Source organism: Cheilinus undulatus, linkage group 18 (genome assembly GCF_018320785.1).
Source record: "Cheilinus undulatus linkage group 18, ASM1832078v1, whole genome shotgun sequence".
Taxonomy (NCBI): domain Eukaryota; kingdom Metazoa; phylum Chordata; class Actinopteri; order Labriformes; family Labridae; genus Cheilinus; species Cheilinus undulatus.
The window spans coordinates 40,533,361-40,663,661 of NC_054882.1; the positions used below are offsets into that span (position 1 = coordinate 40,533,361).

Consider the following 130,301-nt stretch of genomic DNA (forward strand, 5'->3'; position numbering starts at 1 on the left):
GCGCCACGATGTGTTGCTTTTTAGCATATCCCACTTTGTCTGACAGCTCCCATTTAAGTGAATTCTTGTTTAACAGATCAGGCCCGGCAGGTTTTGGTGGCTTTTATCCCTAAATAAATGGAACCATCATTTTTAAAACGGCATGCTGTATTAACTCAGGTTATCTTCTTCTAATATATTAGTTTGTTTGATGATCTGAAAAACTTGGGAAATAAACATTAAAAGAAAAATAATGAAATCAGGAAGGGGCAAATATTTTATTACAGTACTGTAAACATGCTTTTCAGAGACCTTATACTGTTATTTTCATTTTCATAAAATTGTCTTTGTTGATTTGATAGTTTAATGTTTTCATTGTAAATAAATTCCTGTTGTTTTGTTATGAAAATACTATGAGAGACTTTGTGTATGAGTGGTGCTCTATAAATAGCCCTACCTTGACATAATCATTACCACAGTGCAGTCTGTTTATATGCATGTGTTCGAGTGATAAACGTAGTAGTAATAGTAGAGAGCAGCACTGCAGCGTCAGGCACGAGGGGGGTGTCTCCATCCTCGTAAGAGCAGGAGGGGGCCTCGGCTTGTTGTGAATGAGGGCCAGGATGACGTCACAAGCCAATGTCAACAATGCAGCTCCTACAGGAGAAAAGGCGTTTCATCCTAACACACACTCACTCTCACACACACTAGAGACCCGTCTAACCACTGATGCCTGCGGTGAACTAACGGCGTTTAAGCTCCCACTGTGGACTTACAAACACAAAATGAGGATTCACTCGGATTTATCTCCGAAGAACTGAACCAAGACGAGCAGGAAAACACGGTAAGTGTCCGTGTGTCACTGGGATGATGATAACAGACTTCCATCCATCCATCCATGGAGCTTTTACTACGATACGCTGCTGCCCAGCAGACAACGGGAGCCCCTTGTCAGCCGTGGATTTGCTCCGATAATCTGTCTGGATCTCCTCGCTTGTTTGTGTTGTAGTAAATCTGCTGCTTTCCAACGGTGCCAGTGCTGACACCGTGTTTGCGCCCTCCACGCAGGTTTCTTTGAGGTGTAAACCCACAAAACGTGCGTAAATATGACGTCCAGATTGTAACGTATAACACTAACAACATTATTACTGCATCAGTTGTTCACTAACTTTATCAAAAAGACCCGTTATTGTTTTATTCGACTTTATAACCGATTTTATTTTGTAACCCATGGTAACGCTCTGTCAGTTAACGTGATGTCATAGAAAAGCAAGCGCCCGTTAATTTAATGAACTTCTCGCTATTTTATGTCTTTAAATATGGTTTACAACCGAGCCAAATCCCACTCCTCTTTTAATAAAATCCCATAAAACCATTCTGTTTGGGGAGGGGGGCACATGTTTTGCACGAGAGAGCCACAACCTGGGACAAAGGAGCCAGCCTCCCACCCCCTTATTCCCGCCCTCTGCTGCTGTGAACACCCACCACGGAATAATAAAGCACAAATTCCTCTACGGGCTTTATCGCAGCGTTTATCTCCTCTGACTTTTCTAGAAAATGATTACTCTCCTATGCTTGAATCTCCAGGCTACTCCAAATACGGCACATAATACGGCATCCTTTCACGTGTTTTTCTATTTTCACATTAAAGTAATGCACGCCGACCCCATTAATTAAGATAATCTAATGTGACATATTGTTGAATTCCTGAAGCCATTGTGGACATATTCTCTTTGTTATCCTTCCTCTCTCCGACTCCTGGTGGTAAAAACTGCAATATCTGCACCACTGGGTGGTGGGGGTTACATACAGTTCAGCTGAATGGAGCAGATGAGAGGTGATGGAGGCCAGTTATCACAAACACTTCAGAAAGCATTTATTCATCCTGCTTTGCTGTAAATGTTGCCTTCATATTTGTGCAGAGATGTAATGGCACAAAGAGATGGCCAATGAAAATACAGAGAATTATGTGGGTGTACAGTATTAATGGCATAATATCTTTATTAGCAGAAAAAAGAACATAGTAGCTTTCTCTCTGCTCAAGTTGCTTGTAGAGCTCAACAGTGACTGCTACCGCTACCGGTATAATTTCTCCCACAAATAGATTTTTGTAACATCCAATTCTTGGAGAGGGGTCTGTGGCAGACCATACAGGTGAGATGCTGTCTCTGTCAGTACAGAAATATACGCTAAAACTTTCTAAATAAAATCGGAATAGACCTCTGGTTAGGTTTAGGTAAGGGTTAGGATAACACATTTAAAAATCAGACCATCAAAGCCTGAATACAAAACTGGGTAAACAGTTTGCTTAAATAAAAAAAGCTTGAAAACAAACAAACAAAAAAAATAACAGTGAAAACATTATAACATAGCTTATGTAGCTCTGTTAACTCCTCAAGCTACATACTAAAGCTTCCCTCACAAAGCAGCTTTGTAGCCATATCATTTACATAGCTATGTTAGCTTTAGCTATGCTTGTCAAAGCTCATGTTATAGATAATGGAGCTACGTAGCTAAAGTAGCTATGTTGTTAAATCTAAGCTTGCAAAGTGGCTACATAAGCTATGTAGCTGCATTATCTATATAGCTACTTTAGCTTTAGCTATGCTTGCTATAGCTCACGTTGCTGAAACTAACTTAGCTACAACAGCTTAATTACATAGTTGGCATCATAGACATGGATACGTAGATGCCGCGTGTATAGTTGCTGCTCAACATAGCTGCTGTGCGTCTTCCGGTTCGCCATCTTGGAACAGGCATGATTAGCGAACACTCAATATGAATAAGCCTACTTCCCTGCCCTACCTTGCTTAATCCTCAATCAATCTACATGAAATCTGTTTTGTTATTAAGCTGAAAGCTTGAACATGAAACTAATTGCTAAAATCAAGGTACTGATTGTGGGTCTGATCAATTTTCCCTGCACCCTGCATATCTGTATGATATGAAGAGGGAACATCAAATGTAAAAAAAAATTAAAATCTATAATGAGATTGTTTCTCCAAAAATATGTAGGAGAGAACACTTGCTGATACATATATGTACACACATAACAATTTCATTAGACCACCTGTAATACTTCTCAGGGACCATCCAGCATTATGAAGTGCTTTAATGCGGACTCTTTCATTTTCAGTGAGCTCGCCGTGTTTTACCATTTTGAACAGAATTTCAAACTGAATTCATCTTTTCATACCCAAATTTGAGCCGGCTCACTGGGCTTCTCTGAGAAGTCAGAAATTAATCAAGCATAACATTCAACCACTAAAACTAATTTTTCTCTTCAGGAATGCAATAAATAACTATAATTTTTTTTTTTACTATTTGACATATTAATCAAGAAATAATACTGTGCTTTACTATTTTTTCAGGGTTTTTTTGTAAATCAGTAAATTTGAAAATTCATGGATAACAATAATAATTATATTTTATCATTAAAAATATTACTTGGGTTAAAGAGCTTCTACATATTGGTGTATTAACCATTGCAGAAACATAAAAAATGATTTTGGTAATTACCAATGCTGTTAATTTAGAGCAGCTGTGGCATAAACCTTACTTTGGGTGGTGGTCTAATAAATATGTTAAGCACTATATATATATATATATATATATATATATATATATATATATATGCGTGTGTGTATATATATATTTTACACAATGGCTGACCTCTGCTTAATTTGCTACTCCTGAAGGCGATGAATTTCCGACTCAAACCCTAGCAGAAAAAGGTCCACATGCACATCCAAACCTAGGTGGACAGCTGCTGAGCCAAAAAGGAGACTAACAGAGAACAGAAAGACGTCTTGCACACTGCAGGGCTCCAAAAATACAATTATTTACGTTGGTGCAATAAATAATTGTATTTTTGGAGCCCTGCAGTGTGTGAGAAGTCTTTCTGTTCTCTGTTTAACACTCACAGAGCCACGTGCAGATCCTGAAACTTCAAGGCATTTTGACTGTGTAAACTTTTCTCTGAGCTGATCATCAGATGATCCATGGGGGACAGAGAGAGGGATCTACATGAGGAAAACTCAAATCTCAACAGGTAAAAGTCCAAAAACTTCTCAAAGTTTTATCACCACCTTTTCAATCCACAGTCACTGATGCTGCACACAACAAAAAGTGGCAAAACAAAAGCAACTTTCACACTGCCTCTCTTTTCCATGCCTGTTACGCCTTCATTCTGCAACGCCATTCTGTATGAAGGCGGCCGTTCCGCAATGGGGGGTTGATCTCACCCCATCTCTGATCCGGATCGAGAGGTAGTAACAAAGCCGTAACAGACTTTTCCACAACAAGTGTGAAAGGTCGTCACAGCATTCCGCAACGGCGAGTGTGCGCTGCTGTCTCCATAAACGAGAGATTTAAAAAGAATAAGAAAAGAATAATGTGGATTAACTGGAGAGTCTGTGAGGTTAGAGAGCTGATCACACTCTGTACAGGAGAGGAGAGAGCAGACACATCTCAGCTCACAGCAGCGTCTGAAAAGTTCTCTGATATGTTCAAGTGAGCTCAGTACTCTGAAGTTTCCAACTTCCGACGAAAATACGTGCGCTTTGACACTGCTTAAAGTTGAACCTCCAACTCAGAAACATGGAGGAAAAAAAGTCAATTGGATCTAATCAATCAAAATGAATGTTCATGTTATTTTCCACATATTTTATTCAGAAAATACAAAGTTTTGAACCGAGAAATCCGGAGTTTCGAGTTTCAATGAAAGCAGCAGCTCGGGCATTCCTTCTTACCTTAATTGCGGAATCTCTGTGTAAAAACGGCTTAAGACAGGAGTTCCTGACTTATCTGATCATCTTTATGTTGTCTTAAAGCCAAAATCAAACAGATTAATACTTAGACTGGCAGCACAGCTCACCGCACTTCCCACCGACTCTCTCTTGCTCTCCGGGGTGCAAATCATACATGCTTATTGTCACATCTTGGGAATTTTCCTACATTGAAGTCAAATACCAGTCTTCTGATGACTGATTTATGGGTCATTTAAATAGCAGAAAATTAAAGCGATCTTATTTTTGGATGGGGCGGTAAGAACTGCTTGTTTTACTATCGCCAATAAATGAATATCATTCGTTAGTTGTATATTTTGAGTGAAGTATTGTACTTAATTACGTTATAAAAACATTGAGTACTGAGTAAAAAAATAAATACTTAAAGCCACAACAAGAAGGTCCAAGCTGTCTGTCAGCAACATTAAAACAACCAGTCGTTTGGCTTTCACAATCACATGACGGTCAGTAAGCACATAGCGAGAGAAAGATTCCACATTCCCTCCCACAACAGCTGTTGCATTGTACTTTAGGTTAGATTAGCACTTAAAAGAAACAACCTGGTTGCAGGTCCATATTTAGGGACAGAGCACCCACTTCAGAGCGAGGAACCTATTGTATTTGTGGGTGTCAGCACACGAAGTTTGAATTTTTAATGCTGTCTGCCCATTTAACTGTTTAACTCTAACTCTTTTGCCTGTGCCAAGATAGCGGCCACGTAGACATAGTGTCAGATAGCGAATGTGGCGTATCCATATCTATGGTTGGCATAACTATCTTAGCTTCAGCTACAGCTAACTACTCTAAAGCTAGCCACCGTTCATGTAATTATTTCTAAAAAGGGTTGATATATAATTTCATCCCAGCTTAGGCCTCTAACCTTTTTTCTTTTTGAAGTGTTTGCTGCGTAATGTTAGCAGTGTGGTTATTTCATGATTACTACAAATTTTGTTTATGAATAAAGTTGATTAAAAAAGAAATTCTAAACCGGATATAAGCTGTAGGATACTGCAAATAACAACACTCACATTTTGACAGGGACCAAGGTTATTGTAGATAAAATGAATTAAGGTAATCTGGATAAAATCTCCAGTTTTAGTGTTTGACAGCAGCAGACTGACTGACATGTACACCCAGGCCTGGAGAGTGTACAAGACCTGACTGACTGAAGGAGACTTCACACAATGGTTTGTTTGAGGAGTTCTATACTAATTGAAACTAAACTGAAATTTTAAACAACAAGTAAAAACTAAATGAAAATAAAAGCTAGTGAAAATGATCAAACTACAGTAAACTTAACTCTGTGAGAGAAGCAGTCAGAGATGTATACAGACTTGAAATCCTGGTCCAAAGGGGGCAACTGGACATGATTAAGGTTTTTAAAAATGTTTTGCCTTTAACCCATAAGTCTCCTCAGTTTAAGCCAAAGAGGATATGTCCTAAAATTCTTTTATTTTCGTTTTTAATAGGGAGACAAAGTCATCCACCTATTTGAGCACTTGTGAAGATAAAACATAAATAGACATAGAGACAAAGTGGAGCAGCAGGATGTGGAGTGGGACCTTCTGACTGACGTTTCTCTAAATCAGCTGTCTGCTGATTCACAACTTACCATGACTTCATCTGCTGTTTTTGTGTGTGTAGTTGTGAGAGTGTGTATTTGTGAGAGAGTGTATTTGTGAGAGAGTGTATTGGTGAGAGTGTGTATTGGTGAGTGTGTATTTGTGAGTGTGTGTAGTTGTGAGAGTGTGTATTTGTGAGGGTGTGTATTTGTGAGTGTGTGTAGTTGTGAGAGTGTGTATTTGTGAGTGTATTTGTGAGAGAGTGTATTGGTGAGAGTGTGTATTGGTGAGGTTGTATTTGTGAGTGTGTGTAGTTGTGAGAGTGTAGTTGTGAGAGTGTGTATTTGTGAGTGTGTGTAGTTGTGAGAGTGTTTATTTGTGAAAGAGTGTAGTTGTGAAGGTTTGTAGTTGTGAGTGTGTGTCACACTGCAAACATCATGAATCACTGCTCACTGGTTCTGACTGAGACGTGAAGTCCCTCCTTTATCTGGTGGACCAACAAACCCATTTATACCATGATTTAACAAAAGGAAGTTATATCTGTGTTTAAGGGCATTAGGAAAGATGGTCATCCTTCATGCTTTCAGTGAACACACCTCAGTGTGACCTGAAACGGTTTGATATTTGACTGCTCTGAAGGAACAGATCTGGGATGTCTTCATCTTTCTGATACAGATATGTAGACATGACTGATGTGCTTTCAAGACTGACACGGTTTGCAGTATTTTGCTAATAAAAGCATGGTTTTATTTTTGATGGGAACTGAGGCTCCTTTTAGAGATCTGGATTATTTGGCTCAGTAATGAGAGACCGTCTTTTGGATCCCAAACAGCACTTCCTTTGGTTGACATCTTGGCCTTTAAAACATGAACCTAAATGGAGAGGGGAATGCCTCTCCCATTGTCCACAAAAGGAGCCAGCTATAAGAACCAACTCGTCCATGAATGTCACGACAACACTCCCTCATGACCTGACTTTAATTGCCATTTCAATCTAACCAGTAGCGTTGGGCGAGTAATTAAGTTAGGAACTATGATTTTAGCTTCCCACAGTCATAAAAATGGTCACCATGCCACATGCTGTGATGTGCTTGTTTTGTAATGTGTGGTAATGGAGTGCACTCCATTACCACACATTGACAGACTGAGTAGTCTCTGTACTCAGGTGCTCACAGCTTTGTGCCTGAATGCATTACATGTAAATATTTTTGTTGAACAGGAACTTATACATTTCAGTTTACACCTCAAAACACGTAGGTCAATCTGAAGCCACTGAATGATCGTGTTTGTGAGGTAAAGAGAATTTAAAAGCAGCAACTGTCAAAGCATATTCACTGTTCCTTCCAGTCAACACATCCCTGGTAAGAATGTCAGGCATGGTGCACTTCAGAAATACTTGGTACTTAGTTCTAGGATTAATATATTTCAAAGTAAAAGAGCAATCAGTTATCTCAGTAATAAAGCAATCCATGTTTTCAGTCATTGCTTTTATTATGAAGTTGTTTCTGTGCAGTTATTTTGTTCATGAACTGATCCTTGCTTTAGGTATCTGCCTTCAGTCATTAATCACAGGCGGTTTGTACATGCTACTTCAGAGATTTAAATCATCAGGCTATAGCCTATTCCTCCAAGATCTCACCTCCCTCTTTGACTCTTGCAGTGTTGAGTTTTTTAACATCTGCATGTTTTTAGGGTATGATGTGACCCAAGATGAGTGTCTTGACATCAAGCAGCAACCTCTGGTCCTGAAAAATAAAGCCAAAATGGAAGTGCAAAAAATACAATACGAGGAACGTCCACTTGAGGTTGACGGGGGTGAATTTTTTTGAACCACAAGGAAGAACCTCACTGTGCACCGATGGTGCATCTTATTTGATTGACAGACAGATGTTACCTATCTGACAACCAGAATGCTAGCTGACAGGAAGTCGAGCTCAGTGGGCTGGTTCTTGTCTTTGTTTGAGACAGCAATTTCAATATGGAAGCCACCGTGGATTGGCCTCAAAAGCTGTTTGAGTTTGCCTACTGTAATCACACAGCTGACATCACACAGGCTTTGTCCAACTATTTCTACAGTCTATGCTTGATATGTGTCAAGAGGTCATAAATGCCCAAATCTGATGATATCTGGCACATTTAATGCCTCTCTGTTTTCCAACCACCAGGCCATGGACCAGTCTGCGGGTCATTTGGTACAGAGAGAATAAAAAACATATTTTAATTCAATTTTAACTGTCTATCAGAGTCTAAAAATGTTTTCTTATCAACAATTACAAGATTCTTTTCTGTTATGTCATCCATCTGTGCCTGTAGACCTCTTGAGACATGTTAAGACACTTACCTCAGTCTCATGGTACCCAAAAGTTAAGCCCACAAGTGAGCTCAGATGAGTAAAAAACAAACATTTTTGCACATTTTATTTTGGCGTATTAAAGCCCCACACATTAACAGGCGGTCCATGAAACTGGTCCAAACTGGACCATGGAGCAAAAAAGGTTTGGGACAGCTGTTCTCTTCTATCAGTATACCATAGTATGTTGCCATGATACCTATTCATAACATATTTTCAGGTGTGCTAACCTCACACTAAACCAGTGGTTCCCAAACTTTTTCTGCCGGGCCCCCGTTTGGCAGGGGAAAATATTTTCAGGCCCCCCTACCCCTCACTGTACATATCAGCACGTAAAAACATGTAAATGTACAAGCATCACACAGTCATTCACAATTTTTTGCAAACAAACTCCTTTTTTTCTATAATTTACTACAACATAAGACCTAAAAATTTGAGTTATAAAACACTCTGAAGACAAACAATTCCCTGAAAATAAAAGCGTAATGAACATCTGTAAGATTTTGGGTCTTAACTGAGGCAATGGCAGAAAAACCTTTCTCACACTGGTAGGATGTTGCAAAAGGAAAGAGTGTGGCCAAGGCTCTGGAGCCCAGCAGTGGATACTGCATTACTTTTCTAAATGTTAGCGACATTAACTGCAATAACAATGTTGAATCTGAGTCACCAGCTGTTGTTGCTCAGGCTTGCCCCCTGTAATGACCACATGCCCCCCTAGGGGGGCCACGGCCCACTTTGGGAACCACTGCACTAAACACTTTCATTATTTGAAAAATAATCAAACTTTTTGTGAAGGAGATCTGTCAAAATAAGAGGGACCCTGTACATATTTTTCGTGGGCAACTTAGTTGGTCTGGGAACTGTAACGTGGAGAAGCGTAAACAAAAAAAAAAGGGGGGGGGGGGGGATTAAAATAATTTAAAATTGGGCAGAAATAGCTAAAAGGTAAGACCACTCACAGGTAAAAAATTAAGAACTTTTAAGAATTTTTATGGCATTGAATTTTAAACATCCAATTTCAGACTTTTAAGACTTGTCAAGGATCTACAGGAGCCCTGATATAGAGAAACCAAATGTCAAGAGAGCCACAGAAATTATGTTTGGGCTGTTGTTTGAATGGACAGTGAGTTCTGTTATCAGGTCATCAATGAAGATGTTATTGCAGAGTGTGGGTGCACGTATAAAGTGGAGTCATGTGAATGACCAAAACAGATGGTTATGCAAAATGTAAACATTAGTTAATGGTTAAAGACAAGAAGTGCTTTTATTTTATCAAACATGTTTTACAAGCCATAATACTGCCTGATCTGAAAGGTTGAGGTTGAGATATGCAAATTGTTTATGTCCCATCTATGTTGTAATTTCTCAGCTCTTGCACTGCATGTGCTAACTGCTGAGATATTTCTCCTGATTATCCTCCTCTGTGATTGGCTGATGCTGCCAAGTGACAGTGAGTACAGCCCAAAGTTAACACTGTCTTGTATTTTTTCACTTACTTTACTACTTTAATCATGCCTCCATGTCAGCGACAGCCAGGACTAGAGACATGTTTTAGGTTCGTCCATCTGCCCGTTGGAGCCATTCTTGTTAATGCAATATCAGAGGAACAATTTAAGGGGTTTTGCTCAAGGTTTGGAACAATATCCGTTCTGACACAAGGATAAATTCAATACAGTTTGGAGGTTAACAACTACCCCAGCCCTTCTGCTGGAACAAACACGGTGCTTTCACTGTCTTGCCTCTCTGAGCAGCGGCGCTACTGCTGGAAATGGACATGCACTTTAATGTAAACACGTGTACATTACACAGCAGATTTTCAAAGACTGTAATCAAAGAGAAACTGATGCTGCCCAAGTCTATTCCCATGTATGGTTTCTTTCTTTCATTCTTTACTGGCATTTGAAAGCACATCCCTGCACCTCTTAGTAAGGACTCTGAGGGCTTGAGCTAAAAATTGCAGCATCCTTTTTCTCTATCTCAGTCACCATCATGTCTACTGTGATCTTAGACCAAAGCCACTGATTTGCCACATGCCTAGTTAAAATCTAGACTGGGCTCACCTTTCAAACTTTGTGGGCGTGTCAGCATCAGCAAAATGCTACTTACAAAAGCAGATAGTATCTGCCAGGTCTACTAAAATGGATTGCTATTAATGGGTGCAAACTTGTCTTTGTGGAGCTGTCCTTGTGTTAGGAGAATAGTGTCAAAATGACGTATTAAAATACAACTCAAGTGAACACGTGGCCTCGGGCTTCACAGAGCTGCAGGATTCTCCCTCTTTTTAAACTTAAGACAAAGGGAGATAATATATTCTGTGAATAAAAGGTAGGGGATGTTTGAAGAGAGTTACACCAAACTTTAAAAGATTTTATTTTGTAACGTGATTCTTTGCAGGGGGAGAGATGTTCCCTCTGTATATATACTCACAATCAAATCTGCACTTATGGAGCATATAGGAAGCAAACGCTGACACATAGTACAGACATGTGAGTGGGCACACACACCCATCCCCCTCAGGGAGAGCGTCCTCCCATGACGGCGTGAGGATGAAAATAGAGCGAGGGTACAATCAGTACTAGTTGTGCTCTTCTCTCTTAAAACACACAACCATCCTCTAATGAAAACCTTTTACAGTTTTTAAGGTTTTTATATGTGTCACAGCCAGGCTTACCTGACATTTTTAACCTGCTGTGATGATGAAACAAAAACATTTTCAGACAGATTCAGTCTACAACCTTTACCTCAGAATGTCAGGAAACGTTAGTGGGTCAGTAACGGTCTTCTTCTGTTTCTAAAGACTTTTAGGACATACTCACACGAGGTGCATTTGAGCCCCAAAGTTTGACTGGTTTGAGTGCGCTGTGTGCTGTGTATGTGTCATATGATGACGTGTGCACAAGAGGCTACCATCTTCAGGCCAGACCGGTGTAAATGTTGGCAGCTATCTAAAATGTGGTCTTAGTATGTAAGTGTTTTTCAGTCTCCCCTATGGTTGCACAGAATAGAGTTTGGCAATTGCTATCATACCTTCTAAGCTTTGTTTGTATTGTACACCGCCAACGACAACACCATGGGGTGAAATGGCTCTGTATGTACTACATAGCCCTTTCCAGATACCAGTATCAGAAATACGTCCAATACTGCTTAAAATGCAGGTATCAGTATCAGTGAGTACACAAGTTTATGCACTGATCCGATACTGTTTGGTTTAATGTTATATTTTGCTTAGTTTAGCCATGCTAACTGTTAGCGCTATAAACCAGAAATCAATTCTTATTTGCCACCACTGTATGAATGGACTTCCGTTTTTGGCGCAAAATGAAGAACAACCAAGGGACCCGCTGCAGCTGAAGAGAATGTTGTCTGTGTGACAGTTTTTCTCAGAATGTGAACGTACAAGACAAGAAGTGACACAGTTTAGAAAAAGTTAAATAACTTTTGAACCATAAACTGCAGCCATTGTGTTTTCCGATTGACGCTATTGATGCCTTTGAATCTTTGCGGCAGCATTTTCAGCAAGCCTGGAACTCGTGCTAATTTTTGGGATTTTAATGATTAAATCCACGCCAGTTAACCCAATACTGAACATCTTTTTATCCATTTTAATCGAATTACGATCATTTATTACTGCTAGCTCAAATGTTAACCGCCATATTGTTTCCCTCTGTGAGTGTCTGTCAGCCAATAGCAGGCTGTTCCATAATCATGTGATGCTGCACGAAATAGCAGAAAGGAGAGATAGATTCCGATGCACTTGATGATTTATACAACTGTATACATTAAGTACATATCTGTATACAACAATTGTTAATATGCGAGTTGTAGTTTTATATTGTATTTGGAAAAGTGCAATGAAGTTTGTATTTTAAAAAAAGAGAGAAAGAAAGAGCCTGTGATGCAGCCTCCTATCATATAATTCTGATGATCAAGAGGGGTGGTTTGAATTCAGCATCCATGAAAACACGTGATCTGATCGGCTCTTCCTGTCCGGGGGGATTTTTGTCTTACTTTTGTCTGCACCATGTGACATCCTTTGGTTTCGTTATTTCCAGACTGGACAGAAACATGGCCAGAGCAAAACAAACTGATCTGTTGCTGAGACAACTTTTTACTTAAAACTTTAAAAAAGAGCAACTGTTGATCAGGTAATAAAAGATGCAGACACCAGAGTAGAACAATCCAATATTTTCATACAGGGAGGAGCAGAATAAAAGATCTGAGTGGGTAAAGGGGTGTCCCTTTACCCACTCAGAACAGTTCCCGGTTTGGAACAAGTTTGGTTCATTGATAAAAAAGGAACATAGAATCCCAGATTTACAATTTTAGATTCCTTTACATTATTTTTTTTTTTCTTACACAAGTGCAGCTCTTACCATTTCACATTTGAAATATACATTTGAATCAATCAACAATTACTTTTTTTCCAACTAGTGTTATTGAGAGCTATCAGTGATAGCAGTTACAGCCTGTGTTTGCAAACATGACACATACAGGAAAATAAAAATATACAGAAAACAGGCTCATATCTCCCGATTTGAAAAATCAAAAATAAATATGGCATTAAAATGCAAATTATCATTCATGCATCTTAAAGTAGTTTATCGTGTTTATGATTAATAAAGGATGCCGTATTAGCATTTTCAATAAAGATTTTAACCCTGGGATCCTAGTATGTCCATTTTAAGGGCTTTCATCATTTTTATCATTATTTTGAGTCGATAGTGACATCTTTGTAGACTGAGGCCTCAAATTTTGCCAAAGTTATCATTTTTCTTCATATTAAAAAAAAGTGTTGCCCATAGAACTCTATTGATGCCATATAGCTCCTTCCATCCTTGTTCGTCCAAAATTTGGACAATAGACTTCCGTTAAAAACACGTTTTTGTGATTGTGTATCTATGGCACCAAAACAACATATAGCAACCTTTTCTATGCAGCCACTTGATCACCAGGGCTCTAAATTTCACCATTCCACAGTGATCCAGCAGATGGTGCCAGCGCACCATTTTTACCCCTTGGGCAACGCGCATGCAGGACTTCTTCCATGGACTCAGAGTGTTTGAAGTGTTATTACATCCACTAAACATCATCAGAATTATATGAAACGATTTATGCCACTAGATATGGATGTCTGAGAGTGGGCTGCATATGTAAGGAAAAGTTTGTGTGCTTCTGTGTGTGTTCTTGGGTGTGAATCTGCGTCTATGTTTACAACCGGACATCCCGGAAGTGGAGTGTTTACAGTCAAAAATGCAGTTTCTGTGTTCTGCAGAATGGGTTATGGGGAACTTTGACCAATTTTAACTTTGCCTTTGCTGCAAAGGAAGTGGATGGACATGCATGAGAATGCATGTCCATCCTTTCGATCAATAGGTAAGAATATATCATATGTCAAATATGCAGTAAATTTATATATGCGCGTAATGAGCGTAATTGCAGTCACATTTTGGTTAGAGGTGGAAATGCACGTGTTCGTGATTCGTATCCTACATATTTCCTCTGATTTTTTTTTGCCTGTACATAAAATAAACCTAACATGAACAAATGCATTCGCTCACATATGATTTGGTAGAGGCTTGAGAAAAGGTTGGTAAAACTGGTGTGTTTTACACACCGATAGACTCATCTGTTTAGCATGGATGCTATCTCCAAGTCATAGGCATCGTGTACAATAACTGGCATAAAAAGGGTGTAACATTGATTTTTTTTATTTATTTTTTATTTCAGTTGAAGTTGTTGAAGAGATTTAAAGCAGTGAAAGTAAAAAAAAAATGTTAAAAAATGATTATTTTATAAACAGTTTTCTGTATGTCCAGAATATGGACGTACAAGGACAGATGGAACTAAAGAAAGAATTTTGGCACTACAAAAAAAATTCAGTGCATCAAAATCAATTTTACAACTCATCATTGACATGGCCCAGACTGTATTTATTTAATTTTTTTTAAATCTAGATCATTTTATATGGGAAATATAGTGGGTTTGTTTTGTTTTGTTTTGTTTTGTTTTTACCATAAAAAATAACAGTGACATGGTGTACAATAACTGGCTTAAAAAGGGATTAACATTGAATTTGTCTCTTTTTTTTTTAGTGGTAAGGGTTGAAGTTGTTGAAGAGATTTGAAGCAGTGAAAGTTTAAAAAAAAATGCAGGTGCATGTCCATTTTCTGGACATACTGGCTTCAACCATGCTTAAAATTACTAGGGAGCAAGGGTTAAAAAATGCCATTGCAGTGGTTACTCGTGCCAAATCCTAACATTACAACAGAGTCTGAGCAGAGCGCTCTCCTACCAGTCTGTGTAGTCTTTAAAATGTATTAACACTGGAAATATCTTCAACCCTCCTTGCATTTTTAAGGCAGCGCAGTGATGAGGAAAGTGCAGCAGGTGTTGCTGCTCTACCTCTTGTGGCGAGAGACAGGAGCCCACTTTTCTATTCGTGTGTTTTGAAATGCAGGCTCTTCTTTGTTGGTGGTTTAATCCCGGTTAGCAAACACCAGCATTACCGCCACCAAGATTGGTGGGTAAATATATGTCACGTCGTGTGACTACATGCACAAAACCATAACACCCTAGTGTAATGTAATGGCAGTTTCTTCACAACAAAGGCACAGAAGAAGAATTACTTCTTCTAAGGCTAATTTTGGGTAGATTTTAGTGATGGGACTGAGCATGTTAGAGAAGTTTTATACAGATCAAATCCATAATGCTTCAGCTTCATCTGAATCAGATCACATCTTTCAGAGTGCATGTTGAAAAGAGGATTTAGATTTCTGATCAGAATAAATTAAATTAAACAATAATCAAAAAATAATAAATAAGAAAAACTCAGAAATATTCAGCTATGACTTCTTGTCTCTCTTCTTCCTATTGGACTTAACCAGTACTTAACTGTGACCACAAAACTGAACTACAAGGACCGCTGTGAACTGCCACACCCCTTATATTTACACACAGAAATGCTCTGTTCATACCTGATGAAGGTCAGTCAGGAGCAAAGAGCTGAGACTGGAAAATCTTTTAAAAGAGACGGAACTGTAAATTGTAGAGGAAGTGTTTTAGAAAAGAGAGTGATATCAGAGGAATGATAGAAATGAGAGCTTTGTAAATGAACATGAGAAAAAGAAATGTTGAGAAAGAAATGATTCACAAATGTGGAAATAGGAATAAAGATGCTGCAGCACTGAGAGACCCTGCAGTGACCAACATGACCACTAGGGAGCAGATGGACAAACATTCAGTGACTGAATGAATGAATGAAGAGATGTGAGATTGGAGGACATCAGCAGCTCAATGGATCCATTCAACATTTTTTGTATCACAATAGGATCAACAAATTCATGAAAACATCCCTGATAAAACAGCATGAACATTTTTTTTTTTACAAACAGCAGTGAGTTATATAAATCTAATAAATATATAACAGACTTTAAAGTCTGCTGCTGTCTGTGGGAGAGACAGTGATACATAATTCACTCTCTCCGCTCGGTGGTGTGTGTGCAGGTGATCAAGGACGGGCTGACACTGAGTGATGATGTGTGTCTGTCCCAGGAGAGGTAGCACAGCTCGAGGACAGACAGAGCACTCCTCCACATCTCTTTCTCCTCTTCTTCATCTAATTTCACCTTTTCCTTTCTTCTTCTTCTCTTTCTCTCTCTCGTCGTCTATTTTTATCAACCCCACCCCGCCGCTGTGTCAGTCTGGAGGATTTCCGTGTGCTTGGCGTGTGGCCGAGGCATATGTCTCGGCCTCCGTTACTCTTTGTTGATGCAGTGTGCCAGAATTATTGATCAGGATGTGAAATAAATAAATGATTATCTTGTTTTATCAGTCACTTCGGTCCTGAGTGAAAGAATGTGATCAACACCACACATCTCAGCTTTTTCAGTAATAAAATGAACTGGTAAAGGCCAGTTTTAGCAGAAGTAAAGACCTTTGAACACTGCAGAAGACGTGAGAATTAATACATTCCTCCCATTGAGATTTAAGTCCAGAATCAGTCCACAAATGTTTTTTTAATGACAGGCCATTTTGTTTGTTAAAACGCAGCGCAGACAAGCAGCTGGACATCACTTACTGAACTTCTAACTTCTGGTTAAGCAGGGAAGGAATGGGTAATTAAATGCTAGTAATCCATGGTACAAATTAGTAATAAACTGCTAGTTTACCAGAGAAACAATCATACCTGAATGCTAATCCAGCAGGGAATGAGGAAGTAATCTAAAGCAGTTATTAAGGATTAAATTAACTGCTGGTTTACCAGGAAAGATCTTGCAGCTGTAAGTGACAGTTAGAAACTGACTTCTTATTCACCAGCAACTGAATAATGCTACTTATCCTTATATGCTGCTAATTCACAGAGGAATGAATGACAGACCAACTGTAAACTAGCAAAGTAATGAGTAAATAACTGCTGGTAAATATGGGAATAAACAAGTTACTCACCACTAGCTGACCAGAGAATACATGAACACATCACTGCTTTATAACCAGGTCATGAATAAGAATTAGAGTAAGAACTATAGTAAAGAACAGCCCAGTAAGGAATGAATGAGCAACTAACTGCAGATAGATGAGGACCTAAGCGCTAGTTAATCACTGATTTAATGAGAAATGTATTACTAGTTAACCTTGGACCAAATGAGAAACTACTCTAACTGCCTGTTAACCAGGAAACTAGTGACATGTTAACAAACAAGTTAAATGCAGCTTAACCTAGTAAAGATTCAGGACCTAAGTGCTAGTAGGGCGTGTCTGACTGTCACACTCCTGGTTAACATGCTAATAAATAAGTGATTCACTGTTAGCTAGCCAGCATATAAATGACTAACTGACTGCTTTATAAGCCAGTAAAGAATGAGTATTTCTAAAAGTAAGAACTAGTAGAGAACAGCTCAGTAAGGAATGAATCAGCAACTAACATCTAGTACCAAGGGAATAGTTGAGTTACTAACTGCTCATTAACCAGCAGCTAAGTGCTAGTTAATCACTGATTTAATGTGAAACATACCCCTAGTTCAGTGCTTCTCAACCTTTTCAGCCCGTGACCCCCAAAATAAAGGCATCAGAGACTGGGGACCCCCACTGAACCTGAAGGTGGTTGAACACAGCCGTGCACAATCAAGAATAGTCATGTGGAGACAAGGCTGTCCATAATGGGGATTAAAGGGGGAGGTCTCTGGGACCCAGCCAAACTGGGGCACCATGGAGGTCAGCAAAACCATGGTCCATTGTAAAGTTAAGTTGTGAAAACTATATTTTATATTTAACCTGAATAATAACCACTCATCAAATAAACAAATAGTTCTATTTATTCATTTGTGTGGTGAATAGCTTTCTTTAAATGAAAACTATTGTTAAAAACATAATTGAAATGGATTAAAAATTGCTAAAATTGGTTAATAATGGCAAAAATGGTGGAAAAGGTGGTAAAATTAGATTTATAAAGAATATATTCAGGTTAAAGTGGCAAAAATGGGCACAAAAAGTGGTAACAGGAATAAAAAGTGGCTGAAATGGCTGAAAGTGTAAATTTGGTGGAAATTAGGTGGTATGGGATGAATATTTGATAAAAACTGGTAAAATGGATTAGTTGTGGTTATAATGGGCAAAACAGGGTTTTAAAAAGTGATTAATAGAGGCTATAATAGGTCAACAGAGGCAACAATAGGCAGAAAGTGGCAAAAACAGGCAGAAAAAGGTGATGGAAAAATGGACAAAAAAGGGTGGCAAAAATGGCAAGTGGCAAAAATGTTATAGAATTGGTAAAATTGGTGTTTAAAAGTGATAAAAAAGGGTCAACATTTGGTCAAATTGGGGTAAAGTGGCAACAATGTAATTTTAAAAATATTGAAGGCATCTGGTGACCCCCTCTCAGTGTCTCATGACCCCCAGGGGGTCCTGACCCCAAGGTTGAGAACCACTGCCCTAGTTAACCTGGTACCAAATAAGTGACTTAGAGTAAGTTAACCACTTGTTAACTAAGAAACTTAAATGCAACTTAACAGGATAAGAATCAGTAACTTAGACAGAATCAGTGACTTAGTTTACCAAGGGATAAGGTAAAAACTAACAGCTAGTAAACCGGCTAGTGAATGAGGAACTAAGTCCTGAGTGAAAGAATGTGATCAACACCACACATCTCAGCTTTTTCAGTAATAAAATGAACTGGTAAAGGCCAGTTTTAGCAGAAGTAAAGACCTTTGAACACTGCAGAAGACGTGAGAATTAACACATTCCTCCCATTGAGATTTAAGTCCAGAATCAGTCCACAAATGTTTTTTTAATGACAGGCCATTTTGTTTGTTAAAACGCAGCGCAGACAAGCAGCTGGACATCACTTACTGAACTTCTAACTTCTGGTTAAGCATGGAAGGAATGGGTAATTAAATGCTAGTAATCCATGGTACAAATTAGTAATAAACTGCTAGTTTACCAGAGAAACAATCATACCTGAATGCTAATCCAGCAGGGAATGAGGAAGTAATCTAAAGCAGTTATTAAGGATTAAATTAACTGCTGGTTTACCAGGAAAGATCTTGCAACTGTAAGTGACAGTTAGAAACTGACTTCTTATTCACCAGCAACTGAATAATGCTACTTATCCTTATATGCTGCTAATTCACAGAGGAATGAATGACAGACCAACTGTAAACTAGCAAAGTAATGAGTAAATAACTGCTGGTAAATATGGGAATAAACAAGTTACTCACCACTAGCTGACCAGAGAATACATGAACACATCACTGCTTGAGAACCACTGCCCTAGTTAACCTGGTACCAAATAAGTGACTTAGAGTAAGTTAACCACTTGTTAACTAAGAAACTTAAATGCAACTTAACAGGATAAGAATCAGTAACTTAGACAGAATCAGTGACTTAGTTTACCAAGGGATAAGGTAAAAACTAACAGCTAGTAAACCGGATAGTGAATGAGGAACTAAGTGCTAGTTAATCATTGATTTAATGCTTAACTTACTACTAGTTAGGTAATAATGTTGAACTTGACATAAAGGAGTTACTAACCGCAGACATGCAAACATGTAAGTTAAATGCAACTTAAAGAATGTAAAGAATGAATAACTGAGTGCTTTTTCATAAGGGGTTTAGCCAGCGAATAAATGAACAACTCACTGCTCTATTCTTATAAATAATAAAACGAGTAACCAAAATGCAACTGAACTAGGGTACGAATGTGTAACTTAGTGTTAGTTTACCAAGGCATGAGTGTAAAAGTAACTGCTAGTTAACCTCACCAAATGAGGAACTTAGTGCTAGTTTATTATTGATTTAATGAAATATATACTACTAGTCTACCAGGGACTAAATAAATAACAATGAACCAGGAAATTAGTAAGTTACTAACTGCAAGAGGACAAACAATTAAGTTAAATGCAACTTAACTAAGTTAAGTACTAGTTTAAAAGAGGTTTTATAGTGCTAGTTAAAAAGCATTTGAATTAGCAACTAACTTCATTTTGAAAAGGGGCATAATGAGGAACTTAGTGCTAGTTAACTAAATGCTAGTTTATAACATAAGCAACTACGTGCTTGTTATTCAGGTATATAATGGGTATCAGCTGCTAGTTAACAAGGAATTTAAACTAGGAAGTAACTATGTGCTAGTTTATGTGGAAAATAATGACTAATTGTAACTGGGGAACAAATTGGTTGCTAAAATGCAACTTGACAAATGAGTAACTGAACAACTGTTAGTAAACCATTAAATAAAAGAGCAACTAATGACTGGTTAATCAAAGAAACAACAATTCCTTAATGCTGAATAAGCAGGGAATGGATTAGTAATTAGATACTAGCTATCCCAGGACTGGATGGGGAGTTTACTGCTAGTGTATCAGAGAAAGAACTAGTAACTTATCTATTAACCAGCGAATGAATAAGTAACAACTGCTGGTTAACTAATGAGTACTGACCAGCAGTTTGACTTATTCATGAACGGCCTATAGATAAATGAGTAACTAACAGCTAGTTAACCAGGGAAAGAAAGGTTCACATATTCAAACCTTCATCTCCTACTGTGATAGCAAACGCCAGGTTTTATCTCGTTGTCTTTCTCTTGGTGCAGAAACATGTTCCAGAACACTCCTGTTGGCTTGAGATCGACGTGGCCTACATGTTGAAAAGAACACATCTGCCTTTTTTTGTACTGTTGCACATTCAATATTTAATGCATCCATCTGCTCACACCTTGCGACAATGAAAAGTGTCACCAGCAGCAAATTTGTCACGGCAGAAAAATGGTCTCCTAATCCCGGTGAGGGAGAGAGAGAGATGTCATTGTTGACATTAAAGCACTTCATCGAGCGCCAAGCTGCCGCTGCATGTTTGTGTCTTGGAACAGATTTGAGCAGCCATTGTTTGGACTTCACAGAGACTGAGTGAAAATTCCTGATGAGGAGACAAACCGCTCACGGGAGCGTGTTTGTATTCTCACACAGCAGAGGATGTTACTGTAATCAGATAGAGCTTTATAAATTCAACAGTAGTTTACCACAAATCAGACACCAAATGAGCATCAGAGTGGATGCTTCTCTCCGTCGCCGCCCTAGGCCATGTTGGCATTTCTGGTTTATCTGGTGCTCAACCTTGCCACTGATCTGGCGACCCATCTGGCATGGCCGGCAGTGATTGGTGTGTTCAGGGGGGCAGATGGCGAGATGATGGTCAGCTGTTTTGGGCACTGCTTAAATCCACCATATTCTGTGTAGGGGCTGCAGAGCTAATACTAAATCTGTTGTTTGTCTCAACTGAGGGGCGAGAGTCAAATACAGTAAGAGGTCTGCTGGAGGGAAGATACAGACATGCATTCTCTAAATGTTGACATCTTAAAACCAGGGAATTCATTTTAAACAAAATATTTGGATATGGGTTTTTTTTTTTGGACTGTGGTCAGAAATATTTGGAGCCAACTCTGTGTGGTAGATTCAGGATGAAATCATTCATTTTAATAGGGGCACTTTTTATTTTGTTTACTCTTTTTATGTCTCTGCATTAGCCATATCTAAGATTGTAGGCCTACAACCCTAAGGTTGTCTGTCATATGGCCAAAATAATGATATTATATAAATAATAATGATTTTTTTAAATAAATGACATAAGCAATTTGAGTTTTTTCTTTAGAATTAACAGATCCTTTTTATTATACACCATCAAAGTAATGGCTAGTTTATACTCACTGTGAAACACATCCATCTGGAAAACCTTCAATACTCAGCGTTTGGGAAAGGGCAGAGGCTTTGAAAAAACTCGGAGTGTGATTGGATAAATGTTCTGTCTGTCACATCTTTACGGGCCAATCAGAGCAACAAAATACATGACAGAGTCACGCCTGTGTGCAGCTGCCCAGGAATAATGTGAACCACGGTGACTGTAGACATGTCAGTACACATCTTTTGTCTTTTTTGAAAAGAAAACAACTCACTGCTGTTCTTTGTTCTACTTTTCACGATGAAATGTCGTCAAGTTCTGATAAAACTGGCGCTTTAGCAGCGTCCACGCTAATCTCTTCCACCATAATTGCACTGGCCTCTATTTGCTGCTTGCTTACGTCACGACTCCACCCGCCTGCAAGTACTGCCCCTTTTTTGCTGATTGGTCCTGTCACTTTCTAACCAGGCCCAAACAGTTCATACGGGAGCTTTGCAAGATGGATTCGGCAGTGAGAAACACAGAAATGGATATTTATGGATATTTACGATAAGATAAAGAACTTTAAATAAAGTCTTTTATTAGTTCTGCAAACATGACAATAATGTGTTCTTCTCAGCAGTTGTTAGCATAAATAATATCTATAATCAACCAATCAGATGGCTGCCTTCTGATCAAAGTACTGTGAACCTTCACGTGTCAATGTTGAGCAGTGAAAGTGCTGGTGATGTGGTGAGTGTTTTGTTGCTGTCCTGAGGGTTGTGTTGGAGCTGTTTGTGGGCTGATGTAACCGTGCCAATGAAGCTGCAAAGACACTTTAATGTTGTGTAGGTTCCACCTGTCGAGACGGATTAACATGCTGTCACATTTCTCTCATGTCTGCGGCTCGCTAAAGACATGGCTCCTCTTTGATGTGATGCAATTAGGTTCTGTGAGTGACGAAGGATTACAGCGGTGGAGGTGATAAACAAGCTCTCCGTCATGCTTTCAAACCATGTGGCTAGCTTTAAGAGCAAACATCGCACTAAATCAAAACACTGCATGAATCTGTGTGGGTTTGTTGTTGCAGGACACACATAGAAGAGGAAATATGCAATAAAGTGACCAGATTTTCTTTTTATTCGCACATAATGACATTGCTAGGCTATTATCAGGCTTGTTCTTTCTTGGATTGTTCATTAAGCTAACATTATATGTATACAAAGGGATAATGTTACAGAGATGAACCCCTCAAAAACATGGTAAAAAAAAAAACCCATACCCAAAATAAAGTAAATTCTGTGTTAAAACCATTTGCAGGAAAAGTGTTTAGAAAGGTAAACACATTTCCTGTTAGACTCGCTGTAGGATCTGAGTAATGAATTTTAGTGAAACGCAGCTGAGGCCTATAGACAACTGCAACTGGAAAAACTCAAAGCATGAAGCCTTTCCTAGTTCAGGTTCAAATTTGCTAATGAAGGAACATAAAATGGGCGTTTTACCCCTGTGTTTTTTAATGAGAAAAACAATCAAAACAGTAATTATAGGGAAAGAAATAGAAATATGGTATTAGCTAGTGGTGCCACTTTTTTATTGTTTGTTCGTTTTTTTGTTTTTTAGTCTGACAAATGCATTAATTGTGGCCTTGGTGGTGTTTTAATCCTGAAATAGTTCACATGGTCAGAATCCTGAGAATCACAGCTTTCTTGTGCTGTATGACGTGCCGTACATGTCATCAGTCATTTTGTTAATAACAAAAAACATCAAGTGCATGAGATCTATGGTGTTAACTACATTAAAAACACATTTTCTATAAGTCAGCATATGTGCTGTATGGGAACATAATCCCAGTTCATAACGGGCGGAGAACTTATTTTTTAAACCCAAAAATCAATCATGCTTGAGCATATTGATACTCCTGTTAAGTAGAGTCAGGTCTTTGAATTAAATAACTGCTGCACAAGCATGCATTGATTATTTTATAAAGTTCATGAATAAAATTGAACTGCCAGAATAAAATTGAGCATCAGCAATAATTTCTCATCTTTACTGAGTAAGAAAGGGAGGCTGTGCCCTGCAGCACATGTATACCAGCTGCTCCTGATGCCATTATTCCAGTGTTACAAGAAATGTCATCTCTTTTCTTTTGTCTGTGTCCCAGAGTTTCATATAAAAATAAGACTTTAAAGATCCATCTTTGCAGCCAGAATCTTCAAACTGAAGTTTGAATTTCTTTATAAAGTCATCCTCTGAGTTGTAAGGGTGCAGATGCCTTGGTGAACCTCCTAATTATGCAGCAGGTGTAAATCAGGCTTTTGATGTGTTCTGATGTGTTCGGCCTGGTTTGTTTTCATCATATCTCTTCTTTCCTCTTTGACTTGGCCACTTTCCCAGACTTCTGAATTTAAAGCGTTCCCGTCCGGAGAATGACTCACTGAGAAAAACCTTCACTTTCCCTGAAACCTGACAGGCCTGATCCAATTTAGGTTTCCTCTAACAGCCCGAGGCAGACTGATGTCAGCCCGGCCTCCAAGCTGAAAGGAGGGCACGGCAGTGTAAGGAAACACATGACCACGGAGAAGGAGCTCCTGGGGGACGGGAAGTCCTCCTCTCATACTCCCTCGGAAAGTTGAAATCGAATCCTGAGGGAGAGGACAGACTATTTAGTGGTCTTAAAGGAGAGGATGGACTTCTTATGTCCCTGCATCCTCATATGAGGATATTACATTTTAGGCTCCCTGCACTATTACTCTGAATTTTGCAGACCTGTTAGCCTCATTCATAGACACTTTGTCTGACATTATGAGGTCACAAAGGCGCTTTACAATAATCAGTGTCCATTCAAGATGGCCGCCATTCTAGCCAAAATGCTCTACAGCCAGTCTTGAACACAAAACTCATCAAGGTTGAAAAACTCAAATTTTGTGATTGAATCTTGTTTATTTATGCTGCTTGGTAATGTTTGTAGTTTGATATGGCTGCAGATTGACAAGTTTTATCAACAGTATCAAGCTACAACACCGCTAAACAGGAAGTACTCGTATGAGGACACTTGGACTTTTACAGGTGTAAAAATAAGGAAATATAGCTTTGAGCTGATTTTGGAAAGAAAGCAACAGTTTACAGGTATAAATGCTTATTTCATGGGGTACAAATTGGTCTACAGTGATTTTTGTTTCAATCGGGAGAGACTTAATACAAGTGTAACAATCATTTATTTTATTAATTGAATGAAAGACAATTGTGCAAAGTCCATGACGATTGATAATCAACCCCTCATGTATTTGGAGTGGTAGTGAAGCAGGAATAGGATACCCCCTATGGAGTCCAGGCCCTGGTGGTGGTGTTGAGAGATGCAGGATCAGATGAGGAGTAGACTTCAGAGAAACTGGAACCAATGGATCCTTTAATTTTACGAGGAAAGGATGCTGCTACCTCTGGTTCAGTGTAATTGTAATTTCCAGTTTACACACATCTCCTATTAGAGGATGGAAATTAAATTGATCTCTTTTTTACTAAACACAAATGTAATGTTTTTTATGATATCTGACACAGCAATCACAAGAGAAATGTTAACAAAAAAACGAGTGCATCAAAATGCATCAATAATCAATTAAGAATGGAATTGGAGCTCGATGAATCGTAGTTGAATCATTAGGTGACTAAAGATTCCCACCTCTGTTATTTACCATTTACTTTGTGGCACAGATTTGTTTGGGTATTTGAACAAAGTTGTATAAGCATCATTCTGCAATCTGTGGTTCCATAACAAAAAATATTGAACCATTATTTATGATGCTTTGAGGTTGTTTGAAGAAAAGTGAATTATAACTGATTTTGAAAACCAGTTCAAGTTATTTTATTTCTTTTACAACAAAAAAATTTGATCAAAAGATTCTGAAAAGTCAGAAAAAAATATGTAGCTAAAAGAAAGTATAAAATGAATAAGACATTAACTGAATGATTAATTATATATACTCTGTATGTAAATTTAAACAAAATCTAAAAATCTTTCTGAGATTGTTTCTTATAAAATGTTTTGTTTCAGTAGTGAGAATTTGGAGACAAAAAATATTAGGATGTGAAAATACAAAGCAAGATTTGGGTGGAATTCATTAAAGAAATGTGTTCCTTGACTGTTAGCAATATACAGGCATAAAAAAATCTGGGAAAATTTGATTTTTTCCTTTCTAGATATTTCCCACTCTGATTTTTCACCACCCATTCAGGGCCTTTCTGTGCAAAGTTTGCATGTTCTCCCTGTGCATGCGTGGGTTTTCTCCAGGTACTCCGGCGTCCTCCCACCACCAAAGACATGTTCGTTAGGTAAATTGGTGACTCTTAATTGGCCGTAGGTGTGAATGTGAGCGTGCCTGGTTGTCTGTCCTGCCTGTATGTCAGCCCTGCCATTGACTGTCACTGGGTGAGAGGCGGGGTACACCCTGGACTGACCAGTCCAGGGTGTAGCTGGCAAAGGCTCCAGCCCCCCACAACCCCCAGTGAGCTAAGTGGTATAGAAAGTGGATGGATGGATGTTTGTACCAATTTGGAAGTATGGCCCGTATTGAGACAATGGTGTCTTTACAGTTTTATAGAGAGACCCGCCGTCCTCATATAAGGTCACTGATTTTTCTTTTCTTTTTGTTGTTGTTGAGATACAATTTAAGTTATTGTTACTTATCAGGTTCCACTTATTCCAAATAAGTCAGAAATATAAAAAAATGCATGACAAATGAAAGCTCAGATCTCAAGAGGAGAGGATGGAATTATCTATGAACTGAAAAACACTCACCAGCCACTTTATAAGGTACACCTTGCTAGTACTGGGTTGGATCCCCTTTTGCCTTCAGAACTGCCTTAATTCTTCATGGCATAGTTACAAGGTCAACACCTTGTTTCCAACGAAACATTGGTCTGAGGTTTTGGTCCATATTGACATGAGAGCATCACACAGTAGCTGCAGATTAGTCGGCTACACATCCCCCGTTCCGCCACATCCCAAAGGAGCTCTATTGGACTGAGATCTGGTGACTGTGGAGGCCGTTGGAGTACAGTGAACTCATTGTCATGTTCAAGGAACCAGTTTGAGATGATTTGAGCTTTGTGACATGGTGCATTATCCATCAGAAGATGGTCATAAACAGACTGACATGGTCAGCAACATTAATGGCTTTTGATCACTGCTTAATCGGTAGTAAGGGCCCAGAATGTAAGAAAATATCCCCCTCATCCTTTAACCACCACCACCAGCCTGAACTGTTGATACAAGACAGGATGGATCCATGCCTTCCATTAAAATTGGAAAAAACACATCGAAATGATAACTGTAAAAACTCAAACCTCTTGTTCATGTAACACTGTTTTTTTTAAATCCATAGTCTATGGCTCTTGATTTTGCAAAATCTAATTAAAATGCATAACAGGCTGTAGTAGTGAAAACATTCAACTCTTCCAACAATGGGCATCAGATTATTCAAACATATTTGTCAGACTTTATTTGTTAAATGTCTCATCAGAAAGTTTCATCCTGATGCTGCTTTTCCTACAGTTCCAAATATTTCAAACACAGTGAAAGAAGTCCGTGTTCTCCACAAATGTGAAGTGAATCATTTCAGTTTTCCTCTGTGGGCGTCTGGCGGCCCACATGTGTACTTTCATTTTGTCGCCCACATCGTGTTTCCGTGTGAAAGAGATGAAATAATCCTCTGCTCAGCATCGCTGCCTTTATGACTCATTTGGCAGAAGAGACTTTCAGCAGCCTCTCATAAATATATTCATTTATTGCTCGGTTTTGATAGGTAACACATTTTGCCTTACACCAACATAGAACTGGTATTGTATATTTACACTGGGCTGTTTTCTGCTGAAGCATGCTGATATTTGCTGTTAAGGAAGAAGAGAGATCGGTTTACGACATGCACCGTTGACCAACTTGTTCCTATTTTCTGTAACAGAGCATGCCTCTGTTCCTCTGCTGCAACAGCCAGCTGACAGTCTGCATGTTTCCAAAAGGAAATCCATTTTTACCATGTGCATTTATCGAAAACAAAGCTGAACTTTGCAGAGAAACAGAGGAGGGAGGACAAAGATCATCAGAGGGTGTATGACATAAAGTTTGTTCAGTTGATGCTGCCTTCATGTGACACTCTATTCACAGGTACGTTATATGGACTAAAGTATTTGACTACACCTGATGCCACAGGTGTATAAAATCAAGCACCTAGCCATGCAGTTCTTATTTGCAAACATTTGTAATATAAAATGGATGAAGAGCTTCAAGCGGGGGTACTTTGATGGATGCCACCTTTGCAGTAGGTAGTTCATAAAATTTCATCCCTGCTGTAAGTGATATCATTAGAAAGTGGAAGCGTTTAGGAACAACAGCAACCCAGCCACAAAGCAGAAGACCATGTCAACTCATGGAATGAAGGGAAGACTTCTGAGGCACATGGTGGAGTCACCAACGCTCTGCTGATTCCATCACTAAAGAGTTCTGAACTCCAAGTGGCATTTATGCAAGCACAAAAACTGCAGCAGAAGCTTCATGAATGGGTTTCCACGGCCGAGCAGCTGCATGCAAGCTTCACATCACCAAGTCTAATACCAAATGTCACAGTAAAGCACACCAACACCGGACTATGGAGGAGTGGAAAAGTGTTCTGTGGAGCTACCAATCATGCTTCTCTGCGTGGCAGTCAGATGGGTGAGTCTGGGTTTGATGGATGCTGGGAGAATGCTGACTGTGAAGTTTGGTGAAGGAGGGATAATGGTATGGAGCTGGTTTTCAGGGTCTTGGCCAATCTTAAGGCTTCAGCATACCAAGATACCAAGACATTCTGGACGATGCTATGCTTTCAACTTTGTGGCAACAGTTTGACTGTGCCCCAAAGCACAAAGAAGGACTTTGAAGGCTTAATGAGTTTGGTGTAGAAGAACATGACTGGCCCATCATCATGTTGGACAAGATGTTGGACTTCTTCTTACTCTACTGAATGAATGGGTACAAATTTCCATAAGAACAGTTCAAAATCTTGTGGAAAGCCTTCCAAGAAGAGTGGAGACTGTTAGAGCTGTAAAAGAGAGCCAACTCCAATATTAGAGTACATTACAGTCCCTGTTGGTGGAACGGTCAGGTAGCAAAATACTCTTGTCCATATACTGTTGAACAGGAAATGTAACAGACAATTAAAACTATATGTCCATAGAGATTAAAATGGTCATTCAACATCATGCAATGTAAATGTCAGGGTACATTTTCCAGAATATTCCATGCTGCATTTGGAAAAGCACACTTGGTTTATGCAGGCGGGCAGAGTGATCTGAAACATATTGACTGTCCACCTCTGAATGGCTTAAAAAAACAACAAAATGAAGGTTTTGGAGTGGCCAAGTCAAAGTTTAGACTTAAATCTCATTGATATTCTTTGGCATAAACAAGCCGTTCACGCTGGAAAACCCTCCAATGTGGCTGAATTAAAACAATTCTGCAAAGAAGAGTGGGCCAAAATTCCTCCTTAGTATGAAAGTATGAAAGACTTTTCCACTCCCACTGAGTAGTATTATTTTAAAAAATGCAACACTTCAATCTACAAGATCATCCTTAGGCATGGAGGATGTGGCTCAAAGAGTCGCAACTCTGCATCTCAACAGTGAATGCAACTTTGTCCTTTTCTCTGCAGTTAACCCTTAGTGCAGATGGTACTGATAGTGCAGAGTTGTCTGAGTTCTTGTCTGTTCTGGAGTTAAAACCAGTTAAATGTGTTTGCTGGCTTTCTGAGGGGCAGAAATGATCTGATGGAGGCTGATTGGAGCTGGGAGTGCTCTACATTAGACCCACAGCAGTCTGCGACACTCTAATGAGTGTTTGTAGGATAAAAGGTGAAGGTACTGATGGGGAGAGGAAGGCCATGAGAGCTGGGTCAGCTATTCAGTGTCTCTAGGTTGTAACTTAATCTCTGTTCAAACACTCACGCCCCCCCCTGCTCATACTCTCACATATCACTTTCCTTCATGTATGTCTGAGCACTGTAGTCCATTTATTAACCATAATTCCCCCTGTCCTGCAGCAGACCACTTGCCCTTCACACTCATCCACAGCTTCTGACATCGGAGCGCTCTGTCAGGTTAGCTGGCCGCAGGGATAGAGAGGTTTCATTTGCTCTAAATCCAGTTCAAATCCACAAAGATAGGGTGAGTTATTCAGGGTTGGAGGAGGCCGATTGTCGAGCAAACACTGCTGGCAATGACCTCAGAGGTCGTTTATCAGGATCTCAACGAGCGCCGTGCGATGAGAGCTGCTCTCCCGACAAAGGCTCATTGTTGGATGGGAGACGCTGATGTCATGGCGGTATATTTCCGGAGATCAGGAACTCCCTGAGGAGCTCTCCGGTAATGTAGCCAAGGCTGAGAACTATCTTCAGCTGTGAAATGTTCTGAGGTAATTTCCTGCTCAGATTAAGTTTCTTTTTCTTTTTTTTTTTTCTTTTGATTAGTTTGTGTGGGAAAAACAAAGCAGGAAGGTTACACAAGATGATGAAGTTCATTTTAATATTTGATTAACTAGAAAGAGGGCCTTAATTTGAAATACTGGATTAACTGTTTCACATCTCCATGGCACAGGAAATGTTTCACATCCATCTGGACTGCACCCCGTAAAGGATGTTTGGGATGGGCAGCACCTTTCAAAATAAAACTCAGAGGCTGATTGGATAAACGTTCAGTCGCTCACGTTTTTAATGGGCCAATCAGAGCAAAAAATGTGACGAAGGCGTGCACCATCCTTAGGAGCAGCTATCGTTCACTATCAGTGGAGCCAGCGGGTAAACTAAACTCAGTCAGCAAAAACATCTTCTACACAAATCAAGAGCAAACTGCATGTAGCACCACAGCTCTATGGATGTCTTTGTGAAACGATCTATGCTTTTTAAGTTGGACATTAAAACAGAGAAGATAGAGGGAGCAAATGATGCCAAATTTTTGACCCATTAGCTGCTGAAATCCATTCTTATTGAGTGTTTGGAAGCTTGTGCTGCACTGATCCATTCATGTTAATTTAATTTACCTTTACATAAATGCAGCAATAAATGCAGAGATTAGCTTGTTTTTTTGGGCTAACTGCCACTATGGGCACAGCTGTAACTTTCTTCATAACCCTATATATACAGTATCTGTTAAACTTGGCACATACTCATTTCTCATCTTAACCAGTTTTATAAATTGGTCAGGCCCCACAGATTACATCAAATGTTGACAGATTCAACAGTTTTGTTTTAATAGTTTTGGGTGTTGAGTTTACACTCTCAAAATCTCTGTGTTCAAAACACCATGTTGGATTAAACGAGCTAAATGTGGCTAGCTGTTAGCAACCTACAGCACTGTGGTAGTGATTCCAGCTCCTGTCCTTGTCTGTCTGTCTGTGGTCGGTTTTACATCACATATTGTTAAACAACCATGCTATCTTCACATCAACAAGTTGCTCCTCCATTTCTGACGTCCATCTAACTTTATAATGTTTCCATGGCTGTGGTTGTTGTGCTTCCTCCTTCACTCACCAAATTCAGTCAGGCTATATTCCACTTTCCAAATCAGCGAGACGTCTTCTTTTCAGCTTTCAAATGCTTTGGTCTGCACGAGTGAACTACTTGTACACTTCACAAACCAATCAGGTAACAGTATTCCACTACCTTCCCAGAGAAAAAACTGGTGATGCGTGGCCCTTCGCACTAATATTTCCATGCTCTCGCACTTGTAGAGTTAATGTTTTTATCGAATTCACCTACACCCACAGGGACCCAGCAGCGCTTCTTCTTCTCTTTTGTCTTTAGATTTGTGTTTTAGTTTGAGTTGCTTGTGATTAACTGGCCTGTCAAAAGAACCAGTAGTTAAAAAGTTTTGCTAATAGGATGTCCAAGACAGCCATTGTTAGCCTTTGTAAATCCAGGGTACCCTGAAAAGCCACCCTAAGTAATAGCTAATAGCTTCTAAATACAGACACCTGGATCATAATGACCATTGGTTTATTTATGTGTAATAAAAGAGAGGGCTTTTTTTCCCAATACAGACTGAAAAGTCTCTACAGGCATTTTTTCTTGTAAAAACTAGATTCCCTGGGTGTAATGAATAGGAAAATAGTGTAGACACAGAGGCGCCAGTGCCACTCCTTGTATTGATTATTTGGTGAGTATGTATCGGATCTATACGATTTACGTAGGTCACCTGTTTTGGTTTCAAAATGGTGAATTTTGCTGAAAGGTGTGTGATTTTCATGTCTGATAATAGAGCCTTTTGTGAGGCCGTTGTTGCCACACTGAGGGGAATGTCAGAATATCTTGGAAATTTGGAATTCTGAGATTAGAGTTGAAGTTCTAGGAAAGTCCAATCACACTCATAAATTTGTGATTAAAGTCAGGATTCAGAGATTAAAGTTAAGAATCTGAGATTAACGTAAGAGTTCTAGAAAAATTCAAAATTTTAAAGTCAAATTAAAAATTTTGTGATTATATTCAGAGATTCAGAGATTAAAGTCATGATTCTGAGATAAAGTCAGGATCCAGAGATTAAATACAGGATTCAAAGGTTAAAATCAGGATTCAGAGAGTCAAGTCAGGTTCAGAGATTAAAGTCAGGATTCAGAGAGTAGAGTCCGAATTCAGAGATTAAAGTCACGATTCAGATCAAAGTCAGGATTCAGAGTAAAGTCAGGATTCAGAGATTAAAGTCACGATTCAGATCAAAGTCAGGATTCAGAGTAAAGTCAGGATTCAGAGATTAAAGTCAGGATTCAGATCAAAGTCAGAATTCAGAGTAAAGTCAGGATTCAGAGATTAAAGTCAGGATTCAGATCAAAGTCAGGATTCAGAGTAAAGTCAGGATTCAGAGACTAAAGTCAGGATTCAGAGATTAAAGTCAGGATTCAGAGATTAAAGTCAGGATTCAGAGAATCAGGATTCAGGATCCAGAGATAAAAGTCAGAATTTAGAGATTAAAGTAAGGATTCAGAGATTAAAGTCTGGAATTAGAGATTAAAGTCAAGATTCTGAGATAAGGTCAGGATCCAGAGAATAAAGTTAATATTCAGAGATTAAAGTCAGCATTTAGATCAAAGTCAGGATTCAGAGTAAAGTCAGGATTCAAAGATTAAAGTCAGGATTCAGAGAGTAAAGTCAGGATTCAGAGAGTCAAGTCAAAATTCAGAGATTAAAGTCAGGATTAAGATCAAAGTCAGGATTCAGATCAAAGTCAGGGTTCTGAAAATTAAAGTCAGGATTCAGAGTAAAGTCAGGATTCAGAGATTAAAGTCAGGAATCAGAGATTAAAGTCAGGACTCAGAGATTAAATCATGATTCAGAGATTAAACTCAAGATTCTGAGATTAAAGTCAGGATCGAGAGATTAAAGTTAAGATTCAGAGATTGAAGTCATCATTCAGAGATTAAAGTCAGGATTTAGAGTTTAAAGTCAGGATTAAGAGATTAAAGTCAGCATTCAGAGAGTAAAGTCAGGATCCAGAGAGTAAAGTCAGCAATCACAGAGTAAAGTCAGGACTCAGGGATTATACCAGCATTCAGTGATTAAATTCAGCATTCAGAGATCTAGGGTAAAGTCAAGATTAAGAGATTAAAATCAGGATTCTGAGAGTAAAGTCAGGATTCAGAGATTAAGGTCAGGATTCAGATCAAAGTCGAGATTTAGAGTAAAGTCGGGATTCAGAGATTAAAGTCAGGATTCAGAGATTAAAGTCAGGATTCAGAGATTAAAGACAGGATTCTGAGATTAAAGTCAGGATCCTGAGGGTAAATTCATCATTCAGAGACTAAAGTCAGGACTCAGAGTTTAAAATCATGATTCAGAGTAAAGTCAGGATTCAGAGATTAAAGTCAGGATTCAGAGAGAAAAGTCAGGATTCACAGATTAAAGTCAGGATTCAGATCAAAGTCAGCATTCAGAGTTAAGTCAGGATTCTGAGATTAAAGTCAGGATTCTGAGATTAAAGTCAGGATCCAGAGATAAAAGTCAAGATTCAGAGATTAACGTCAGGATTAAGAATAAAGTCAGGATTCCGAGATTAAAGTCAGGATTCAGAGATTAAAGTCAGCATTCACAGTTTAAAGTCAGCATTCAGAGTAAAGTCAGGATTCAGAGTAAAGTCAGTATTCAGAGATTAAAGTCAGGATTCAGAGATTAAATCAGGATTCAGAGAATAAAGTCAGAATTCTGGGATGAAAGTCAGGATTGAGAGATTAAAGTTAAGATTCAGAGAATTAAGTCAAGATTAAGAGATTACAGTCAGCATTCAGAGAGTTAAGTCAGCATTCAGAGTAAAGTCAGGATTCAGAGTAAAGTCAGGATTCAGAGATTAAATCAGGATTCAGAGATTAAAGTCACAATTCTGGGATTAAAGTCAGGATTCAGAGATAAAAGTTAAGATTCAGAGATTAAAGTCAGGATTAAGAGATTAAAGTCAGCATTTAGAGAGTAAAGTCAGGATTCAGAGATTAAATTCAGGATTCAGATCAAAGTCAGGATTCAGCGTAAAGTCAGGATTTAGAGATTAAAGTCCAGATTCAGAGATTTAAGTGACGATTCTGAGATTAAAGTCAGGATCAAGAGATTAAAGTCAGGATTCAGAGATTAAAGTCAGGATTCAGAGATAAGAGTCAGCAATCAGAGTAAAGTCAGGATGCACAGATTAATGTCAGGATTCAGAGATTAAAGTCAGCATTCAGAGTTTAAAGTCAGCATTCAGAGTAAAGTCAGGATTCAGAGTAAAGTCAGTATTCAGAGATTAAAGTCAGGATTCAGAGATTAAAGTCAGGATTCAGATTAAAGTCAGGATGCAGAGATTAAAGTCAGCATTCAGAGTTTAAAGTCAGCATTCAGAGTAAAGTCAGGATTCAGAGTAAAGTCAGTATTCAGAGATTAAAGTCAGGATTCAGAGATTAAATCAGGATTCAGAGATTAAAGTTACAATTCTTGGATTAAAGTCAGGATTGAGAGATTAAAGTTAAGATTCAGAGAATTAAATCAAGATTGAGAGATTACATGCAGCATTCAGAGAGTAAAGTCAGGATTAAGAGATTAAAGTCAGTATTCAAAGATTAAAGACAGGATTCTGAGATTAAAGTCAGGATCCTGAGGGTAAATTCATCATTCAGAGACTAAAGTCAGGACTCAGAGATTAAAATCATGATTCAGAGTAAAGTCAGGATTCAGAGATTAAAGTCAGGATTCAGAGAGTAAAGTCAGGATTCACAGATTAAAGTCAGGATTCAGATCAAAGTCAGGATTCAGAGTAAAGTCTGGATTCAGAGATTAAAGTCAGGATTCAGATCAAAGTCAGCATTCAGAGTTAAGTCAGGATTCTGAGATTCAAGTCAGGATTCCGAGAGTAAAGTCAGGATTCAAAAATTAAAGTCACGATTCTGAGATTAAAGTCAGGATCCAGAGATAAAAGTCAAGATTCAGAGATTAAAGTCAGCATTCAGATCAAAGTCAGGATTCAGAGTAAAGTCTGGATTCAAATCAAAGTCAGGATTCAGAGATTCAAGTCAGGATTCAGAGATTAAAATCAGGATTCAGAGATTAACGACAGGATTCAGAGATTAAAGTCAGCATCCAGAGATAAAAGTCAAGATTCAGATAATAAAGTCAGCATTCAGAGTAAAGTCAGGATTCAGAGTAAAGTCAGGATTCAGAGATTAAAGTCAGGATTCAGAGATTAAAGTTAGGATTCAGAGATTAAATCAGGATTCAGAGATTAAAGTCAAAATTCTGGGAATAAAGTCAGCATTCACAGATTCAAGTCAGGATTCTGAGATTAACGTAAGGATCCTGAGGACAACGTCAGGATTCAGAGTAAAGTCAGGATTCAGAGATTAAAATCAGGATTCTGAGATTAAAGTCAGGATTCAGAGAGTAAAGTCAGGATTCAGAGAGCAAGGTCAGCATTCAGAAAGTAAAGTCAGGACTCAGAGATTAAAATCAGCATTCAGAGATTAAATTCAGCATTAAGAGATTCAGAGTAAAATCTGGATTAAGAGATTAAAGAAAGAATCCAGAAATTAAAGTCAAAATTCAGAGATTAATATCAACATCCACAGATTAAAGTCAGGATTCTGAGATTAACGTCAGGATCCTGAGGATAACGTCAGGATTCAGAGGATTCAGGATTCAGAGATTTAATTTCAGAATTCAGAGATTAGAGTCAGGATCCAAAGATAAAAGTCAAGATTCAGAGATTAACGTCAGCATTCAGAGTAAAGTCAGGATTCAGAGTAAAGTCAGGATTCAGAGATTAAAATCAGGATTCAGAGATTAAAGTCAGGATTCAGAGATTAAAGTACGGATTCAGAGATTAAAGTACGGATTCAGAGATTAAAGTCAGGATCCTGAGGGTAAAGTCAGGATTCAGAGATTAAAATCAGGATTCTGAGATTAAAGTCAGGATTCAGAGATTAAAGTCAGGATTCAGAGATTAAAGTCAGCAGTCAGATATTAAAGTCAGCATTCAGAGTAAAGTCAGGATTCAGAGATTAAAATCAGGATCCAGAGATTAAAGTCAGAATTTAGCGATTTAAGTCAGTATTCAGAGATTAAAGTCAGAATTCAGAGATTAAAGTCAGGATTCAGAGAGTAAAATCAGCATTCAGAGATTAAAGTCAGCATTCAGAGTAAAGTCAGGATTCAGAGATTAAAGTCAGGATTCAGAGAGTAAAATTAGCATTCAGAGATTAAAGTCAGGATTCAGAGTTAAGTCAGGATTCAGAGGTTAAAGTCAGGATTCGGAGATTAAAGTCAGTATTCAGAGATTCAAGTCAGGATTCAGAGGATTCAGGATTCAGGATTCAGAGATTAAAGTCAGAATTCAGAGATTAAAGTCAGGATTCAGAGATTATAGTCAGGATTCAGAAAGTAAAGTCAGCAATCAGAGAAAAAAGTCAGGACTCAGAGATTAAAATCAGCATTCAGAGATTAAATTCAGCATTCAGAGATTCAGAGTAAAATCAGGATTAAGAGATTAAAGTCAGGATTCAGAGATTAAAGTCAGCAGTCAGATATTAAAGTCAGCATTCAGAGTAAAGTCAGGATTCAGAGATTAAAATCAGGATCCAGAGATTAAAGTCAGAATTTAGCGATTTAAGTCAGTATTCAGAGATTAAAGTCAGAATTCAGAGATTAAAGTCAGGATTCAGAGAGTAAAATCAGCATTCAGAGATTAAAGTCAGCATTCAGAGTAAAGTCAGGATTCAGAGATTAAAGTCAGGATTCAGAGAGTAAAATTAGCATTCAGAGATTAAAGTCAGGATTCAGAGTAAAGTCAGGATTCAGAGGTTAAAGTCAGGATTCGGAGATTAAAGTCAGTATTCAGAGATTCAAGTCAGGATACAGAGGATTCAGGATTCAGGATTCAGAGATTAAAGTCAGGATTCAGAGATTAAAGTCAGGATTCAGAGATTAAAGTCAGCATTCAGAGTAAAGTCAGCAATCAGAGAAAAAAGTCAGGACTCAGAGATTAAAATCAGCATTCAGAGATTAAATTCAGCACTCAGAGATTCAGAGTAAAATCAGGATTAAGAGATTAAAGTCAGGATCCAGAGATTAAAGTCAGCATTCAGAGATTAAAGTCAGCAGTCAGATATTAAAGTCCGCATTCAGAGTGAAGTCAGGATTCAGAGATTAAAATCAGGATCCTGAGGGTAAAGTAAGGATTCAAAGTAAAGTACGGATTCAGAGATTAAAGTACGGATTCAGAGATTAAAGTCAGGATTCAGAGATTAAAGTCAGGATCCTGAGGGTAAAATCAGGATTCAGAGTAAAGTACGGATTCAGAGATTAAAGTACGGATTCAGAGATTAAAGTCAGGATTCAGAGATTAAAGTCAGCATTCAGAGATTAAAGTCAGCATTCAGAGTAAAGTCAGGATTCAGAGTAAAGTCAGGATTCAGAGATTAAAATCAGGATTAGGAGATTAAAGTCAGGATTCAGAGATTAAAGTACGGATTCAGAGATTAAAGTCAGGATTCAGAGATTAAAGTCAGGATCCTGAGGGTAAAGTCAGGATTCAGAGTAAAGTACGGATTCAGAGATTAAAGTCACGATTCTGAGATTAAAGTCAGGATTCAGAGATTAAAGTCAGCAGTCAGATATTAAAGTCAGCATTCAGAGTAAAGTCAGGATTCAGAGATTAAAATCAGGATTCTGAGATTGAAGTCAGGATTCAGAGGATCAGGATTCAGGATCCAGAGATCAAAGTCAAAATTTAGCGATTTAAGTCAGTATTCAGAGATTAAAGTCAGAATTCAGAGATTAAAGTCAGGATTCAGAGAGTAAAATCAGCATTCAGAGATTAAAGTCAGCATTCATAGTAAAGTCAGGATTCAGAGATTAAAGTCAGGATTCAGAGATTAAAATCAGCATTCAGAGATTAAAGTCAGCATTCATAGTAAAGTCAGGATTCAGAGATTAAAGTCAGGATTCAGAGATTAAAGTCAGGATTCAGAGATTAAAGTCAGGATTCAGAGTAAAGTCAGGATTCAGAGGTTAAAGTCAGGATTCGGAGATTAAAGTCAGTATTCAGAGATTCAAGTCAGGATTCAGAGGATTCAGGATTCAGGATTCAGAGATTAAAGTCAGAATTCAGAGATTAAAGTCAGGATTCAGAGATTATAGTCAGGATTCAGAAAGTAAAGTCAGCAATCAGAGAAAAAAGTCAGGACTCAGAGATTAAAATCAGCATTCAGAGATTAAATTCAGCATTCAGAGATTCAGAGTAAAATCAGGATTAAGAGATTAAAGTCAGGATTCAGAGATTAAAGTCAGGATCCAGAGATTAAAGTCAGCATTCAGAGATTAAAGTCAGCAGTCAGATATTAAAGTCAGCATTCAGAGTAAAGTCAGGATTCAGAGATTAAAATCAGGATTCTGAGATTAAAGTCAGGATTCAGAGAGTAAAGTCAGGATTCAGAGAGCAAGGTCAGCATTCAGAAAGTAAAGTCAGGACTCAGAGATTAAAATCAGCATTCAGAGATTAAATTCAGCATTAAGAGATTCAGAGTAAAATCTGGATTAAGAGATTAAAGAAAGAATCCAGAAATTAAAGTCAAAATTCAGAGATTAATATCAACATCCACAGATTAAAGTCAGGATTCTGAGATTAACGTCAGGATCCTGAGGATAACGTCAGGATTCAGAGGATTCAGGATTCAGAGATTTAAGTCAGAATTCAGAGATTAAAGTCAGGATCAAAGATTAAAAGTCAAGATTCATAGATTAAAGTCAGCATTCAGAGTAAATTCAGGATTCAGAGTAAATTCATGATTCAGAGATTAAAATCAGGATTCAGAGATTAAAGTCAGGATTCAGAGATTAAAGTACGGATTCAGAGATTAAAGTACGGATTCAGAGATTAAAGTCAGGATCCTGAGGGTAAAGTCAGGATTCAGAGATTAAAATCAGGATTCTGAGATTAAAGTCAGGATTCAGAGATTAAAGTCAGGATTCAGAGATTAAAGTCAGCAGTCAGATATTAAAGTCAGCATTCAGAGTAAAGTCAGGATTCAGAGATTAAAATCAGGATCCAGAGATTAAAGTCAGAATTTAGCGATTTAAGTCAGTATTCAGAGATAAAACTCATAATTCAGAGATTAAAGTCAGTATTCAGAGATTAAAATCAGCATTCAGAGATTAAAGTCAGCATTCAGAGTAAAGTCAGGATTCAGAGATTAAAGTCAGGATTCAGAGATTAAAATAAGCATTCAGAGATTAAAGTCAGCATTCAGAGTTAAGTCAGGATTCAGAGGTTAAAGTCAGATTGAGATTAAAGTCAGTATTCAGAGATTCAAGTCAGGATTCAGAGGATTCAGGATTCAGGATTCAGAGATTAAAGTCAGATTCAGAGATTAAAGTCAGGATTCAGAGATTATAGTCAGGATTCAGAAAGTAAAGTCAGCAATCAGAGAAAAAGTCAGGACTCAGAGATTAAAATCAGCATTCAGAGATTAAATTCAGCATTCAGAGATTCAGAGTAAATTCAGGATTAAGAGATTAAAGTCAGGATTCAGAGATTAAAGTCAGCAGTCAGATATTAAAGTCAGCATTCAGAGTAAAGTCAGGATTCAGAGATTAAAATCAGGATCCAGAGATTAAAGTCAGAATTTAGCGATTTAAGTCAGTATTCAGAGATTAAAGTCAGAATTCAGAGATTAAAGTCAGGATTCAGAGAGTAAAATCAGCATTCAGAGATTAAAGTCAGCATTCAGAGTAAAGTCAGGATTCAGAGATTAAAGTCAGGATTCAGAGAGTAAAATTAGCATTCAGAGATTAAAGTCAGGATTCAGAGTAAAGTCAGGATTCAGAGGTTAAAGTCAGGATTCGGAGATTAAAGTCAGTATTCAGAGATTCAAGTCAGGATACAGAGGATTCAGGATTCAGGATTCAGAGATTAAAGTCAGGATTCAGAGATTAAAGTCAGGATTCAGAGATTAAAGTCAGCATTCAGAGTAAAGTCAGCAATCAGAGAAAAAAGTCAGGACTCAGAGATTAAAATCAGCATTCAGAGATTAAATTCAGCACTCAGAGATTCAGAGTAAAATCAGGATTAAGAGATTAAAGTCAGGATCCAGAGATTAAAGTCAGCATTCAGAGATTAAAGTCAGCAGTCAGATATTAAAGTCCGCATTCAGAGTGAAGTCAGGATTCAGAGATTAAATCAGGATCCTGAGGGTAAAGTAAGGATTCAAAGTAAAGAACTGATTCAGAGATTAAAGTACGGATTCAGAGATTAAAGTCAGGATTCAGAGATTAAAGTCAGGATCCTGAGGGTAAAATCAGGATTCAGAGTAAAGTACGGATTCAGAGATTAAAGTACGGATTCAGAGATTAAAGTCAGGATTCAGAGATTAAAGTCAGCATTCAGAGATTAAAGTCAGCATTCAGAGTAAAGTCAGGATTCAGAGTAAAGTCAGGATTCAGAGATTAAAATCAGGATTAGGAGATTAAAGTCAGGATTCAGAGATTAAAGTACGGATTCAGAGATTAAAGTCAGGATTCAGAGATTAAAGTCAGGATCCTGAGGGTAAAGTCAGGATTCAGAGTAAAGTACGGATTCAGAGATTAAAGTCACGATTCTGAGATTAAAGTCAGGATTCAGAGATTAAAGTCAGCAGTCAGATATTAAAGTCAGCATTCAGAGTAAAGTCAGGATTCAGAGATTAAAATCAGGATTCTGAGATTGAAGTCAGGATTCAGAGGATCAGGATTCAGGATCCAGAGATCAAAGTCAAAATTTAGCGATTTAAGTCAGTATTCAGAGATTAAAGTCAGAATTCAGAGATTAAAGTCAGGATTCAGAGAGTAAAATCAGCATTCAGAGATTAAAGTCAGCATTCATAGTAAAGTCAGGATTCAGAGATTAAAGTCAGGATTCAGAGATTAAAATCAGCATTCAGAGATTAAAGTCAGCATTCATAGTAAAGTCAGGATTCAGAGATTAAAGTCAGGATTCAGAGATTAAAGTCAGGATTCAGAGATTAAAGTCAGGATTCAGAGTAAAGTCAGGATTCAGAGGTTAAAGTCAGGATTCGGAGATTAAAGTCAGTATTCAGAGATTCAAGTCAGGATTCAGAGGATTCAGGATTCAGGATTCAGAGATTAAAGTCAGAATTCAGAGATTAAAGTCAGGATTCAGAGATTATAGTCAGGATTCAGAAAGTAAAGTCAGCAATCAGAGAAAAAAGTCAGGACTCAGAGATTAAAATCAGCATTCAGAGATTAAATTCAGCATTCAGAGATTCAGAGTAAAATCAGGATTAAGAGATTAAAGTCAGGATTCAGAGATTAAAGTCAGGATCCAGAGATTAAAGTCAGCATTCAGAGATTAAAGTCAGCAGTCAGATATTAAAGTCAGCATTCAGAGTAAAGTCAGGATTCAGAGATTAAAATCAGGATCCTGAGGGTAAAGTAAGGATTCAAAGTAAAGTACGGATTCAGAGATTAAAGTCAGGATTCAGAGATTAAAGTCAGGATCCTGAGGGTAAAGTCAGGATTCAGAGTAAAGTACGGATTCAGAGATTAAAGTCAGGATTCAGAGATTAAAGTCAGGATCCTGAGGGTAAAGTCAGGATTCAGAGTAAAGTACGGATTCAGAGATTAAAGTCAGGATTCAGAGATTAAAGTCAGGATTCAGAGATTAAAGTCAGCATTCAGAGTAAAGTCAGGATTCAGAGATTAAAATCAGGATCCTGAGGGTAAAGTCAGCATTCAGAGATTAAAGTCAGGATTCAGAGTAAAGTCAGGATTCAGAGGTTAAAGTCAGGATTCGGAGATTAAAGTCAGTATTCAGAGATTCAAGTCAGGATTCAGAGGATTCAGGATTCAGGATTCAGAGATTAAAGTCAGAATTCAGAGATTAAAGTCAGGATTCAGAGATTATAGTCAGGATTCAGAAAGTAAAGTCAGCAATCAGAGAAAAAAGTCAGGACTCAGAGATTAAAATCAGCATTCAGAGATTAAATTCAGAATTCAGAGATTCAGAGTAAAATCAGGATTAAGAGATTAAAGTCAGGATTCAGAGATTAAAGTCATGATCCAGAGATTAAAGTCAGCATTCAGAGATTAAAGTCAGCAGTCAGATATTAAAGTCAGCATTCAGAGTTAAGTCAGGATTCAGAGATTAAAATCAGGATCCTGAGGGTAAAGTAAGGATTCAGAGTAAAGTACGGAATCAGAGATTAAAGTACGGATTCAGAGATTAAAGTCAGGATTCAGAGATTAAAGTCAGGATCCTGAGGGTAAAGTCAGGATTCAGAGTAAAGTACGGATTCAGAGATTAAAGTCAGGATTCAGAGATTAAAATCAGGATTCTGAGATTGAAGTCAGGATTCAGAGAATCAGGATTCAGGATCCAGAGATTAAAGTCAGAATTTAGCGTTTAAAGTAAGGATTCAGAGATTAAAGTCAGCATTCAGAGTAAAGTCAGGATTCTGAGATTAAAGTCAGGATTCAGAGTTAACGTCAGGATTCTGAGATTAAAGTCAGGATTCAGAGATTAAAGTCAGCAGTCAGATATTAAAGTCAGCATTCAGAGTAAAGTCAGGATTCAGAGGTTAAAGTCAGGATTCAGAGGATTCAGGATTCAGGATTCAGAGATTAAAGTCAGAATTCAGAGCTTAAAGTCAGGATTCAGAGATTAAAGTCAGGATTCAGAGATTAAAGTCAGGATTCAGAGATTAAAGTCAGGATCCTGAGGGTAAAGTCAGGATTCAGCGTAAAGTTCGGATTCAGCGATTAAAGTCAGGATTCAGAGATTAAAGTCAGGATTCAGAGATTAAAGTCAGCATTCAGAGTAAAGTCAGGATTCGGAGATTAAAGTCAGGATTCAGAGATTAAAATCAGGATTCAGAGATTAAAGTCAGGATTCAGATGATTCAGGATTCAGAGATTAAAGTCAGAATTCAGAGATTAAAGAAAGGATTCAGAGATTAAAGTCAGGATTCTGAGATTAAAGTCAGGATTCAGAGATTAAAGTCAGCAGTCAGATATTAAAGTCAGCATTCAGAGTAAAGTCAGGATTCAGAGATTAAAATCAGGATTCTGCGATTAAAGTCAGGATTCAGAGAATCAGGATTCAGGATCCAGAGATTAAAGTCAGAATTTAGCGATTAAAGTCAGGATTCAGAGCTTAAAGTTCGGATTCAGCGATTAAAGTCAGGATTCAGAGATTAAAGTCAGGATTCAGAGATTAAAGTCAGCAGTCAGATATTAAAGTCAGCATTCAGAGTAAAGTCAGGATTCGGAGATTAAAGTCAGGATTCAGAGATTAAAATCAGGATTCAGAGATTAAAGTCAGGATTCAGATGATTCAGGATTCAGAGATTAAAGTCAGAATTCAGAGATTAAAGAAAGGATTCAGAGATTAAAGTAAGGATTCAGAGATTAAAGTCAGGATTCAGATATTAAAGTCAGCATTCAGAGATTAAAGTCACGATTCAGAGATTAATATCAGCATTCAGAGATTAAAGTCAAGATTCAGAGATTAAAGTGAAAGCTCTGGAAAAATAAGACAAAATTCTACAATCAAACTCAAAATTTTGTGATTAGATTTAGAATGCTGATATTAAAGTTAGAATGCTGATGTTAAAGTCAGAGTTCTGGGAAAATCCCAAATTCTTAAATCAAACTCATAATCTTGTGATTAAATTCAGAATTCAGAGAGAAAAGTTGGAATTCTGAGTTTATAATAAATATTCTTAGATTAAGTCAGGATTCTGAGGCTGACATGGAATACTGAGATCATGGTCAGAAATCTTAGATAAAATTTTGAATTTTGGGAATTAAAATTTGGATTATAAAAAATTCTGAAAGTCGGAAGTCTGAGATGAAGTCATGATTCTGATATTAACTCCGGATTTGAGGAGGAAATCTGGACTCTAAGAGTATTTTCAGGATTTTGGGATATAAATTAAGAGTTTTTAGGGGTCAAAAATCAAATTTCTGAGATTAGAGTCATAATTCTGTGAAAGTTGAATATTTTAAAGTCTGAATTCTGAGAACATCAAACTTTCAATTCTGTCATTTCTTTCAGTTTTATTTTCTGTATGTCTGATCTTTTCAGTAGTGAATAATGATTTTCCTTAATAATGAACACTTCACTACTGCCCTCCTGCATGATTGCAGACTGCAACAAAGACTTCCATCACATTTCACCACAAAGAGCCTCAACATTTCTTTTTTCCCCCCACAAACCTCTGCTGCATTTAGAGGGTTCTGTCTGTATTCACTGCAGGGTTAATATAATCAAATATTTGCTTTATGTAGAGTTTTAATGTCTAAAGGAGATATAGAAGAGGCAGATATAAAGCAGCCGTCCACAGTGATTTGAGGCAGCTTCATCCTTTGTGTTTCATCTCAGCGCTGCAGAACATAAAGCCGTGACACAGACAGCTGAGCATGCAGTCTGTCCGTCTGATCTCACTCAGCCATGCTCTGTGCGTGTGTTCTGCTGATTCATGGCTTTTCAATAGACGGGGCTGAGCGCTGGAGGCTTGCTGAAGTCATGTTGTACTGTTTTTTTCTCTCTCAGCAGCCCCATGGGCCAATCATGTCGCCGTGTAGATTGTCTTGTGCCCCCCCTCAGGAACTCTTCAAGCTCACACTCATTTCTGCTCAGGCTTTTTTATGAGGCGTAAAGAAACAGTCCCTGTGACCATTTCCACACTGTACGGCTGTTTCTGCAGAGGATGGGAACAAAGAGATGCTCAAAAATTCACTGGTGCACCAGCATAGACTGGTGGTTAAGAGTCAGCTTTATCATAGTATATAATATTTGTCAACTCCAATACAATACTGATAAAAATTCAACATCAATATTTGTTTGATACTACAGACACAAAAAAACAGGACATCCTGAATGGTGCAATTTCTCATTTTAATTGCAGACATTTGGTAAATAAGCAGGTATTTAAGAGGATTTTCTGTTATATTTTTGCTTTCAATGGATTTATACATTATTTAGATTGACAGATTGAAACGATAATTTGTGAAGATGTGATGTAATGTACATCAGAAAGACATTAAAAAGAAGATAATCAATCAATCAATAAATAAATACACAAGGATACTTAACCCTATGGGTTGTTTTAATATTAGTCACACTCAAGCTGTTGAGTGTAAAAATTGCATGTTTCATATTATTAAAAAATATTAAACACTAATATGTTATTCTACTTTGAGCTATTTTTTCACCTAACAGTTTCATAATTATTAATATTATATATTCATTGATTTTTAAAGATTTGAACATTTGAGTGCCATTTTTTTCATGATGCCGACGTGTTTCTCCATGAAAAACAAACAAACAGAAAAATTAATATTTTCAATATACTTCATTTAATGAATTTTCTTTGTATCAAATTATAACAGCCTGTGATATGTTAATGATTAGCTGCAACATTGATTTTTATGCATTATCATTTTTTGTGTGATGCCAAATACTCACTCTAAAGCTACTAAGTGCAAAAATGCACTTTTCAAGCGGTAGCTATAAAAAAGACTATACATTGATATTTTATTCCACTTTCATTTCACTAATAACAACTGACCTAATTATGATTCTAAATATTCAATCATTTTTAAAGATTTTAACCCTTTGGATGCAAGTTTTTCATAATACAACCATGTTTAAAAAACAAAACAAAACAAAACAAAAAAACATCAGAAAAAGAATTATTTTCATCAAACTATATGCAGAGTCAATTTTTGTGTTGAACTATTACAGCCTGGGATATGTCAATGATTAGCAGCAACACTGATATTTGTGCAGTGTATTTTTATTGCATGTTTTTTTTTCATATGCCAAATGTGGTCAAAATGAGGACATCTGATGGAGAGACAGATTGACATTCAGATATAGTAAAATTAGTAGTTACTTGATTTTAAAAAATTTTTTATCAAGTTAATCACATTAAAAGTAGTTTAAGTATATTTTTATGTTTTTAAATATTTAAAGGTTGTTATTGTCAAGTGTTTTATTTTTATTCTTTTAATTCTATGTACAGCACATTAAAGTGCTGATCGGAGTCCTTATTGATACCACTATCAATACTTTCTGTGGCTTGGTAGAAAGACAAAATAAGGGCAAATATTTAGACTACAAGTGGTCTTAGTTGAGTAGAGCTTGAGTTAAAAAGCTTTGATTCAGTCTGTCACATCTATTGTATATCCCCCAAATAAAAACACATATTCATACTGTATTGCTGATGTTTCTCATCAAAAAACTAAATTTTCCCATTTTTATGTGACATTTGAACAAATCATAATATATAGATAAGTCATCTATTTTACTGAGGTTACCTGAAGGTATCATATTTTCCATCTTAACCTTATAAAGTTCGCTAATTAACTTCAGTTTTGCAGATTCCAGTGCGGATTTCTACACTGGATTAATATTGTTAACAAACAGGACTGTCCCAAACTTTTGGAGCACACTTCAGCATTTATCTGAGCAGCTGAAGAAGAAAACTGTGCTGAAGCAGCTGAAGAGAGTGGTATGACCATGGCTTGATCCTGTGTTGTTGTTAGCGTCTTTGCTAACATTAGCAAAGATGTGCTTTGCCCAGAGGTGGAACTTAAGACTCGTTGTGCTTCCTCTTAAAGACAGTTCATCACTGCAGCATGTACCAACCATTTTGGTTTTATCTTAATCAATATCACCCCCTTTTTAAAAAAGAAAATTGCCAGTAAGCAGACCTGGGTCTGTCTCCTCATGTCATGTGATTAAACTACGTTATTATTTTTTAACACAATAAGGTTTCAAGATTAATTACAAGCGTTAACGTGTTAATGTTAACAGCCCTAAATAAAATACATGCTTTAATGAAAATGAGATCAGAAAGTGTTGTTTGAATGGGTTTCAATAGTGCATTTTTTGTGCTTAACAGCTCGAGTGTAACTCTTGCTTTTTCTGATTATTTCTTGGTTGTTATTCTCTAAAGCAGAGCTTCTTAACTGGCTAGTTGGGACCTCAAAGTTTGGACCAGCACTTGCTTGAACCTTTTAACCTCTGAGATTACCCTAAAATCAGACTCCATCTCATAAACAGGTGCATTTTTTATATGGATTTTATGGTGTATGAGTTGCTGGATGTTTATATGGTTCAAAAGAAAAAAGTCTTCAACCAATAAACCCTTGTTTTGTTGTAATATGCACTCATTTTAAATAAGATGTTTTTTCATATTTCACTCAGCCTCCAAACTTGTTAGAACAGGATTTAATTTTAGTCAACAACACGTCTCAGAGGTTAAAACCTCGGTTGTTAAATTATGATATAATTTTGTATTAGATTGAAGTCAAACACAGTTTAACACACTCATAGCAGGCTCATTGGAGACGTTGTTCTGCTTCAACAAAATATAGAAGTGATTTTAAGAAATTGCGTAAAGATTTCCCACTCCCTCTTCCCGTAGTTGAATTCTTCGGCTTCTTCTTAATGTGTTAAACTTTCTTTCTCTGTGTTTTTCTTTCCCCTGCTCCAAAGCATGCTGGGTAAATCATTCAGAGACAACTGAGGGTCTTTGGGTAAACAAGACGTTGCCGCTGGTTTCATCAGCTCGTCTGGGCTGAGCTTTAAAATGTGTGAGGAGAGGTTGGCATGTTTCTGCAGCCGGCTGCACTGACAGGCTGCTAACTGATCTCCATAATCCTTAAAGTGTAAAAAAAAAAAATCACAGCTGAGGAGGAGGAGGAGGAGGGAGCACGGAGAGTCACCAAGCTTTCATTTACTGCAGGTTTAGCCTGTTTATGAGATAAAGACACATTAAAACAACAGCTTGAACACATTTTAGAGTCATTCATATGAATACAGTAGAAGTAAAGGGCACAGCAACAGTATTGCTCATGTTTTTCTGCTGCCAGGACTTTAACAATCATATTTAATGTGCTGATTTATGAACAGGATAGCAGGTGATCGGTCTACTTAGCTTTGCAGTGCACTTAGACCTCCTATAGGGGGCAGTGTTCCTGATAAAAGAAGCTCAAAAGTCATCCTTATTCAGTCAACAACATACTTTTACTCCTTTTGTTCAACAGAGAAGAACAAAAACCCTCCAATACAACAATTATCCCATACTAAGGAACCCGCCTTTGCCCATTAAACTTCCACATTCTGCTGCTACTCGGACCAACATCCTCCACTATTAACCGGTTTAAAGTCTAAAACCATCCCTCAAAACCAGGAAGAACATCGGAGCGGAGAAGAAGGAGTTTCCTACTGTTCAAACTGCTCTGGAAGAATCTCCCAGAATGCACCTCTCTGTGACCGCTCGGCGCCAGTTGTCCTGTTAGCCTACATTCACGGGGGCAGAGCCATCAATCAGACACACTCTCACACACACCAAACACACACATCTGAGGATGCTCAAAGCCCGGAGAGATGAGCAGAGGTGGCCACACGTGAATAATTCATCACAGAGCGTCAGGCCGAGCAGAGATTGTCCCCGGAGCTTCTGCTGCTGCTACACTAATATTCATTAGCAAACACTAATAATTCACTGATTCTGATCCGTCTGTGTTTGGTGTGTAGCAGCAGTCCCATGGCCTACTTTCCCTTCCGCCTTCTCCCCTCCTGCCCTGATTATGTCTTATTTTCATCTGATGGTGTCTTTGGGGTATACAGTGTGTGTGGGGGTGGGTGTGTGTGTGTGTGTGGGTGTGTGCTAAGTCGATCGATGAATAAAGAATGTGGAGTTTCATGATCACATCATCACTAGAAGAGTCTGACTTTAATCTTTCATAAAAACAAATTTAATGAAAGTGTTTTACAAATATTTCTCATCATCACACCAGAGAACATTAAATATATAAAATATATACAAAAGTAAAGAAACAACAAGAAAAGGGAATGTGTTTTTGCATCTTCAAAGACCCTGTTGAAACAACACATTAACAGGGATATATATGTTTTGGGCATTCAGATACCAAGTGCCAGAAAATAGTTTGATACCCAATAGCCATAGGTGGTTTTATAGTTAGGCAACTGCTGGCCTCATGCTCCAGGGACCTCAAGAATTAAGCACTATTCACACAAAGGCAGCAGACATGTGCAGTGGCAGTAACCTGAGCTCAACAATCAGGAGTTAAGCTTATATAGCACTTTTCCAGTCATCTACCCCAACCTATTCACTCCACATCTACACACTGACTGCGAAGGTTGCTATGGACACTTGGCTGTTAGTATTAGCTAATCCTAGTCAAATGCATCCATACCCATTTACACATCACAGACCAAGCAGTGGGAGCAAATCAGGGTTAAGTGTATTGCCCAAGTGTCTTGCAAGAGCTGGGGATCAAACCCCAACCTGCCAAGAGTGAGAAGACCGACTCTACCAACTAAACCACAGTCTCCCCAAGTCTCCTCCTGCTGTAATTTATGCACAGTCGAGCTTGTTGGTGGATAAAACTCATGCCAACATCAGTCAGGAAAAGAGCAGAAACATCTTCTTACCAAGAGAAGCCTCTAGAGCTTTTATTTCTCGTAAAGAAATTAATCACAGCTCTGATTAAACTGCCACTATTCTAGAGCTACATCTGAGCTACATATGAGCTACATCTGAGCTAATCACTCCATCAGCAGCCATTGTGTATGGCTCACAGTACAACTTCTAAACCCCCACCTGTAACTATCGCAAACTCATCCAAAGCAGGTCGAGAGGAGAGCAAAAACATCTTTTCATGAAAGAAAAGCTTTCGGTGCTGTTCCTTGCTCTTTGTTCTGACAAACAGCGACATCTAAGCTGAATGCGACAGTGGCAGTGACCATTGCTACCCCCTCCCAGTACAACTAAACCCTGACCCTGACTACTACATCATTCTCCTCACATGAAGCTCACTGTACCGGTCTATTCTTTTGGTGCATGGCGTTCGGACAATCCATCTGCTTTGCAAGGTTAGCTACTGCTGTGTTCTCCTCAAACTAAGCTGATTGGCCTGGAAATATTTCACACTGGGCTCAAAAGTTTTAGACTTTATCCATAGAATCTAGACAATCAATTGGCTTTGCAGAGTTATAAGACTCTATAAGAGGAACATTTCTAGACTTAACAAATTTGTCCACCCTTCCTTGCAGTAGCACTCAAAACCTGCCAGACTATCAGGGCCTTTCCTGTTCACAGCCCTCTTCAGGTGTCTCTTCAGGTGTCCCTTCAAATGTTCATTGGGATCCAGGTCTGGACTCCGGCTGGGCCAGTCCATACTTCATCCCTTCACATCCCTTCACCCTTAGCTTCTAAGCAGAAACCTGAAGATTTTGCTTTCATAATTACCTTCCTCATCACTAAAACCGCTGTACCAGCTGAACAAAAACATCCCCAACCAAAGATTCTGCCCCCACCATGCTCCCCCTCCAATATTTAAGACTGCAGTCCACCAACTGGGGTGTCATTTCTGTCTTTTTTCCTCTGTGCAGGCTGTCAGAGGAAGTGATGTCTGCTGGCGAGGAGGAGCGCGATGGCGAGGCAGCAGCGCCTGTGTACGTGTATGAATCGAAGGTCCACTGTGCCAACGTGCTGCTGAGCCTGGAGGAGCAGCGGCGGCAGGGCATCCTGTGCGACGTGACTGTTCTAGTGGAGGGGAGGGAGGTCCGAGCTCATCGAGCCGTCCTCGCTGCCAGCAGCCGCTACTTCCTGCAGGCTCTGCTGGGACACGGTGGGTCAGCAGGTGAAGTGGAGCCCATCATTAACCTGCCAGACAAGGTAAAGATCCACTGAGAAATGCAAGAACACCAGAGAGGGCTAGTTATAAAAATACATCTAAAACAGGGATAAAGTTCTAATCTGGGCATATGGGAATCATCAAGTCCAACAGGTCCAGAGATGGGAAATGTGGTTCTTTTAAGAGATCTGGATCATTTGGCTCCCAATGGCTCTTCATTTGATACAATTCTGGCTCCATTTGACCTGCCAAATTTAGAAATGTCATGACGTGATAGATATTCATGCTGGTATTTGACTCCAATTTTGTGGAATTCTTTTTAAAATATTAAAAATATCATGTAATTATTCAACACCTTTGCACATTGGACAGAAAAAGTTCCATTCTTAGGAAAAGATTGGACACCAGCTCAACCTCCTTGGACAGAAAAGGTTGGCAGAGGAGGATGTAAACTCCAGAACTGACACAAAGTGATCTGTTTATAAAAACGTCAGAATATGAATATTTATGAGGTTACCTTTTTGGTTCTTGCCTCACTTGGGCTGATCAGAGAACAGCTTCTGATCCCAGCGTCTGACATTACCATACGACGGCCCAGATGTGTCATATTGATTAATATGTCTGTGTGGCTCTACCTTATACTGTAATCACTCCTACACCACTCCTTGATACCCTCCCTCTAATGAGCTCTATTTTCTCTCTGCTGGGCTTTCAATCACACCAGTGTAAAGAAGTGGGTTTTGAAAGGACACCGCATTAATACTGCCATCATACTCTTTGTTACTGGAGAATGTTGAATAACAGGCTGCAAATGACTAGTGTTTTTATATAAGAGGTGAAAGAATCATGATCTGTCCTACTGGTGGATTATTCCCACTTTTCTCTGTGTCTCATCAAGGTTGGCTCCTCTCTTTAGCCTGTAAGGATGTTTCTGCTCAGCTGCTGATGCTGGCTGAAAATAAGCTTACATGCACATCAGCACACACATGCACATATAGAAATACAGAGTAAACACACATACAGTAACACACAGATGATCACATACGCACAGAGCCGTTTATCATGAGAGCAGAGGAAATGGCGGACAGCAGAGACCTGACTAAATGATCCAGGCAAAAAGGAATGAACACTTCAGGTTAATAAAGTAGAATTAAATGAGACCATGTTTAGACCTTGCTTTAACAAGGATTTATTTTAAGTCAAGAACACTATCACAATACTTTTAACTGTTTTATTGCAAAATAGATATACAGTTTTACTTGGCAGAGAAGGATCTGCTCAAAAGCTGCTCCTTGGATTAGTCAGCAGCATGCTTTGACTCTAGGGAGCTAGAAACCTTCATATGGATAGATACATTTATGACAATGTGTACTGAACAATAAAATGTGACCAAAGCTGGTAAAAAACTCCTGCAAGTCGTCTGAGGTCATTTTTGAGTTTTTTACACATTATGAAACCGTAGATTCCAAGCTTTCAAATAGTGTATCTTTTACAAAGATATGCTCATTTGAATGTTAACCTCTAGTTCCTGTTTGTTCTGAGAAAACCAGGCTCAAAGTTTCAGGACTTTTCCTACCTTCAGGCAGGCCAGGTAATGGGCATGAACAATAGAGCCATATTTACATAAAGTCCAACCAAACCAAGCTTCTGAATCGGACTGCTGGTGCTCATCAAAATATTATCCATAGGAAATCTGCCTTCATCAAACTTTCACTGTCGAGTGATCCTGAAGTTGTCCCAAGTCTGTTGATATTTCTTGCTGCTTCTTCATCGTCTCTTCTACTTTTCTTCGCTGCAGGGTACATCTTGAGGCTTTTTAATAAAAGGTAATAACTAGAGACAGCTGTATTTACATGGAGGGGTGGCGTTTGAGCCATGCAGTGTTTGTTATTGTCCATCTCAATGGGCGAAACTGGGAACAATGACAGGCTGAGTGGCCAGTTATCACCCAGCAGTTTCGCTTTCCCCTCCCCTCAATCTCCCTGTGGTAACTTTGAAAACAGGGCATTTTAAAACACAAAATTAATGCTTTTAAATGTCATTTGTGTTACTTTTTTCATTGAATGTGTAGTTTAAATGTCGGACTTGCATAATATGAGAAAAAACGAAAAATAATCATTTTGAAGAAAATGATGTGATGCATCAGCGTTAATACAAGCAGGGATTAATGAGAAGTACGTCATATTTAAATACACTGCATGTGTTGAGAGGAAGCTGTGATTGGCTGTGGAAGCTGCAAGGTGATAATTAGGATCAGCTGGCTGTCAGCTGATCACAGCTGGGTGTATGACTACTTTGTCCTGCATGACATAACGCTTAAATTTAATTAACTAATTTTATGCATATATTTTCATAAAAATGGGTAAAATATACCATTTGAAATCATAAAAAAATTCTTCATCCCCGAATTTAGCTCTAAACTAAAATATAAGTGTGCTAGTGCCCCTGTTGACATCCAAGGCTATAGTGACATCCTAGGCCTGTACCTTGAGGCCCCATGAGGCGTGAGACCCCAGGCACCTTTGCCTAATTGTCAACGGCCCATTTTTTCTTTTACAGCAACAAGGAAATCCAGTGTCAGACACACCACCACTCACAACTACTGATGCATCATTTACTTATTTAAAAATAGGTGTTTTTACACCAGAAAGGCTGGAATTCTAAACCAACTAGAAAATGGTGAGTGGTCATTTTCACTGCTAGACTACAGATACCCAGTACAAACAGAAATACAGTTATTGTAATGGGGTATCTTTAAAAAAATAAAAACAAACATAAAATGTACATCTTAACTCATTCATGCAGACATTTTCAATATTATTTATGAACACTCGCAGAAATCTATATCTATTTCATCTTCCTGTATTTCGCTGGTCTAAGGCGAAAACCTCCTATCTCCAAAATCACAATTTTTCTGGGAATTTTATAAACACAGTATTTTTTTTTTATTAATACTAAATGGTTATAGTCAGAATATTTTTCACTTTTTTTAGTGCCATAAAATCTGTTAAAACTCACTGACAGATGTCAAGGGTGATTACTATGGTCTTCAAAATTCGACGTCTGAGAAAAAAACGAACGGGTGCACGGATCATCACCAAAATCTAATCCATTCCTTCCTGTTACTATCCCAATATTCTCTGAAAGTTTAGTGAAGATCCGACTTTCCGTTCTGAAGTTATCTTGTACACATACAAACAAAGAAAGAAACAAACAAAGATACGGAACCCTTTACATAACCCCCTGCCGATTTTATCGGCGTGGGTAATAATATACTGTTTATATTTGGGGTAGAATTGTTATCACCGGAGAGTCTGATTGTGACTTTCTCTATCAATTACAATACTGTTACCTCCTACTTTTCACCAATAGCCTAGAGCCATGTGATCAGTCTGTCAGTAAAATGTTGATGCTTTTAAATCCGGAAAAATAAAGTTTAACTACATCAAAGCTTCACCCAGGAGACATTTTAAAGGCTAAGCTAAAGTAACACAACAAAAGAAACTTGCTACCTCAAGTGTATTTTTATTTAATATTATTTTGATGCTATTATGATTTATTTGTATTTATTATGTTAATGCTGTTGTTGTTTTTATATCAAACAAATTTATTGATTTTTGTCAGTGCTGATATTCTGCCCTCCCTGAACGCTCCTGTGTAGTTTGGCAGATAGATGAAACCTGTCCTTGTGAAATGAGAGCCCGTTTCTTTCCATACAGAGCAAAACTGTTAAATCAGAGGAAAGTATAATTTGTCACTATACAGAGTTGAAATAGCATTTTCATGGTAGCCTAACTGTTCATGTTCTTAAATGATACTCTGTATAGCTAGCATACCATCTGTATTAATTTTACACTGTTAGCAAATGTCTGTTACCTTGATGCTAATGCATATTGAAAAATCACATTTACAGGCTAACAAAAATTGGCATCACAAGTTTTGTCTACAATAAAAACTTAGATGATGTATTTCTAAGCAACTATGTAGTCCTATTTAGTCACACTTGCGGGCATGTCTCCATCTCTTAGACTGCCAACATTAGCTAGCTCTGGTCCCATACTTTACTGCATCACTGCTTCATGACTGAACTACGGTAGCCTTGAATGTCCAAAAAAGTCAACTTAAAGACACAGGCTTTGTCCGAAACCACACACTCATTCCCTACTCCACTATTTAGTGAGCAGCATATAGTGGACAATATGGTGGACTCGTCTGCAAAACACAAAAAAGAGGGACACCACTCTGGCTGGGGACAATGACGTCCTCCCCGTCTCACAATTAAAACGTTTAGCAACAACGGCTCACAGAATGTTAACAGCCAGGGGTCAGCTAGAATTTTGCTTAAAACTTTTCTCACCAAAAGTAAAAATGTTTTGTGACTTTTGTGGCAAAATAATCCTAAATATTTTTGTGCAAATGGATGATGGAGACGTGTCTTCAAATGATCTTAACAGAAAAAAAACACTGTGTTTTGAATCCTTAACACTTACTTACAGATTTATAGTTTTTGGTTGAATCAAACAAACAAAAAAGCCTCTAAAAATGCACTGCTCTGTTTCTCTGCACCTCTCATTCATCTGTCATGTTTGAGAGCAGTCTTTTCACTTATTACAGCCTTGAACAGTACGGAAGAGGATTAGGGCCACTGAAAAAAAAAAAATTAAAGTCAGAATTCTGACTTTAATCTCAGAATTCAGACTTTTTTTCACAAGTAAAAAAAAATTTAGTTTTTCCTGGGGGCCAACATTTTTCAAGGACAGAAAGCCAAGGGTCAGACATGATTTCTTGGATGTTCACATATGTATATCAATCTATCTATCTATCTATCTATCTATCTATCTATATAGATACATATAGATATATATATATATAGATATATATACGGTACTTTACAAATTTATTACATCACCCTAACCCTAACTAAAGTAAGGTTTATGCCACAACTGCCCTAAATTAACAGCATTGGTAATTACCAGCATCATTTTTCATGTTTCTGCAATTGTTAATACACCAATATGTAGAAGCTCTTTAACCCAAATGATATTTTGATGCGAAAATATAACTATTATTGTTATCCATGAATTTTCAAATTTACTGATTTACAAAAAACTGAAAAAATAGTAAAGCACATTAATATTTCTTGATTAATATATCAAATTATAGTTATTTACTTGCATTCCTGAAGAGAAAAATTTGTTTTAGTGGTTGAATGTTATGCTTGATTAATTTCTGACGTCTCAGAGAAGCCCAGTGAGCCGGCTCAGATTTGGCTGAATTCAGTTTGAAATCCCTCATTCCTGTTCAAAATGGTACAACGTGGAGAGCTCACTGAAAATGAAAGAGTCAGCATTAAAGCACTTCATGATGCTGGATGGTCTTTGAGACAAATATGACCGGTGGTCTAATAAATTTGTTAAGCACTGTGTCGTATTGATTAATATGTCTATGTCATTTTCTCATTCTCATTTAACTCTTCGGGTATTGCTTATATCTAATCTTCAGAGTTATGTCTCCCTTCCGTTTATGAGATGTATTTGTAGTGACATTACTCAGTTTCCTGATGTTGCTCTTTAAAATCCTCTAATGATGATTACACACCCACACACAGAGTATGGATTAATTAGCTATACTTTAGACAGAGGATTTATTTGCAAGTAATCTAAACAGGTCAGTCCTGCTGTCCCTGTATCAGATGGAATTTTTTCCCACATTTTTAATGTTTTTAAGACCCACTGATGCTAAATTTACAAGACTGGAATATTCATTATAAACAGTCATTCACCATGACTGTTTATGGTTTCAAAATGGCAACCAATTGTCCACAGTATCTGAGATTATTTCACCCGACCAAGGATCAGTGCAGAGTCCAGAAAGAGAGTCCTCACCTCATCTACTGAGTGAAAACTTAACTTATAAGTACATGTCTGAGCCACAACAGACGTTCTCATGCATGTCTGTTCTCTCTGAGTCCCCCTGACTTCCCTGCGCGGTGCGTAATTATGTCTGTGAGCGCTGCACCAAGACCAAAAATGCCGATCTCTCATGTCAAAGGACAGCCTGTTCAGGTTAGGAATACATTTTCAGTTATAAACAATTTGTTTTATTGTATGAGAGTAATTTTTACCACTTGCTTGACGAGACCTGGAGTCAAATACGCATAGAATTTATAAACTATGTCTTGTTTAAATGTTAACGATCAAGACCATAATTGCACGTCTTGTTTACATAGAATAAATTGTGTGTAAATACATGTAGGTTTTTTTGGGGGGGGTTTGTGATCAAATTTTCATTTTCATTTTCATTAAACAAGTTAACAAGTTAAGTCCAACAGGTATTTCAGGGGATACAATATTACTAGAATGGATTCTCAGAGTAAGACAGTTGGCCCAAGACATAAGAATGTGTCATGGGATACCATAGAACACAGTGAAAGTACTGATGATAAAAAAACAAAAACAAAAAATAACCAAACAAAAAAACACACACACATGCACACAAAAAAACAAAAACACACACACATACACACAAAACACAGAGACACATACAGACTACCAAACATACATAGACAAGACAGAGGGGACTTGACATCGAGAGGCACTAAGGGAGAGAGCCAGTGGCAAAATAAACTTACAGCATGTTTTTCAAAGAGTCAGCGGTGCTACACCAGGCATTAAGAGTGCTTTCATTAGCCGTTGAAAGCTCCATGTATATGACGTCCAAAAGGGAGAGAATCTAAGAATAGATAGTTAGAGAATGAGGTGGCTTCCAGTGAGTTGCAATCATTTTCTTGGCTGTGGTCAGTCCAGCAAAGATGACTCGCTTTTTGAGTCTAGAAATATTAAGGATTGACTGATCATTTAGAATCAACACACATATATTTACATGCACTGTTTCATGTATCAAATCAGATAGTTTAGATGCAACATTGCCCCAGAATTGTCCGACAGGAGGAGAGTCCCAAAACATGTGAATAAATGTGCCCTGAGCTTTCAATGAGCACAGATTACAACACGGCTCATTAAAAATTTTCATTTAATGGAGTTTAACAGGGGTGAGTTATGTTCTATGTAGGAAATTAAAGTGAATTTGCTGATGGTCTGGTTTGCAAGATGTATCATGACTACTGGACCAAACCGCATCCCAATCAAAATCCTGAGCTAGGTCTTGGCAATCTCTCCTCCAGATCCTCTCCACAGGGAGTGAGACAAGGTCTGTTACCTGCAGAAAATGGTACAGTTTGGATACCATACCCTTAGCTTTATTTTGTTCAGTAAATAAATCTCAGAGTGGGTGAGTAGGTAGAGAACATTGCCAGGGCATGCCATGTGCCCTGTAAATAAATGTAGTTGATATTAGTTTGGCATTACAGATTCTTTATAATGAGGGATTAAATCAGGCTGATGTTGAACTGAACCACCAGAGCGAGATATGATGTCTGCGTTTGGAACTGATGGACAATTATGCAGGGAAAGTGTTTGCTATCCTGAGAGCAGCTGTTTTAATCCCCCACAGGGATAGAAGTTTGTTTTTACAAGGCAAAAACCTCTGGCATTCGTTAAGGCCTGAGATGCAGAAAACCTATCAGAGGTGCGGGAAGGGCTGGACTCAGTGAGAGTCCATGCAGCTGCGCATGGTGGTTAAATTCTTCCTCTTCAACAAAATAATCAATATTACATTACACAATAAATACTTCTCCTTCAGTCTTAAAAACCATGCAGTCTGTATCTCTTTTTGGACAGCATGTTTGCAGAGAAGAGGTGATGAAGCAGTCTTCGTGCGTCTTTTTACGATGCTCCTCCCTGCTCTAAACATAGTTCAACACATCATATCTACTCATTTATTGCATAGTTTTACGACCTTTCCTTGCTATAATTATAGAAGGATCATGATGAGTGAATTTTTTTATTTTAAACACCTAAGAGGTTAAAAATTAAAAATTAATATATTTTTAAAAATTTCCATCTTTTTTCCCAAATGTCTTGCGGATGACACTTACTGGCGGGCCGGAAGTGGCCCGCGGGCCGCCATTTGGGGATCACTGATAGAGTGTATAACAATACTCAGCACCACTAAAAAAAAGGTGTATTCACTATATAGTGGATAGGGAGTGATGTTGGACACAGCCACAGTTTAACTCTTCACAGAAACTCTTGTGATGACATCATGTACCCAAAGAAAGCAGAACAGCTAATTTTACATGTTTATTAGGACTACTTTGTACTTAGATAATGAGCTTATAAATTATGAGGTCAATTTGGTTTTGATAATAAAATGTTTTGATGTCAGTGTTTTCTCATGTTTCTCAATAACAGCTGGGTAGACGTGAGCCCCTCTGGTCATTTAAACAGCCTTTGATCAGCACCACAGAGCGGCACATTTATTCTGACTAATAAAAGTCTAAAACCTCCTCAGCCAGGTTTCATAAGTAGAAGTGATCATTTTAGTCAAAAATTCAGATTATTTTGGGTAAAGTCAAGGACCAGCAGCATTGTAGCTTCTAATTCAGTGAAACTATATGAATAGAAAATGTGAAAACAGTCAAAATCACTGCCATAGTCTTCCTGTGTTGCTCTACAATGAACCTTTTTACTTGACTTATATTTATTGAAGTCTCTTGTTCTCCATCCTCCACAGGTGACAGCTAAGGGCTTCGCTCCACTGCTCCAGTTCGCCTACACTGCCAAGCTCGTTTTGAGCCGGGAAAACATCCATGAGGTCATCCTGTGTGCTGACTTCCTGGGTGTTCACAACTTGGAGGACTCGTGTTTCCGCTTCCTGCAGGCCCAGCTGCAGAACGACAGCGAAAACGGCAGCAACAGAAAGGTGGAATACAATGAAGGCGTCCCATCCAAGGATACAGTCTTTTCTGAGGCAATTTCCTCAAACGAGCCTACAAATACCAGGTCACAGGCCAAACATGTAGCAAGCTCTGTGTCTCTTCCTGCTGACCTTTCCCAGTGTCCTAAATACAGGAAGTATCAGTACCAGATCTGTGAAAACAAGCACAATGGAGAAAACCATGATGGCGATGATGAAGGCCTTTTGGCAGATCATACCTCACAACTGGCAGATGCTGCTCAACAAACTCGTCTTTCTCCCTTCAGAATCAAAGAGGAACCATTGGTGTTTGAAGAAGAGGAACGTGGTGGATATAACACGGAGATGTGTACGGAGGAGGTGCTGGAGATGGAGCTAGAAGTAGAAGGAGTTCCTGTAGCAGCAGAGCACTCTCCCAGCAGAGGGTCGCCCTCATCCTGCCTGCGCTCCTACCTCCAGAGAGGAGGCCTTGATCTCAGCTGTGTGCCGAGCTCCACCATCCAGCAGCTGCTCACCAACAGACTGTCTCTCAACCACTACAGGGACCTGGTCAAAGATAGACAGGGGGACAAGACAGAATCCCTGAAGACCGGCATTGCAGACGACTTACACGCCAGTGTTGGAAAAAGAACCGAGAGGCTCGTTACCAAAGCCTCGTCTTCGAAGTACGAAGGAGAGCTGGACAGACGCAGCGTAATTTTCTCTTCAGCAGCCGGCGAGCAGCAAATGTTGGCTCAGTCTTACATGGAGGAGAAATTCAGAGAAAAAGTCATGCAGGTTGAAGCCACTTCTTCAGGTCGGTCATGCCCTGTTCCCATCAAAACATCGGCCCAGTCCCCCTCCCCCTCCGAGCCCCGAACCCAGACCTCCAGCTCTCGGTCCTCCTTCTCGTACCCAGAGGACACCGGCAGTGGTAGCTCACCATCCAGCCTTCCACAGTTGGACTTCTCCTCATCCCCAAACTCAGGCTCCACCTCTGGACTGTCTCACTGCCTGTCAGGGGTGGTGGAGCAGAGGAACCCCCACGGTGAAGAGCTGCTTTTCTCACAGGGCTGCAACAAGATCAAAAGTGAACGAGGGTTCGGTGCCAGTGGAGGAAACTCCAGTGATGAGTCAGGATCCTTCTCTGAGGGGGACAGTGAGAGTGGGATCTCCAGAGTCTCTGGCCCTGAGGTTAGTACTGCTCCTAACTACAAACGAGACTTCCTTATTTTATATCAAGATAGTTCTCTATACCAGGGATGCACCAGGTTAGCTGGCTAAACAGTGAAAGTCTGATCCCTGAGTCTGTTAAACTAATCATTAACTGTTTTTTAATCAGTTCACGCCCTCGTCCAGGTCAAATGCTCCATCTAAACTGTAATGCAGCCACCAGCCACTAGTAGCCACTGTAGTTGTTCTTAATGACTACTGCCTAGCTGCCACAATGCTATTTAATCTGATGTAAGCAACAGCTAGCTGCTTTAGCACTGTAACGTCTCATTGCAACATATTGCAAAGCTTCAAGCTGATAGGCTTGTTCCCAATCAGAGAATGTACAGACCAGTCAGCATCATTCAAGGAGAAATAGGCAGTAGCTATGGGCGGGGTTTAGCTGAAGTGTCAGTTCCATTATAACAGGATATTTCTTTGTTAAAAGGGAAGCAAAGAAACACACTGACAGAAGAGAAGATGTTTTTGCTCTTCTCCTGATGAAACACTATATAACAGTTGATAGTTTGATTCAGTTGAGTTTAGATTTGCACCGTCCTTCAGAGCTGATTCTTTATGCATGGATGAAGATCATAGTTGCATTCAGTTGCATCATCCTCTGTTTGCACTTTCTACAAGTGGTCAAGAAAAGCCCTAATGTTTCCAGCAGCAGACCTGTCCACTCTCTCTAACGCTTCAATATGATCATGTTTCAGGAATGTCTCAACCATAATGATGGGAAGTTATGATAGTACAGTAGCTCAGTGAAATTCTACTTTGACCAGTGTTACTCTGAGCAAAATATTAACACCAGCCCATCATGGTCATAACAACTACGCTGTAATACGAGGGTTCCTGTTTTAGTTTCATTGTTCATTTCTGATAATAAACTGATAAACCTCCAGAGCTACTTTAATGCAACACAAACACAATTAATGACATGGTCACACAACACAGAAGCTAAATGGTTATCATTGGAGCGAGAATCCATACCAGTCTCCATAAAAACCTTACCATACATAGACAGAAAGAATACTGAAATATTAAAGGGTTAAATAGGCAGATGGGTGACACATATAAAAAAATAATATACAAAAGCTTATACATATATTAATTATATTATATATATATATTTTATTATATATTATAATATTATATATATTATTTATATATTATTATATATTTATATATATATTTATTTATATTTATATTATATATTTATATTATCATATTATATATATATATATATATTATATTATATTATATTATATATTATTTATATTATACATATATATATATAAACTTATAAATTCTATATAAGCATACAAAAGCTTGGAAAATATACTCAAGGCCTAAAAACTATGTCTTGAACTAAAAACCATAACAAAACCACCAAAAACACAGGTTCAAAAATATAAGAATAACTCTTGAGGTTAAAATGGTATCAAATACCAGCACTCAATAAAAATAGATGTCTGGAGCTGAAATCAGTAAAGAAGAATGGGAGCTGTAGCGCAGAGAAACACTGAAAGAAATTTGCATGGAAATAATATACAAGATCTTCATCACCTCAGCTATACATCAGTAAAATCGCACTGCTGGAGAAAATGTGGTAGGAAAAGGGCATAGTATGCACACACCTCCCTTTTCTGCTCAGTAATAAATGAATTCGAACACTCCATCATAACAGCAATTACCAGTCTGCTAGACATAGTGACCAAACTTGACCTAATGTATTGGGTCAAGCTAATTATTCTTGGAAAGTCATCTCCAGAGCAAAGATAGGAAACGGACCTTTATAGAATACTGAGGACAGTAGCCATAGACAATCACATGGTTTGGTTTAAGCCCATCAGTGAAATATGGAAAATAAAGACACAAGAAAATCAGAAATGGAGAGAATAACTAATACTATGCAGACTAATTAGCAAAAGGCCTTTAAATGCTTAATTTTCTTTTGATAAATGCTCTGTACTCTTAATAGGGAAACATGTCTGATTAGACATCTTTCAGCTGAGTTCTTGTTTAGTTGATTGAAATGTCAGCTTTGACAGTTTGTCATTATATTTTAATTCAAATCATGCTTTTATGGGGGCTCTTCTAGCAAGCCTGGAGCTGGAGTGACCCTCCAGAACATTTAAAGATTAAATCCACACCAGTACTCCCACATTTAGCTTCTTTTTTATGCGTCAAATCCCTTTTATGATCGTTCCTGCCACTAGCTTTAGCAAAAGCCACCAAAATGTTTCCCACAATGCACTGTGACAGTGTCGGGCTGTTCCATCATCATGTCACATTTTGTCACACTGTGCATGACTCGACGCTTTGAAGCAGATGAGACAGCCGGAGGAGTTTATAATGGGGAGAAAGAGACACAGCAAGACTGTGATGTGTTCCTCTGTGTCTCTGCAGACAGGAACTGCTTTGAATAATGGCTCAAAGAAGCCTCTCTCAAAAAGCTTTTTTGTAAATTTGTGAAGACTTTTTGTCACAGAATGATTATTTTTTCACTTTTTGATCCCCAAGAAACGGGAGAACAAGTTTGTGCAAAGGAAAAAACATAGCCATTATTGTTTGTTGTCCATTGTACATCAAAATCTTTTAGTTTTCATTTCAGGTTTTTTTGTTGTTGTTGTTTTTTTAATCCCATGACTTTTTAAAAAGCACACATATTGTTAAAGCCAAGGCTGTCCTGAAAAAAGACTGTACAGAGCTTGACTGTGCACCACATGGTTGATGTTTTACAGATTTTATACAAACTCATTGCCATCTTGTATACAGCTTAGGGTAAAAAAAATAAATAATTTAACCTCTTAAATTTGATTAGCATAAGTTGTATTTAACTCTGCATTTATTTTGCATTATAATTATGTGAATATTAAATTGATATTCATTTTGCATCATTAATTATATTCGTCAAGGTCTGACATAAATCCTTTCCCCTGCTCGCATCTCTAACAGTCAGCCTGTAATAAAGCCAAAGTTAAAGCTCATATTTCCACATCTGAAGCATTTTGCATTGATTTTTATTGCCAAACATATTGGAGGTGTTCTCTCCAGTTTTCTACAAGACTATTCTTAGAAATTCTCTGCAGAGAAATGACGCAAACACTTCCAACACACAGGAGTTGGATTTAAAGGAGCTGTATGGTTGCCATGGTGACGCTGAAGCACATGCATTATCTAATAGGATGTGAGATGAGTTTCACTCTGGAGCTCTGTCTTCACCTACAGTTGAAACCAAAAGTTTACATACACTATATAAAAAGGCACATGAACTTTTTTTCTCACCGTCTGACATTAAATCAGATTAAACTTTTCCTGTTTTTGGTCAATTAGGATTACCAAAATTATTTTTATTTGCTAAATGCCAGAATAATGAGAAAAGGTTTTTTTTAGACAATTTTTATTACGTTCTTTAAAGTCAGAAGTTTACATACACTAAGATTACTATGCCTTTAAACAATTTGGGAAAGCCCAGATGATGATGTCATGTCTTTGGAAGCCTCTGATAGGTTTATTGACAACATTTGAGTTAATTAGAGGCACACCAGTGGATGTATTTTAAGGCACACCTGAAACTCACTGCTTCTTTGTGTAACATCATGGGAAAATCAAAAGAAATCAGCCAAGATATCAGGAAGAGAATTGTGGACTTGCACAAGTCTGGTTCATCCTTGGGTGCAATTTCCAGATGCCTGAAGGTGCCACTTCATCTGTTCAAACAATTATACGCAAGTATAAACACCATGGGAATGTCCAGCCATCATACCGCTCAGGAAGGAGACAGGTTCTGTGTCCCAGAGATGAATGTGCTTTGGTCCGAAAAGTGCATCTCAACCCAAGAACAAAAGCAAAAGACCTTGTGAAGATGCTGGCTGAAGCTGGTGAGAGTGTGTCATTATAAGCAGTCAAACGAGTCCTGTACTGACATGGGCTGAAAGGCCACTCTCCCAGGAAGAAGCCATTACTCTAAAAGAAACATAAAAAAGCCAGATTACACTTTGCAGATGCACACAGGGACAAAGACCTTAATTTTTGGAGACATGTTCTGTGGTCTGACGAAACTAAAATTGAACTTTTTGGCCATAATGATCATCGTTACATTTGGAGAAAAAAGGGGGAAGCTTGCAAGCCTGAGAACACCATCCCAACTGTGAAACATGGGGGTGGCAGCATCATGTTGTGGGGTTGTTTTGCTGCAGGAGGGACTGGTGCACTTCACAAAATAGATGGCATCATGAGGAAAGAACATTATGTGGAAATACTGAAGCAACATCTCAAGACATCAGCCAGGAAGTTAAAGCTTGGGTGCAAATGGGTTTTCCAAATGGACAATGACCCTAAGCATACTGCCAAACTGGTTACAAAGTGGCTTAAGGATAACAAAGTCAATGTTTTGGAGTGGCCATCACAAAGCCCTGATCTCAATCCCACTGAAAATTTATGGGCAGAGCTGAAAAGGCATGTGCGAGCAAGGCGGCCTACAAACTTGGCTCAGTTACACCAGTTCTCCCTGGAGTAATGGGCCAAAATTCCTGCAAACTATTGTGAGAAGCTTGTGGAAGCGTATCCAAAACATTTGACCCAAGTCATACAGTTTAAAGGCAATGCTACCAAATACTAATGAAATGTATGTAAACTTCTGACTCTCAAGAAAATAATAAAAAATTGTCTAAAAATTGATCTCTCTCATTATTCTGGCATTTAGCAAATAGAAATAATTTTGGTAATCCTAATTGACCAAAATCAGGAAAAGTTTAATCTGATTTAATGTTAGACGGTGAGAAAAAAAAAGTTTATGTGCCTTTTTATATAGTGTATGTAAAACTTCTGGTTTCAACTGTATGTATAATCTTTCTATATAATGTTAATTAGACTTAGAGTCTGAGTCCTTCTTCTGGATCATTCAGTGCAGATGTTTTGCAGATGATGATATTGAAGATTCTCTGCTCCCCTGACAATTTTATTTCTCGCATAAAAAACAAGATTGTCACAACTTATAAGTCCTCTAGCCGACAAATTTTCCATCCGTGTTTAAATTTTTCTAATTATTTATTCTAAATGTTCAGCAGACTGAAGTCCTGTTTCTTAGTCCTGTTTCTGACTAAGAAACAGGACTTGAAATATCTTCAGAAGACTTTAAACAGTAGCTTGTACTGTAAACCTTGATATTTTCTGTCACCACTAGGAGGCACAATGGTTTACAAAAAATTATAACCATATGCATGTGTGCAGGCATGAACAGCATAAACACAGTAAGTTTTAGTCTGATTGCCGTAAAGTATTTCCTGTCTTTTTAAAAAAATGCAAATTTGAGGGCTCGCCATGTACACAGCTTTTGTCTAATGAAAATGTCCTGCAGAGCTTTTCATCATCAAAGTCTGTTTCAGCTCTATGCCAAAGTACATGTTGATCTGATGAAATCAATAGAAGGAAATAGACCAAGTATGACCCCTGGAACATGGCCAAAACCTGAATTTTCACTAATTTATTCAAACTGCAGATTTCCTGTTGGAGATAGAGTTTCAGCCCTGAAGCTTTTTTGTAGATCTCCCCAAGCTGCATCTGCCCACCAAATTTTATAAATCTACGACAAAGGAAGGGGCTTTAACTTTGAAAACTGTTAGGGCCACCATTGAGGCAATTCTGAATGGCAAAGTGTTTCATCGCAAACTATTATTCATCTGAATAATCCTCGTGTGGTGTCAACCAGAGCATGTGAGCGGAGCGGGAGCGAGCGGGGAGCGCGAGCGGAAGGATTTTGGCCAGAGCGCGGAGCGGTTTTTTCAAAAAAGGTGGACCGGCACCTTATCTTGCACTCCATCCCGCTCCAATTTCGCTCCGGTACCGCTTACACCATGCGTCTGAAGCATGTCTCACCCAGAATGCATCTGCAAGAATTTGTATCCGTGAAGCATCCCGTGTTGGTTTCACTGCTCCTGCAGAGAGACAGCGACATCCAGCACGTCAGACTGGGCTTTCCGCCGGAATAATCCGAGAGACTTGAGATGCCTGCACAGTGTTATTATACTAATATTAACACCATCGTCATTTTTTAAAAACATCAGTATTTCCCAGTGTCTGAAACCGAGAAGATGGTAATGGTAATGCGCTTCCGTGTTTTCGTTGAGTGAGCGGTGAGTGATAATGAGCGGAGCGGCGTGAATCCCCTCTGAGCGGACGAGCGGGCGCAAGGAACAGCTCTGAGCGCGAGGAGCGGGAAATCTCATCGCTCCACTCCGCTCACATACTCTGGTGTCAACATGATTTTTTAATGCTCCAAATTGTGTCGTAGAGTCCCAGACCCCAAATGTTCGATATTTACAATTCTAGGTCATAGTTCCTCTGAGTACCCACAACAACCAATGAGAGCGAGCAGACTGGGCAGCGTCACACGCCAGACTTTCACAGCAATAAACGCAGCACAAGCTGCATTCCAGCCAGAATTTTTTTCCTGAGTCTTCCCCTTGTTTTATGATTTTTGATGCCAGGGCAGCCTGTTGTGGAGGGACAGCAAGAGGGTATCTACAGAAATCCATGTTTGTTTAGTTTTTCCAAAGTCATGTGATCACCCGAGGTCGCTGGCAGGTTGGCAGGTGTGTGGTCTCCAGTGATCTGACAGTCTGGCTGAGTTGTCTAATGTGTGTGCATTCAGAAGATTGAAGAGAAAAAAACAATTGTCCTGATGGTTGTGGTCTCCCACATTTTTAAAAATCATTTCAGATTTAAAAATCGTCTAGAGTGTGGTGGCCTTAAGGAAACCTGAGAATGGTCTATGTTCCTGAACCTAGTTTAAATAAAAGTGTAAGAATGAAAGTGGAGTCATTGCAAACCATTGTGTTTTAATGCATTGTCTTTAGATGGTACAAATCATTTGATTAATATTGCCATCACATAAACACTGTCGCTGTTTCTCTGAGGACTTGATCAAAAGCACTGAAAAAATCTACGTTTAACTGGGAGAGACCCCCCACCCCCCCATAATAGGGATTGAAGTTTTGAATATAAAACCTGTTTTCATGTATAGCCTGCACCTGTGCACACCTGTGTTGTCTCTCCCTCCTGTACTGTAGATTCATACATATGTGTGAGTGTTTGTGGTGTCCCACTTCTGTGCCCTGACCCAGTTGTCTAACCTAAGAAGTGGACACATCACACAAACACACACTGAGGACGCCCTGCAGGCAGGTGGAAGGTGTTCTGTCCCACTCCCTCCACCATCTGCTGCTCCTGATCCCAGATCTGCCCTCTTCAATCAGGCCAGCCCACCAAGACACCCCCCTACCCCCCCACGCATACACACTTACTGTGTGACATACTGTGACTTTGAATTGAACTCTGATTCTCTTCCCTCCTTATTAAACACAAAAAAAATCTAGTTGTTGAAAATTGCAAATACTTAAATTCAGTGTATTTGCATAAAGATTTTTTTTATTTATTAAGAATAAATTAATTTTCAATTGTTTTAAAAAATGGTTCTTAAGTTGTGACTGCATTCTGCATTCACAACACGTGTATGAATGCTGGGGTTGTGGGGTAGCTATGTGAAGTTTAGCACTAGTTTGTGCTGGCATTGTGCTGGCTTTGTGCATCTTTACATTTGATTTTCCTGTGACGATAGGTCACTTCAGGTTGCTTATGGCTCTGTGTATGTGTATTGTTGTTGCTTATTGTTCTAATTTATAACTTTGGAGGAAGTTGTATTTGTGCAGCACTTAATGTCCAAGACAAATTCACCTAAGGGGACAGAAGGTATCATATCAGATCGTACTATATTGTATGATATTGTACAACCTTGTGTCACAAATGATGTATCATGGTATATCAAGTGCATCAAATTTGTTGGTATCATATCCTGCTGTACAGCAGTGCATATTTAACAGTTTGACTCTAAAGTGTCCCAGCACCATGCCAGGCCAAGGTACATATGCAGTGGTACTTATGCACCCTTTTGTTGTTTGTCATACTGGCCTGTCATGACTATAAAGCATCTTTACCCACATTCTTAAAGAATTTAAATGTTTGTTCATCACACAGCAGTGTCTTCATTACACTTATTAAAGCAATACTGTGGCTGTTTAACACCCCAGGATGTGGTGTTATTGCATTACTGCCCCTGCCCATTGTATTGTTTTTGTTTGTTTGTTTGTTTGTTTGTTTTTTGTATCATATCTAATTGTCTAATTAGGGCTGGGTGATATGGTCTAAAATTGATATCCCGATATGTTTTTGATATATCCCGATACACAATATATATTGCGATATTTTAAAATGGCCTCTCAGCAGCTGTATTTATTTCGGCCCCAAATGACACTAGTTTGGTGATAAAAATAGACTGTTATATTGGATTTTTAATCAAATTTTTTGCAGAAAGTAAAATCAATATAAAGTCAAATTTAGCAGTCTTATTTTGAAAAGAACTTCATTCAATCTTTTACTAATGAATAAAAAAAATACATAAATTATGAAATACTCAGTCTTTTACAGTATATGGAAAGTCCTGAATGTTTTCTATGTTATGTTTACTATTGCTGACTATAAAATGATTATTTTCCTTATTAAGGGTGAAGCAAACCTACAGAAAACTCACCAATCCTGCTACAGTAAATGGCCAAAACCCTGCAGTCTAGTCCACCATTCAGGCTCACAGCTGTGATTATATTAGTCCATTATCTGTGCTGATGAACGCTGGACCAGTTTCTGATAAGTTCATAACATGAGACCATCTCTAGACCTTATTCAAGAAGCTCTCCTGGGTGATCATGAGGGAAAAAGCTTGTCTGGAGGAGGGAACATTTTAACTCCTCGTTGTCAGTGTTTTGAATTGTTAAGTCTCTGTTGTTGTGGAGAAGTGGATCACATTTGTCTGTTGCTGGGCCGTCTTCTCTCTGAAAACTTTGCTGAAAACTCTGGCAGGGAGTTTTCAGCAAAATGCTCGTGCCCAGACAAATCTCGTATCCTGGGTCAAGTATCTTTATGAGATTTTAAAATCCTGGTTTTTCAACAACACTGGGCTCATGTCTTTAGCGACGTGTTGTGTTACTGCCACCGTTATCTTGGAGTCATCTTGTGGAGCATTTTAACGATTGAGGTGTGAGTTCGACCTCTTCCTTTTTAAAGTTGAACAACTGCTCAAAGCTGCAGATCCAGCACTGTTTCTCGTTGACTGTCTCAAAAGTCAGCTATCTCCCCGCTAACTAGCCATGCTGTTCTGTGTACCTTCCTCTATGTGATGCGTGTGTGCAGAGGAGTTTTCTGGATGGGCGGAGGAGAGAGGGGAGAGAGAGTGAGCTCTCTCTGTTGTGAGAGATGCTTTCAGGGACATTGGGAGAAGCAAAACTCCAGTGAGAAATGCATGCTGAAGGCTCAAAACTTCCACATAATTTATACTCGGATGTTCGCGATATAGTCATTTTATACATCGTGGGTGGCAAAAGCCTGGATACATCGAGTATACTCGATATATCTCCCAGCCCTATGTCTAATTGTTATCTTATTGCATCGTATTGTATTGTATCTTATCACTTTATATTGCATCTCATCGTATTAAATTGTGTTGCATTATATCATATTGTATTGTGTTATATTGTTTCTGATTGTATTGTAATGTATCAGTCGTACCATATTGAATTGTATCATATTCAATAGTAGCCTATCATGTCATAAATTATGTTCCCAAGAAACATCCTGAACAAACAGAGTAAATGAAAAATATGGTCAATGTCAGCTCAGGGTTAATTAATGTTCATTTGGACTTGTATGTTCGAAAACACCTGCAGACAACAAAACCAAAGCACCCTCTATTGTTAAAAAAGGAAACCAGAACACCAGAGAGAGAGAGGATTTATGACCAGCTGAGGCTCACTTTGTCATTCCAACCTTATTATGTGACTGCTGAGAGTCATGGAGCTATATATAGACGTCTATAGAGTAAAGGACAGGCGGCACCTACACACAAGCGCTCTCTCTCTCTCTTGTTTCCTTCTGCTCTGAGCACTGAATGATGTCATTGTTGTACAGTACATGAGCTGCCAGCCAACTGATGAACGCTCCTAGCAGATGTAGTTAACACATTATTAGGGTTGTCTCAATAGCTCAGGAATGGGCCAAAATTCCTGCAAACTATTGTGAGAAGCTTGTAGAAGCATATCCAAAACGTTTGACCCAAGTCATACAGTTTAAACGTAATGCTACCAAATACTAATGAAATGTATGTAAACTTCTGACTCTCAAGAAAATAATAAAAAAATGTCTAAAAATTGATCTCTCTCATTATTCTGGCATTTAGCAAATAGAAATAATTTTGGTAATCCTAATTGACCAAAATCAGGAAAAGTTTAATCTGATTTAATGTTAGACGGTGAGAAAAAAAAGTTTATGTGCCTTTTTATATAGTGTATGTAAACTTCTGGTTTCAACTGTATCAAGAATCCAGAAACTGCTCAGTTAAGAGCAGGAGTTCTTCTTCTGGCTCTGGATGTTGACAGATTTAAAAATTCCCAGACGAGCAGAGACTGTGTGTACTCTGTGATAGAGGAGTATTGACAGTTTGTTAAAAATCCTCTGAGGACAAGGGCTCAAGTGAGAAAAAGGGCACTTCTCTTCATAAAAATGTTTTAAAAAAGTGAAATATATTAGCCCACCACTGCCTTAACCAATCACCAATTTATTTTAATACCCTCACATTTAGCTATTGAATACTCAACAGATTTCTACAAAATAAATCTGATCACACAAAGACAATGTCTTCTTTAGTTTTCACTGGGTTTATCACAAGAATAAGCAAGAACACAATAAGCTATGACACCATGTCCATGTTTTCTATGCTGCTAGTCTCTACTAAATATTTTGAATAACTGACTGTAGCTACTAGGGAGAGGGGCATGGTGAAAGAAGAGTTTGCAAGAAAAGGAAAAAAATGCACTATTAATTTGTTTATTTTGCACAAGATAATGAATTCTTTGAAATCTTTTGGTGTAACTGAAATAAAAAGTACTTCATTTAAATATTATTTCCATAATTAACTGAAAAAGACTATTCTATACATAAATAAGCAAACCAACCTACCCTCCAAACTGCTTTTATACCAATGATTAGTTGCAACAATAAGGCTTACTACATCTGCACTCCTCTACTACTTACTTTGTTAATTTAACAGGAGAAAACAGCAGAATTACTTATAATAAGGGGTAAGGAGTGGACATGGCAAGTAAGCACGGCCTAGGGTACTGTCTGGGTGGGTAGTTGCCACGAGCCCCTGCTCGTGCTGTGGATGTTCTGAGGGCCCACAAACTTCCTGTGGTTTGTAGGTGTATTACCAGGGGTGAAAAGACCCAGATGAAAAAAATGCCATCGAGCTTGACCTTGCCTGCAGATCTTTAGGTGTCCACTGACTCCTCCCCCTCTCCAGCCCCAGGTTGTAGAAGATCAGGCCCTGTGATGCACCCATCATGCCCTAAACAATATGCTCATGACTGTAGGTGAGTGATTGTTGGAGGGATAAATAAATGCAGGGGTTTGAAACAACCCTGTGTAAAGAGAAAGAGATGAACAGAATTGTACAAACCAGTGTTTTCAAGTTAAGGCAAGGCAAGTTTATTTACAGAGCAACATTCATGCAGAACAATTCAAAGAGCTTTACAGAGTTAAAAATAGAACAATTATAACAGCAAAAGCTTTAGAAGTTTGAAGAAAGGTATTAACCCTTTAAAGCCTGAATACACAAATTATAGCCAGAAAATTCTCATTATTTGGAACTGAAATGTTTATTTCACTTTCTACTGCAATCCAAAAAAAATCCAAATTTCCATAAAATTTAATGTATATATTTTTTGTATCTCATTTGATACATTAGGTGTTTTTAATCCGCTGAGGGTATTTTTTTAATCATTTATCAGATTGTATTCAGAATTTTATTTTAGTAATTTATTTATTGATCATATTGAATTGAGAGAGGTGTCATAAAAGTATTTATCAGACATGATACAACAGGCTTTAATGTGTTAAAATTGAATAAAGGAAAAATATAAGATATGATCAATTGAAAAATAAATTAATTAAAGAGTAAACCCCCAAAAAACAAACACAAGACAAATGACAAACCTGGTTCATTAAATACATGTTTAATGGGCTACTTATTCATTATTAAATTGTGCTCATTGAGGACCCTCACACTAAACAAAGAGCTCATCCTGTCTTCTCTTTGTCTCAGCTGTAAGAATCAACAGGCAGTGTAACACTGACACCTAGTGGACTCTTTGCCCCATTGCTTCACATCAGGAGAAAATTACTGAAGCTGATGTTTGTTTCATTTTCTAGGGACTTTGACATAATAGTTGCTCTTTAGCGATACAGCAGCAAGACAATTTGAAATATCAGTTCATTCCTTTATGTAGTCTAAACCTGTCAATGTGTTGTGGGTATTTCTTCTCTTGTGCACATTTTTCATTTTAAGAATGGCAGAGAAACGACAGCTGATTGGCATAGATAGATCATGGAGTTCAGTTTGTTAATTACTTAATTTATACTGCAGGTTACAGCCACTCACCCACACACACACATCTACAGTGATTTATTTGAAGACATGTCATATGAAAAAGAGGAAAGTTTGGTTTACCGCATACATATTTAGCCATAATTTGGCTTAAGATCCAGATTCAGACATTGTTTTTCAGGGGCTAAGTGGTCAGAGGAGTCCCAGAAGGTGTTAGAAGGGGTCCCAAAATCTTGGAAGCTGGGGGGCAGGAATAAACTAATAAGTAATAGATTTATACAAAATGATTATTAATTGTTATTATGAAACAGGGGAAGAATAACTCAGTAGCACCTCAGGCCCACCTTGAGTCCTTCAGGGAATTGGACTGCTTGCAGTCTATGTTGACTGGCAGCGTTCACCTTGATGCCCTCTGGAGGATTCTGGAGCTCCACAGGATCCCGCGTTCGCTCGTCCTGCTGACATCTGCCCCCGATATTCTGATACAGAGAGTGCTGTGAAGTGTGGTGGCTCCATCTCTGACTTGTTCCCTGTTGATTCTGGGGTGAGGCAGGGATACGTCTTAGCCCCTTCACTCTTCAGTACCTGTGTGGACTGGATAATGGCGTGGGTCAATCTGGACTTTTCTGATGATGCTGTGGTCCTTGCAGAGACTGTAAATGTCTATGTGGGGGCTCTGAACTTTCTGAGAGAGGAAGCACATCTCCTGGACCAAAACAAAGATCCAGGCATTTGGGGACGCCTTGGATGCTAGCATGGACTCTGTTTCTGTGAATGGTGAGAGCGTGGAAGTTGTAGAGCAGTTCAGCTAACTTGACAGCATACTCCATTGTTCTGCTAACCACCAGGCTGATGAGAGCAGACTTGGGCACCCACATGGGGCAATAGCTGGGCAAGGTGGTGTGGCGGTTTCAGTCCTTGGTCCTCCTGATCTTACAAAACTCTTGGGAGGCCTGGATGCTGACTGCCAGATGCACTGGCTGGACTCTGTGATGATTTGTCTTTGGCACATTTTTGGCGTCATTGGCATGACCTTGTATCTATCGTAATTAGGATAGGGGTAGGGGTAGTGCGCTGTCAGGAGAGCAGGGATGGGATTGCTTTTACAGGCATCTAGCATGCTTTGGAAAGCAGGCCTGATCCAGCTCTCTGCATACTGGATGCCCAAGACCCGTTGGGCTGGACCAGATGTTGGGGGCGTGGACATATACAAACCTTCAGTTGAGGTTCTGGCTGGGAGGATACCTGGAGGGTGGGGCATGGGCCTGGCACAGGCCTGGAGGATGGCTATCAGGAGGCCAGAGCAGTAGAGGGTTAAGGTTGGTGAGGTGCTTAACCGGCATATGCTCCCATACCTGACCTAATATATAGTCTAAGAAGAAGCCTGTTTAGTTTTCTTAAATTCACCCTCATAAGAAAGGAATTTCTGATCATTTGGGTTTTTAGAAACCAACACTAGACCTCACTGAGTGTATGTCAATGTTATATAACTGACTGATCATATTTCTTGGTCGTTCCAGGTTAAACTACCCTTCCCCGTGGACCAAATCACCAACCTGCCACGCAACGACTTCCAGATCCTCATAAAGATGCACAAGCTGACCTCAGAGCAGCTGGAGTTCATCCACGACATCCGCCGCCGCAGCAAAAACCGCATTGCCGCCCAGCGCTGTCGCAAGAGGAAGCTGGACTGCATCCAGAACCTGGAGTGTGAGATACGCAAACTGGTATGAGCTCAGAACAAAAACAGACAGCTCTGACCTACAGGCACACAACAGAAATGGACTGAAATGTATGTAGCTGGTCTTTATGACCTTTGTGACCTCAAGATCAAGCACACTTGGGTTATGAAGCAAATGATCTATGAAGTGGCCACATCAAAGTGCAGACTTAAATCTGTGGCGTGACCTTAAACAGGCTGGTCATGCTGAAAAACCCTCCAAATTGTCTGAATTACAACAACTCTGCAAAGAAAAGTAGGACAACATTCTTCTGCAGTGATTTGAAGAACACGTTGCCAGTTTTGCAAATACTTTTTTTTTTTTGGCAGTTGTTGCCGCCAAGTATGGCACAACCAGTTATTAGGTTTAGGGTTACTTTTTCTCATAGGGCCAGATAGGTTTGGATGTTTTTTTTCGGCAATAAATGAAATCAACATTTAAAATCTGCATTTGTTTATTTATTGGGTTTATCCGATTATCTTTTTCTAATATTAATTTAATTTTATTATTGGGGGTGGGGGGTGGGGGGTGGGGGGGGGGGTAGTGCACTCTCAGCATGCCTAACATTCAGACTTCTCCTGGGCTTATTGACTAAGATGTTTACATGGATTTTTAAAGTCCAGTTTTTGTGGCTCTTACCTACAAATTGACCTTATCTACTGAGCGTGCTTACCTGATTTTTCCTGTTTTTCTTCCTCAGGTAAATGAGAAAGAGAAGCTGCTGAGTGAGCGTAACCAGCTGAAGGTTTGTATGTCCGAGCTTTGGCACAACCTCTCCTTCCTCTCACAGCAAGTCTGCCGGGAGGTTCAGGCTCCTCAGCCACCACCCGTCTCTGCCAGCATCGACCTCACATCAAACCCACCATCGCCTTTGTCTGACCCTGGCTCGTCCCAGCCTCGGTCCCCTTTGCCCCAACAAAGGCACACTACGCACCGGTCCAAGGGGGCTCTGGAGGACGGGCAGCCCTGCATGGAGAACCCACCAGCGCTGGGATCCACAGAGGAAGTATGTAGCCCAACTGTAACGGTGGATTTCTGTCAGGAAATGACTGAGAAATGCACAACAGAGGAGCAGGACTGTGCTTAGATCCTTGGCGCAAACTCTTGGGTCTGTTTCACTTGTCTCTAAATATTTGAAGTATTTTCTTTCTTTTTGTACCAATGACACAAACGTTGTTTTTTCAGCAATACTGTTCAACACATATTTTTAGAAACAAAAGCACTGGCAGCTTTCTTCTTCTTCTGTCTCATCCTGACCCTCTCTTCCTGTCCGCTTCCCTCCCTCTCTGGTGCATCATGGGAGGTTAAACTCAGGAAATCTTCAGAATGTTTAGTAATGTTTCTGTTAGCGTGTTTGAGCACTTTATTTTACAGTCCTGTCAAACCTTGATGATTACTTCAGCAGATTTAATTGATCAGTGGTTGTTATTTATTGTTCTAATGGCAAAATTTTAGGGAAATATGATTATTATCCTTTATTCTGGAGGACATCAGTCAATATTGACAAAAAATCCAGAATCTGCAGAAAGTCGCACCTGTAAAGTCCAGTTCAGACCAAAGACTTGCTGCTCTGCATCAATCAAAAGCTCACCAGTTCAAACCAGTGAAACTAGAGGAGATTCCAAATCTATCTCCTACAGTCTTGAATTTCTCACATATTCGCTCATATAGTGCTGCTCCTGCTGATGGAGGAGACAGGAGCGTTTCTGTGCTGAGGTTTCCTTGTGAAAAGTTAAAAAAAAGAAAGACAGATGTAATTATTTCCAAAAATCACAGCATGAATATGAATTCTTTGAACTAATATTTGTTGTTGTTTATAGAATTTAAAACTGTGATTTCCGTTCCACATTTTTCTGCCGGCGACATCCTGAAACCAGCTGTCTGCAACCTGACAAACTGAATCACAGGCGACATCATTAGACAGCTTAGATCTGTGATGGATCGACTCAGACAGCTATGACTGTCGCCAATGACTTTCTAAAACGGTTTCATCAAGTCACAGCTCTTTGGTCTGCCTGGGACTAAGACTCAGTCTCCTAGACAACAAAATCTCAACTCTAATTTTGTCTAATATGTCAAAATTAAGTGAATCAATTTTCTAATTGACACAAAAACACCTTAAAGCACTTACCGTAGTAGTTTATCAAACGAGTCCAGACAAAAACCAGGACCCTGTTGGACAAAGCGCCCAGATAAAACAATAGAACTGCCACTGGGTCAAATTTTGTCTTCATTAAAGAAGGAAAATAAACATGTTTTTTCATAACCTTGATTTTAAACCACTTCAGCAAACAGCTTACCTTTAGCTCGTTTATTGATCTGCTAATTGTTGAGTGACATGGGGCTATAAAGTAAACTGTCACCAAAGTTTTTGTAAAACGTTACAAACGGTCAAAAGAAACTCTCATTATGCAAAGTCGCTTCTGTCAAAGCTTCTCGTTTTACTTTGTATCGTTCTCAGACGGATGTTTTTACATTTTTATATCAAAGATACAGGAACACACGACGGAGTCAAAGCACCGCCGACCAATCACAGCGAGACAAAGTCGACCACAAAGATTAAAGGACCATACGGGTTTAACGTTACTGATGACCATTTTCCACAGACACACGAAGCATTTCTCAGTTATTATTTCTGATGATCAATTTGCTGGAAAGTTCCAGGAGCTGTGTAGATAATGATTCAAACAAGACCCTCTAGTATGAAAGGTTAATAAAGGTTCCAAACACTTTATTTTAAAGTGAAGCAGCTTCACAATTTAATTTCTTGCAGGTTTATCAGGGAAATTCTGTGAAATTAAAAACAGAGCCCTTAAAGAGTTTAAGAAATGAATGAATATTTATTATATGTGCAATATGTTAGAAAAAGATCACAATTTCAGCAGAATTCTACAAAATCGAGAAAGCTTCATTGATTTTATTTATTTTATTTTTTATTTATATATAATTTTAATTTATCATTAAGAGATTTGTCTGTCAATAGAAACTCTGGTTATTTTTTATTTAGTTGATTCATAATTGTTAATAGTGTTTCTTTCCTGAAAGGTTACAGTGCCAAATTTAGGTTAAAAGCACAGTTTTGTTTAGTGGAAACAAACTTTACTAAAGCTTTTGCAGAACGTATTGTATAATTTTCTAAAGCATTAACGTAGCTAATTTTGACCCAGGCTGTGTTTTTTAAGTGTAAAGCTTAAAAAAAAGTGACACAATAACACATCTTCTCACATTTTTGGAAGCTCTCCCTTGTGAGAATTTCTCTGGCCATGCATCAGATGACGAGACAAAAGACATGAGGACAGTTTCAATTTTTTTTTATCTAACAGTCCTCTGAACAAGATCGCTAGATGAGTCATTCAGACCCGGAGACCACAGTAAGGTGTGAAGATTCCCACACAGGAGATCTCACAGAAACTTACAGGATCAAACGGGACTTCCTCATTGAAATTCTGTCCTGGCTTCTGTTAAAGTTGCAACAAATATTAAAAAACAAAGGCCAGGTAGTGGTTTGAGATGAACTTTGACCTCTGAACACATCCCTCCAATCATCAGAGGCCTTATCCATTTAAGTCTTCTCTAAATAATGTAGACTAGTGGTTCTCTACTGGTCAGGCATCCAGACCCACCATCGCCTCCTTACACACTAAAAACTCCTGGGTTAAAAACAACCCAATTTGGGTTGTTTTTAACCTCGGGGTAAAAAGTGACTGGCACTTTCCTGGTGTTAATTTAACCAGGAAAAATGTGTTATTCATTTAACCCGGAATAATGGGTTGAATAGTCAACCCAATAGTTGGGTATATTAACTACAGTTCTGGGTTATTTAACACAGAATGTTGGGTTGAAGTGTGACACCATGAGTGAGGGGGTCAATGTTGCAGACCACCCTGTCTGTATGTGACTGTATCTGTGGTTGAGAATAAATAATAGCTGCTCATGCTTCCTGTGTGAGAGTTTGTCAAAGTCATTCAACTTGTCTGGGAGCCATTCCTCATCACTGCTCACCACAATATGAAACTAGAAAAGCACCCAGAAAACAGACTTCCACCATTAGCCCTATCTCTCAATAGTGAAGAATCCTTCAAAAACATTCCTGGATCCAGATGGTAATCCAGATCAGCCGATTACTCTCTCGCTGGTGGGGTGGAGACACGGTGAGGCAAAGCATTGGCTTCACCACGTGTGGAAGTCATGATGGATGCATTGCCTGCTAGTGCCAAAAGATGCACTGACAGTCTCACCCATGGTTTCTTGAAAATTTTGAAATAGCCCTTCCCCTTAAAGAACTAATTGTACTAAGTTATCTCAGCTTAGCATGATCATTGCATCTTTCAGCTGAATAGTACAAACCACTAATTTGATTTAGTAATGTCAATGTTTTTTGACAAAACATAAAAGAATAAGGAATGATTGCTAAAAAGTTGGAGTAGAAACAAAATCTGGGTTTACAGTGTAGTCTGTACTAAACCTTGAGCACTAATAACTTCCTTACCTAAGTACTCTACACAAAGGAATTTTAGTTATTTGAACTGAAGTGCAATTGTCCTTTACTTAAAAAGCCTTTTTAAGTACAACGCAAAAATCTCTATTTTACTCTACTTGGGTCATAAAGTTAAAGTTACTTGGTTTTTTCAAGGCAATCGGTTTGCTTGATTTATTTTAAGTAAGGTTAACTAATTGGATTTTACAGTGTACCAGAACAAAGAGAAGGGGTGTTAACCCAGAATATGGGTTACTCTGATATGATAACCCAGAAATATAATTAACTCAAGCAACCCAGAAATTGGAATTACCCTTTCAACCAGAAAATGGGTTAATTTCTTAAAATTAACACAGAAATATAACCCAACCCCAGCAACTCAGGAATTGTGTTGATTAAATAACACAGGGGATTTTAGTGTGTATGAGAAACTGCAACCCAAATTCTAAAAAAATCCAACTGCTCAGATGTATTTAGTAAAAAATTTCAGAGTTCTGACATAAGATGGGAGAAAAGGACAGAATAAATCTGTTTGAAAAATGCGTCATACTGAGAGGATATGCATGCTTCCTTTTATTTGACTCCATTTTCCTGAGAAAGTATGGACATTCTAGTTGTTTCTCAAGGAATTAGTTGTTTTGAAACGGCCAGCTTTGTTATCCCAAAAGAACAACTTCCAAAATAATAATAAAAAAATATATTTTTCGCAATTTTAAAAGACTGAGATTGTTCCAGCGGCTTCAGTCCTGTTTATTAAAATCCATTATTTAATCAGGTTGATTTAACCCTTTAAATGCCAGTTTACATACCAAATGTAAAAGATTTTTTTCATGTGAAAAAATGAAAAAAAAAAGTACTTAATTTCCACATATTTTTGCTAATTGAGATTTTCTTTTTTATTGATGGCACAGTCCTATATATGGCATTGATGAACAGCAAAATTGATCTAGATGCATTAAAACAATACAGTCTCTGATTCCCATTATGTTAAGTGACAAAAATGTCCACATAAAAAAACCTGCTTTATAGTTGAGAAAAATGAATGTTTTTCATACTTTAAAAGACAAATATTTTCACGAGCTGTAGTCCTGTTCATGAACAAAAGTCTATACAATATATTTGGTCCTTTAGAATTTTAACCCTCTAAATGCAAATCTGGATCCCCAAATTCACCATTATTTCAATATAGATAGCACAACAAAACTCTTGTGAAAAATAAAAAAGCCAAAAAATTGGAGTCTTGCCTCTTTATTGAACGCAAAACAACAGAGAACAGGATTTTTTGTTTGCCATAATGGCATTAGGATCAAAAATTGATGTTACAGTGGAAGTTAATGGGGACATTTTTGTCCTTAACAAACTACTGTCCCTTTTTTAAGTACTGTAGGCATATTTTAATGGATGAGATTTATTTATCAACATTTAGAAAAATATTCACACCTCCACCAAATTCCTTACCATAAATACTAAAATTTAAAAAATGACCCAAAAATGAAAATGAAATGAGCCTAAATGAGGCCTGTGGGTTAAATTAAGAGAACGACCAGATTTACCTTTATCACTGGAAAATGTAGTAAAATAATATGTATGGATATATACTTGCTTAGAACATAGACTTTTTCCTGGATTTTTTCAATGCAAACCTTTGCAACCCACTGGAAGTAGCTATGTGACCCACTTTTGGGTCCCAACCCACCAGTTGAGAACCACTCAACTGTTGGGTAGCTGACATGGGACATCAAATTCCCATGCCTCACCCCAACCTGGCTGGCAAGATGCCAGCACCAAATAGATCAAATATTCTTGTCCTCAAATCCCCTGTGATAATTGTTGTAATGCACATTTTGTACAAGGAAAGTTTGAAATGTCAGTCATGCCACTGTATCAAACAGCACTTAGATGGACTAACTGGCTTCTTTTGAGCTGAAGGCTGGTGTGTGAACCAGTGCTGTAAAGCTGTGCACACTTCTCCTGCAGCCTAAAGTCAAAGTTACACAGTTGGTGAAAGCAGGCAGCCTGGAAGCTCTGTGGAAAAGGTGGAAAATTTGCATATTGCCTCTTTTCACATTAAAAGTCCAGATAAAATATTTGATTGAATCAACAATACATCTACAATCACTCCCTTTATATCTTAATGATATAAATGATCATGACAGCAGGAAATGATCTTCCTGGATGGAAAGAACCAATCATTAATCTTTATTTTGTTTGTTTTATTATGTTATACTTTGGAAAATGGCTGTTACTATTTGATCAGTAATTCAAGCACACGTTTGGTCTTTTAATCAACAACCGAAGCAAATCAGAAGTGCTCTTTTGGACGCATTTATTTACTGTCTTATCAGTAGTAAGATTTAAGTGTTTGTACTTATGGTAATCATGTATTTAGCTGCACTGTTCTTGTATTGTACATAAGACAATGGTCCCTACTGAGCGTATTTGTTAAGTTATGCTGGTGTTAGACACCAACGTCTTAAATTCACACATCAAAACGAATGAATTTGTTCATTTTTCTGCTCACAAATCAGTTTTCTGTACTAGTGCATGCTCTGCAGCTCCAAACAAACACATTGGTGCATTATTGATTCAGGGTGATGGCAAATTCATCTGCTGCTGAAAAGTCAATGACAGGGCACGTGGCAGGGGTGAGTGCAGCGGCTGTCTGCAGCTGCTGCCCGCCATGCTGCACGCTGTTTACAGGCTGCATGTGTCCGTGCTGCTTCTGTCCTGCACAGGCCCAGTGAAGCCACTTTCAGCATGGGACTGCTTGGAAAGGCAATCAGTAATTTGTCATCACGCCTGATTTTAAAAATTATTCACAGAAAATGATTTGATGCTACAGACAACATTAAAGAAAAATAATATGATGATGTGAAAAATATTAAAACTAATGTTTAATGATTAATGAAACCTGGAGGAAAAATCTGTTTAGATAGCCTGGAAATCAGCTGACTTCCTGTACATTTTTTAACTACGAGGATAAAACATTTTTTGGTTCATATAAGTGTCATACATATGCCAGCCAATTTTCTTCAGTTATTGTACGGAGGCTCAAAAGGTCAACTGATAAAAAAATTAAAAAATAATTTTAAAAAATCGATTGTAAAATGCAAATGTGAAATGAAATGTGTGTGCAATGTGAAATGTTTTTGTGTTTCGAAAAATAGCCTTATTTCTCAGAAAACATTTTTTGTTTTAGTTAATTTAGTTTTGAGAAAATAATTTCACTTTCCATAAAATATTTTTCCACCTTCATTTTATAAAATTTTTTGCTTACATGGAGGTTTTTTATTTCACTTTTTTTCTTTGCATTTTGTAAACTGTTTGCATTTCACATTTTTTTCTTCCACAGTGATCTTGTATTTTCATGTAGTATTTTTTGCTTTATTATCAATTTGTTTCATTCCATATTTTTGTTACATGAAATACTTTGCATTTCACAAAATGCCTTGGTGTTCTGATAAGTTTTTGCATTACACAAAATAGTTTTTGTTTCATGAAATGTTTTTATTTGACAATTTTTTTCCTCACGTTCCACATTGATTCACATTATTTTTACATTTCCTGAAATGTTTGCATCTTACAGAATATTTTTGTGTTTAATATGAAAGCTTTTGTGTTACACAAAATCTTTTGCATTTCACACATTTATTGGGTTCCACAATTTTCATTTCAAAAATTTTAGCACGTGATTTTGTATTTCACAAAATACTTTTGCGTTTCATATTTTTTTTTTTTTTTAAGTTTTCACAGTTGACCTTTAGGGCTACCGTATAAATCAGATCCAGTCAGCTGAAACTGAAGTATTTAAAAGGTTGAAATCAATCAACCCATGAAAACATCATGTTTGTATTTCTCAGAATACATTGAAGAACACTGTTCTTTGTTTTCATAGACATTTCTCCTTAATGTGACTTTTTATTTATTTATTTGGACTCTTGTTGTTGGGGTTTTTAGGGGAATTAGATGTAAAATGTAGGTAGCTACCCTTTCTTAGTATCAATTTGTCCATGTTTTTATTTATTTATTTTTTAATTGTTGATCATTTCATTCATGATAAGTTGTAATATTTTAACTTAAAGAGTTGTGAGTATTTTTACAGTTTTTGTGAATAATCTTTTTGTTCTGTAAAGATGGAGTTCAACTTTGGGGATTTGTTTTCATAGAAAACATTTCTTTTTCTCATAAAATGTTAAAATTAAGATTCCAAAAAGTGCAGCTACAATTTCTTGCCTTAAAGAGGTTACAGTGGCAAAACTGTCCTGAAAGGAAACAAAGGATTTGATTTGAACATCGATGCTGAGACTTTTACAAACTGTGGTGCAGCGCTGACACAAAAAGTCGATGTGGCCCCTCCTGACCCCGGCTTTATTTGTTTTGGCTGACGCCTCAAGGGGAAAATCGCCAACGGGATAACTTGATTCAGACTGATTTCTTTCTCGATTCATAAAGGTCTATTTTCTGGTAAACAATGGGATCAACTGAGGATGAGTCGCTGTGGAAATATGGGGACCCAAAATGTCCACTATTAATTAAAAGACACATGAAAACAGTTTTTTCAACAAAGTGAGCTGTTAGAGATCAGTTAATATTGGCACTGTGGGTCTGCATATGAAAAAAACAAATGCTCTCATATTACAAACCATCATAAGAGTACGGAAGCCCTAAGAGGACATGCATTGATTTCTCTTATACTTGACTTATTGATCTTGCTTGTTCTCTTTAGATAATGAAATATCACCTTCTCTCTCCAAGTTGAGATATGAACTCTTTATCTTGGGAAAATTTACAGAGGCCCTACAGAGACATGTGTAGAAAGAAAAGTGTGCATCGGAAATTATCTTGTGCTCATGAGAAACTTTCAACTTAGCTTAGGCTTATTTTTATTTTTATTTTTTAAGTTTAGATAAAATGTCATAAAGGAAGTTAAGATTTTGAGGAAAAAACCAAAACTGACTCAAAATAAAATAAAATTCCTGGATGTATGTCCACTGAAGGCTTCCGTAGTAGAGGACCAACCATTAAACATTTACTTGAAGAATCAAATAAGCTGTTTCCATAAAATAGAAAAGTGAAGGAATTTAGTGAACATGAAAAATGTGTCTTTCTGCCTCAAAATGTGAAAACTCTTGTTATTTTTTTTTTGTGCGCTTAAGTCTGCCAAGAAAATCCTTTCCTCATCTTAACATGCAAACAAAAATATCAGATGCAGGCTTCAGAAACAAGTTGTACTTTTACACCATTGGGTCAGAATTAAGAAACAAATCATGACTCTTATGGTAAATGGACTTTTTCATGTCTTTCTCAAACCTTGGTAGATCTGAATCTACGGAAGAGGATAAGGGCCATTTAAAGAAAAAATCAGATTCTGCTTTTTTTTGTCCAATTCTAACAATGAAAGTCGGATATCAGATGAAGTTTTTTGTGTAAATCTGAGTGTGGTGAGAAAAAAGTGGGAATTCTGAAATTAAAGTTGGTAATCTGAGAAAAGTGAGATTTCCTTAGAAAGCTGAAACTCTACGATTAAAGTCAGAACTCTAGGAAAAAAGATTTGAAGACTGAGATGTGATAAAAAGACAGAATTCTTAGATCTAGGACAGAATTCTGGGATTAAAGTTGGAATTCTGAGGAAAAAGTCTGAATTATGAAGGAAAAAAAGTCAGAATTCTTAATTCGAAGTCAGAATTCTAAGATCAATCTGGAATTCCTTCAAAAAAGTCAGAATTCTAATTTAAAAAGTTAGTTTAATTTGATTTGGAAAGTTAGCAAAGATTCAGTGGGCCTAATCGTCGTCTGTAAACAGTTTATTCATCCATGGATCCGTTAAGGCTCAGAGGAGTTTTAGATTGTTTTCTCGATGAGCCCATTTGAAGCAAATTCTTCTCACTCTGCTGATTTCTGCAGCCCTGTCTCCTAGAAATAACTGAAGGATTTTTGTTAAATGAACTAAATCAGAAAGTTTTTCCTAGTGTGTACGAAAGTTTACTCTCAGGTCAAACATAATCAGAGGGCATAAAGGTCACACTGGGAATAGATGGGATTGATGACGGAAAAAAAACGAGACTGCATTAAATACTAAGGCTAACATGCCGTATAATTTCAAAATCTTCACTGATTTGAAAAACATGAACCACAGACATGAGGACTCTTAAACTGATTTTAACATTCTAATCCTCCACAGGCAAATCTGGAAGATTCAACTAGACTATGAGACCAAACTGGGCTAATCAAATCAGGCTTTTAGTTTTTTACTTCTAAACTTAAAACTTTATAATGTGATTAATTTGAGTCTTGTTAGACCTGAAGTTTCTGTGTTTATAAGTCAACCATAAATGTACATCCTTACAGTCTCAGAAATCTCATATTTTTACTGAAAAGTGGGAATAAAGGATCCTCACATTTCTTTTTAAAGTGGTCCTAAATACTCTGTTGTAGTAAAATGTGCTGTACTTGTGGAGCTGCCTGGTTAGGATGCAGGATTTTTCTATGGCAGACTTTATGCTGCCTATTTCCCATGTTCGTTGTTTCTAAAGACTTGAGCGATGTTTTTATTTTGGAGGCAGAGTTTGTTGAAGGATAAAAAGAAAAGATGATGGATTTTATCTGTTAACATTCTGCATCATCGCGGCCACTTAAATAATAATTTTGGATGTTTTTTGATTTGAAGGGACTCTTGAGCACTTATCTACCTGGATGATTCAGCTTACCTCTTCTCATGGGTACCGACTGTAACATAGACATGTAGACGGTTCGTGTGATGTTTCTAACTTTCTACGGTGGTTTCTTCATTGTATTTGTAGACTTTGGTGAGCCATTTTTTACTTGTCTTTTTTTCAGTATCTTCAACATGACTGTTTAAAGCTGATTTTTTTTTTTATCTCTGAATGTACGGATGATCTGTGTTTTTTTTTTGTTTTGTTTTTTTTTTTTGTAAATATTGTGCAACATGTCACGTTTTGTTCCTTTGATATGAAAAGGATTTAAAGAAAAAAAAAAACGGCCTTCTGTCAAGGCTTTTTTGTTGAGAAATAAAAACAGAAAGCATGAGAGACTCTCCCTGTGGTGTGGATGTTCATGACATATGTGCTGACAAAGCCTTTGCTGTTTTGTTAAGAAGCATTTAATCAGATTAAATATAAAGTATCATATTTCCTCATGAAATGATGGTATATAAATGACTTTACACATTTACACAGAATCTAGTCATGTCTTGGACTTAGAAAAAGGATTTTGAATTGAAAAAGTCTGTTAAGAAGCAAACAGATCCTCTGAGGAGCATGCTTCATTAATTCATTGGGATTTTTCTGCACGATCAGCCGACATGTGGACGGATGTATGAAGACGATACCATCCCGTCTTTCAGAAACCACATGTGGTCATTTAAGGTGCTTCAAATCCAAAAACGTTCTGGCCTTTGGCACTGAGTCCGCTGTCTCATCAAGACTTATTGGTCGAGGCCTCCATGTGACTTGATGGATCGATGCTGATGGCTGGATCATTGATACAGTTTCTCCCCGGTTTGTGACACAAATGCGGCTGTGGAACGAACCTCCTGCGGCCATGATGTTAGCCTCTTCACTTCTTCATGATAGAGGAGATATCCAGGAACATGCTCTGAAACAGACGGGAACACAGATTGGACTGAGACAAAACACCCAGACAGTGATGGGAAAGAGTTGTGAAATCATGATTTAAATGTGAGTAACCACATCTTTTGGAAAGCTAAGGTCACTTTTACAAGCCACATCCGATCACACTTGATTACTGCAGAGCTGCTGAATCCAGAAATACCTTTAATAGAACCTGTCTGATAAAGTGAACTAGGCTAAAAGATCTCAAATAGCATCATTTATGAGAAACAAAGTCATTGACATCTATCAGTGAAAGGGTTACAAAGCCATTTCTAAGGCTCTGGGACTCACACTTAGAGCCATTATCCACAAATGGAGAAAAATGGGAACAGCGGTTAACCTTCCCAGGAGTGACCAGCCAACCAAAATTACCCCAAGAGCATATCAACGACTCATCCAGGAGGTCACAAAAGACCTGCTCATGCTAGAAAATTCTCCAATGTGGCTGAATTACAACAATCCTGCAAAGAAGAGTGGAACAACATTCCTCCACAGTCATGTGAAAGACTCTTTACCAGTTATAACAAATGCTTTCTTGTCAGTATTTTCAGCAAGGGTGGCACAACCAGTTAATAGGAAAAGCAACACATCATGAAAAATCTAATTAGTTGGGGATCCACAAGCTCAAAAGCTCAATTAAATGGGTTGAACCTGACATGGTCTGCCATACTTTTTATTTGTATTTTTTCTGTTTACTTGGACACTAAGATCCAATAATTGAAGGGTCCGCTCTGCTGGAAACATCGCAAAAAAAATGTGGCCATTTTAGTGTATGTACCCTTAATTTTTTGACAGAAAAATGTGAAAAATGATTGAAAATGATGATTTTTTTCTTCAAATCCTCAGTGGGTTGGGTAGGCTGTCAATAAATGCATTCCAGATACACGGAACATATATGGTGACAGTATCCACTGAAAAAATAACTCTTAAAACTCATTACTACATGATTTGGGATCAATTTAATGCAGAAAATGTAGGCATTTTATCACTTTTTTCCAATATTTTCATCTTTACTTCATTGGCAATCAACTATAGCCCCAAGTTAGGACATCAGTCAATATGCCATTCTTTTCACCAAACAGTATACTCATTCCACAGAAAGAATTATTGGTTCTGTAATGATTTTACTACTAGTTGGGGATCAACAGGCTCAGAAACTCAATAGAAGTTTGGTTACTCTCAAAATTCCTAAAGACATACTGGATATTTAACATGATTGTTCATGTTCTCATTATTAAACATCATGGCCTAGGCATCTTTTTAATGTTAACATAACCTGTTCTTCAAATGGAATTGTGCAACATAAGAAATATAACACAGCAAAATTATTTGTATTATTTTATTGCATCAGATGACAACTATAACAACATTAACAGAACAAAATAATTAACATAACTTAATTAACAAGGTGCAGGTCCCTGTGAGGTGGGATAGTCAGGAGGGATGCACACTGCAGATACCGCTCTGGGGACAGACCTTCCAGTATGTCTTTAGAAATTTTGAGAATAACCCAAACTTCTATTGAGTTTCTGAGCCTGTTGATTGCCAACTAGTAGTAAAATCATTACAGAACCAATGATTTTTGATGGATATTTTAAATTCTTTCTGTGGAATGAGTATACTGTTTGGTGAAAAGAATGGCATATTGACTGATGTCCTAACTTGGGGCTATAGTTGATTGCCAATGAAGTAAAGATGAAAATATTGGAAAAAAGTGATAAAATGCCTACATTTTCTGCATTAAATTGATCCCAAATCATGTAGAAATGAGTTTTAAGAGTTATTTTTTCAGTGGATACTGTCACCATATATGTTCTGTTTTCACATTTTTCTGTCAAAAAATTAAGGGTACATACACTAAAATGGCCACATTTTTTTGCGATGTTTCCAGCAGAGCAGACCCTTCAATTATTGGATCTTAGTGTCCAAGTAAACAGAAAAAACACGAATAAAAAGTATGGCAGACGATGTCAGGTTCAACCCATTTTTGAGCCTGTGGATCCCCGACTAAATAGAATTCAAGAACAGATGAGAAACAAAGTGAGTAATTGACATCCATCCAGTCTGGAAAGGGTTAAAAAAAAACTTTTTTCCAAGGATTTGGGACTCCAGGTGATTATGTTGAGAGGAATTATCAATAAATGGGGAAAACTTTTAACAGTGGTCAACTTTGTCAGGAGTGGCCGGCCTACCAAAATTACACCAAGGGCACATGGACAACTCATACAGGAGGTCCCAAACCAGAAACCCAGACCAACATCTGCAGGCCTCACTGATTCATTTAGGGTCAGAGTTCATGATTCAACAATATGAAAGAGACTGGGCAAAAATGGCATCATGGGAGAGTTCCAAGGCCAAAACCACTGCTGAGCAAAGAGAGCATAAAGGCTCTCTCACATTTTTCAGAAACATCTTTATGGTTCCCAAGAAAACAGTCTGTGGACTGACGTTACAAAAGCGGAACTTTCTTGGAAGGTGCATCCAGTTATATATGGTGTAAAACTAACACAGCATTTCATCAAAAGAACATCATACCAACAGTCAAACATGGTGGTGTGTGATGGTCTCAGGCTGCTTTGCTGCTTCTGGAACTGGATAACATGCTGTGATTGATGGAACCATGAATTCTGCTCTCTACCAGACAATCCTAAAGATGAATGTCGAGCCATGAGTGTATGACCTGAAGCTGCAGGACAATGATCCCAAACACACCAGCAACCTCAGAATGGCTGATGACCACTAACTGAAGGTTCTGGAGTGGTCATATCAAAGTCCAGACTTAAATCTGACTGAAATTCTGTGGCATGACCTTAAAAAAGCCATTCATGCTGGAAAACCCTCCAATGTGTCTGAATTAAAACAATTCTGCAAACAAGAGAGGGACAACATTCCTCCACAGAGATGAGAAAGACTCTTAGTCATTTACAAATGCTTATTTGCAGTTGTTTCTGCCAAGAACGGCACAACCACATATAACTTTTCCTCTTAGATCCAGGTAGGTTTGGATGACTTTTCTCATTAATAAATGAAATCATCATCTAAAAACTCTGTATTTACTTATGTGATCTATTATTTTTTATGAACTGAAACATTCCAGTGTGACAAATATACAAAAAAAAAAAAAAAAAAAACAGAAAGGGGGAACATCATTCTCCACAGCACTGTTTTACTGTTTGCCTTTACTCTCTAGGTTCATTTTCAACTTCTGCTTATAGCACTCAGATACCAACATGACTGGAATGAGTACCTGCATTACACTGCATACACACGGTGCATTAAGATTACATCTTCACCGAGGACCTTATATTAGGTCTTGCTCGGTTCTTATGCAAAAAATACACCACTGATTCTCAGGCTTATCGTGGTTTATTTACATCTCCAGCCTCATTGGTTACTTTTCTTCCTACAGTAAGGCAACACTAGCCTCATAGCCTAGTGGTACTACACTATATGGGGGGAGGGGAGGGTAATTACCCATGAACTAAGAGGCTAGTCATCTCTCTTTAACAGCATTTCTCCCCTCTTTTGTCATCGAACTGGACTAAACTGTATTTGAGTGTATGTCAACTCAAATTAGTCAAACACTCTGAGCGATAATCACTAAAAATGAGACTGAAACTAAAGAGTTTAAATATATATAAATAAGACAAAGATTAAATCTAAAAAAAATTGCAGAATTAACAAAGTGGCATACAGTAAAACACAGAATATAACATGCACTTGTCAGATCTACTTTACCTTTACACCAACACTAAGTGCTGACACACAATGTCATCAAAGACCCTGTACAGTGAAATCCAAAGTTTTTGTCTGAACACTCTAGATATGTTGGAATATGGTTGCTGTAAACATGTGAAAACACTGTGATCTACATTTGACTGAATTCTGGATTTATAAAGTTTTTCTCCTCTTTCCTGGCTGGGTTTCATGTGGGTGGGGTCCAATAAGTGGACTGGTGATGTCATCAGCCCACAGTGGGAATGACCCTGCCCCTCCAACGCTACGATATAAACTCACAGAGCAGTTCATCTCAGTTCAGTCTGTTGATCGCTGATGTCACTGCCTTTATTAAAAGTTAACAGTCAGTTAAATGCTGTTTTTTTGTTGATTGTGAGGTAAATTTACCAAATCTATCAGCCACAGCGGTCTATGGATCATTTAAAGCATCATAACAGAGATGTGAGCCAGAAAACAGACTAAGTCTGTTCTCTGGCAGAGAGCCAGGCAGCTGCTCTTTGATTATAATGTCAACATAAGGTCAAGGGGGCAGGGCTAATTTCATGAGCGCTCTCATCCATTCCGATTTTATGATTTTTTTAAATTTGAGAGGATCATATTTCTCCTGAGTGGCCGTGGCTTCAGCTTATTCAAGAGACACCCTCTCACAGTCCTGGAGCAGATGTTACTACCTCAATTTTCATGATTTTGAAGCTAAATTTTATGAACTTAAAGATGTTTAATTTGACTGAATTTTGACCTAGAGGTTCAGAACAGAGTGATCGGAGAAAACCTACAGGTAGAACATTCACAGAGAGAACATCCACAGAGAAAAAATTCACAGAGAGAACATCCACAGAGAGAACATCCACATAGAGAACATCCACATAGAGATCTTCAACATGTAGAACATCAACAGAGAGAATGTTCACAGGCAGAACATTCACAAAGAGAACAATTACAGAAAGAACATCCTCAGAGAGAACATTCACAGGGAGAACATCTACAGGTAGAACATCCAAAGGTAGAAAATCCACGAAGAGAAAAGTCACAGGGGGAACATCTACACGTAAAATATACAGTGAGAGAACATTCACAGAGAGAACAGTTACAGAGAGAACATCCACAGAGAGGACATTCTTAGAGAGAACATCCACGGGTTGAGCATTCACAGAGAGAACATCCACAGGTAGAACATTCACATGAAGAACATCCACAGGGAAAATATCTACACAGAGAACATTCACAATGGGTAGACTAAGAGAGAGAACACCCAGCGAGTGAACATTCACAGGTAGAACATCCACTGAGAAAACATTCACAGAGAACATCCACACAGAGATCTTTCAGATGTACATCAACAGAGAAAACATTCACAGAGAGAACATGCTTAGAGAGAGCATTCACAAAGAGATCATCCACAGAGAGAACATCTACAGAGGGAACATTCGCAGAGAGAACATTCACATGGAGAACACCAACAGGGAGAACATCCTAAGTGTGAAAGTTCACAGAGAGAACATTCACAGGTAGAACATACACAGAGGAAATAACCACAGAGAGAACAATCACAGAAAGATCATTTACAGAGCTAACATTCAGAGAGAGAACAATCACAAAGAGAACATATAAAGGTAGAACATTCACAAAGAGAGCAGTCACACAGACAACATTCACAGAAAGAACATCATCAAAGAGAAAATTCACAGGGAGAAAATTTACAGGTAAAACTTCCACAGACAACAGAGAGAATATTCACATGAAGTACACTAACAGGGAGAACATCAAAGAGTGAACATTCACAGAGAGAAAATTCACAGGGAGGACATACACAGAGAGAACATTCACAGAGAGAACATCCACAGAAAACATTCACAGGGCAAACATCCACAGGTAGAAAATCCACAGGGAAAACATCCACAGAGAGAACATTCACAGAGAACATTCACAGGGCAAACATCCACAGAGAGAACATTCACAGAGAGAGCATCCACAGAGACAACATCCAAAGGTAGAAGATTTACAAAAAGAACATCTATAAAGAGGATATCCACAGGTGGAACATCCACAAAGAGAACATACACAAAAAAAGACATCCACAGGGAGAACATACATAGGTAGAAAATCCACAGAGAGATAATTCACAGGTAAAACATCCACAGGGAGAACATTTACAGAGGGAACATCCACAGACAGAACATTCTCAGAGAGAACATCCACAGAGAGAACAGTCACAGAGTGAACATCCACAGGTAGAATATCCACAGGGAGAACAATCACAAAGACAACATTTACAAAGAAAACATTTACTGAAAGAACATTCACAAAGAGAACATTCCCAGAAAGAACATCCTCTGAGAGAACAGTTCCAGGGAGAACATCTACAGTTAGAAAATCCACAGAGAGAGCATTCACAGAGAGAAAAAACACAGAGGGAACTTCTACAGGTAGAACATCCACTGAGAGAACATCTTCAGGTGGAACATTCACATGTAGAAGATTCACAGGGGTGACATCCACACAGAGAACATCCACAGAGAGAGAACAATCACAACAAGAACTTTCACGGGTAGAACATTCACAAAGAGAACATCTTCAGAGGGAACATTCACAGGGAGAACATCTACAGGTAGAACATCCACTGAGGGGTTGTTTTACAGAGAGAACATTCACAGAGAGAATATACACAGAGAGGACATCCACAGAGAGAACATCTACAGGTAGAATATTCACAGAGAACCTTGACAGGTAGAACATCCACAGAGACAACATACACAGAAAGAACATAAACAGAAAGAACATCCACAGGGAGAAATTTCATAGGTAGAACATCCACAGAGAGAACATCCACTGGTAGAACATTTACAAGTAGAACATCCACAAAGAGAACACCCACAGAATGAACATCCACAGGGAGAAATGTCATAGGTAGAACATCCACAGAGAGATCAGACACATGTAGAACATCCACAAGGAGAACATCCACAGAGAGAGCATCCACAGGTAGAACATCCACAAACAGACCATCCACAAATAGAACATCCACACAGAGAACATCCACAGGGTGAATTTTCATAGGTATGAAATCCACAGAGAGATCATTCACATCATCCAGAGATAGAATTCCTACAGAGAGAACATCCACAGATAGAACATTCTAAGAGAGAACATCCACAGAGTGAACATCCACAGGGGGGAAATCCACAGAGAGAACATCTACAGGGAAAATATTTACAGAGAGAACATACCAAGAGAAAACAATCAAGAGAGAGAACATTCACAGGGACAACATCTACAGGTACGGCATTCACCAAGAGAACATCCACAGATGTAAATCCACAGGATGAGCAATCATAGTTAGAACATCCACAGAGAGAACATTGACATGCAGAACTTCAACAAATAGAACTTTCACAGAGAGAACATCCATAGGTGGAACATTCTCAGAGAGAATATCGAGATAGTGAAGATTCACAGAGAGAACATTCGCTATGAGAACATCCACAGAGAGAACATCCACAGAGAGACCATTTACAGAGGGAAAATCTACAGGTAGATCATCAACAGAGATAACATCCAAAGGGGGAATTTCCACAGAGAAAACATCCAGAGAGAGAACATTCACAGGGGGAAAATCCACAGAGAAAACCTTTACAAAGAGAACATTCACAGACAGAAAATTGTCAGTTAGATTATCCACAGGAAGAACATCCACAGAGAGAACATCAACCGAGAGAACATCCAAAGGGGGAAAATTCACAGAGAGAACATCCACTGAGAGGAAATCCATTGAGAGGACATCTTTAGGTAGAACATCACAGGAATAACATTTATAGAGAGCACATTTATAGAGAGAGCATTCATAGGAAGAAAATTCACAGAGAGAACATCCCCGGGTAGAACATTTACATGAAGAACATCCATACGGAGAACATCTACAGAAAGAACATTCACAGGCAGAACATCCAGAGAGAGAACACTCAAAGAGAGAACATCTACAGTGAGAAGATCCAGAGGAAGAACATCCACAAAGACAACATCCACAAGGAGAACATCCACAGAGAGAACATCCATAGAGAAAACATTCACAGAGAGAACCTTCACAGGGAGAACCTTCACAGAGAGAACATCCACAGAGAACATCCACAGATTGATCATCCACAGGGAGAACATCAACAGAGAGAACATCCACAGAGAGGACATTCACAGGGAATACATTCGCAGAGAAAACATCCACAGAGAGAACCTTCTAAGGGAGAACAACAATAGGGAAAAAATTCACAGAGATAACATCACATCGAGAACACCCACAGGTAGAACATTCATACAGAGAACATCTACAGAGAAAACATTCAAGGAGAGAAGATTCACAGAGAGAGAATCCACAGGGAGAACATCCACTGGTAGATCGTTCACATGGAGAACATCCACAGAGACAACATCCGCAGAGAGAACATCTACAGAGAGAAGATCCACAGAGAGAACATCCACAGAGAGACCATTGACAGAGGCAACACCCACAGGGAGAAATCAACATGTAGAACATCTAAAGAGAGGACATTCACAGGGAGAACATTCGCAGAGATAACATCACATGGAGAACATCCACAGGTAGAAAATTCACAGAGAGAACATACACAGAGAGAACATCCAAGGAGAGAAGATTCACAGAGAACATCCACAGGGAGAACATTCATAGGGAGAACATCTTCAGGTAGAACATCCACAGAGAGAAAATCCCCAAGTAGTACATTCACATGAAGAACATCCACAGGGAGAACATATACAGAGAGATCATCCACAGAGAGATCATCCACAGGTTGAATATTCAGAGAGAGAACATCCACATGGAGAACACTCACAGGGAGAACCTCCACAGAGTGAACATTTACAGGTAAAACATCCAGAGCTAGAACATTCACAAGGAGAACATCCACAGAGAGAACATCCACAGGGAGAGCATTCACAGAGAGAACATCTACAGTGAGAACCTTCACAGGGAGAACATTCACAGAGAGAACATCCACAGAGAACATCCTCAGGTTAAACATCCACAGGGAGAACATCAACAGAGAAAACATCCACAGAGAGGACATTCACAGGGAGAACATTCGCAGAGAGAACATCTACAGAGAGAACCTTCTGAGGGAGAACATCCACAGGGATAAAATTCACAGAGATAACATCACATGGAGAACATCCACAGGTAGAACATCCACAGAGAGAAAATCTACAGAGAGAACATCCGCAGAGAGGACATTCACAGAGAAAAGATCCACAGAGAGACCACTGACAGAGGGAACACCCACAGGGAGAACATCAACAAAGAGAACATCAAAAGAGAGGTCATTCGCAGAGAGAACATCCACAGAGAGAACCTTCACAGAGAGAACATCCACAGGGAGAAAATTCACAGAGATAATATCACATGGAGAACATCCACAGGTAGAAAATTCACAGAGAGAACATACACAGAGAGAACATTCAAGGAGAGAAGATTCACAGAGAGAACATTCACAGGTATAACATTCACAGAGAGAACATAAACAGAGAGAACATTCACAGAAATTATCTACAGGTCGAACATCCACAGGGAGAACATCCACAGCTAGCTCATCCAAAGGGAAAACATCAACAGAGAGAACATCCACACAGAGGACATTCAAAGGGAGAACATTTGTAGAGAGAACATCCACAGAGAGAACATCCACAGGGAGAATATTCACAGAGAGATCGTCCACAGAGAGAACATTGACAGATAGAACATCCACAAGGAGAAAATCCACAGAGATAACATCACATGGAGAACATCACCAACCAGTTGCCTTGTCAGATTTAATCTGCAGAGTCTAATTAGACACCTCAAAATGCAATGACTTCAGAGATTTATAATACTAAATGTGCATGTTTATTTTCATCACAAAAATGGCATTTTACTCATTTTTACTTTCTTCTTTTTTGGTCAGGTTTTTCAACCAGCTCCTCAAAAACTGTCCAAATATACATTTTTGATTAATTATTTGTATAATATTTATTTTAAAGAACCTGGTAAAATATTAGCCACACAGTGTTTTTTCTTGGTGTTTTCCAAAGTGAAAAATACAAAAAAAACAAAAAAACCCATAAAAACTGTATAATTCACACTAATAATTACATTTTCTTTACTTTTTATCATATGCAGGGCTCTAATGCTACTATTACATGACTAACCCAACATTTCACACTTTAAATGGCTGTTTTAGCCCCCTAATACTCCTCAATGCCAGATTACAGGCTGGTGCAGGAGAATGGTTTAAAGGGGACATATTATGCAACATACACTTTTTAAGGCTTTTCTAACAAAGGTTTGTGCCCCTGTCTACAGTCTCCCCAAGAATCACAAAAAGCCCCCCCCCCCCCCCCCCACACCCCCCCTCTTTCTCCACCTTTCAGAAAATGTGCACTGAAACAAGCCGTTCTCAGATTTTACCCTCATGACCTCACATGGGGAGTAAGCACCCACCCTCAGGTTCAGTTGGCCCTCCGTGCTTGGAAGAAAGTTCCACCCTCCTCAGAGGATCAGGAGGACCACATCCATTTCCTGAGAGGGGCGGAGTCAGGGGTGGAGTCAGACAGCTCATTAATATTTAAAGCCACAGACACAGAAACAGCTCGTTCTGAACAGGGCTGAAACAGAGGGGTTTTTAAACATGCAAAAATACAATACTGGAGTCTTTTTTCAGCAACAAACTTCACAGGCATGTATTGGGGACCTCTGAGACCAATATAAACTTGTCTTAAAGTGGTAAAATATGTCCCCTTTAAGTATATTATGGGTTGAACAGGGCCCCTCAGGGTCCAGGGGCCCCAGACATTGCCTACTGTTGCCCTAATGGTAAAGTCTGCCTCTGTTTGAAAGACATCAATGATGACACAAACTTAACCATGGAAAAAGGAACATGATATTGATTGAAAAGGAAACAAGTGAACAGTATAAAGGTTAATGTTTTGTATATCAAGGCTCAAATGACTTTTGACCCATCCACTGAACCATCTGTGAGTTTGTAAAGTGAAATGAGACTTTAAGGAGCAGCGGTAGAAATATTATACATCCCTGTGGCTGCAGGGAGAATTTTGGACCTTAATTAATCCCAATGAGTGCATAAACTCTGACAGGCCTAGTTAATACAAATACACTTAGTTCTTTATTAATTCAACTGAATCTTTATTGTTATTGTAATGAAGCATAGGTGGGAAAAAAAACTCTTATTCTCTATTCAGTTTTACATTTCAGTGTGATATCACTCCTTTGGATAATATAATTCAATACATCATTACTTTAATGTTTTCATTCTTTTTCTTCTTTAGGGCTTTCTGCATGAACATATTAAGGTCCAAAAGTAACGAATTAAAATGTTAAACATTGCATTCAATGTCTGCTATGTTACGCTTTTAGCCCCCACACAGACAGACAGTAGTGTCAAAGAGTCTTCCTGCTCTCACAGTTAAATAAAAATAAAGACTCCACAGTTGCTCTGACTGCCTTCATTTATGTTAAACAACTCAGAGAAAGCTCAGTGGACAATCAAAAGTATTCTGCACATTTATGTTTTTTTGCACTTGTCATAACTTCATAATTTGTCTGTTTCGGCTTAATGAAGGATAAGAGCTATGCATACATACATGCATACAACTATGTATGCATGTTTTGTGCTCTAATACCAGAAGTGGAAAAAGTACCAGACTATTGTGCTCAAGTAAAAGTACAGTTACTTGAGTAGAAGTCAAAGTACAGGTCTATAAATCCACTCAAGTAAAAGAGAAAGTAGGCCATTTGAAATTTACTGAAAGTACTGAGTAGGTACTTTTGATCCCCAAGGGGCTTTCAACAGTGAAGTACAACTGGTCCTTTATGTTCAATAACAACAAGATTATACAGACCTTTAACCAGGTTATTCATTTTAGGTGTGGCCTAACCTAAAGTTCAATGCAGCAGCTGTTGAGGGAGATAATATGGAATCATTCTCTGGCTATGCGATGCACTGACTGTCATGTGTTGAGAAAGCCAAACCACTGGTCATTTTCATGTTGTTGGCAGAAACAGCTTGAACCTCCTTGTTGTGGATTTTAGTGTTTATCTTTTTACTCAGTACTCAATGCTTTAAAAATGTAATTAAGTACTAACCTGACATGCCAGATGGATGTGTTTCACACATCCATCTGGTAAACCTCCCATAGACGGTGTTTGGGAAAGGGCAGAGCCTTTAAAAAATGACTCAGAGGGTGATTGAATGAACGTTCTGTCTGTCACATCTTTACAGACCAATCAGAGCAACAAAACATGATGTAGATTCTATCAAGCTGCACCCCTACCGAAGGACTAAACTCCATAGAGAACTGCATCACGCGAACCATGGAGACTGTAGACATGTCAGTGCACAACTTTTGTCGTTTTTGAAAAGAAAACAACTCACTGCTGTTCTTTGTTCTGCTTTTAACAAAGAAATGTCGTCAAGTTCTGATACAACTGGCGCTTTAGCAACATCCATGCTAATGTCTTCCGCCATAATTGCACCGGCCTCTTGTTGCTGCTTGCTTACATCACAACTCCGCCACGCCCAAATGTACTGCCCCTTGGCGCTGATTGGTCCTGTCACTTTCTTACCGGGCCCAAACAGTTCAGACGGGAGCTTTGCAAGATGGATTCACTAGTCAGAAACATGGAAACGAGTGTATCCATCTGCTTTGCAAGGTTAATTAAGTACAGTACTTCACTCAAAACATACTTAAGTAAAAGTAAAAGTAGTGATTTTAAAAACTACTCAAAAAAGTATAAGTACACAAAAAACTACTTAATTACAGAAATCTGAGTAAATATAGTTACTTTCCATCCCTGTATATCACATTCATAGATTGCTCATCTATGAACACTTAAAATAAACAGGCCAGGGGCAAAGAGCAATTTCCTTCAGCACATTCATGATCATGTTAATACTTCAGCACTTTAACAGCAATGGTCCCTTCATTCCTGGTCAGTCTTAAGTAAAGTCAAATTATAAGTTGGTCTTTCTATAATATTGCTCTGTTGTCTGATTTGGTGCATATTTGATATTCATTATGTACATGGTTGGGGTGTGAATCTCTCCTCAAGACTCACAGACTACGATTCAATTCACTGACAATTCATTAAAATACAGAAGGATTTGGTCCTATCCGATCCAATTTTGTCCGATCCATTTCGACCCAGTACAGTTTGATTATAGGATCAAAATAACTTTTTGCTTTAACAAAAATTGACAAAAAAGAGGAAAACAAGATAATTTCATAATAATCTAAGTTTATTTGATCTTATCTATAAAGCAGACTAAATGCCAGGCCTCCTGTGCTAACATTCTGAAATTATGTTTAAGAAAGTTTTCTTCACACGCAGGTGCCCAGGTGTCTTACTTTGACATTAAATTGGAAGATAAATCTTAAAATGAGTTTTTACTGGTACATGTTTGTCCTTCTGTTCTTGTAACTTCCTTAGCATTATTAATCCCAATAACAGTAAAAACTAAATATCACATTTTCCCAAGACGCACAAATTAAAACAAATTTAAAGTCACAATGAGATTTGGATAGACAGAGCTCTGTGTGTCTGCTAGTACAGGAGAACAAGGGGTTAAAATTATATTGAGAACAGTCAAATTAAAACAGATTTCTATACATTTTTTTTCCTGTCTGTTGTTACAGTGATAACTGAAGACTTCTCCGAGTTTTAACTCAGAAAAGTGTTTATGTTCGGGTCTGTTTGGGCTGCGTTTAGTGATAGCATCTTAGCTAAACTTTAGTTTCGCTGTCTCAACAGGTGAGATTTATGAGATGCCGTAGTTCTTAATCGCTTTTCTCCAAAGCATACAGATGGGCTGACATTTTGAAAGTTATCCTTCCTTCATATAAAGTCCACGTGACTTTTTCCTGAGGTGCAGAACTGTAACTTAAAGACGTTTAGGCAATGACCAGTGAAACACATCCAGCTACCTAGCGAGCACCTACGGGGAACGGAACTCTTGTTTAAAGGTAAAAGCTCACCGCGGGTCGCATGAGATTACAGATGCCAAACAGAGCATGGCAGAACAGTCTATGAGAACAAGCAGCAACCACTGAACGGATCTTTAATGTTTAAACCGGTCCGAAGACCGGTTCGTGCCGTATTTTTACCAGTCCAGGGCACTGCAGACCGATCCACTCGGACCGCTGACATCAAGATTGGTTGACCGATCCATATCTTTAGTACATGGCATGCTTGATGTACACTTTTATATGTATACCTTCAACCTGCCAGGGTCTACGGATGGAAATTAGCCTATGGCTACAATCCAGCACATTTACATGTCCAAGTTCATTAATGTATTAATGTACACTGTCCCCTTCAGTAAATAAACAAATAAATAAACAAACGGGGGTATGGCTCACATGACTACAAACCAACGTGCATGCAAAGGCAAGGATGGAATGTTTATAGCTTGATAGAATGTTCATGTAGATTGGGATGTTGAGGGCTCCATTTTGGCCAAATAGTTGGCCATAGCTGTCAGTTTTTGGAAAGGTGAGTTGGACTGGTAATCCTCACCATGTCCACCAACTTTTCCAAAAGCATAAATGGCATGACTGATATGACAACATGTTGGCCCCACAAAGGGATATATTTCTAATTTGATCTAAAGTTAGTTTAAAACAGCACGGATTGGCTCAAAGCCCCCATCAGTAACCAAATAGCTGACTGTCCTCAGACTTAATAACTGCATTGAGTCATTTTGGAGACACACTCCTGCATATTCATCAGTAGGGTTTAACAGTGTATTTGACAGACTCAGGTGTTTGAAGCTGTCTCCTAGGTCATGGTTTCAGACCACATTGGTGTAGCAGTGCAGCACTCATCTAAATAATCAATCTAACAGTCAAAGCATGGAATTCATCTGTTTGACCATGTTTGATTCATTAATTCACAATTCACTTGGAATTAATCATGACAAATTGTGTATATTGACTTCAAAGTTTGTGCTTAGAAATGCAAAATAATGCAATTTTAACATGCAATCGATGATAAATTGTGATTAAGTACTGGAATGCAGCAATCCTACAGGAATCTTGTGTTGACAGTCTTATGGCTCTGTAGACTGTGATCCTAAAATGAAACAACTCTCCCAGTTCATTCATTTGTTTCGTTCACTGCTTTTATACCTATTATATGTCTGTGACTTTGACCTCCCTGCTGCATGAATATAGTATCATTACCTTCGGCACATGACCGCCTCTCTCTGTTGTTTTCATTTGTTTTACTTTACAAATGGCCTCTCATTTGTTTGGCCTCCTGACAGAACTGAAGGGCATTATCTGAGATAACTTCACAGCAGTTTGATTTCTTCTCCTACTTCCACTGAAAACATCGACAACATCGGCACAGGCTGCCAATTTGTCATTATTGGTCTGTGTCCTGATCAGCAGCTCTGAACCTTCTCTGTCTGTTGTCTCATTTACACTTCCTCAGCTGGAGCTATTTATTGAATGTTTTGGTTTACAGTTTTAGCGTTTATCTCCATATGCTGGTGCAGTTTGTTAATGAAATAATTCACCTCATTCACATTGTATGCTGCAGTTTTCATTGATATTTCACACGATTTATATTTGACCCCTTGCTGGCTCCTCTCTCACAGGAACCACTGTTTGTCAAATGTTCACCAGGTCATGTCCTTACAGTCACTCAAGGTAAAATTATGACCTTTATGTTGTAACCTGGGGGTATTTTTCCTGCTGTTTCATGAGCTGATTGTTAATTAAGAAAAACAGCTTCTTTGTGTTATATTGTGAGTAACATCAACACCTTGTAATGCTATGGACGCCCATTTACACCACTAAAAAAAAAAAAAAGAATCCTTAGTTATAATTATGAGATAAGTCATAATAATAAATTTGGATGATTTTTTTTTTATTTTAGAGATGCCTAACTTTCACATTTTTCCTCTTCTTCCATATAATGCTGATGTTGTCACTTTGTAGAGTTTATTAGGTAAATTTAACATCAACTTAGAACTAAATGCTGGTCTAGTCAGGCAGAACTGAGTGTCTAACACATCAGCAGAGCACAGGGGTGGCTTAAAGAGCTTAAATGCGCAGTACGAAAATTTCCACCACCAGGGGGCACTCAACCAGAATATTAACACAAGTATGGACCAGCTCTGCCCATTTCCACTATTTACAACTTGTATTGAACTGAGGACTCCACTCACTGAAATGTCACCTCATAAGATGTATTTACTGAACAGAAAACCAACTTTTTCTCTGTTCATCATTTTCTCACAATGAGGGAGAAACACAGTGAAAACGGCACATGTGCATTCTGGGATCACTTCCAACATGACAGAGGAAGTGCATTTCTAAGTGCATTTGTCCTGGTTTTGTGTTAAACAAATGTACCTGGGAGGGGCTGTTTTTCTACTAAACAGTCCTGAATTCAGAGCAAATCCTATTAAAAGGAGGCTGTGGAAGTGGGCGGAGCTAAGCAGCGCTGTTCTTAGATGTAAAGTGAAAAATGTACGACATAGGAATGGTCACTTTTTAAATCAATGTAGATATTTCAGAGCAAAAATTTTACACATTGCATCTTTAAAGGGGACCTATTATGCAAAAATCACTTTTTCAGGCTTTTCTAACAAAAATACATGCCCCTGGCCTGTCCACAATCCCCTCAAGTACCAGAAAAATCCATTCCCTTCCCCCCTCTCTTTCTCCACCTTTCAGAAAATGTGTGCTGAAACAAGCCGTTCTCAGATTTTACCCTCATGACCTCACATGGGGAGTGAGCACCTACCCTCAGGTTCGGTTTGCCCTCCCTGCTAAGAAGAAAGTTCCACCCTCCTCTACTGATTGTCATAGCTGCCAGCTGAGATCCTGGATAGCTCGGTGGGTTACCCTGCTGATTTGGTCTGAGAGATTGAAGATTTGAATCCGAGTCAAGGCCTTAACTTTGGATAAAAGTGTCTGTAACATTGTGACATCAGGGGTGTCACATCCATTTCCTGAGAGGGGTGTGGTCAGGGGGCAGAGTCAGACAGCTCATTAACATTTAAAACCACAGACACAGAAACAGCTCATTCTGAACAGGGCTGAAACAGAGGGGTTTTCAGACATACAGAAATCCAATACTAGAGTGTTTTTCAGCAACAAACTTGCATGGAAAACAGGCATGTTTTGGGGACCTCTGAGACTGACATAAACTCTTAAAATGTGACCAAAGCTGGTAAAAACTCCAGCAAGTCGTCCGAGGTCATTTTCGAGTTTTTTACACATTGTGAAAGTGTAGATTCCAAGCTTTCTACTGGTGTATCACACACCTTAATCTGAGCATATTTTACAAAGATATGCTCATTTGAATGTTCACTTCCAGTTCCTGCTTCTTCTGAGAAAACCAGGCTCAAAGTTTCAGGACTTCTCCTACCGTCAGGCAGGCCAGGTATTGGGCGTGAACAACAGGGCCACATTTACATAAAGCCCACCCAAACCAAGCTTCTGAATCGGACTGGTGACGCTCATCAGAATATTCCCATAGGAAATCCGCCTTCATCAAACTTTCACTGTCAAGTGATCTTGAAGTTTTCCGAAGTCTGTTGATAGTTCTTGCTGCTTCTTCATGTCTCTTCTACTTTTCTTCGCTGCAGGGTTCATCTTGAGGCTTGTTGTTAAAGGTGATAACTAGAAACAGCTGTAGTTACGTGCCGAGGGGGGTGGCGTTTGAACCATGCGGTGTTTGTTATTGTCCATCTCAATGGGCGAAACTGGGAACAATGGCAGACTGAGTGGCTAATTATCACCCCGCAGTTTCGCTTTCCCCTCCCCTCAATATCCTTGCAGCAACTGCGAGAATAGGGCATTTTTAAACACAAAATTAGTGCTTTGAAATATCACATTTATGTTACTTTTTTCATTGAATGAGTAGTTTGACTTTCATAAAATGAGAAAAAACAAAAAATGATCATTTTGAAGAAAACTACTTTGTATTCATTTTTCTCAACCACCGGAATGCCGACTTGCAGGAACTTTATCTGGCTTCGGTCACAAATGGTAAAATATGTCCACTTTAAGCCATGGAAACCTAAATCTGTCAGGTAATGAATTCAGCAAAAACTCTACCTTCCACCATTAGGCGCTGAAAGAAGACCTGCTGCTAGGACTGAATGATATTACAAAAGCAGACATTGCGATAGTTTTTCTATCTGTGACATATATTTTAATTATTAAAAAAAATAAAAAACAGAATAAAACAGATAAATAAGGTGCCTTTTTGCATATTTATTAAATGTAGATTAAAAACATACTTTTTTTTTCTTATTGGGTCTTTATGTCATTTTTGGATTTGGAGTTACACTGACAGCAGCTTTGACACAGACGCAGGATGAGGATAAGAGGAGACAGAGCAGGTGGATGGAGTGACTCTTCATCACCTCGCCATTGTGTTCCTAAAATGCCATCAACCATTTCTAACCACATTCAGTTTGGCTGACAGGACCAGGACCATAAGTGTGCTTGTGTTAAACAAATGCTCACAGGGTCAAGCTGCTGCGACTGTCACAATGCAGCACACACGTCACAGCTGTAAAATAAACAAGCTGCACAACTGTGAGATTTACAGACCACTCATCAGAAAGCACCGGCACCTCATCTCAGACCGGCCCTGTGTAACTCAATGTCTGCCTGGAGGTCAGACAGACTTAAATGCACATTTGTGAATGTAAAAACATGCAATTTTGGCAAATCCAAAAGCACAGAAGCACCAGCATGACGTGCACATGGTCACGTGACCACGTCCTTGCAATGCAATTAACGCACATTTGCACATCCCCATCTTGCCAAAAATGCGCAGTAGCCCTTCCTGCTGCAAGTCTCCAGTGAGGGAAGCAACACTTCTGGGACGGGTAGTGGAATTGCAAAGACTGACTACTAGCCTTGAACTTCTCTCCTCTGACTAAACACCAGCAAATCAACAGACATTTTATCAAAGGGGAAATATGGCCATCTGTTGTCCTGTCCTACCAGAATGTGCAGAAAGCTGTAGTGAGACTGTGTGGAGCTTGATTTCATCATTTCATCCTGGTGAACAAACAAGGCAGCTAGCTTGCTAATGAGCTTATCTCACCTACTGTTAATGAACACTGCATTTCTTCACATGAAGACCTCAAAACATCCACTGACATCCACAGGAAGTGAATCAGTGCCATCATCAGCCAGTGACATGGAGGCTTTAGTTTCAGGTTTGCTCACTAGTGTTAGCCACTTTATTTGCTATATTGAATTACTATTTTTTTTATCTTCCGTAAATTCAACATTAATTTCCACTGCTACGTGGATGACACCCAGCTCTACCTTTCCACCAAACCCAACTCCACCCTTCCTCCCTCTTCCCTCTGCGAATGCCTACAGAAAATCAAATCCTGGTACTACCACAACTTCCTAAAACTCAACAGTGATAAAACTGAAGTACATCTTATTGGCACTAAATCCACTTTAACCAAATCTGACTGTTTTTTCCCCTTACAATTGATCATTCCTCAGTTTCTCCCTCCCCTCAGGTTAAGAGTCTGGGTGTCATCCTCGACAGCACACTATCTTTCCAATCTGACATCAATAACGTTACCAGGTCAGCTTACTTCCATCTACGCAATATTAATCACCTTTGTCCATCCCTCACTCCAACCTCTGCTGCTATTGTAGTTCCCACACTGGTAACTTCTCGGATCGACTACTGCAACTCCCTCCTCTTTGGTCTCCCCCAGAAATCCCTCCACAAACCTCAGTTAGTTCAAAATTCTGCTGCCCGCATCATTTCCAGAACCCCATCCAGCAGTCACATCACCCCAGTTTTTCAGCAGTTACGCTGGCTCCCAGTCAGCTACTGCAACTTTAAGATTCTGCTCCTGACCTTTAAGGCCATCCATAACCTTGCCCCTCCATACCTTTCTGACGTGACTCTCAGGTCTTCCTCATCTCTCTTTACCTCACCGTTCCACTGGCCCGTTTGACCACCATGGGCTCCAGAGCCTTTAGTCACTCCGCTCCCAAACTTTGGAATTCCCTCCCTCCAGACATCCATAATATTAACTCTCTCTCAATTTTCAAATCCCGTCTCAAAACCCATCTTTTTAAACTGACATATTCTGACTGATTTTTTTCAGCCAACCTACACTGTTTCACACATTGTTTTAACTTATTAATAACTTGTGTAACTTGTGAATATTTTGTAGACTAATTTTATTTTTCTTGTTTTAACCTTTTCTTGTAAGGTGACAATGAATGCTTTGAAAGGCGCCTATAAGTAAAATGCATTATTATTATACTATTATTATTATTAACAGGGATGATGCAATTTTACATAGTTTCATAAAAGAACATAAAGCTGATGTGCTGCAAAGAAAGGTTAAAGCTATCGCTTATTTACGACTCTTGTTTCTACTCAGTGCCTTTACCTGCAGAAAACAGCACAGTGCTCCAGCATATAAAAATTTAATAAAACAGATCTACTTCTATGAACCAGTATGAAAACAAAGCTGAAAAACACAGCAGTGCAGAGATGAGTCCAGCTCCCGTTCACTCTCAGTTGACACTTGACCTTTGTGAAGGACTTTAAAGCTGTCAAGTATTTTTCTCAGTTGTTAAATAGTTACAGAGTTGACAGCCTTTAATGGAGAAAATTGACCCTCCAAATTTTGATCTACTCTTTTGTATCTTACAGTTTGTTTCTGGTCACGCTGCTGTCCTGTCATTGAACAAACCAGGACAGACGCCCAGGAGAGAGCTTGGTGATGCATTTGAAAACTAGTTTCAGAAGAGATAAATGCAAAAACTCCTCAGAAACAAGATATGTAGCTTCACTGGGGTTAGCTTGCATGCTACTAGGACTGCTCAGTTACAGAAAAAACATTATCATTATGAACATCATTGGTAATGAGATCCTGATAAACATGATTACTCACTGATTTACACAGTGATGGTCACAGTGTTGCCAGAGGCCTTGGGGCCATTAGGGCCAATAAGAATGGCTTATTATTCCATTGCCAAACGAATGGGTGAAAAATATGAACATGCTAACAGAAACAATTTGAAGAGGTCAAAATTGTTAGAGATCAGCCTAACTTTGTGTTTTAACCCTTTGACCACACAAGAATGTAATCAGGGTGTATTTAGGAATTCTACTAACCTGGCAGAAACCACTGATACACAGTGTTTGGGAAAGGGCAGAGGCTTTGAAAATAACTTGGAGGGTGATTGGATGTACGTTCAGTCTGTCACATCTTTACAGACCAATCAGAGCAACAAAACACGTGATGCAGCCGCTAACCGAGCTGCGCCCCTACCAAAGGACTAAACTCCTTAGAGATCATAGCACAAACTATGGTGACTGTAGACATGTCAGTACACGACTTTTGTCGTTTTTGAAAAGAAAACAACTCACTGCTGTTCTTTGTTCTGCTTTTAACAAAAAAAAAGTCAAGTTCTGATAAAACTGGTGCTTTAGCAACATCCATGCTAATGTCTTCCGCCATAATTACACTAGCCTCTTGCTGCTTGCTTACATCATGACTCTGCTGCACCTGAAAGTACTGCCTCATGATGCTGAACGGTCCTGTCACTTTCTTACCGGGCCCAAACGGTTCAGACGGGAGCTTCGCAAGATGGATTTGCCGGTGAGATACACAGAAACGGGCATATCCATCTGCTGTGCAAGCTCAGAGTTCTACCTGGCCTTCTCAACAAGTCAGCTAAATCAGTCATGTTACAAGCTGCTACATAGGAGAGAGTCTCAAATACTCAAAGACGGACAGAAGCCCCCCTTTGATGTGAGGGAAACACTGACTACAGACAAACTCAGGGGATGTGCTGGACTCATAAAACAACCTCATTTAGTCCCAAAAGTCTGCTGACTCAAGAAATCCTAGACCAGTGTTTTTCAACCATTTTTCCTTGGAGCGCCCCTTTCTTGTACCTAAGAAAAGTGGAGCCTGCCCCAGGACCCAAGAAAGAGGAAGAAGTAACCCACTGCTGTCAAAAATCAACATAGATTTTAACTGTTTCACTGATAAAACCATAAAAAAGGCCTATGCATGATTTTCTTACCAAAAGACCTTTGTATAAACTACTCAAGAACTGCTTGGGAACCACTGTCCTAGACCAGGGGTCTCAAACTCAAGGCCCGGGGGCCAAATCCGGCCCGAGGTACAGTTATGCCTAGCCCGCAAGATCATATCATATTTCTATTATGGGGTCTGCAGATTTCCTCCAGTATAAAGATGTCAATTTAACCTTGAAGATTTAAAAAAGGGTAAAAAATATTTAGATAAAAAGTCATGAATGTAGGAAAAGAAATTAGCCTGTTTTCATTACATATCGTCAATTTTACATTTCACAAAATCTTCATAAACTCGTGATTTTGTATTTTTATTTCATATTTTGACCAATTTGTACTTTTGACTTTTATCTAACATTTACCCTTTATATTCACAGTTTTGAATTTTAGCTCATATTTTAACCTTGTTGTCAACTCATTACTTTGACTTTTTATTTCATTTTTTGACCTTTAAGAGTCACAATTTTAGATTTTAACTCATATTTTGAACTGTAAAACTCATGATATTGACTGTTCACCTCATATTTTGACCTTTAAAACTCACCATCCAGACTTTTATTTTGTATTTTCACCTTCTAGATTCACAACTCTTTTAATTTTATCTTGTATTTTGACCTTTTAGACTCAATTAAAAATGTAAACACATTATTTCAAGTTTTATCTAATATTTTGTCCACGTACACTTCTTTCTGTGGCTTTTTATCTCATATTTTGACTATAAAGATCCACAATTTTGATTTTAAACTCATATTTTGACCTTTGAAATTTATGATTTTAAATTTAATTTCATATGTTGACCTTAAAAACTCATTATTTCTATGTTTATCACTTATTTTGACATTTAAACTCATGATTTATTTGATATTTTATTTCATATATTTGCCTTTCAAATACACAATTTTGACTTTTAGTTTTGTGTTCTGCACTTTTGAACCAATAACTGATGTTTTAGCTCAGATTTTTGAGCCTTTAAAGTTATAATTCTGACCTTTTTTAAAATCTCAAGGTCATTTATTATCAGTTTTAAGTTTACAGTACTTTTATCCCATAATTTGTTTCAGTTGAAAATAAGGTTGGCAGTTTATGCTTAAATGTTGACCCTGTCAGGCTCTCAGGTCAGACCTAAATTCAGAATTTGGCCCCTGCTGTGATTGAGTTTGACACCCCTGTCCTAGACTAACACTTATTTCTGGAACAGACAAAAATGTTCAGTTTCCGAAGCCACATGTGGTTCTTATACTGCTCTGATAACAGACAGGACTCATCAGCTAGGCAACCATCTCATACTAGATAGTAGGGGTGTAAGACAATATCGATACACTGAAATAACGCGATATTTCTTGGTGTACTACTAAATCAATATTTTAAAATGCAGTATCGATATATTTTTAATTAATAATTCACTTTGTTAGTGTGGTAGTTTGTGGTGTAATTTCATCCCCTGGCCGCTAGCTGGCAGCAGGCAGTTGACTTTTCCCTCTTCTCCTCTGTTTAAACAACAAGATCATGTGAGACTTCTGGTCTGAGTGAGCCGGTTGCTCATGGCTACCCAGCAGTGTAGCTTCTACCACATTTGTAGCGGATATGTGGACTTATTTTGGCTTCCAAAACATTAAAGACAGTACGGACTTATACAGAATTCAAGTCATTCGTAAGAGCTGCCTCGCCAAAGTGGACAACACGACGAACCTGACACTAGGCATCATAGCCATAACTTAGCAGCTAAAAGCTAACATAAAAGAAGCCTGCTAAAGCTACTGCTCATTTTTCTCATACAACCATAATTACCCAGTCAATACTTTTTTTTGTTTTTGTAAGGAACTGCACTGTTGTAGTGTTGTTAAAGATGACGGCTTCTGTAATACAATAAAAACTCTGGCCTGTCACGTCATGCCCTCCATCAGTCCATAAAGCTCCACAAGCACCTTGTCATTACGTTAAGACATACAAGCTGACGTACCATGAAATATAATAGGTTTTAGTACATTTAATCTATTGATTTATTTTCCCACTTTACTTTTAAAATCCTGAAAAAATTTAAATTTATGACAACAAATGGGAAAAAATCCTCATCTTCAAATTGCACAAAAAGAGTTAAAACTCTAGATGATACAGGACCATATATTTAAAAAAAAAATTTCTATAAAAATAAATTACATTTTATGTATAGTATATAAATACCATACATATTATTTTAATGTATTTTTATCAATAGCTTAATTCTCTTATGTTCCATATTGACTTAAAATTTCATAGCTGTTTTATATATTACATATATATATATATATATATATATATATATATATATATATATATATATATATGTGTATATTAGGCCTGTTAATATTAATGCGTTAAAGCTCCTGATTAATCTGGAAAGCTTAAAAAAATGATAACGCAATTTAATCATATGACTAAGTTTAACCACAACTTCCTCCCGTAGTCCTCCTGCATGGATGTTTACATCCCTGGGGTGAAAAGGTTAAAGGCGGGTCTGACACACTCAGCAGTGATAAGTGAGGAGACAGACCCAGGTCTGCTTTATGGCAAATTTAGATTTAAAAAGCTGCCTAATGGAAGTCTGGATGAAACAAAGTTGTGTGCACATACTACGGTGATGAACTGTCTTTACACCGAAGCACAACGAGTCTGAAGTACCACCTCTGGGAAAAACGCATCTCTGCTAATGTTAGCATAGATGCTAACAACAACACGGGATCAAACCATAACATCAAGATACACCGGTGCAGTCCAGCAGACCCAAATTTGTCCCCAAAGCCACAACATCTAAGCTAACTAATGTGATTGCTAATGGGTTGCCAGAGATTGCAGACCACTGACATCGTTGACGACAAGGGGCTTCAAGACATCATCCGGGTCGCCTTGGATGACCCGTACCACAGAACACTTACGAGAACTACTGTCCCAAGAATCTGTGAACTGTATGACAGCTAAAAAGGCAACTAAAGTGGAGCAGCTGGCCCAAGCTACATTTGTTACACTGACGAGAGACCACTGGACATCAGTCAGCAACTTCAGCTACCTCGGGGTAACAGCACACCTGATCATTCACTTTACAGCACAAGTTATTTTCTACCTGATGTGTTTGACTGTGTTTGACCTGATGCAGCTTATAAATATAAATGCTCAGTGAATTAAGACACTCTGATTTACAAACCACAGATAAGTTTAAAAACTCTAGTTTGTTTAATATTTCTTCATTTAAACACCATACCTTTACTAATTTATCTCAACCAAAAATACAAGTAAATGGTAGTATTTTAAATGTTAATTATAGATAATAATAATAATGATAATGATAATAATAATAACAATAAATATATATTTTTTGGTAAAAACTGTTTTAAAAATGCTGTTCTTAAAGTTAAAATAATGAAAATAAACAATAATAAGAACATTTAAAAATCTAAAAATTACTAAAACTAAAGAAATGCTGGGATTATTCATGATTAAGCACAGCATAGTGATGTGATTAACTTGATTAATTTTTTTAAATCAATTAACAGCATATATATATATGTAAATCTTTATTTAAATATAAATATTATATTACAATATATTGCAGTATATCGATATTGGCACCCTGTATCAGGATACATATTGTATCGCCAGATTCTTGCCAATACACACCCCTACTAGATAGGCAGACGTTGTCTCCAGGACATTACAGTACTGTGAAAAGTATCATCCTCTTTCCTGATTCTCATTTTTTCTTGCATATTCGTCACACTTAAATGTTTCAGATCATAAAGCAAATTTAATATTAGACCAAGATAACTCAAACAAATCCAAAAGGCACTTTTAAAGTTATGATTTCATTAAACAGGGAAAAAAATTATCCAAATCTGCCTGGCCCAATAAAAAAAGTAACTGCCCCCTAAATCTGCAAGCAAGCATTGGAGATAACAAGGAACTTGTTGAGGAACTTTGGCCCACTCTTCTTTGCAGTACTGTTGTAATTCAGACACAATGTAGTGTTTTCCAGCATGAATGGCCTGTTGAGGTTCACTCCACTAAATCTCAATCAGATTTAAGTCCTGACACCAAAACCTTCATTCTGTTTTTTGAAGCCAATTCAAAGGTGGACATGTTGGTGTGCTAAATCCAATCCAAGCACAATCTAAGAGCCCCTGAGCCTCAGGTGACAAACTGATAGTCGGACATTCTCCTCCAGGATTTTCTGCTGGAGAGCAGAATTCATTGTTCCATCAATCACAGCAAGTGGTCCAGATCCTGAAGCAGCAAAGCAGCCCTGGACTGTCTACTACCACCATCATGTCTGATTGTTGGTTTGATGTTTCCATGAAATACTGCGTTAGTTTAATGCCAAATGTAGTGGAACACACACACATCCTAAAACTTTTATTTCATCAGTCCACACATTATTTTTTTGGCAAATGTGAGTTAAACCTTTTTGGTCATCAGTGACCATGATGTCATGTCTGCCCAGTCTCTTTCTTATTTTGGAATCCCTAACTCTGACCTTAATTGAGTCAAGTTAGGCCTGCAGGTCCTTAGATGTTATTCTGGGGCTCTTTGTGACCTGAATGAGTTGTTGGTATGCTCTTGCACTAATTTTGGTAGGCTGGCTACTCCTGGAAATGTTTCTGCATTTGTGGATAATGGCTTTTACCATGGTTGGCTGGAGTCCCAAAGCCTCAGAAATGGCTTTGTAAGCCTTTTCTTTCTTTGTCTAATATTTAAATTTGTTTGATGATATGAAACATTTAAGTGAAACAATTATGCAAAAAGTCACAACAAAGAAAACTCTCTTGATTCATGGAAGCAGTTCAGCTGTATTGTAGCTGAGTGTTGTAGCAGGAAAAATATTTGATGATAAACAGTGGACACTGCCGGCCTTTCACACAGCACGGCAGCTTTGTTTTAAAGTCTAAACCAGTGCTTCCCAACCATTTTTCCTTGGAGTTCCCCCTACATATACCTATGAAAAGTGGAGCTCTCCCAGGACCCAAGAGAGAAGAAAAAGTGATACACTGCTGTCAAGATGGGACAAAGGTCCAGAACCATCACTGCAGGCCTCCACTGATCAGAGTGGATGGACAGAAGACTCTTCTCAGTGCAGAATGCATGAAAGCCCACTTGACTTTTATGTGGAGTTTTGTTCAGACTCCAAGCAGATCGCCAGCTCTTGGAAGAGTCCTGGTCTTGCTAAACTTCTTTCATTTTGGAATTGGTTTGGTTTGGTTTTTGCTCCATTGAGGCCTTCTATAGAGAGATGTGTACCTTTCTAAATCCAGTCCAGTCAACTTAATTCAGCACAGGTGGACTCCAGGTAAGGTGTAGAGACATCTCAGCAACGATCAGGAGAACTGGAAGGAACCTAAGCTACATTTCAAGTGTTTTTGCAACAGGTCTGAATACTTAATTCAATGTGATATTCCAGGTTTTATTTTTAATACAGTTGCAAAAATCCTGAAATTCTGTTTTCACTGTGTCATAATGGGCCACAAAATGTAGATTAATGAGAAAAAAATGAATTTAAATGCCTGTAGCATCTGGCAGCAACATAACATAACTGAAAAAAAACATAAAGAGAGTCTGAATACTTTCTGAATGCGCCGTATATCTGGACTTGTTCTCACTAGTGTATGCTGCAAATGTAATCTTTATTTCTGAGAGCCAGAGAGTGAAAATTATGGACCTTCAACATGTTCTAGAACTTCAGAATGATGGTGACTGTCTTAGAATGAATATTAAATTAATGAGGGCTCCCAGATTGTTTTTCTTTGATGAAGCAACTATTTCCCCAAACAGATGTAGATTTTTTGTATTTTAAACTCAGCTTGAAATGGTACATACATCAGAGCCTGAGGAGGATTAAAATGATTGGGGAGCATGCCCCTGGTCCTTGTTGATTTAAGCTAAGCCCTGGATGTTTTCTCCTTCCTCTGGTCCAACGTGTTTTTCTATTTTTTAAAAATAAGCACTTTGTGGGTGTGCTCTAGGAGAACAGCTACATTTAGCCAACATCACCAGCATCAGACATTGGTGATATTGTTAATGATTATTAAAATTATTAATTATAAATCATTTTCAGACGTCCTACTGTACCTATGTTTAATTCTTTCACTGAAGACAAGTTAATGAAAAAGTCCCATCAGCTGTCTCTGTAGGTCCACATTTACCCAGGTCAAGGTTATCCAAGTCTTGACCCAAGAGGGAAACTAGAACCTAAGTGAGGTCCTTGAAGAAGAGAGAACATTAATCAAGTCCAGTTTCCCCCTTTGAATAAGATTTGGATAGTGTCATCAATCAAACATCAGTAAAAGTGTATCAAATTGCCTGGTATTTTTATTAATCCACATTGGAAGGACCGCTGCCAAGAGGGATTTTGTCTTACCCAATAACTGTAACCAAAGGGGGGTGAGTAGTATAGCTGCAGACCTAGATCCCAAACCCCAGGCTGGACAAATCCCTGATAATGACAGAAGTGACGTGACAACAACACCTGAATGTCAGTACAGTCGTGCATAAGTTAAAGCATGTAGGGCGCTAACAGTTCATCATAGGGCTTGATGTGCAACAACCTAGGGCTGGAACAGGGAGCAGCCAAAGTCAAGGTAGACGCACATGTGTCACTCAGCAGGCCTTTTCACTCCTGGTAATATGCCTGGAGACCACTGGTGGTTTTCAGGACCTTGGGACATCCACAGTAGGACCATGGGCTCATGGTAACCCTACTACCTGCCTGGACGGTACCCTAGGCCAATGGTTTTAAAACTTTGTCTGCCCAAGGCACACCAAAAAGCAAGTTGATGTCTCAAGGCACACCATATTAATGTCCTTGCAAAAAAGCTTGTATAGCAAGTAGCAACATGTCCCAGTCCCAACTGCATGCAATGTGAGCAAGTGCCAGCTACATCAGGTTGATTACAGAGTTTGTTTTTGTAGCATCCTGACACTCTGCAAGTGATGCACTTCAGCTCCCCAGGTTTATCCCGTCACCCTGTTCCTATTTTCTCTCTGTTGCTCCTATTAAGATGGACAAGTAACAAGGGAAGAGGTTGCACAAAGGATGAGAAGACACCAGGAGTGTCCCACCAGAGGATAGTCTTAATTTTCTTCCACTTTTATCATTCCCGAAACTTGTTAGCTTATTTTACAAATAGGAGTGTGTTGCATGGATATTCTCTATACCCATTTATGAATTTTTATGGTCTGACCTGTGCTAACGTGGAGATAAAACTATGTGGCTCACAGCTGTTAGAGGCACCACACCTCAGATTTTCTTAGTAAAAGCATGAGATGTCATATTTTTACATGTAAATTTACATTTGCATATTTAACAGATAACAGATGGACAGTGAGCATGCGATACTATATGATGCAATGCAACATGTAATGCTTGCATGCTGTAAGGACATTGGCTATAGTCTCTTTAGTTGTTGCATAGTTGTAGTACATATGTGAAGTCAGACGAATTTTCAAGGCACACCTTGACTTGTCTCAAGGCACACCAGTGTGCCACGGGACACCATTTGAGAACCACTGCCCTAGGCCATGCTTACTTATCACATCCACCCCTTACTTCCCCGTAAAGGTGTTGCCTCTGTTTTTTATTAACCTGTAATTTTCCCATACAAGGACATCCAGAGCCCAACTGGGGTTGTGCCAGCCCCCCCTTCCCAACCGATGGTGCCCTCAGGCAGCTTATACCCCGCATCTATGCCTTACTTTAGTCTCAATTTTTGGCCCAAACATGCCTAAAAGTTCTGCACAGTAGTGTATATGACAAATATTCTTTGCTGGACAACATAACCCCACAGTGGTGTGCCGGCACTGTGCAAATACGAGGGGTCTAGGGGGGGTCTGAGACCCCTTAATTGACACAAGAGACCCCTTGAAACCCTTAACTGCAAAATTTTGGGGGGTCTCTTGAGAAGTATTTATAACGTCATTTTTTCACTTGCTATTGTCACTACAAATGCCATTTTGAAAGCACATCATGTTTTTTTTAATTAAGTTAATTGTAAAGAATTTATTCACATATAAGAATACGGAAGAATAATGTTTGATAAAGCTTCCAAACGTGGGGGGCCTGTTTCAAATGCTCCGCAATAATGACCTCGTGTAACCCTGCCATACAGCTTGTGTATTTCTTACCGCTTTGGTTACTCTCCTGAAATTGTGGACTCAGTGTGCTTAAATTCAGCGAAATATGTAAAAGAGAAAGCAAAGTTCTTTGCTTGAAAACTTTGGATTCACATCTAAAAGACTAAACTGAAACAGTGATGAAGATGGAGCAGAGACATCCTGAGCTAATTCTGGCAAGGCAGCTGCTAGCACACCGGTGAGTTGGGGTCTCCAAAAAAATCTATTAAACCCAGACTTAACTAACGGATTGTGATAGACCTGCTGTGCTTCATATTGAAATATATATTTCACCATACGTCAGTTGGCTGGGTTCATATGTGCACGTATGCGTGTGTATGTGTGAGCGTGCACCCGCATGAGAGGGACACGCGAGTGTCCTATTTGGTCACAGAGCAGAGTTGTTCTGTGGTCCTTACCTGCAGCTCTGTGCAGCTTTGTTGATAATGATGCTAGACTGGGTGATGTGTGTTTATTGTGCGTGTATGCATTATAATTGTGTGTGGTCCTGTATACTGCATGTTGTGTAAGATTTCAGCCTGATACTGGAGCACTAGTTAAGGTGGACCCCCCGATTAAGGCTGAGTATTTCGCACACTGTGTGCCGGTGTAGCTCAGTTGGTAGAGCAGGGGTCCATGAGTAGAACTAATTAATTATAATAATTGTATTGTAGCATTTATGCTGTTAATGACTACTGGGTATTTTGCTTATATATAGTTTAAGTAGTTTAAGTATAACAATATTCAACATCCTATTTGATCACTGACGGCTGACGTTTGTGGGATATTTGCCGTTTACGTGTACTTCCTCGTCCATCTTTAAATAGGGTCGCCATCATATATGACTATAGGCAGGGGTTCATCTGGTCAGAGGCCTTGTCAGGCTGAAGGAGGTATTTTTTGACATGACTTCACTGACTTCCAAGGTGAATGGAAAATGAAAAAGTCAAAGATAAAACCAAAAGCTAGAGATATGCCATAAACAGATGCTACAATCATTCACCAAATGGTTACTGATGCAACCATTTGGTGCATATCTAGCACCCTCTCTCCTGTCCATATTTCCTGTTTCTCTAAATCTTTGACTGTCAAACAAGAATTAAAAAAGGGCAAGACATAATACTAAAAAAATAGATAAAAGTCCTGATAGAAACAACAGATAAATGAACAAGAGTTGTAACATGTCATTCGGGTCCTGCCAATCTGGTCTGGCTGAAGTGTTTGAAGAGGTTTCACCTCCCTTTTTCAAGAATTACAGCCAAGATGGCTTCCCTTTGAGATTCAGAATTAAACCAGACATTGTTGGTAACAATCTTAACTGGTGCTAAATGACATGAAGCTACCCCCTCCCAGGAGTTGATACTTGCCATTGACATTCTCCGTCCCCCAGCGGCAGCATTGGGCGCGTCTCCCTGCAGAGAGCCCAGTTCGTCTGAGTCCTCTGAGGCATTTACGGAAGGGCTGGCAGAGCCCGTCGTGGAGGACAAACTCTCAGATGGTGGTCTCATCATAAAGCTGGTTTTTCGGGGGTTGGGGAATAGAACCCCACTTGCTATTGAGTCTCTTCGCTCGTCCTCGTACTGTTCGCTGATACTGTGCCTAATGTTGGCAAGCAGTTCTTCAATATTGCATGGTTCGAGTTGTTCGTCTTCATCAGATTCATAGTCATTGACTGTTGTAATTCCCTCCTCGTTCGACCCTGCAGAGGACCGGCCTGGTTGCTCATCCACTGTGGATGTGTGGCCCTCTGGTTCTGGTTGTTCTTGAGTTGGGGGGTCTTGAATGCTGCAGCTCTGTCTTGATGCTGTACTCAATCGTGGTTGGGGACAGATGATGCTGGACTGTTCAGGATTAGCTAAGCTGTACTGTCCCTGTGACTCCTGACCGGCTTTGAGCCCAGTGTTCAAAAAAGGAGGCTTTATGTTTGCCTCCGGGATGACTTTAAAGGTCTGAGTCAAAGGCCCATTATGAGGTGATACATTACTCATCACACAGAGCTGCGGGAAGGACGTCTTCCTTCTGTTTCTGAAAATCAAACTGTCGTCCTCTGTGTATTTCTCTCCATAAAGAGTCTGTTTGATTCTCTTGAAGCCCAGGTGGGATATTTCCAGGATGTTGAGGAAAAGTGACACACCAGCAATGACAATCATGAAGATCATGAAGATGGTCTTCTCTGTAGGCCTGGAGATGTAACAGTCCACGCTGTTGGGGCAAGGGAGCCTCTCACACTTATAGAGTGGCTCCAGGTGGACTCCATAGAGCACAAATTGGCCCAGAATAAAGGCCACCTCCACCACAGAGCGTGTAAGGATATGGATGATGTAGGTTCTCAACAGAGAGCCCCTGAGAGGAGCCTTCTTCACCTTCTTCTGTTCATCTAGCTTTTTCAGCTCCTTCTCCAGGCGCTTGTGTTCTTCCGCTGCCTTCCCAGCATCCTCCAACTCCTCTTTCAGCTGGGCTCGTTTCCGGTGACGCTCCTTCTCGAGTGTTTGGATGCAGTAAAGGGCATGGCCCATGTAGACCAGTGAGGGGGCAGAAACAAAGATGACTTGAAGGACCCAGAATCGAATGAGGGAGATGGGAAAGGCACGATCGTAACAGACAGTTTTACAGCCCGGCTGGTCAGTGTTGCAGACAAACTCAGACTGCTCATCGTCCCATACGTCCTCAGCGGCAGCTCCCAGTATCAACATACGGAAGATGAAGAGTATGGTGAGCCAGATCTTTCCTACGATGGTGGAATGAATGTGGACCTCTTCTAGGATGCTGCCCAGCAGGTTCCAGTCACCCATGGTAAGCTTCTCACCACTTCAGTGCCACATGTCCTCAAACTGTGGAGATGAAGCATGCAGAAAGACACATTAGCCTCACATAGCTAGACCAGGATGGGCATATTTTTTCTATGATATTGCAAAAGCTAAAAATAGCTTAACTTTTTAGGAGTCTAGTGGTCCATCCCACTGACCAAAATGGGACATTTCTAAAAGGAAAGCATGCAATGAAGCAAGAAAACCAAGGAGACAGTTTTGCACATGGAAGAGCCAAAGCAGACGAGCTATTTATTGGTATTGGGGATGTACAAATCAAAAAAAAATTATGATTTAAAAGTTAACTGTGGTTACTTAAAGAAAACTGGATTTCTTGCTGATGGATTGGGATGGACTAAATGTCTTGATTCATTGATGCTAAGGCATGATGGAAACTGCCATGTCAGACTAACAATGTTTTAACTGACAGTTTCTTAAATTATGAGGTGTGAAGTTAGTCTTTACCATCTTTTGCTATTTAATGGCCATAATCAAATAGCTTTAAGGTGCACAACTCCCACCGTCTGACAGCAGAGCAGCACTACAACGAGATGTTGGCAAAATAAAGGAAAAATCCTATGTTTTGAAAAGAGATAAAGCATCATTAAAAAAAATCAAATTTCCATTTATTGACTGTTCATACATTCAGAAATCATAGTTACTCCCTACTGCATATGTAGATGTAAAGCTGTGATGATAGAAGTGTTACTAATAACACATAATTGCAAAGAAAAAATCAAATATGGCACATCTGCAGTAATTTCACTATGATGGTTTTTTCAGTAGCTGACACTGTAGCTAATGTCAGTTTTTTTTTTTTTTTTTTTTTTTTTTTTTTTTTTTACCATTTACTTATAGATGCATCCATATGGGTCTATAAAAAGGCTTACTAGGTAAGGTAGGCTTCAACGATGAATGAGCCCAGAGTCAACTTTGAACTGGTTGTTGATGATCCAGAACAGGCTATCAAAAAGCATGTAAACGGGAGAAAAAAGGCATGTAATTCAGGCAGTAAACATAGGACTTTGAATGGTCCAAAGTTAGCTGGCTTTTGATTAATGCACCCTGTATGTAGCCTGTTAAAACCCGTAATCCCTTCTGTGCTTATGTGTGAGGAAACAGATATCCCAGTTGGATGTTCCATATTTGCGCTACATATCAGATCTGTTTCAACACATGCTAGCTCAGAATCAGTCTCTTTCCACTTTAAACTGCTTGTTTAAAGGGTGACAAAATGGCATTTAATTTAGAGTGTTAACTCGGGCATTGGATGGGTCAAAGCTGTATAACTAGTGTATAATATGCCCTGTATGTCATCCATCAAGGCCATTCATTAACACACCTGTGAATTCAATGGGGGCCTAAATGGGAGCCAAACTGATCCCAGCTGGATGTACCAAATATGTCCCTCTTATCTGCCCATTTAAAACCCATGTTGAGATGCTAGTTGGAATACAATCCCTTTCAATATCAGACTATTTGTTGTGTTTATCAAGAGCAAGAAATGGGTGTATAATTTACAATGTAATTTGGGCATTGGATGAGTCCAAAGTTGGCTAATTTCTGCTCATTATGCCCCACATGTAGTCCATCAATGGCTCTTTATTAACCTAGATGTGCTTTGAATGTGGGGCCTAAATGGAAAACACAAGTAAAGAAAAGGGGGAGAGGAAGCTGGGGAGAAGAAGAGTAAGGATAAGTTATGTACGCGTATGAATAAATAACAACTATTAACTTAAAGAGGAATGAAGATGAACACTTCCCCTTATAGTTTTAATCCCCCATATCTGCACCTCCACTTTTGTTTTTTGGTTTATTCCTACTGAAAACTCTTCCCTATCTATTACCCTCATATGCATACCAACACAGACATAAAAAAACACTGCACTTGCACACACACATATACGCTCTGCAACCACCAAACTTGTACTTTCTGATATGTTCTGTCTTTACTACTGTTTTTGTCTATCTTCTGTAGCCCCAATAATATGTTTACACATACTACTGTTGTGTTTCCTCACATTGTAATTCTCATTATTCTTGTTTATTTAATTTTATTTATTTATTTATTTATTTTGTACACAGCACATCACATGTTTTGTACCGTCTTGCATCACTAAATAAAATTCTATTAAAAAAAAAAAAAATAGAGTGTTAACTTTGACATTGGATGGGTCAAAGCTGGATAACTAGTGTATAATATTCCCTGTATGTAGTCCATCAAGGTCGTTCATTAACACACCTGGGAGTTCAATGTGGGGCCTAAATGGGAACCAAAACGATTCCAGCTGGATGTACCAAATATGTCACTCATATCAGCCCATTTGGACTTGTTAGCCAGGATGCCATCCCTCTCAACTTGAATATTTGTTGTGTTCATACATGAGCAGGAAATGGGTGTAAGATATACAATGTAAATGTGGGCATTAGATCGTGGGCGATCCCTGCCTCTCAACTTCAAACTGTTTCTCAACTTCAAACTGTTTACTTAAACAAGGGCAATTAACCTGGGCACTGGGTGGGTCAAAAACTGGCTTACTTATGCATAAATATGGACTGTATGTAGTTCATCGAGGGGCCTTCATCAACCCATCCGAGCTTTGAATATGGGGCCTAAATGGGAGACCAAAGGATCCCAGAAGGATATACCAATATGTCTCCAAAATGGGCAGAGGATGGATCCCAGGTTGGCTAACTTCTGCAGATTATGGCCTAGATGTGGCCCATCAAGGGCCCTTCATTATGTTTATTTGTATTTAATGAAAATGCAAAAATACATGTGCAAAGAATAGATTTTCAAATATCCTAGGCAAATGTGCCAATTGTGTCCCACATATCAGCCTAGTTGCAACTTGTTTTGGTTTAAAAAAAAAAAAAAAAGTGTAGGAAAACTTAAGACCAAAATAGCTTGATATAAATGGTCCAGGTCCAGGAACACGTACATGTTTTTCTGTTTCCAGCTGTAGGAATTGAAGGCCTCTAAGATTCTATCACCCATCTTGAGTGCCTGGACCTGGATCATTTGTACCAAAGTCTTTCTACCCCCTTTTTTAGTATTCCCATCCATTAGCACCAAGGTTTGAGCGATATAAGAAGCGCTCCTGTTTTCTCCCTGTATTTTTAATTTTGATCTTATTTGGAAATGTTGGCATAGGTTGTTTAGAGAATAAACTTGGGTATAGGACGGGTCCAAGTTGGCAATCTTCTGCACCCAATATGTAACCCATCCCAGGCCCTTCATCCACCCATCTGTGGTAACACATGTAGTCCCAAATGAGCCAACATTTCCCAGGTGTACCTGGTGAGTCCAACATTTTTGGGCCATTTTGAGCCTACTCTGACTTTTTGGCTTGGTTGTTACCTTTCTCAGCTTTATATTTTTTGTTTCTATGCCATGTTGCATCTATTTTTGGTGTTTTCATCATGTTCAAAGATCTGAGAAAGGTCTTTTCCATTGGAAATTTGATGTCAAAATGGCAAAGAGAATCCATGAACAGTTTTGAAGGATATAGCTTCCTTTGTCCCAAAAAAGCTAAGAAAACAACAGAACGGTTCTGTTTTACATTTGTTGTGTCTTTTTCACCCTCTAACTTGCCTGTAGCCTTCAGACCAAACTCATTTCCTTCTGTTGACTAGAATCAGCTCTAAAATCTGCTCCCAGCATACAGTTTTGCTTCTTTTTTTAGCTTATTTTCCCAAACAGTGGCTATCTTAACGCTGAGAGGACTTCTCTTGGGCTAATTTTTCAGCAACAGCTCCACATTTGGAGCATCCACTTTTATGGAACTGGGTCAAAAAACAGTACCATGCTCTCTTGGTAACAACAGGGCATGGTAACCAACCCAGCAGCTTTTAGATGGCTATAGAGCACCATGGTTTGGAGCACACTGCACACTGGACATGTGAAGGATGCATTCATTGGCTGTAGTTTGAATGTGCATACTGGAAATGTTAATGGATACAAATATGAGAAATGTCTACATGGTAAACAAAAGAGGAAAGAATAAAGCCTGATTGTCACACTTAAGGGTCACTAAACAACCACTGGATCTGAATATCATCAGGGGATTGAGATTTTGAGATTCAACCGAATATTCAAGTATTCTTGATGAAATCTAAACTTGCATTCAAGGCTAGCTGAGGGAATCTGAGAGGTTTATCCATTGTTTTTGGATTGCATTGACTACTGAAGTCCTTGCAATGATGGGCTCATCCAATCCGGTGTTGCAGAGAACATGTTGATGTGTGACTGATGGAATTAACTGTCAATCATGTGATGTGCAACCATGTTAAAAATGAGGCCTGTCCAGGGGGAAAAGCCTGGACATACCAGATAGGAACTTTGGTTCTGCGTTTTGATCTTTAACTTCACCATCCTTTCAATGCATCCTCTATTAAAGGGACATTCCACCACAAAAGCTCATTAATGTCATGGTAACTCAGTTTTCAAGGCTTGACAAGTTTCCATGACTGACACCAGAACATCGTACGGGCTATGCATGCACAATGTTCTCACAATAAATTCCAATTACTTGTGGGCAGAATTAAATAGTGGCTTTTTCATCTGTAAGGTTGCAAATAAAATGCAGTGAGTGTTTACATGGGTCCAAAATTAGGAAGGAACCAATTTTTTCAATAAAACTAAACTTAGCCCTTTTTTTCAAGACAAATCTTGGCCTAGCTGTTCTTTGATCACTTTTGCACTTTTTGGTAGTATGAAGCCACAACCAAGGACAAGCATCAGCAGCACTTACATTTCACTGGTGCAATATTCCTTCTTTGCCTCTCGATGCACTTCATGGTGTTTAAATTAGCATCCCCAGAATCGGACAAGTCTTTGTGGCTACCCCATGGAGGTGTTTGGTGGTCCCCTTGTATCAGTCCCCGTCCTCCAGCCCACATCCCTTTGCTGTCCGTGGTTTTTGTCCCTCCGTGTATCTCTGATGTTTGGCTCGCTGTGCGTTGGAGTGCTCTCCCGTGTTACATGCAGGGTTCACAGGATGTGACAATCGATCTCCTCCCGACGGGACAATGTCCCTCAACCCCCTCCTTTCTCCCACGCCAACAGTGCCAACCAGTGCCGTCAATATCTGCCTCTCTGACAGAGAGAGGTGATATTTGTTATGGTTGCTCTTTCACATTCGGCCTCTTTCTGCTGCCCTCAACATAAAGATGTAACTGAGCCAACCCAGAGCCATCAACTAACTGTCATCTCATGTGGCTGATGTGGTTTATTAATGGATGCATACCAACCGCTACGCAGCTGCTTGTTTGGGATTGGCTGTAAGCATGTGTATGCATGCATGACTGGCTGGCATCCCTGCTGTGATAATTCAATCCACCAAAGACTGTGCAGACACATCGTACTGTAAAAGCTCTCATGTGAAAAATACTCAATAGTGGAAAAAGGAACATTTACAAAGAAAAAAAAAACATGACAGGAACTGGCATCATTTACCAGCAGACATGGATTACTGGCCTGCAGGTTATAGATTGGAGCATTTAGTGACAATAGAGGCAGATAGTACCCCCATTAATTGTCCAGAATACTCTATTTTGTACCATAGAATACAAAAAACTGACTTATGTATTGGTACAAGAGGCTTTTGGAGGGTCTTTAATATATATTTGAATTGTATGATGTTTATTTATTTATTTATTTATTTATTTATTTTTTTTTGGGGGGGGGGGGTCACCCTGACAAGTAATCCAAATGAAGAAAATTAAAACTAACACTAAAACTAATTTAAAAAATATAAAACTGACAAAAAAATCTAATTGAAACCAAATTATTGAAATTAAAAATAAAAATAAAAACAATTAATAGATCAAAACTAATATAACCTTGGCTACAAATGCCTACTTAATGTTGAAATCCTTGGCAGAATGTGTTGCAAGAACTGAATTTCAGAAATATTGTAGGGGTCACTATTAGGTAATCTATCCCCACCCACGAGCAAAATCCATATCAGTCATCCCCTGTTGACTCCAGGCTCTTTTCAACCAAGTTTAATTGCTTTCCAAGGGGTGTAAGCCTCTAAAAAAAAACTAAACTTAGCATAATAAGTAAGGACATTTATGTTTGGTAAATTATTTCTTTGTTGCAACAATGCTTATGACAATAAATCTTAAACTGTTGGAAAGCCTGTGTATTTCCCTTTTAAATGGTGCAACATGCATTTGTGGGATGAGCAGCAGAGCTGAGTGTGTGCACATGAGAAGTTTTCCAAATCTTTTCTACCAATGCCAAACTGCTACTGACTCTTGTTTAAAGCTTCTGGATCCCCCAGGCCCCTGTGAGCCTGGGCCCTGCTGCAGTGGTCAGTAGGTGTCTGCTGCAGGAATCAGCATGCACCAAACAACACCAAATAAGAGTCAATGTTGGAATAAGCTGTTTGGCATTGGCAGAGTAGATTTGGCAAAGTTTTCATGGGTTGCACCTATATAACAAGTGCATGTTCCTAACAAATGTGGCACCGTTTAAAAGGAGAATAAACAGACTCTCCAGTGGTAGTGGTTTTATTCCTAAGAAGCACTGTTATAACAAGGAAGTGATCTACACAAATTTCCTTACTTTTTGTGCTCGGTCTACTTCCCATTTCATGTCTCAGGAGCTGGTGGAGACCAAAATAAGAGCTAAAAAGGAGCAAAAGCTCTCTCTAAACTCATCAGGGAGACTCAAACATTATTCCCATCAAACACCTCAATCAGGGGAGGCGTAACTACGGTGAGCAATTATTTATTTTATAAATTTTTATGAAAGACCAGGAAAACGAGGGGGCTTGGGTGAGATGAGCAGAAGATTAGTGAGGATCTGGACCAGATGTTGCTGATGTTGAATGGAGGTGGCTGGGGTGGAGGAGACTGAATGCAGAAGAGAAAACAACAGATTTAGAATAGGACGGCAGCATGCTGATTGGTCAAATGAGGTTTTGGCAGGATCTGATTAGTTTTAGAGAGAACGCCCATAATCAGCTGATCACCAGAGCAAGAGGAGAGTGGAAATGGAAGAAGATAGCGATATGATGCAGTGGTAATCAATGAATGATTACAAAACAGTCTTCCTGCTTGAACTTCAGCTGAGTTCTTAATTTCTATAATTACCCACCCCGATGAAATCGGCAGGGGGCTATGCAAAGGGTTCCGTGTCTTTGTTCGTTTGTATGTGCACAAGATAACTCAAGAACGGAAAGTCGTATAAGTATCTTCACCAAACTTTCAGGGATATTGGGATAGTGACAGGGAAGAATTGATTAGATTTTGGTGATGATCTGCGAAATTTTGAACACCATAGTAATCAATGGGAGCGTGAGTTCCTCGGTGGCGCTGTTTACGTGTGGGTCTGCCGCCTCAGACAGCCATTCTAGTTTGTTTTATAATTGCGACTAGTTCACTGTAATTAATATACTCGCTTTGAAATGACTCTTGTTATTTGGAAGATTATGAAAAAACTCCTCACAACTGGGGGTTTCCAACTAAACTGGCTCTATTTTTAAGAGGAGAGGAATTTATATTTCTTCAAATCAGTAATTTTACTTTGTCTTTGGGGAAGTATTGTACTTCACTACATTCTGAAAAGCATCAGATACTGAGCAAAACAACAAACACTAAAAGTGAAAACAAGGAGTTTTTTGTCAACAGCATAAAACTGTCCAGCTGTTTGGCTTTTAACAACTCTTGACTGTCTGATTCACTGTCTGCGACTGATTCACCATTACATCCCAAATAGCTATTGCATTTTACTTCAGGTTAAGTCACACTTTAAAAAACCTCATTGGAGATTCCTATACTGTTGTTACTGTGCATTAAGGAAAGCTCATACACTGCACCGTTACACCTAAAGGGAATATAATGACATTGTGATCAAATACACATATATGTTGGTCCCCCTTTTGCAGCTGCAGCCTTCACTCTTCCTGGAAGACTTTACCCAAGATTTTGGAGTGCTTTTTTTGCACGTTCATTTTGTAGAATTTTTTTTTGAGGTTGGGCTCTGATGTTGGACCAGAAGGCCTGGCTCACAATGTCTTCATCCCAAAGGTGCTGGATGAGGTTGAGGCCAGGTCTCTCTGCAGGCCAGTCCAGTTCTTCCAAACTAAACCCATCAAACCATGTCTTTCTAGTCCTTCTTTGTGCTCTAAGGCAGTCATTCTGGAATAGAAAAGGGCCTTCCCCAAACTGTTGCCACACAGTTGGAAGCATAGCATTGTCCAAACTGTCTTGGTATGCTGAAGCATTCACTGGAGATAAGGAGCTCTGTCCTGAAAAACAGCCCCATACCAGATACCCTCATATCTCATCAAATTTTACACCCATTTTTGCCAATTTAAAGTCATTTTAGCCACTGTCAGTCCCCTTTTACCACCATCTATTCCTGTTTTTGCCACATTAACCTGTTGTTGCAACTTTTATCTATTTTTTGCCGCTTCCATCCAATTTCTGCTACTTTTAATATCCAATTTCACCATATTTTCCACCAGTTTTTTTTGCGATTATTAACTTTTCTAGCCATTTTTAAGCCATTATTTGTTTTTAATAAACAGGATTTACATTTTTAAGGCCAATGAATGAAAAAATATACTTGCTTCTTAGTTAAGAGTGGTTATTTTTCAGTTTAAATATAAGATATGGCTACCTCAGCTTAACTTTATAATGGACCATGGATTTTCTGACCTCCAAGGTCCCCTAGTGTGGCTGGACCCAGAAATCCTCCCCCTTTATCCCCCTTTATGGGTGGCCTTGTCTGCACATGGCTATCCTTGAATATGCATGGCTGTGTTCAGCCACTTTCAGGTACAGTGGGGGTCCCTGGTCTCTGGCATCTTTATTTTGGGGGTTTGCGGGCTGAAACAGTTGAGAACCCCTGCTTTACACCACTCCATCGGACATTAGGCAGTTGACTTGGTGATTTGAGGCTTGCATGCAGCTGCTCAGCCATGGATGGAGTTTAATGTTCTCTGACAAAACAATGAATTTACCTGTGAGTTTCCAGACGACTTAAACCTCAGAAATGTAGAGATATTTTTCAGATTATTTCTCCCCCTCCCCTAGATCTTTATTTTTCACTAACAGCAGCTGCTCAGTGCTTTCTCATATAGTACCGTTGTCAACTTTAATTTTTGGCCTGTAAAGCGTCCTTGGGTTTCTTGAAAGGCGCTATGTAAATTCAAGATATTATTATTATTATTATAAATGCACTTTTTATACCTATTATTATTGATTAAATGGACTTGAAGCTTGATGATTTATAAGATTAACGTAACAAAGCCGAGCACAGCTCCTGTTTTGTCTGCTGCTATGTGGTTTCATCAGCTGCACTGTGTTGGGCTCTCTGGGCCACCATACTTTACTCTGCCAGAGCAGCAATAATCGTGCAGACTTTTCTGCTGCACATGCATTTGTTCACGTGGGTGTTGTGTTGGCAGAGTTGTGTGTTGCATACTTGGTGATGTAGTTTGGAGCAGAAGGCCCAGCTGTTTGTCAGAATACTATTAAACCTTTGCATGACACAGGCCTGAGTTTGAAGCGTATCGAGTGCTGACAGCAGCAGAGCGCATCCCTCAGCGTGGCGCTCACAGTAAAGCAATAGTACATATTACCAGCTTGATTTGAGAGGCCGGTGCTTGGCTGCATAAAATGACCAGCTGTGCCTGCAGGGCCTTTAATTAGGTTTCCATCGCGCTCTGACAGAGTCAATGGAGCATTGATTTGATTTTCCCTTCAGAAGCTGTGGCTGTGGTCGCTGAGGCCAAAAGCCAGATGTCACACCAGGATCATTGGGTTACACAACCAGCGGCTGCTTCCCCGCGAGCTCCGCCCCCTGATGGCCTGACGGACGGCTGAGCAGCTGGGGCGGAGGGCGGGACTTTGTCTGCTCCGGGTGTTTGTTGGCACCAGATTTCAGCTCATCAGCACATTGTTGTTGGTGTGATGCTAGGAGTTTTATAATAATAATAATAGTAATAATAATAATAACTTTATTAATCCCCAAAGGGCAATTCATTTGTCTGGAGTCTCATCTGTTTATGGTAGAATTATATAGTCTTATTGCTGATGGTATATAAGATCTTCTATATCTTTCTGTCCTGCAGCGAAGAGAGAGGAGCCGTCCACCACTGTTGGTTTTTTTGGCCATTTAAGGTGATATGAAG

General features: G+C 38.8%; 2 protein-coding genes across 2 annotated transcripts; one reads left to right on the plus strand and one right to left on the minus strand.

Moving 5' to 3' along the window:
• The first annotated feature begins 712 nt into the window (after positions 1-712).
• LOC121525989 (transcription regulator protein BACH2-like) lies at positions 713-76,333 on the plus strand. The gene is made up of 5 exons (XM_041812238.1): positions 713-823; positions 50,777-51,062; positions 59,656-61,011; positions 75,046-75,252; positions 75,947-76,333. Exons 2-5 carry the CDS (start codon positions 50,793-50,795, stop codon positions 76,331-76,333), a joined length of 2,220 nt encoding a protein of 739 aa, XP_041668172.1. The 5' UTR covers positions 713-823; positions 50,777-50,792.
• Positions 76,334-87,298: 10,965 nt separating this feature from the next.
• Positions 87,299-120,135, minus strand: LOC121525990 (gap junction alpha-10 protein-like). Its single transcript, XM_041812239.1, has 2 exons — positions 118,711-120,135; positions 87,299-87,337 (listed from the first exon to the last, which is right to left on the minus strand). Exons 1-2 carry the CDS (start codon positions 120,133-120,135, stop codon positions 87,299-87,301), a joined length of 1,464 nt encoding a protein of 487 aa, XP_041668173.1.
• Positions 120,136-130,301: the final 10,166 nt, after the last annotated feature.

What these genes read in the sequence shown, in the direction of transcription:
- LOC121525989 (XM_041812238.1), top strand. Translation starts at nt 50,793, where the DNA reads ATGTCTGCTGGCGAGGAGGAGCGCGATGGCGAGGCAGCAGCGCCTGTG. An exon ending in TCATTAACCTGCCAGACAAG is followed by an intron (nt 51,063 to 59,655) that starts GTAAAGATCCAC and finishes CATCCTCCACAG; the next exon opens with GTGACAGCTAAGGGCTTCGC. An exon ending in AGTGTGAGATACGCAAACTG is followed by an intron (nt 75,253 to 75,946) that starts GTATGAGCTCAG and finishes TTTCTTCCTCAG; the next exon opens with GTAAATGAGAAAGAGAAGCT.
- LOC121525990 (XM_041812239.1), bottom strand. Translation starts at nt 120,135, where the DNA reads ATGGGTGACTGGAACCTGCTGGGCAGCATCCTAGAAGAGGTCCACATT. An exon ending in GGGGACGGAGAATGTCAATG is followed by an intron (nt 87,338 to 118,710) that starts GCAAGTATCAAC and finishes CGTCTGTTTCAG; the next exon opens with AGCATGTTCCTGGATATCTC.